The 140252-nt window shown below is 44.6% G+C and overlaps 15 protein-coding genes and 1 pseudogene across 15 annotated transcripts; 11 read left to right on the top strand and 5 right to left on the bottom strand.

Moving 5' to 3' along the window:
- Positions 1 to 41010: 41010 nt before the first annotated feature.
- On the bottom strand, positions 41011 to 43931 carry LOC131293341 (cilia- and flagella-associated protein 91-like). The gene is made up of 3 exons (XM_058321420.1): positions 42835 to 43931; positions 42608 to 42764; positions 41011 to 42258 (listed from the first exon to the last, which is right to left on the bottom strand). The coding sequence occupies exons 1-3, from the start codon at positions 43929 to 43931 to the stop codon at positions 41011 to 41013; spliced, it is 2502 nt and encodes an 833-aa protein (XP_058177403.1).
- Positions 43932 to 45820: 1889 nt separating this feature from the next.
- Positions 45821 to 47190, top strand: LOC131293340 (ninjurin-B-like). The gene is made up of 2 exons (XM_058321419.1): positions 45821 to 46252; positions 46966 to 47190. The coding sequence occupies exons 1-2, from the start codon at positions 45821 to 45823 to the stop codon at positions 47086 to 47088; spliced, it is 555 nt and encodes a 184-aa protein (XP_058177402.1). The 3' UTR covers positions 47089 to 47190.
- Positions 47191 to 47441: 251 nt separating this feature from the next.
- On the top strand, positions 47442 to 48084 carry LOC131293338 (uncharacterized). Its single transcript, XM_058321418.1, has 2 exons — positions 47442 to 47795; positions 47880 to 48084. The coding sequence occupies exons 1-2, from the start codon at positions 47442 to 47444 to the stop codon at positions 48042 to 48044; spliced, it is 519 nt and encodes a 172-aa protein (XP_058177401.1). The 3' UTR covers positions 48045 to 48084.
- Positions 48085 to 48452: 368 nt separating this feature from the next.
- LOC131293337 (uncharacterized) lies at positions 48453 to 49143 on the top strand. Its single transcript, XM_058321417.1, has 2 exons — positions 48453 to 48929; positions 49024 to 49143. Exons 1-2 carry the CDS (start codon positions 48453 to 48455, stop codon positions 49141 to 49143), a joined length of 597 nt encoding a protein of 198 aa, XP_058177400.1.
- A 722-nt stretch (positions 49144 to 49865) lies between these two features.
- LOC131284927 (uncharacterized) lies at positions 49866 to 50855 on the top strand. The gene is made up of 3 exons (XM_058313789.1): positions 49866 to 49905; positions 50002 to 50582; positions 50649 to 50855. The coding sequence occupies exons 1-3, from the start codon at positions 49866 to 49868 to the stop codon at positions 50853 to 50855; spliced, it is 828 nt and encodes a 275-aa protein (XP_058169772.1).
- A 1493-nt stretch (positions 50856 to 52348) lies between these two features.
- On the top strand, positions 52349 to 53469 carry LOC131293336 (uncharacterized; annotated as a pseudogene).
- A 95-nt stretch (positions 53470 to 53564) lies between these two features.
- On the top strand, positions 53565 to 54853 carry LOC131284916 (elongation factor Ts, mitochondrial). The gene is made up of 2 exons (XM_058313778.1): positions 53565 to 54369; positions 54441 to 54853. Exons 1-2 carry the CDS (start codon positions 53808 to 53810, stop codon positions 54821 to 54823), a joined length of 945 nt encoding a protein of 314 aa, XP_058169761.1. The 5' UTR covers positions 53565 to 53807; the 3' UTR covers positions 54824 to 54853.
- A 9028-nt stretch (positions 54854 to 63881) lies between these two features.
- LOC131284852 (villin-like protein quail) lies at positions 63882 to 72971 on the top strand. Its single transcript, XM_058313714.1, has 5 exons — positions 63882 to 63914; positions 70146 to 70355; positions 70436 to 70644; positions 70714 to 72556; positions 72630 to 72971. Exons 1-5 carry the CDS (start codon positions 63882 to 63884, stop codon positions 72963 to 72965), a joined length of 2631 nt encoding a protein of 876 aa, XP_058169697.1. The 3' UTR covers positions 72966 to 72971.
- An 840-nt stretch (positions 72972 to 73811) lies between these two features.
- On the bottom strand, positions 73812 to 76216 carry LOC131284863 (engulfment and cell motility protein 1). The gene has a single exon (XM_058313725.1). The coding sequence runs from the start codon at positions 76172 to 76174 to the stop codon at positions 74015 to 74017; it is 2160 nt and encodes a 719-aa protein (XP_058169708.1). The 5' UTR covers positions 76175 to 76216; the 3' UTR covers positions 73812 to 74014.
- A 977-nt stretch (positions 76217 to 77193) lies between these two features.
- On the top strand, positions 77194 to 79457 carry LOC131284874 (carnitine O-acetyltransferase). The gene has a single exon (XM_058313736.1). The coding sequence runs from the start codon at positions 77529 to 77531 to the stop codon at positions 79446 to 79448; it is 1920 nt and encodes a 639-aa protein (XP_058169719.1). The 5' UTR covers positions 77194 to 77528; the 3' UTR covers positions 79449 to 79457.
- A 985-nt stretch (positions 79458 to 80442) lies between these two features.
- LOC131284884 (ATP-dependent RNA helicase WM6) lies at positions 80443 to 84153 on the bottom strand. Its single transcript, XM_058313746.1, has 6 exons — positions 83930 to 84153; positions 83298 to 83702; positions 82975 to 83093; positions 81141 to 81272; positions 80649 to 81051; positions 80443 to 80578 (listed from the first exon to the last, which is right to left on the bottom strand). Exons 1-6 carry the CDS (start codon positions 84126 to 84128, stop codon positions 80565 to 80567), a joined length of 1272 nt encoding a protein of 423 aa, XP_058169729.1. The 5' UTR covers positions 84129 to 84153; the 3' UTR covers positions 80443 to 80564.
- A 4840-nt stretch (positions 84154 to 88993) lies between these two features.
- LOC131282859 (E3 ubiquitin-protein ligase Su(dx)) lies at positions 88994 to 93507 on the top strand. The gene is made up of 5 exons (XM_058312403.1): positions 88994 to 89177; positions 89302 to 89783; positions 90831 to 92797; positions 92884 to 93082; positions 93149 to 93507. Exons 1-5 carry the CDS (start codon positions 89141 to 89143, stop codon positions 93416 to 93418), a joined length of 2955 nt encoding a protein of 984 aa, XP_058168386.1. The 5' UTR covers positions 88994 to 89140; the 3' UTR covers positions 93419 to 93507.
- Positions 93508 to 97230: 3723 nt separating this feature from the next.
- LOC131295002 (uncharacterized) lies at positions 97231 to 99205 on the bottom strand. The gene is made up of 5 exons (XM_058323061.1): positions 99124 to 99205; positions 98656 to 98843; positions 98466 to 98583; positions 98066 to 98393; positions 97231 to 97994 (listed from the first exon to the last, which is right to left on the bottom strand). The coding sequence occupies exons 1-5, from the start codon at positions 99183 to 99185 to the stop codon at positions 97725 to 97727; spliced, it is 966 nt and encodes a 321-aa protein (XP_058179044.1). The 5' UTR covers positions 99186 to 99205; the 3' UTR covers positions 97231 to 97724.
- A 1084-nt stretch (positions 99206 to 100289) lies between these two features.
- LOC131281212 (NADH dehydrogenase [ubiquinone] iron-sulfur protein 6, mitochondrial) lies at positions 100290 to 100937 on the bottom strand. Its single transcript, XM_058310476.1, has 3 exons — positions 100748 to 100937; positions 100480 to 100659; positions 100290 to 100396 (listed from the first exon to the last, which is right to left on the bottom strand). The coding sequence occupies exons 1-3, from the start codon at positions 100874 to 100876 to the stop codon at positions 100328 to 100330; spliced, it is 378 nt and encodes a 125-aa protein (XP_058166459.1). The 5' UTR covers positions 100877 to 100937; the 3' UTR covers positions 100290 to 100327.
- A 1779-nt stretch (positions 100938 to 102716) lies between these two features.
- LOC131292875 (filaggrin-like) lies at positions 102717 to 104672 on the top strand. Its single transcript, XM_058320971.1, has 3 exons — positions 102717 to 102963; positions 103053 to 103694; positions 103772 to 104672. The coding sequence occupies exons 1-3, from the start codon at positions 102726 to 102728 to the stop codon at positions 104425 to 104427; spliced, it is 1536 nt and encodes a 511-aa protein (XP_058176954.1). The 5' UTR covers positions 102717 to 102725; the 3' UTR covers positions 104428 to 104672.
- Positions 104673 to 110033: 5361 nt separating this feature from the next.
- LOC131293335 (sodium-coupled monocarboxylate transporter 1) lies at positions 110034 to 112973 on the top strand. Its single transcript, XM_058321416.1, has 7 exons — positions 110034 to 110585; positions 110714 to 110765; positions 110835 to 110902; positions 110992 to 111146; positions 111702 to 111842; positions 111907 to 112909; positions 112956 to 112973. Exons 1-7 carry the CDS (start codon positions 110034 to 110036, stop codon positions 112971 to 112973), a joined length of 1989 nt encoding a protein of 662 aa, XP_058177399.1.
- The last annotated feature ends 27279 nt before the right edge of the window (positions 112974 to 140252 follow it).

Below are 140252 nucleotides of genomic sequence, written 5' to 3'. Positions count from 1 at the left end.
ATCTTTATTTTGTTTTGTACACAACTGCTCGAAAGCAATCGATTGATAGATTGATATTATATAACAAGCTGGTTATAGCGCAAACAGTTAGCAATTAGAGCTTAATGCTCTTGATTTTGTGTAAGATATGTTTTAAAGGAAACTAATGTTATACACTATGACCTACAAACCTTATGTCATGGTTTATACATAACGTGTAACAGTGATAAAAAAAATCAATTTGGTTTTGGTTAAGTCGTTAAACATATTATTTGTGATTGTTTGCGAGCAACTATTCGCCCTGCAAGAAATGTTGTTTTTTTCGGGTAATAGCTCCCAGGTTTTGCATATGCCCATGGAGCGATCAAAGAAATGGCGAGTATGCGAGCATTAAAATTGGAAAAAGTATAAAAACTCAAACACCCGGCCAGTGTTTCCAACGGAACGCAATTTTGTGCCCGCGCGTTGTTTCTGGTCAGATGAGGGCACAGCGGCCTCCGGGAAAATAATATTCGCAACTGAATAATCAACAGAACAGAACGCAACCAGCAAACACAAAAAAACCTCAAAAAAGAATTGGATATTTTTACTGAATTACTCGCCTCGAGCTTCATATGGAAAATGGACCAGCAAGCGATCGCAGTCTCCTGCCTGTCCCGCTCAACACCGAGGTCCGGGCGTGCCCAAAAGCCATACGGCTTGTATTTCTCTTTGAAGTTGAATTTAATTAAATCATAAAAATTATATCAGAAAATAAAAAAAGGCTACCGGCGAGGGTTTGCTTACTGCCAGCACCGCACTCCACTCCACTCCGCGGGCGTGCAAGCGTGTGGAGCGGTCTGCTTTTTGTTTGATAAATTGAAATTAAACCCCCTCCGGGCGTGGTGGAACGTACGCAGCCAGTTGCGAAACCGTGTCAGCCACCAGGCGTCTCCATTTGCACGGAACGGAATCGAATTCTCGGAAAATTCATCACACGCTGTTGACATCGCCGAGTGCACAGGTAAAATATACATTTTGTTGCCTAAAACAATCTCCTTCAATCCATTAGCGGGCACCGGGGCCAAACATCCGAACGAATAAAACGAACGTTCGTAGTCGACAATCCAGCCCTTCGATGGCCTTAGGGAGCTTTCCGAGTGTTTTCCAGTTCGGAATCCTTGATATCGTGCAGCGAACCCTAATGGTTATTGCCTGTTGGATCTGTTTGTATGGGGAATATACGTTTGTATGTATGTGTATATGTGTGTGTATGAGCTGTGAACCCGACGTAGTTTTCCAGCAACATTATTCTACATAATCCAGCACGTCTATCACGTTGAGTAAACCAATTTCTATGATAATTTCAAGGTAATGACGTGCTTTTTGATCTGACGATCCCATCTGGCTCATCTGTGCCGGTATTTTCCTACCCATCCTGAATGTGCCGGGAGCGATGTTGTGTTTCTGCGATATTTCTCTTCCACATCCAGTTCAGTATCCTTTCGTTCGTTCACATTCGATTTAGCATAAAACTCGTGCTTCGCAACAAACACACATTCGAACACTCACAGACCCTCGCTTTTGCCCACGGACAGATAGCACAGTTTCTATAAAAAAAGTTAATGTTTGTTGCTGTTATGAATATTTGTAAATATTTAAACAGTCATATCATGAAATTCCATCGGAACGTACTAGCGGACTATTTTTTCGAAATATTGAAATCAAAAGCCTTTCAGTGCAAATCTTTTGCAAACATGCCAAATAGAGCTTTTTAAGAGCTTAAGAAGGGAATCATTGCATATTGAATAAACATTCTTTCATGTAGAAATCACCGTTTATCTCAATATCCGTTTTTGATTTCTTTTCATCTAGCTGCAAAGCTTGCAATTTTCCGCTTAAAACAAAGAAACCAAATGTTATATTATAAATATCACATTTGTTGCGATTGGCGAACAGGTTTTCATTTTCATTGATTTAGTTAGCCAATAGGAAAGTTAGTTCAACAATTCAACTTCATCCATCTCAAAATCATCCTGTCCCAGCACAAAGATGCTTCGTTTTTTGAGGATCCCTTTCGATGATTCTTTTTTTTGTTTTTAAACATATTTTTCACCCACTGACAAACAATAGACAATCGACTGTTTGCACTCAGTTTGCTGGCAGCGCCCGGGCGGGAAAATATTCGCTCTGAAAATATCCGCTTTCCGCCTTTTCTCGGAAGGACCGAGTGCGTTCTGCAGTGATTGAGTCATGTTCCAGGTGAGCGGAGGGAAAGAAAGAAAAGTGAAAAGCATCTAAAAAGATAGAAACACACCGCTCATTACCTTTTCCCGGTGGAAAAACACCCTCAAAGCGTGAAACAACAGCCGAACACGACACGTACGTTGGTGGAAGGGCGGGAAACGTTTTGTGCGCAAACAAAGAAAGGGCTTGATGAACCAGATTTTCCCAGCGAGCGCAGTGTTTTCCGACTGATTTTTGTTCTTTTCCGGTTTGTAGTTTTTTTTTCTTTTTTGTCTGCAAAATATCCCCCCGTGGAGCTTTTGAAGCAGCTTTCGAGCACGAGTCTTACGCACGTAGATGAATGATGGAAGATGAGAACACGCCGTCGGCAGAGCTACACCTTTTCGGTAACCGTCCCTCACCTCGAGGTAATTTTCTTCACCGAAGGTTCTACTGCAGGACAAGACAGCGTTACGCACCGTTGGCTAAGGGAGGGTATATTTTATTTATCTACTTTCTTACCCGTGTTCCCTCAGCTAAATATAGTGAGGCTTCCGATGAGCTTCCGACGAAGGACGGCTTAAACGGCAAGGTAAAGCACAGACACGGGCACACATACAAAAGACCCGAAGATACATCCCATTCCTCACCCCTCCCACACACGTGACTATGCCAAGTAGCATTAGCAAGAATCTGGCGCTTTGTAAACTTGTCCACAAAAGCGAAAGGTTCGCGCAGCGGCGTGGAAAGCAGTTACACCTGGCTCATTAGGCTCGTGCGGGTCCTGTAATCTCTTTCCTGCAGGCACCACCAAGTGTTTGGGCCAACGTACCGTCGTGGACCAATCCATCGAGGCAGGTTCCGAGATGGGGTACCACGGTGACGCTTGGTTTGGGGCGTGTCGTACGCTGGATACAAGATTAATAGGCTCATTGCGTAACGCCTCGAGACGAGATCGCCGAGGACATCTTTGGCAGAAGGGACAAAGCGTAGGCTTTACGCTTGACGTGTATGAATAACGTCTAAATCCTGCCGGATGTTGGAGGAAAAGGAATTGAACTTAGAGATATATGACAAACAACTGGTGCTGTACAACAAATACACTCGATGGTTCCTAATCAAATTTGGAATAAACATAAAGTGAGAGAGACATATAGGGATACAACGGATACAACGGATCTCATTGTTGGCAACATTATTTCTTTTTGAAGAAAAGACAGACTTGATTCTACAAGGTAAAAAAGGTTATGAACATGAGAAAAAACTCCCTGGGACTGCAAGGGCAATTAACAGGAATTGCAAATCCAGAAAAATGGCTTCAAATAAAGTTGAACCTTCAGCGAATGACGGTTGGAAGATTAAACATACAAAAAGAAGAAAGGTAGCAACACCTCATAAAGGGCAAAACTTAAAAGTTCGTCTAAAGTCCTTTCCCTAAATGTTGTACAGCTAATACGTCCTTGTGACGGAATCAAAAAGAAGAAAAAACAAATATCTAACAACCAAAGCAAAGTTAGCTGAAAACGTAATCCTCTAACAATTACCCATCCTGCCCCATCCACCCATTGTTTGGCCTCCCTCTGGTCCGTTTTCCTATTACAATACTTGCAACAATTCAAAATGAAAATAAAATCTCCCTTTTAAGCCTAATGAATGCCCTGAATCTGGGAGATGTTTTGAAGTTTTTCTCTCTTTGCTCGAGATTCAGCCGGGAAGTGTGAAACTTTCCGATGGAAAGTGTTACAAGAAACACTCAAGCAGTCGTTTCGGTTGCGGAACGGGCAGGGTGGGACAGGGAAAGGAGGAAAACCAGATACAGAGATAAGCGTGGGAACGGAATGGAATTGTGCTGTCCCTCTCGCGTTGGAATGAGGGAATCTAAAAAAAATGGGGTCATTTAAGAATGAAGCTGCTCAAAGCGGCCCGTAGTGGAAAAAAGACAGGCGGCCGAACTTAGGAACGTGGATGCAAATGCTTTGGAGAAGCCATGATGTTGGCCGGGGCGGCAAAAAGTCTTCCGTTGCATAAAAGCGGCTTATAAAAGGGAGAGATGTGGAATCGTTAAGATGTACGAACGAACGAACGGACGTTTACAAGCGCAAAACGAGAGAGCGTCAGCCAGAACGAGTAAAAAGTATCATCCAGATTAAGGCTTAATTTTTGGAAAATTTATGATAATGGCCTCGCGAGATCCATTTGCCTCGCAAAAAAGGAGCAAGTCACCTGTCAATAACGCGTCCCCCGCTGCGCTTTCACGCTAATGATGATGATGGCGAGGCGGCGAAACGGGATGCAGCAGAAAGGGGGAAGATGACGTGCTGATGATGGCTGACGGATGTCGGATCGATCGGTTCGAAACCCGAGCAACAGCAGCAGCGTGGCGTACTGAAATTAGCGTGCCGTACGACGAACGGATGCGCAACGGAGCGTACACGTTTTAACGCCCAACTTGGATCGATTGGCAGGAATGGTGTAGAAAGGGAGGTGAAGAGGCAAAAAAAACGCGGCCCAAACGGCAACACTGAAACTAAAAGATTTATGGCTCAATATAACATTACACGCTTATTAATGGGCACCGAAGCGGGATCATAAATCGACGCTTCACTTTGGGAACGTTTTATAATATTTTTTGGTTATGCCATTCCGTCACAACACCGTCATCAGCGATGGACGTTTTGCATGGTTCATTTTGTTGGATACTTAAATTTAGTTAAACTTATTCCTTTTTCTGGTTTGCTCCTCGAAAACTGAAATGTTGACTTCAATCTAAAATATGTCACGTGTAGTTGAATAAGCTAATTGAAAGAATAAACAGTCGGCTTTACCTTTTATCGATTTATTGATCTAACGAACAAAGCAAAGCTTTACAAAAGACAGCAAAAACCTATAACTAATTGCAATATAAGATTTCAAAGTTTTGCTTTGCTCAATCTATTAAGTATTGAAAGTATTGTAGAATGTTTATTTAGTATTAGTTTGCTATTGGAATTTTGGGTGGGCAAAACTCGTTCGCATCCTTGCCGTGGAATTTTCTTACCTCATCACGCCATCTGGAAATTATTCAGGTGGTTTTTTCTTGTGCTAAAGAGTTCAATCTATTCGATCTGTATGAGGTTTTATCTGGTTATGGACCTAGTATCGTTTTACACTCCTGGTTTTTTTCTACTCAAATGAATGCAGTATGAATACTAATAGAAAGATAAAAACTTTAGCTTCCTTTTATCTGAAGTAACTATTTTGTTTTGTATTAACTATTTTTGTTTATTTTTTTATTTTTTTTATTTTCTTTAATGGATATTTGTGGCATATATTTTTTTAAAGGGTTGATGTTTTGCCACATAAAAATGTATTCGGTTGTGGGTCTCCTTCATAAACCACCAGAAATTGCGAGATATGGTATACAATACCCATTTGTTGATGAAAACGAACGAACAGTCAATTTTAGAAGTCTATTAGGGGGATTTGGAAGCTCTTTAGAGCTGTTGGATAATTTTTAATGAAAAATATCCTTAAAGTTCAAGGAAGTCTTTACAAAATTACATAACATTACAAAGTACACTTGCACTTAATTACTTTAAATGACACTCAGCTCTTCTGAATGTTTAACTTATTTAATTATTACTAATTTAATTATTAAATACTAATTTAATTATTTGCATTAGCCTTGTCGCTTAAGCTTAAAAAAATATCAAAGGTGACCCAAAACTAGACCAGATTCCCAACCGGAGACACTCTCTTATAAATGTTCTGCTACGGAGTCAACAGTTTAAATTATGTTCATTGACCGAAGTTAATTTGTCTTCCGAAAATGGTAACAGGAATCATAAAGAAAAACAGTAACAACAGCCCACGTAATGGCGTAAAGAAATTGACAAATTTGGTACTCTCCTTTTTGGTTCCGGTAATAGATTGACGTACCAGATTGTTAGTCGTACTAAACAACTTGCGAACACGTTGACAAATACAAATCAAACTAACTGTTATTAAGTAACAATCCACGTTTCATTCACTTGCTGCGCATTTAATTGTATCGTCTAACCGTAACTTTGTCGGTTGTAATCCAAATCGCATCCCGTTCAAGACAATACATTCAATCATCGCTCGTAATCACGGCCGCTTGTAAGGTCGCCGGGAACAGACCGACCGCACCGTTCTCCGACTGTTGGTCCACCTTCATCGTTTCCTTGCACCGTCTCATGCTTTAATGGTCGCAATCACTTCATTAGTAATCCCGATGCAGCTTTGCCGGCAGACCTTAAGACGCACACGGTAACCAATCACGGTTTAATGGTGGTCTCCTCTTTGAGTTTGCGCTCCCCTTGCCACTTCCGTTGCGCCCGAGGGCAACTGTTCGAAGTGTAGCGGAGCACGGGGTGGAATTCAAACATTACCCTGCGGTGAACGCATTAGATTACGGATGCAATCGTCAAATGGACGCCGAATGTTGCATCGCTGTGTTGTTGTGTGCGTGTGTGCCTGTGTGTTATCCTTCAGCAGGGATCGCCATCATACTCCGTTTCGGTTACCGGAGGTTGGTGGAGGGTCACCGGGTGGAGAGATCCTAACCACCATACACGCAATTATCGGACCGAACATAAATCGATTTATGACCTCCCAGACCCGACGCTGTCCGACGATGCATCTATCTGCCAACCCAAAATCCCTTCCCCGCTCCCTCGGGGGCAAAGGGTTTGCTCTAGCATACATACGGCCGCATTTAATGAGCAATCTTCTTCTCACACGCAAACCAAAACCCCCCTTCCGTCCGGTCGACCAAAACCGGGGTTTTCAAAAAGGGATGAGCATCGCTTTTCATCATCCCACACGGCGTGTGCGTGTGCGTGTATGCGTGCTCGTATGAAACAAGACAACAAGCATCACGTGCATGCGAGAAGGTCAGGCTCCGGCAATGAATTGATGAATTCATAATAGCGGGTTCGATGGCGGTATTTTCTTTGCCTTCTTGGCGAAGGAGAAGTTTTCCCAACCGTTCCCGTTTATTTGCTCACGTCATCATGCCATGCCGAGGTCGTAGGTATAGATAAGAACTTTTCGTGTGCGATGATCGGGCCGCGATGGAAAATAATCATAAGAATTCCACCGGGGACGAGCGCGTCTCCCGAGGAACCTCGACCGGAAGATCATCAAGCATTATTTATTGACGGATTCGCACGAAAGGTTGCCCCAGTCCGCGTGCTGTGCTACATTCGCCCGTCCAGAATGATTCCTTTTTCATCGGGAAAAACCCTTGCGCCTTGTGTAATGTGTGTGTTCGGAGTAATTCCCGGCGGGTGCTTTTCTTCTGCCCGGAAAAGTACCGGACAGGAAAACATCAGCGCTGCCGCAAGCGGTACTCATTTCCATTGATGAGCAATCTCTGTTATGGGGACGGGGAGTGGCGGTGGATGGACCAATGGACGACATGAAACAGAACAGACGTGGAGGTTCCGTTAGAGTTACAAGGAACGAAAAACAACAACACAGTCCTCTTGCTGTGTGAAGTTGATAAACATCGATCCCGAGTTGTCCCGAAGTACCCGGAATGGAAGGGCGAATGACATCCCGGAATTCATTTACGGGCCGGAGATGGGGCGGAGAAGGAGCAAGTGGTTCCGGTTGCGTCTGATCTGATGGATCGGTTCGATCAATTGAGCCCATCCCAGCGTCGGCTCGGAATGAAGCGGAAGCGGTTGGATTCGTTCGGTTCGATGCCGGCACTACAATGTCGGGATGTGTCGGGGGGGAAACTCGTTCTTTATCGTTATCTTGCTCCCTGCTGCATAACGATGACCCTTTCGCTTCGGTCGCACTATCAGTCAAATTGAATTTTGCATGGATTTTTCCTAACCGGAATACATTAAAATGAATTGTCGAACGGGTTCGATCTAATAAAAATAATTCCAGCACCAGCAATGATTCCTGCTAACGGCGTGGATGAGGCGGGAGGAAAAGGAGACCCCACCGACGTGTGCATGAGCGAGAAAGGAAAACGGCTATCAACGGCCCGGGGGACGGAGAAAGAGATCGAGTCGAATTCCAGGGTTTTCCGCCACAAATTTCAACACAAATTCCAGGGTATTGCGTTTTTTTCTGTTATAACGTTTTGTTGCGACTACGATGATGTTGAAGATGATGGTGTTCACCGGACGAGTTTCAATGATGATGACGCTCGGGTTACCACTGCCTTATGTAAACGCGAGAGCGACATGCGTCACCACTACACAGCACTAAAAGAGCTTGAAAAACCGTACCCAGTGCGAGGGAAACGAACGGGGGAGTGAAAATTCGCCCGAACAATGGGTTGAATTTTACGAATGGCCACACTGTATCCAATTGTGCATTCATCGACGGTCCCCCAGGGGGAGGGAGAGGGGGAATGGCTTCTCTCCCCGTCTCTCTCGCTCAGTTGGTGTGACCGATTTTTCATATGTGTGATGAATTTTCTTACCGAAGCAATTGGAAACCGAGTTTCAGTTGCCCGTACGTGTCGCTTGTTATTTTTCCAGGGGTCCTTATCCGCACGCAAAGGTCGTTTGCGAAGTGTGCGTGAGATCCCGAGCATAACCCCGCACTTGTATTCGTTGTCACGTGTCCCTCGCGTGGACTTTCTCGTGTTTGTGTGTGTGTGTGTCTCAGTACGTGCCGGGATGCTGTACGCCGGAAAAAGATTTCCATTTTCGAGCGCCTGAAACTACTCGAATACGGTGTGGTAAGGTTTGTTAACGGTGTGCGTGAGCATTTTCCTCCGAGAGAAAACACGGGCTCCACGCGATGCTGTGCGGGAAGGGAAATGGGAGCAAAACGCGACGAATGATACATACCCGAAGCAGCAGCAGCAGCAGAAAACCCTGGCAAAATCGATCCATTTTCCAGGCCAACTGTGCGAAGAGTAGACGCTTGCCCCGGATCGGTTCGTTCGTTGCTATGTGTTACGAAGCGTACGCTATTTACTAGCGAACGGAAAGAGACAGCGTCGAGAGGGCCCTTGTGCTGGGATATGCCACCGCCAAGCCGCCGGTCCGGATGCTGGCAAAAAACCCCCGCGTTGGCTAGAGGGTAGCTGGTTGCTTGCTTTACCATCACCGCTCGAACGGAAACTCGCAGTCGCCATGGGGTGTAGTGGTAGTGGTGTTGTCTTATGCGGTCCACCTTCGCGCACGGAAAAGACTGCTGTTACAGTTTCCCAAACTGTGTTCATTATTTTTTGGCCAAGGAACAACTCCTAACGCTTGTACAATACGCTACAGTTAGCGGATTGTAGAGAACCGAAAGCGAGTTAGTTTCTAACTCGGAAGTGAAATACTTCCTCCTTAAGGCCGCTCTGTGTAGCGTAAAACTTTCGTTTAGTTCATACTATAAATTGAAGCCTGAGTCATATGAAAAGCATAAGCAATGAGATTGATTAAGTTAAAGTTTTTATTTACGACTGAAAATTAAAATAAATTAAACTAGCACTGTCTGGTCCAATAATATTTTCCCAAAGTAATCATCATCTAAGTCCAAGCGCTTTACCAAAGGTTATCCAGTGTAAGCGAAAATCTAACTTCTAAAAATAAAACATTTTCTCTCACTCTGCCGGGCAGGGAAATGAGATGAACGAAAGCCGATATTACGGAAGCGGCGACAGCAATCCCGCCGGGAGCAAACAATCCCTTAATCTGGCTAATCTTAAGTCGTCGGTCTGCTGTTTTTCTTCTTTGGACAACTTTTTGCCCCACTGGTCTCTACCAGCCGCACCATCGGGCAGGAAGGTTGCTTTTAGGACCGTAAACGAGTCGGACTAAAAATGACCAAACACAACACCAAGACGGGTGAGCTTCTCCATTCCGTCTCACAACAAAGAGGGGTGGGGGGGGGGGGGGGGGGGGAATGCTTAAAAACTAATGGGACGATTCATTAAACCTGCCATTACGGGAGAAAAGTTTAATGTGTCACCTTGGTAGCGCGATGGCACGTGAAACTTTCATCTCACCCTCGCTGCTCACCAAAGGGGAAATCCTTCTCAAACATTTGTTGGCCGGAGAAAATTACTTCAAGAATTCCTGCCAAAGTATTTAACCGTTTACCAGAAATGTTTACAAAATGTGTGCAGGCATGTGGCAGCGGGCCTTCTGGTTTTGTTCAAAGGCCAACATGAACAACCAAAAACGCCTCCATGCCATTATAAGCACTACCGCATGCCGTAAAGCGCATAATGGACACTCGGGTGGTGGATTTTTAATTTTACACAAACTAACGGCTCGGTTCAGCAGCCGGAACGGGTTGCTTTCAAAAAATTAAATTAAAATGTACTACACGCTACCCGTAAACTGCTGGGGTCGTCCTTCGCACCGGAATGTGAGCTGCTTTTTATAGATATTCTAAATAATGGTAGTTCTCGTTATTTTTAGTTTTTCATATGCGACCAAACATACGCTTGCGCTACCTCGGTTTGTTGAGGATGCTGATGTACTGATGATGATGATGATGATGATGATGGTGATACTGATGCGAGAAAATTCTCCACCAGTGAAGTTGCGCAAGTTGTTACTTAGTATCACACATTCTAAAAGTGATACTCTGAATACCGGCTCCGACGATACGGGCGCTTTTTGCGTTATGAAAAAGGCGCTTTTAAGCTTCGGTTAGTTTTTGCCCCTCTCCACCACTTTTTCGTACTCGCTACATTGTTTTTAATATACTTTAACGCCCGGTTCAATGAATGCGGTAGATGTTGCATCTTGTGCCGTCACTCTGATACAGCTTCGCTGTAGTTATTAACTTTTCTATGGAGAAAAAACTACGGCTGGGTAAGAGAAGGGTGATCGTGTAGCTCGGCCCGAAGTCACTAATTGAGTTACGATGGCGCAGAGCTTCCGAAACAACTATCGTTTTTGGGGGCTGTACACAAAATTAACGTATGAATCCACACGGAATGCTAAGTAAATAAGAAATGAGATGAGTTACGTCAGAACGTAATCATGTTTGCGATGATGCCACGTATTACAGTGTAATATTGAAATGCAGCACACTTGAGCCTACAAGTCAAGTCATGTTGATAATAAAAGTAAGTTAAGCAGTTGCTTACATTCTGGAGTTTAGGAATGCAACGGAAAAAAGGATTAACGAAAAAGGAATTAGGAACTAAGTCAAATGAATTGTTAGATCAGCCAAATGAAATAATATAACATATAAATAAAAACAGTAGCAAACTGAAGCTCGAGGTGTAAGATTTCCTTACTATACAAAAACCATCCGAAAATTTCTACACACATTTTATCAAAAAAATTTAAAATTGACAAAACGTGATTATACAAGACAAAACGATTATATACAGTTTTAGCACGAAACAAAACAAACCCATAATCAGTGCAAGCTATTCATAATAATCCCAGCTATTCTCGGTTCTGAATGGAAACTGTTATTCGCGTTTCATTAATGTCAACGCCTTTTGGCGCGTTATCTCCCGTGTCCCAACACTCAGGCTTTCCTTTCACAATTTTTCCTTTTCATCGCGCTTTTCTTGCGCGCATTCGGGTGCAAAAATTCGCCTCCACCGAACCTCAACCGCCTTCCGCCTCACCAGATCTGTTTCGCTCGGGATGTCCGTCTATGCAATGCCACAAATCGCCTTATCGTTCGCGTAAATCTCTATTATATCCAGCAGCACAAAAGCCCTGGTCCTTCCCTTACCCTCTCCGCTGGACGTCGCGATACGATGGCTTTAACATGGCGAAGAATGCTTTCCATTTCCAGCACTAGATAGCGCGTTTGGGAATGGGTTTTCTTCTTTTTCAATATTAGATAAAAAGATTCGACGTTGTTTGAAGGAGGATTCAAAGGGACTTGATGTACAGCATCCATTTAGCACACTACCTTTGTTAAATAACATTTGCCATCGGAAAATGGATACACCTTGGCCTTTGGATAGGCAGAATCCAACTAGGGGTCAGGCAAAGAAAAATTTCCTTTCATTCTCAAAAAAGAGCAAAACAAAAACTATAAAATCTGTATACCGAGGACAAAGACCAATACCGAGTTGATAGCTTAAAAAAAGTGTACACATCATCAAAGTTGACACCGTCAGGGAGAATTGTTTAAAACCTAAACCCACAGTCATTCGCACATTAAATTGATGTTTGCTAGAAATTTTGTTTTTAATGGAATGATAACAAATGGATGCCGCATTGTTCAATAGTAGGTGAGGAAAAGATCACGAGCCAAATTTATACTAAAAATAGTTCGCGAATCAAATCGGTTCATTTTATTTGTCGGCACTGCGTCGATCTGGTCAAATGGCGGAAAAAACAAAACAATCACACACATACAATGCAAACGTGGAAATGAACGAGTTGTAGCGGTTTGTGGTATTCCAACCCCCAATTCCTTCCTACGAACTTACTCTTCAAATGATTCTAGCCCCATCCCGAGGTTGAGTTTACTTTTCCGTTTAAACAATTTTCCACAAACCACCAAAACCGACCGACGAATCAACCACCCTATCGGCCCTAAATAAACCCCCCTCCTCCACCCACACACACACACATACGGACACACCCAATCAAGGCGAAAAGGTGCGCGTTTGGAGGCCAGCTTGGCCAACAACAAAATGGCCGATTCAGTTTAGTTGCAGAAAAAAAAATGAGATAAAACAGAGAAAATAATTTCACCGATTATTGCCCAAAACGGCACATGTTGGACGATCCAATTATCCCCGCCTCCACTGACGCGAGCTCGATCCGCCATTTTCTATCCATTTTGACACAAACCCCTCGAGGTTGCGGTTCATGAAAAACCGATATGGATTTGCCGATATTTCGGTAAATTTTCTGCTAAAAAATATGGCAACGGGTGCCTTTTAATTCTACGTGGCTCATACGAGGCATTAGTTGAAAAGGGAGTGTTAATATTTCCAACTGTTAACCAAACGAGCGAAACAATGGGCACTATATGTTCCGTGATAGGAAAATTCGGGTGCTATCCGAAAAATTCCGACTCGGGTAAGTTCGCTGCAGAAAAATTATTAACTGTAAGCGTTTTGTGCCAAAATTGATTCGACGGTTGGTGTTTGCACGGAGTGTTTGGTTATGTTTGCCTATGGAAGCTAGCTGGTTGCAAAAAATTATAACAACAATATTTAAGCTAGCACGGGCGTCATGGTGTTTTGTTCGCAGTTCAACTACCCCGTTGTGTTCGGGCTGCATCTGGGAGCGTCTCTTGGACCCATGTCATCCGTCCAGCGCAGCTCCCAATACGGCCAGGGTGCCTGGGCACGATGCGTGCAAATAGACGCGTCCAAAATCAACAATACCCTTCACTGGGAAAACGGTTTCAGTGGCGGTGATTTTCATCTCCCAACCTGCACGCAATCTCCCGCTGTGGCGCTGGCAGCTGAAAAAAAAAACTTCTGGGTACACTAGTAGAGGAGTAGCAAAACAACGCCTTCGTTTGCTACATTTTTCCACCAAAAGCTTTAATGTCCGTGTTTTAGGGTCCATTCGAGATCTGTTTTACCTATTTTTGACGTTCGCTCCAATCAAACGTGTGTCTAAAGGTACGTGGGTTTATTTGCAGATAAACATTTAAGGTAAAATGAATCAGTACGCATCGGTGGGGCGAAAATCACGTCTATAATTTTGACTTAAATTTTGTTATTTAAAAATTTATTAAATCAAAAACCTTATGTACTGAAGTGTTCCGTACATCGAGCGTGTATTGTGTTACCATATATTTTGACGAATTTATAGAAATTATCCATCAAAATTAAGCTGTCGTAAACACTGATTTGCTAAAATTGTTTTAACCACTCGGCAATTGATGAATGGTGAGTTGAATAATTGAAGTATAAATCGTGCATATTGTCACACCTTACCCTATAATTTCAGGTAAAAGTACAATCCATACATTTTGGAAAGGAAAAGTGCCTTAGGCTGCGGCAAATCAACCGCAACCGAACATATTCCGTTGGTACAGGCATAACAGATGCACGCATGTTTGCGTTTCCGTTCGTCATCACGTCGGGTGTGAATGGATAGGTCTTTTTTGCTGGCACAGTATTCTTTTTCTTTCGCTTTTTTTCTTTTATGTTTGGAAGGATTAGAATATCATATTGAAGGTAGCATCGCACCTCATTGGTGATGTTTTAGTTGTTATGGCAAATGTTTTGACACAAACTACGTTTTCAAATTGCTCTGTTCGAGAAATCCAGCTCATTCGTCAAACCGTTTTTAGAATTTGAAACTTTTGGACAACAAAGTAGAAGCATTTACGAGGGAAGGATCATCAACATAAATTTACAAAACATTGACACGACAATTTGAGACACCGAGCGATTTATGAACTGCAATGGGATATGGGAGAATCAAAGGAGTAGAGCATAGAAAGACAAGTTCAGCAGCCATTGAAATCTACGAACAAGCACAGTTCTCCCAATCCAAGTAACCTACCATACCACCGACAGTATCTACTAGAACAATTTTCCCACAATCGGACGAGTTTTCTCACCACCGTTTTACTACACAGATGCGCTCCCCTCTCGCCAAGCCCATAATCGTCCTTCATCCTTTGTGGAGCCTTTTTGTTCGGTCCTTTACCTCCGCCGACTGCTAACGAACAGCGCTGTTACTGACATCAATAACTTCTGCCGCCGGGTTCTGCTGGTTTCGCTGTGTGAAGGCTTATTCATGGTGAAAACGTTCCCATACAACCGTCACGTTGTTTGACGGCCATCAGAACCAGCATCACCCGCGGTCCTGACACCACCCCGCCCGACATTCTTCGTATTTTCCACACTCCTCAAAGGCTTACTGTTCCGTCACGCGGAGGTGAAATGAAAGATACGGAGAAAGAAAAAAAGAGACTCCCATCCGGAATGACGACCCCTGAAGTTCTGAGACCGGGCGGTTCTACCCGTGGTGGTGGGCTAGATACGACGATCTTTCGATGAGCCAAGACCTGGCCGTCAAAAAGAAAACCAGCCATCGGATGAAACCTTCTGCAACCGAAGGCGCACGACGGAGTGCTCGGATAGGCAGCGAAGGAGTGGCAAAAACAGAAAGGCAAAAGAAAAACTTCCCTCCCGTCTCCATCTGGTGGTGCCAGTTTTAATTTTTCTTTGTCCCCCAACCCCACCAGCACCACTACCAGCGTGTGTCGAAGCGAGGACATTATGCTAAAGTACGCCGGCCGGCGCTGGTAGGCGTTACGATGTGCGCTCGGAAGGACTCCCGCGGGACCGGCCCGATGTCGTCCGTCGAGTTCTTCGCGCAACGGAACCGGCATCCGCTCGATGCGGGATGAAAGATTTTTTAAAACACAAAAAAGGAAATTCCCTCCTTCCAGAGCCGGTTTCCTCCGGTACTAAAGATGATGCAAAGTGGAACGTGGGTGGAAAAGTGAGCCTGAACAGGAAGGCGGTGGGGTAAGATGAAGCGGACGAACTGCGGTAGAAAAGACCGGCCGGTCACAGGACACACCGTGGCCGGCTTTCACTATCGATCCCGGACACCCGGAGTGTGTTTGTTTGTCTTTTTTTCCCGCTGCAGTCGAGGGAGTTTCTTCAGCGCCAGCGATTTTATCATACACCGAAGGTCACCTTTGCATCGATCGACAAAGACGCTATTTGCGGTTTTTATACCGAAGCGAAACATCCTTTAATAGAATATTGAAACGTGTTGTTGTTACTTGACAATAATAATTTCCTTACCTAATTTCGATATAGACGTTATGGTTTTTGCGTAAGTCTTTGTAAAAAACTAAATGATATTTATTAGGAAAACCCTTTTTTGTTATTATACAGGATTTTCACCGTTAACTGTCTTTCACAACTTTTTTTAAGGGAAACTATATTTTATAAACCTGATTTAGCGCACAAAACACAGCTTACTGATGTAGTTTTCTTCTATTTCGTGTTTACTCTTCTATGTTTTACTAAGTGAATTAAAATTTGCTTCATTACAAAAGAAATAGATTAGCACAGTCAACATACTGTTACTTTCCAAATCACTGAACAATTTTATCTAATTGAAAGCGATTTACTACGTCGACCGATGGGTAGACAATTATTTGTAAACTAGTTTACTCCTCCCCGTGCGGTCATGCCCGAGCCGGAAGTTTATTAACGAATGTGCCCCCGGTGCACGATCGGTTGTTATTAATGGATAGAGCATGATCAATTATTGAACAGCATTGTTCGCTTCAGTTTATTGCGCGTTGCTACTCGAAACTCGGGATCGGGTTCGGTTTTCCATTTCCCAGCCAGCTGCAGTGCGAATGCGTAACGCAATGGGAACAAATTCGAGGCCGGCAAAATGGAATAAATGCTCGTTTAGAAAGCTTTTCTGCTCCCACCACAGTTCCGCCGGTTATCGGTTCAAGTTGGGTTATTTTCCCGGGCTCGGATCTCCACCGCTCCCCCGCTTTCGGAAGACTTGCAGCGATGTAACGCAGCCAGTACCGGAAAGATCCGGAACCGGAGCCAGTAATCATCGATCGACACACTTCGCCACAGGCCCCGGGTGGTGGGCTTCTCTGTCGGTATGAGTGCGCCGGGGAGTTTTTCAAACTTACATCTGTGTAACAGCTTCCCCGATGGTTGCTCTTGCATGTGATTGTTACAACCAAGCGCTAGGCATCGTCGTGAATTTGAGCTGGCAGGGGTGGAATGGGTTGGGAGGAAAGGGGAGGGTTCGAAAAATCGATATATTTTTCCCTTTTTGTTGCCAAATGCTTCCCCGGGAGCTCGACTGCAAACCGGGATTCGCTCGTTGCTAGCTCGTTACAATTCACCAGTCTCTTTATTTACGATTACTGCCGAAAAGCTTTTCAGTATTCCCAAGTTCCCCGCTCTTCGATCCCGCCCCTCTCGATTCTCATCTCAACAAAGTCCTTTTCAGGGCTTGACCCTTGAGCTTCCGGGAGGTTTTTTTTTCACATTCCGACAAAAAGGATGTTATAAAACTGTCGATTCCTCTAACTACCAAGGTGAGTAGTCGTACGAATTCAAATCAAATCGGCATGAAATGGTAAACGAGCAGATAGGGCAAAAAGGGTCATCCTGTTTGAAAGAGGGCTCTTCCGGACAACTGCTAAGCGAAACACACGCAATCCAGGGGGAGAACGGGAAACTTGTCGTCTCGCTGGTAACGCCGGCGTGGGATGAATGGGAGAAAAATATAATAAAACCCATTCCACGCCAGCAACGGAAATATAAATGCATGCATAAAAAGGATTGAAATATAGGCCGGTTTCCGTTCCGGGGCTTTCCGCAGCCGTCAGCAGCATCAGCGCTGGTGAAGGACACAACACTCGATGGCACCAAGCGCCGGCGAAAGGCTAATCGAAAATATGCAAATTCTTTAATTAAAACTAAAAGTACCGTCTGAAACCGGTCGGAGTCGGCGTTCCGGCGATTCCGGAAAGCGCACGATATTGGGCGGCGGCGTTCGCGGCCTACCGATGGACCTGAAAGGAACACTGTGAAGCAAATGCAAAATGGGCCGGGTAATTTCGTTTGCGAATGACAATTGTATGAGCTCCGGTTAAAATATAACGATAATTAGCTTGCTTCCGCCCGCGCGGCAAAAGGATTCGCGTGGTTGGCGCAGTTTTTCGGAGGCAGCTTCCTTGAATCATCGAATGGAAAGCTCTTTTGTACTCGTACTAATGGATATTTTATCTGGTCAGTCTGTTGAAATAAGACAAACGTTAATTACTGGTTGTTGGGGAAAATTTAACAATATGCAAATGAAACAATGCTGTTGGTTTAAGACTTATTGATTGAATCTGAACATATTTTTCAATTTGATGTTTAATTTGATACTCAACGTTCATTAACACCCTTGTAAGTTCTCATGTGAGAGTTCTTAAATGAATGATTTCTTCGTATAATACGTAATTCAATTCATCAACAAAGATTCATACATGTTTCGGTAAAGGGAGGAATTACACATACATTGTGTTTTTATCATTGTGTTATGGATATTAACAGCATTGCTGCAATTAATTAAAATGAAGTTATCTACAGTGCTACGGAAATTCTTTGATCTGATGTTGATCTTTCAAGTCAATTTGCAGTTATGCACCCCTAATTTTATTCTATTGTAAACTATGTAACTTATTCAAAAGTATCATGTTAAATGTTTAGTACTAGGCAAACAAAAATTAAAGCAAAATATCAACATAATTTACAACCATCTAGAATCTCATTCTTCATTGAAACAGTAAACTTAAAATGAGATGTTATACACGCGGGAATGTGGTGCACATACAATTAAAAATGTTTAATTGAGGAATATCTTTCAATTATAACTTATCGTAATTAAATCTACACTCTTGTAACTTTTCAATCTGGAGGGTATGTTGTAAACCTCACATCAGTAGTTGTATAGCAACATTGAAGGATGATACGGAAGCAGATAGCTGATCGGAACAATCTGATAAAAGTGTTCTGATGAACTGATGCTTGATCATACGACTCATTTCTCTAACTCACCGATCATTCCAATCGAAACGACTCCAAAGTGCCACTTTAACGTTTATCATGAAATTCCGACCAACCCTAGACGTAGGTAAATACATCCCAGGCCAGGTCTTGTATTGTACCGTTCCCCCAACAGAAACTAGGTCTGTTGCATGATTCTGAAAGTGCCTGGACCGAATCCCAGACGTATCTTGTACTACATTCTGGTCGACGAGATTAGAACCGGCCGATCCATTAACCGAAACCTTCACCCGAGGGCCCGGAATCACCGTTTTCCGGCCATATTTCCTTCCCCAAGGAGTGAGTCCAACAGGAGAGATTCCGATGCCGAGGCACTACAAGTACAAGACCTCACATTCCTGCAGCTTCTTCGCCTCCGTGTACGGCACACATAAACACACACACACGCACACAGACGTTGCTTGTGCTTGGGAAAAAGACCAACTTCTCGCCGGCCTAAATACGGAACAGTTCCTCCAGGGGGGCCGGTTTCTCAATGTCGGGTTGGTTTTGGTTTGATTTTAATATTTGATGCGCTCCGGATACTTGAGTTTCCCTGGTCTAGGTTTAGTTCGTTCGAGCGGGGCCGAAAGGAAAAGCTGATGGTCGATAAAAGCTGCCGGCCTGGAGGAACCGGGGGCAAGAAACGGGGCAAGTCCTACAAGTCCGCCGTTCGTTGTACCGGTGGGCTTTGCGGTTCGTCGGGCAATGTAATGCCCCCGGACGAAGTGGTTTTCCATGCAAAACCTAATCCTCCCAGGAATGTTGGACGGATGTGGCTAACCGGTACTTGTGTGTGCGTGTGTGTGGAACGATTCGCTACGGTAGAAGCTCATCATCATCATCGTTCGCAGCCGAACATGAGAAACGTTGTCCAACGGTAACGGATTGTGGACATTAAACTCTCCATGGGCATGGGTTCCTATGTGTGTAGGCCTCCATGGAGCTAATGCCTTTGTTTTGCCAGACGAAATGTGGCAATTGGTAGAAATGCTAGATTAGTACAATCGTGACAAATCTCGGTAACGCAAGGACGACTCGTTCAGGACCCGGACAGGCGGGAGGAGTTGCACATTGTTGGCCGAGAATAATCGTCCTCTCGATCAATCGGGCATTTGATGCAGCCGACGGCAACCGGCATCAAAAAGCCATCAAACCGAAATCGATGAAACACAAGCGCCGATCAAAAGATGAGCGAATACAGCAGGAGTGTGATGGTTGTATTGCATAAAATCTTTATCTGCCGTTAAACGCAACGTTAAACGCCAACAAAACGCCAAACGACTCCACGGTTTGAAAAGCCACGATCCATCAGGGGAGGGAATGATAAAAATGCACAACATTTTTCCGAAAAGTTCTAGAAAACGGCGACATCGAACCGACCGGCTGCGTTTTATTCGGCTCGCCTAGCATTTCCATTGCCGTCCCACTTTGTGAAAGCCCATTGTGGGCAGGCATTCGGGCGGAACCGGGTAATACAATTCGAAATGGATTTCGCTTTCCTTTTGCGTTCCGTCGATCCCAATCCGGCCCTTCCCCAGCCTTCGGTCGACTTTCCCATCGAAGGGCACACACGCGCGCGTGCACGGAACGATCATAAAAAAATTACGTCTGTGTGGACGACGTTTCCCGACACTTTTCCACCACCCCGCCGCGTGGGTGGACGGTGAAGACGATGATGAAGTCGTACCCATAGCCCACTGCCTGCGCTCGTCCGTTGCTCGATGTCGAACGGATGCTGGCACGATGATGGGAAAATGTATTTCGCCCGCTCGAGCGTGAAAAGTAGTTCGCTCAAAAGGAACAAACCAGCGTGCAGTAGCGAGCGATTGTAAAACTACATTTTATTCAGCCCGCCAGGCTCATGGCAAGCATCCACAGCAGGGCGAGCAATAAGCTCTCTTCAAGGATCCACTTTCGTTCGCCATCGTCGAGGCCATCGTCCCTTCGGCGAAACTATTGCGTCGTGACCGCGCTGCGAATATCATCAACATGCGCCGAGGAACGTCTTGCATCATCGCACGGCCCTTGCCACCCACGAAAAACCCGAACCAAAGCCCACCCCTTTTCACCACATTCTTTCCTGGTGGTTCCTCCCATTGCCTTCCCCCCGCTCAGCAAGGCCACTTCAACCCACGGCTCGCCCACTCTCCGTACAGTCTCATCGCAAACGCTGTGTGACTCTAATCCTCTTTGTGCAATCATCCCTTTTACTTCCCTTCGAACTGATTCCCATCCCCTCCATCTCCGCTGGTTGCCCCCTCTGACCGTTCGCGTACCCTCCCCCTCGGGACGTTGCATCCTTCGCGTCACCAAGGCACGTTTCTATCTTTAGGCACCAACACGAACGCAGCGAGCGAACGGCCAAAATTATTCCGCACGAATACTCCCACAGTTTCCGCAGCGCTAGGTTGAATTCCGCCGGCACAATCACACAAAAGTGACTGCCGCGCACGCCTCCCCCTTCCGGGGCCTGTTTGTGGACCACGTTCCATCCACCCTTTGCCTCTCCGTGTACAATCACCCGAAGGATTGATAAGCGATTGTAGAACTTAAGTTGACGACTTTAACAATAAGAAAGTGTGTCATTTCCATGCATTTTGTTACTTTTTACACTATACTCAAGAAGTCTCAAGTTACCAATAGTCGTTTTCAAGATTCATAAAATTCATGACCACACCTGCAAGATTGTTCGATTTATTTCAACTCATAGGGTGGAACAATTGGTTTTCAGATCAAATATACTAATTGTACTTTTTTTAAATGTCCATTCGGGTAATCTGCTTTGGATAATTTTATGTTCCGTCACGCACACCACTACTGGTAACTATAACACGCTGATTCTTAGCTTACTGAAATGATATTTGCGGAACATGTTAAAAGATTGATTCCTGACTTAAAACTTCCAAAACTTTACTCTTGCAAACGGAGTGGTCCAAGGCTTATCCATTGAGTCAGGTCATATGTAAAAACATTTTATGTGGTAGAGGTTTAAAATAGGCCTGCCATATTAGTACATGCGTCCTTAAGATTCTAAAATGTGCAACAGTCACGAACAGATTTTCCAAAACATTGCACATCCTTACATTACCAAGTTAACCATTTAAAAGTTATGTTGTTGTTTGATTGTTTGCATAATTATAATTGGTTTAATCATCAACAGTTGCCAGAAATGTCAAAAGATTTTGTTTTCTTTACCTTCTCTTGTATTTCTTATTTTACTAAATGAAACAAGCAAACCCCAATATAATTTTACATATTCTAAAGTACACTAGTAAATGCACCATTAAACTGGTCTATTTAAAATGCTTGACTAATGAAACATTACTTAGGATATGGTGTTAAAGTATTTTAAGCAACTTCTATAGTCTGCGGTAAATGAAGTACCAACGATATTTAGCTACTTGAAGTGAATTTTCACCTACTCCATAAAACCATGTTTTTTTCTACGTTAAAAAAAGTTGTTAAGTAACTCCCTACAACCTTATCAATTCATTATACACATTGCAATGTATTGGTGTTATCCTTGAGTATGTGTAGCGCCATCTATCGTCGGCCCAGTATCACTTCGCCATACTTTCAACCTTTCAATAGTTGCAAGAGAAAGAGAAAGAAATATATGTTCAGCTGGAAAGAAGGATGCTGTACGTAAAGGAAGGATCCTTTGCGCCTTTCCTTCACCCTCACCCAGTCGTCCGAGGCACATGAAAAGCGCATAAATACATCAGACGTCAGATTATTTTTGCCAGCCCTCTCATTCTATCCCCCGCGCAATCGTATGCCAATTTTCCCACTCCCTCTCGCTCCCGTCGACGTCCATCCACAGCATCCATTTTGGCAAGACTAAATAACTGTTGCCATGGAAATGGGAGCTCGAGCTAGCAGTCGAGAGTATCGTAAGTCGACGCTTCGTTCGTTGGATCTTCGTTTGTTCGCAAACCAGGAGCACGTTCTTCATCTTTCCGCCAGCGCCAATACCACCCTACCGCCATTGTGGGGGGTTTGTGTCGTGCAAGGGCTGCTTAATAAAGGCCCGGTTGACTGGTTGGCAGGGCATCAGGCCAGAAACTGGAGCCGCAACCGATCCAAACTGCTTGGTCCAGGCGAATGACGAGGTCGTCCGTCGTCCCCTTCCCTCTTTACGTTCCATGCTTTTCGACATGCGTTTGGTATGCTGTTAAAATTAGCTTCCCCCGCGACTTAGCGCTCGGGGCTCGGCCCCGGGAATCCACCCGCCCCGGGAAGGGACAGAACCGGTACATGCTTTCGCCAGCCTTGCTTTGGAGCTTGTTTTTGCTCTTGTTCGACTGGCTTATGATTACCTGTCTGCCTTTAATGAGCTTTGCAGGCGGTTTATTTTATTTCGTTTCATTTTCCGTTTTTCTCCGACTTTTTTTTTCTTTTATCCCTTTGCCTGTAATCCTCTTATTCCTGGTGCGATGTTTTTATTTTATTTTTATTTTACTTTGCAACCCCTCAAGACGAATGCGATTCGAAGCCGCTCTAAGAATTTATTAGCTTACTTTTATTCTCACTTTTCGCTGCAACACTGCCTGTAGGATAAAGTTGTTGAAATTTATTACAAATTTTCCTTCCAATACGACATTGCTCGTCATTCCTGAAATGATTAACAAGTATAGAAAACACACGTCGGACGTTGGCGATGCGGATACAACATAACGCCAGCCTTTTTGCTCTAATATCTCTAGGAAAATATTACGAAAAATGTATCTGCTCATGTGTTTGTGAAAGTGTTTACTTCAACAGCCAGAGTTCATTTTGCACATAATAAAATATAACGCTTTAGATTTTACGATTACTTTTACATAACCGTTTATAAAATAAAATAAACAAGAATAACTTTCATTTGTTAACAGGTAATCTATACAAGATCATTGTTAGGATTTTAAAACATTAACCGACATCATGCAATTTGACATGCAATAAGCATAACAATGCTTGTATAGAACTACACTACTTCCTCTGCCTAACGGTTTTAAAATCCTGCGGGGATTTCATTTGAAATAAATGAATGAAATAGTGGAATTTGAAATCAATAATTTATTTAAGTTACGCCAGTAGACTCTAACATGGCTGATGAATATAATCAATTCTTAATCGAACTCCTCCCAAAACCACCTTACTTCAATGCTGGGCGAGCACTGTAATTTGCTGACTTTCTTCAAAGAAATAAACCTCTACCGGCTCGTTGCATATTTCATCGTCGTGTGATGATTGATTTCCTGTACCCCCGAAACCGGGATGCTTCTGCCTTTAATCAATCCTGTGGTCACTCGGATGGCCACTCCGTGCCTTCCGCCAGCAGCAGCTCGACGGTACGCTCATGCAGATCTGCTCCTGTTCGTCCCGTTCCGGTCCGAGACGTGGACACGAAGTGCGCCTGAAAGGGTGTATCCATATTTTAAAGCTATCAAATATTTATTACCCGTATCGTTTCGTGATCGCATTTTCCTATCATCGGGCGAACCGACGGCCATAAGTGATCCATGGGGTAATGTTTTGCATGTCCGCTGGGTTTTTTTTTAATTTTTTCCGTCCGTCCGACGCTCTCGGGAAGGTCCGGGATGATGAATTTCGTGGGGGCGTAATTTCATGGTTGCCCGAGCTGAATGCACGCCCGTTCAAAACCTTCCTTCCCGCGGCACCAGTTGCAGCTAATAACTCATTCAAAAACCCAATCAACCGTAGAGGCCGAACCCGTAGATCCCTTTTTCTAGGAAAAACGTCCCGCCTCATTCTACCCCGCCGCTCTTACCGTGGGGGTTTCGGAATCGATCCGCCAGGAATGAGATCAGCAGACCAGCCTTTGCTGCTGCTTTGCATGTTTGAAGGGCTGATTCTCTTATTTTTGCATCCGTTCGATTCCTGGGGAATGGGTGGTGGCGTGCATATGTGTTGGTGAGACCGGGCCCGGTTGGTTGGCCAACTGAAATTTTCGCCCAGCCCTTGACCGGTCGGCGAAAACACGCAAAAAAGGGAAAAAAGCGCATGCACAGCTTCTCGGTCGAATGGATACGAAAAACTAGCGTTGCATTTTCCAAACTTCAGCTCCACCCAACCCACCGACAACAATTCCGAGCGGTTCTGTCTGCCTTTTTATGCTTGTTTTTGTTGCCACTCCGCGGTTTTTGGTTTCGTACGGTGCATGATTCGACCACGCGAAACCATTCACCAGCCATGCCGCCCGGGGTTTTTCATCACCAGCGTCACACCACGCTACGCCACGTGCAATAATTTTCATTCAGATATTGATCTGTAACTCCCACTCCCACCCAACCGAAGGCGAAGAGTGGAAAAAGGAGTCCCGTCACTCCTCGTCAGCATCCCGTGCAGCATCCCGATGTCCTTAGCTTTTCCACAACCACCATCACTGAGCACACATCACACATCTACAGCGAAACAACGGGCGATGTCATCGCAGGAACACACGAACACATCCATCCGTTCGCACACTTTGACTGTTTGCATGTTTGCACACACTCCTACGCAGGTTTGTTTGTTCGCTCCTTCGCCTCGGATGTGAGCGAATCGAAAGGAATCTGGATTCGCGGGGACGGCGAGGCAAACCAGACCATTTTATTGCTGCCGGGCCTCCGGCCATGTTCCCCTCAACCGAAGCACCCATACTCCCCAAGCCTTCCCCTCCCCGCCAACGGTCCGATCGATCCCACCCCGGGTCCCCGGTGTGCCCTTCAAATGCTCCGTAAATGGTCGGCTTTGGTATTCCGCTTCCATTATGTTGTTTTTCCTTCCACAGCATCCTTCCACCCGCCCCTTTCAGATGGGAAAACTTTTCGGTGTCAGAAAAACCGTGTATGCCAGAGGAGTGAAGCATAGATAGATTTGGGGGGGGAAATCTCGCATTCCACCGGTCTCTCCTTCAAACTCACACAATCGCGATACGGCACACATTAACACACCAGCCCGGTTCAACCATTGGAAGTGCGGGACGCAAGTAGACATCACCCTTCCTTCCCATCCACCTTACTCCACTTCCCACTCCCCGACAATGAAAATCGCCCGCAAGAAGTTTTCGACTTTTCGACGAAAATTGTTACCAGTGCGAGAATGTCGGAATTTATGTGCCGTTTGTTTTCCATCTTTACTTCCGGCGCGTTTTATTTCAGTTTTGTTGTCGTTGTTTCGTTTTTTTTTTCTTTTAAGACCTTCCCGTAAGCTGAAGCTATTTTCTGTCGCTGGCCGGGAGGGGGTGAGTGACCGGAACTTATCCGGTTATGAAAATGGAAAACTTAGTACAAACTTTACTCCGATTGGGCTGCTTACTGCCGGAGGGAAGTTAGTCGGAGGTCTTTTATATTATTCTTTTCAATTGTTTTACTCCCCGCTGCTGTCGGAAGTTTGATTATGTGGCTTGCATTTATTGCACCTGCCATTAAAGTTGTGCTTAAGCGTTGCAACGCTCGGAGAATGGGTTTGCGTCGGACGATTTCTGTCGCTTGAGGGTCTCGCACTATAAGGCCCCTTCAGAGGAGCATAGCTGTACTGATTCCAGTTTCATTTTTCAACACTTATGGGTTGTTTCAACAGGCTGAAACTGGCATGCAAGGTTGGCTAAACTTCACTACGAGGATATTTCTGGCACGAACGCATTTCCCACTTAACTGATCCTAATGAGAGATTTTCCAATGTTTCGAGTATCATCGATCAAATAGCAACGTTAAATAAAATAAAAACCTTTACCTGAAGTACCCACTCACTGGAAGCTGGGCGTGAGTTGCACTAAGTACCAGTGCTGTTACCCTTTTCCCCCCTCCGCTTTCCCGTGCCATACACCAGCTGGTAGTTGCTGGAATGCCATCTAATTCCGTGTCGGCCATCGTCAGTCGATGGATTGGAATAATTTTCACTTAACCATTTCAATGCCGGTAAGTACGAACGGGAAGGGTATTGCTATTTCAGGTTGCCTCGTGTCGCAGAAGGTGCAAAAGAGAAACAGCGAGTTGCAGAGTCGGTAATAAAGAGTACTCTGATACATTCTGGTATTTCCTGAATCCGGACACCGACGCTGCGCTGCAGCCTCAAACCACCGGTAGTGCATTTTCCATCGGCCGGAAAAACTTCCCCACCGTCGAGCCTTGATGACTCTTCAGCCGATAATCGCCAGCTTCGGGCAGCGCGTGGGCTCTGATGATTATTTATGTGGCTGCCACCGTCCACCGTTCCATGCTGGAGTGTATATTTTATTGATTTATAATCATGGTCCCCCCCTCCCTTGGCCCGGGGCGAGGCTAGGGGAAAGCTTGCCCCACGTCCTAGCAGCACTCTGTGCGTATAAATGAGTAATGTGAGCTCATATATAAATACATGCGGCACATGTTGCACGGCTGCAAAGGCACACCCTGAAAAGCAGAGCGTGCGAGAACGAGAAGCTGAACCTGCTTCCGGATCCGGCCTTTGCTACATCGGCACACCGAAACCTTGTCCATGTGGCGTGAGCTTGAAACTGAAACCACGGAAAACCACATCTGAAACGGTCCGTCCGAGTGTCCTGCCCTCGTTACCATCCGTCGGCACGGCATCTCGCTACACTGGTCCTGTCCCGGCTTTCCGGTGAGTTTGCCGTGCTGTGAATGGTTAGCAGAAGCACTCCCCAACGTGTTGGCAAGTTTCCCAAGGTCCGTTTGTCGAACCTGAAATCCATTCAAAATGTGTTCACCAAGAACATTCTTCCACCAGCTTCCCATTCGCACCGGAAATGGAAGCTCGAATGGTGGCGGGAGATATAAAGTTTTTCCTCTCCATCTTGCTCAACCCGCACCGCACCCCTTCCAACGTTTTGATTCCGCCCGAAAGGAGAGCCCCGACTTTGATCGTTCGCTGTTTTTGAGCGTTGTTATCGGAAAAGTCGAAAGGTTAGCCCTGCACGTTATCCATTTTCGTTTTCGTGCACGAAATCACGAAAAGTCTTCCTGTTTGCCAAACCATCGAAAAGTGAAAGAAAACATCACCGAGGGAAGCGGGTTTCATTGAAAGCGCCATATTGAAGCGGGTGTCGTGGTGGGAAGGGAAAGACGATGGCAACGCAAGAGAGCGCGGTTCGATCAAAGGGCGAACAACAAAGGCCAGCTAAATTCGGTCGGTTGGGTTGCTTTAGGAAAGATTTAAATATTTCTCTTTGATAGCGGTACACCTGAATCCCCTTTTTCGGCATTCGTAACCGATTGCGAGCAACTTTTGGCTGTCTGATTGGGAAGGTTTCCTTCTAAGACAGTTTGAGAAATATTCATCAATGTTTTCTCAATGCAACATAAATATTTTAATTCTAGATATGAATAGAAAACTCGATGGTATAATTCCCAATTTTCCTTTTCTCTTGTGGATGTGGTGGACTCTTTCGCAACACCGCCGTGATCACGTGTGTAGAGCACCTCGTCAAATGTCTAATTATTCTTGATCCACTGCACAAAAGTGCATCACGTGACGGTGCAACCAGTAACATGCTTGGTTTGATAAATTATTTAATGAACAACCGCATCATCATGGTCCAATGAATGTACGCGGGCTGGCAGCAAAACCGCGAACGAATGAAAAATAACCTACTTGACCAACTCGACCAACAAACTACGGGAAACTGACCCATCAGGATAAAAACACCATTACCCAACAACCCTTTGTCCCTTTTTTCACCTCTCGGGACCGGTTTGTTCAACGATCCGTCAGAAATCACGTGGTGAAAGCCAGCATCAAACGGGCACCGTTCCAAAATGCAGAAATATTTCACCATAAATCGGTTAGCAAAATTGTTGAAAATAATAAAAAAAAACCACACTGGTGTAACTTGGTATAATGGATAAAAAAGCGAACGGCAAAGGGAAGGGAAGCAATGAAAAAATAACTTTAATTTTCCACCTTGCCCCGAGGGCTTTTGGACTACGCTGAAACCCGGTAGGGGCGTGTGGGCGATCGTAAATATTTTCGTTAGTATCATCATAACTTTGTCCATCGTGTGTAATGAGATAGGCGAGGGTAGATAAAACTGGCCAACACCGCTGGTACAGCAAGTGTGCACGTTGAATCAAAACAGCAGCATCATCATCATCATCATCATGGCCATCGTCATCATCGACATGTTTGCCATCGTCAAATGGGCGCAACTTGTGACGAGCGGAATGAGGGATAAAAACCTCGACCATTTTGTGCCCACCAGCAATCACCTTCGCTCACGTCCCTCCCCTTGCGTTGGTGGGAGTTTTCGGTAGCAATCTGTACTATTTTGCCGATGGAGACGCCTAGTCACCCGAAGCGAACCGAAAAAAAGTTTGCAAATGGAGGCGCCTGGTAGTTCATAACATGCTGACGGCTAGCGGTACCGTCATACACGAAAGTCCACGCAAGTTAGGGGCATTTCAGCAGACCAAACCTCCCGACCGCTTCATGCACCCAACGAATGGAAGTTCGATGGAAAGTTATTCTTGCAGCATCAGCTTGATGAAACTAAATTTATGAATGTTTTTCTTTACCGTTTGCATCGCCGAGAGCAGGTGCCAGTGTTCTATCATTTTTCTTTGGGCCCCAAAAGCAACATACCTACAGTGCCAAACCAGGTCGGGCTGCACCGGCCGGGTCCCAAACCGGCGTTTCGTTCGTCTTTCGCACAGCGACGACCGTTGAACGGGGACGGCTTTGGCGCATTGTCTAAAAACTCGCCGATGAAACTTTCCGAGAATGCTCCATGTGTTTTATGAGTTCGACAAATAATGTCGATGGAAATACCTGAAAGCATTCGGCTCGTATCATACCACCGAGCTGGTAGTTGTTCGTGGGGCCTACGCTTATGAGTAGGCTGCACCTCTGTTCGCCTCGGAACGTCCAACTGATTTAATGGATAGGGAGAGGGGGCATGAAAAGCCAGGTGGAGGTCGTTTTGTGAGAGTATGCCGTGCACGGGAAGGCTGGCAGGAATTTGGGTCACACATTTCCCGCAAGGAAACCGGTGCGCGCAGGTCAATTGCTGAAATTGCGAGCGACGTGACAGTATTCGTGGACTTTGCAGCGCATATCTCACCCCCGGGATGATGGGTATTTCACGGTTTTTTATTGAAACGCATCGCGGTGATATGAATGTGAAGTTATAGATCTATAGAAACTGATCAATGAATTTATTTAAGGATCTTTTAAAATCTCATCTACTCTAGATTTTGCATTTTTTTTATGTGTCATCATTTAATGAACCACAATTTACACAAACTAATAGTGTGTGGGGATGCCCATGGCGCAGCGGTAGCGCGAGGAAACACCACACCACAGGTGTGGGATCGAATCTCGAGTCTGGCATCATCCGGTATTACGAACGGCTGACCACCGATCTATAATATACCGTCTTTCGGTCACACAAACTCTCTTCGGAGAGAGGCCTTGTTCCACTAGGGGATGTCGTGCTAAATAATTAAATTAACCAAGAAATTTAATTTTTATAGAACCTTGTTTCCCTACAAAATCAACTAAATATATTTTTTTAAATTGGAAATGTTTAAGAAACAATGAAAGTTTGCAAAACTGGACGAACGTGATACAATAAGCATATATGTAAACGTCTATTTCCCAACAGTTCCCCCGAAAACCTGTGGTTTATTAAAAATTTATATTAATATAAATTTAGATTACTTTTTTGTTGGTAAATAATATGGTACTGGGAAGATGTTCAAATATAGATTAGCATGTTTAGATTTCAATTTTTTGTTATTTTCGCTTAGGCAAAGGATATTACCCAAACCCTTCCCCTATTTATTATAAATGTTCTATTTCGCATTTAGCACCACGCAACGTGATTGCATGGCACAGCATCAACCTTCACTTAGATCACTCACATCAGTTCCACTTTTGGCAATTCCAAATCATCACCATGCACGAGCAGACACACTCGGTTGAAGATTCGGTTTTTGTGCAACCGAGTCACTTAGGTACCTCTACCCGTTGGTTTTGTTTATTTATATTTATATTGATCTTTCATGGTGCTTTCCATCCTTTTGTCGAACGGAACAGAGACCGAAAGTTCGCGGAAGTTATTTTCCAAAATCTCTGTGACGAAGCGCCCGGAAAGCGATGCTGGATATAGCCGGGCAACAGCACAAGAACGAAACGAGCTGCGCTGGAAAACTGACGCGGACCACGTTTGGTCGTGTTTATATTGCCGTGCGTGGTGGTTGCGATATGCAAAATGCCACTTTTAAGAACCGCTCCAAGGCGAGCGAACATGGCGAAGGAACAGAACGGAAGGATCCGGACGCGGGCTGATGAGGGAAAAAGTTAAAAGATAAAGTACATCCGGATGGATTTGCATTTCATTTTTCGGAGTTCAACGGGAAAAGCTTGCACACTTGGATTATTCATGATTTATTTGGCGGGTACCGGGAAAAACAGTTACCAGGCAGTGTTGCCAGTGTGGGATTTTATGCTCCACGTTCCGGGATGCCAGTGCATGCAGATCGCTCAAACGGGTACGAAAACTGAAACTTTTTTCATCCTATAATATATACACAGGTTTAACCGATCGCAGCACCTTGTTGACGCTGGCAAATGCAAAAAGAATGATTTGGTGTTACCTCCCAACTAAAGCACTCTCTAGCATGCTTCTGCTAACCACAGCAGCAAACCACCATCACGCAAGTTCGCATAGTTTATTCAGTGCTTCAAGTGAAAATCTTTCGATCTCTTGAAAGTGAAAAAAACGCAAGCAACCAAAAAACAAAAGCATTAACCTCGCACATTGACGTGGGTGCAGAAACTGGCGGGTGTTGCATGCTCCTGTCAGTTTCGCACTTTTATTGTTTCGTGGGAAGCGCGAACGTGACTTGGTTTGGCAAAGTTTCCACCGCGTAGCAAAACCAACGTTCAACTACCGTAAACAAATTCAGCATTATCATTGGCGGCTCGTGCTTACGGAAACTTTTTCCTGCTGTATATGTACCTCGAATAAGAAATTCGTACAAAAACAATGCAATTTGTGCATACTTTTCGTCGAACACGGAAAGAAATTGTATGTAGCGAAAAAATTTGAACAATTCTATATTCCAAGTGAATCGTTAGAAAAAAAGTTTTCACATTGGTTTCAGCTGTATTGAATCAACATTTAATTTCAATTATAATACAAAACATATATTATAGAATTGAAGGGTTTGGCCATTCGAGAGGCCCCACTTAGCAGAAGAAATTAATACATTTCCACCACACAACTCACCCCCAAACTATCATGGGACGTTCGGAAATAAATTTCTCAATTCAGCGCCAGCATAAAATATACTGTTTAACATCTGTTTTCTCCCCATCCACGTGAAGAGGAAAATTGCTCGGAAGGATGAGAGAAAAGCAAGACTCCGGGTGGTACGGAACGCTTCAGGTCTGTTGCGAGTGAACCGTAGATTAAAACGCTGGCAGCCGGTTAAGAGCCGTGGAATCAAAAATGAAATACAGATGGAAAAGCACTATAGTGCTGCCGGGTGAATTGGAAAATGGTGCAAAGATATTGAAACAACCACCCACAGCTGCGCTGGGAGAATCGGGACCTTGCCCTGGCAAGACAAAAGCAAACGAAAAGGCTCATATATAATGGGAAAAAATGAAAGGCTTCTTCGAGCTCCGGGAAGTATGACACAGGGCTCCCTTCCCAAACCCTCAAGTGAGATGGATTGGGAAAGTGGTTTTATTTTCTGGCAGCCGTATTTTCCATCGTTCTCTCACGGTAAGGCCAATGGAACCGAAGCGCCAAGTGGTGAAGATGAAGCAGAAGAGTAAAGTTAAATTGCTTTTCTTTGCCCGGCTTTCGTCCCGGTGCTCCACGGCCCGGACGGAACGCCATTTGCCACGTTCCCGGAGGTGCCAGCGTTTTTTTGCCAACAAGGCCATACAGCCTCAGCGGTTGGGAAGCGTGCAGATGAACTTTGTGCCGACTGATACTGCGGGAAGAAAAGCGACAAAAACCCAAGAGCCGAATCCCAAAAACGAAGGCCAAAGCATGGAGAAATAAACGACCTAAAAATTGTTGAAACGAAACAGCAAACGAACAACGATGCAACACCACATTTCTCGCAATTCTCGACGGTTCCGTTTTCTTTCGAATCGAACTCCTACCAAAGCCTTTTTTGTCCCGCTGCCGGATTTTTCCACCCGCTAGAGGTGAGGGGAGGTAGCAAAGGTCACACCCACAACTCGTTTCAGCGTTTGTTTGGTGGGAGTCAGCCATTTTTTGCCTCGGATTTTCCAAGCTTTCCTAAAAAATTCTCCCTCGTAGGAGCTCCCGTAGCTTGAGGCCACTTTAAAGTACCACGCATTTCTACCATCCCTCTACAAGATAAGCGTTGGTTCATCGTTGGTCGTAAGTTTCTGTCGACCAGCAGATAGTTCCTCGTGGGAAAGCACACCACTCCACTTCTCTTCTTGGTGGAAGTGCATCGAATTAACCCTACGCGCCCTTTAAAAGAAAACGGAAACGAAAAAACTAGGGATTGAATTTATATCTCGGTTCACTCCACCATTCGCTTTGGCCACATTTTTCTTCCATTTTGCATTCGTTTTGCTCCTACGAGAAAGGTCGTTGGATTTGGGAAACGGGGGAAGCCAAGGTGGAAGAAGTTAAGAGCACGGGTTTAACAGATGCATAGCAGAGTGTCCTCTTTTTGGTGCAAATAGATTTGGTGGATGAAAGGAAAGATAAATTCCGCAGAAAAACGAGAAGAACACCTTCCAATCTATCTTTGGTGAAAAGAATAGGATTTTCTTTTTTTTAGACGTCATACGCCATAGTGTTGTACCTTTTTTCACTGAATTCTTTCATCGATTTTCTCACATGGGGGAAAAAATTGTTATGGGTTTTCGCAAAACAGATAGGATCCATTCCTAAAAGGTGTCCGATTGTTAAGCCAAACTTATCGCCACGCCAAACTAAGCGAAAGCTTGATGCCACTCGACTCGAAGCCCAGCTTTTCGGCTTCACTCGGAAGCTCTCACTGAGTGCACATTTATTTCCTTCCGTAAGCTCCCATTAGATCCATCCTATCCTGCAATTCATCAAGCGCCGGTCGGGGTGAAACAATAGAAAACAGAATGCAATCCATTAAAGAAGCGAGCTCGAGTTTTCGGGGCGCATCCCAAGACTACCTGCGAAGCAAGTTGAGCGAGAAAAATGGTGGTGCTCGCATACAGAGGAAAATTTATTTCTATTAGTGTCTGCCTCGAAACCGGAGCTGCACGCTCGTTTGGGTGCGTGCCGGTGCATTGTGCATGCGCCGTGTTGTAATCATCTTCAGTTCACTTAACTTTAAAGCCAGAGTTTACCGCCCGGGTGAAGGTAGCACACATTACTGAACTGCAATGGCAAGGTAAATGGGTGTGTCCAAGATAAAGACTGACATTTTAATAGCGTTAGCTATTCCATTATTTTCAGTTTGAACTGTATAACTCATTACGTTTGCTGAACTCGTAAATTATGTTATTCATGGTCTGTAAATAAATGTGGTTAATTACATTTTAAAGCAGTGTCATACAATAATACCTGCCAAACCCAAGCATTACTGATGCTTTCATCAAAAAGTTAAAAATAAATTTAAAAGAATATTATATTGAAAACTGTTTTATTATTTACAAAAATTAACCCTAGTATCGCTCAACAACTAACTTCACAACAAATGTCAAAATAAATTTTCACACTACGTCCCGGCTTACTGAATTCTGAATACATTTAGCACAATCGTTGGTAACCAATTTCAACCTAAAAGGTAAATGTTTACTGCTGAATAACAATAAAGTAGAGAGTAAAAGTTCAAACTGCATGAAAGATAGCGGAAGTGAGGGCTGGAAAAGTTGAAATTAAATTGAAATGTCCATTAGTAAAATGAGATAATAATTGCACCTGGACCAAAACCGAAACTGCCCAACTGTTGGTGAAGAAAATATTAAAGCTGTCACCAGAAGCGATTGGTCCAAAAATGTTGCATGACCGTTCTTTGTCGAAGCATCATACAACCTGGACGGAAAACAACGCAGGCTCATGCAATTATAATTTGCTGTTGAACCGGCACGCAAAAAGAATCCCGACCCAAATAAAAAAAAGAAAACAAATAAATCCCCCCAAGCGTGTTGCAAAACCCCGGTCCGCAAATATGCAGAACTGCATTCATTCACGCATCGCTTCCTTGCACGCGCGCACACATGAATAATGGGGTCCATCATTTATCATTCAAACAAGTCCACCCGAGCGGGCACGAATAGCTGGTGGGACGGGGAGGGATGTGCGTGTCCACCGAAAAATACGATGCGTGTGCGTGAGCATTTTACAAATTCCGAAACCATGTACTCGTCCCCTCCCTCTGCGTGGAAACCTCCGTCGAGGAGTGGTAAAAGAAATAAATTTTCCATCTCCGATGACATGTCCAGTAATTCTGCGTACATTTGCATCCTTGCTTTGACCACTCTCCTGACCACCACCCATTTTCATCGCACAAAGTTTGCCGGCCTGTTCAGGGCTACACCACCTCCAACCCTCTCCCCGTTGCTCCCCCTCCACCATTCGGGCCCTTCCGGGACGTGAATGCGCAATAAAATATGCTCAACAAACAATCCCGCACAAAATCCCGCCTTATTGCCCGGGATGCGATGATTTAAATTGGCAAGCAAAGGAAGTCCTTCGGACGGACCGCCAACATGGGCCCGATGGTCCGTGTTTTCCCGGAAGAAACTTGAAGTGGAAAAGTTGAAGCGAAAACGCTTAGTCCTAAATCTAATTTCGTCCTTTGGGAACGAACCTTCGTCGGGAGGGTTGCCCACACCCGGAACACATCAAGACGATGTCGGAGGACAAACGCAAACATTCGCCCGCCCGTCGCGAATATTTCCCGCCGCTTCGAGTGAACGCAAACACTGGTCAATCTCGCTCTTCCCGTAAACAATTTGTGGGATTTTTGCCTTCGTTGTGGTACGTATTTATGCGATTCCGTTGTGCACGCGCACGAACAAAACGCAAAATCGGCGCGAATGCAAAATTGAAACGAAAAACCAAAATCGTAAAAAAAAATACACTTCCCGAAACGTAGATTTCGGTAGTGTCTGTATTTTTTAAGCGTAAAGCGAACATTCTTCGGGGAACGCGCAGCAACGGACGAACGCCAGCCAAGCAACTGGTGGAGGAACATAAACGAAAACCGACGGACACACGTTCGAGCAGTTCAGCTTTTTAGAACTGTTTTCCCATCACCGGACGGAAAGGGACACACGTTGGAAAAGCAGAAGCATTGTAAACCACCTCGGCACAGATCGTGCAAACTCATCACTTTTCCGAGCAATTCCGAGCGAAAAAATGGGTTTTTCTGCATACTAAGCGGACAAAGAAAATTCAGATTGCCAGCTCGAGTATGATCGTTGGCATAATAGACAGACGACTACTCCCTACTCCCATCGGTTTGCATCACGCAAAAAGCAAAGTGTGTCCATGTTTTGCCACCATTTTATTCCTTCTATCGATGAAAGCATTCCTCTTGTTCGCGCGAACGGGATTCCTCACCTGAACGAAACCATGAAATCGCCACCCTGTCATGCAAGCATTCAGCGCGAGCTTTAAGTGAAGCATGAGCAGCAACGCAGGGACACCCACTCGGACGGTGACCACCTGGGTGGAAAAACAAAGTCGAACATTCGAGATGGCATACCCGACGAGCAGTACCCTTTCCGATGCAATCGTCCTGATGGCCTCCATTGCATTGCTAGAAGAAACCGCAGCACAACTTTGGATGGATGATCATTTGACAGTTTTCTGATGGAGGTTTATTTGCACCATAAGACATCGGTCTATGTGCTTCTGATGAAATCATTTCATAGACTTGCAACGTTTCGTGAAGTTAACATTTTCAAACAATGTTCGATTGTGCTATGCTCATTCTTTCGCTTATAAGACATAACCCAAGAATCTCTTAGCATTAAAGAGCAATAGAAAAAAGGGGAAAAGAAAATAAAATACAGATATTGAAGAACTAAACAAAATCTACTTATTACTTGTATACTGCATTGTTTATAAAAAAATAATAGAATATTTTGGCAAAGTATTTTACATTTACTAAACACTAGTCTATGAATCTGACTACTTAAGTGAATTGTTTTAAACTCCCCGATTTTGCATTTGATTTAAAACTGTTATAGAAATAACTAGAGTTTTCAAACATTTTCTTTGAGAACTAGGTTTAATACCTATGACATAAAAACGTACGCAAGAGAAACTTTTCAATGAACCCTCAATGAATCTGCTGCAAAAAAAAGAGTAGTGGGTTAATAGCTGGTCTATTTTATGTATAAAATCTATACTCTGTTTTGCAGTTCAACTATTTTAAATATTGCGGATCTATGCTAAGTTCAAACTTGGTATGTTCGTAGACTTCCACATACAATCCTGATAGATGCAGGAGCATGAAAAACGATAAGGTTAAGTTTAGAGAACTCACAACCTTTTGCAATCGTCATGTGTGTATAATTTCAAGAAATTTTATTATCTTCTTGTGCATACAATTTTATAAACATAAAGAATCCAGCAGCCTTTCAACATGGTATGTTTCGGGAGCCCATAAGAACCGTAAGGATTGTTTTTAATGCATTTCGGATGCTCGTCTTCAAGCCACAGTGGCGATCTGACGGAGCAGCAGAACGACAGACGACAGCAATTTATGCTCCAGTGCTCGAACACCGCAGATGGACACAACAGCTGAACGAAACCCTTTCTGCTAGGCAAGTCCCTCTGAGGGCTTGCCGGAGTCAACTGGACAGTTGTTACCCTATCGTTCGGTAGCTCTCGGATACTTCCGGTCCGTCGCCATTTTGCATCCGGTTTTGGGAAGGAAGACACCAGCTTCTGGCACCAGTCCTCAGCCGGGCCAATCCCGGTGAGGATTATTCGATTTCTCGTGTAGGACGATGCACCGCGACATTGGTTCCCTTTGTGTCCCCTCCCCCTCCATCCATCCCCGTTCCTTCTTTCGGTTCCTTCGTCGAACGGGAGATGCTGTCATTCAACACACCAAAGAGCGATTTATGATACACCGGCCCAGTTGGAGAAGAGACAAAGGCGCATTCGAAGGAACTGCCGAACGGAAAGGGAAGAAAACAGACAACTGGAAAACTTGCAGAACGCTTTTGCAGCGCCATCGGACATTGCCTTGGAATGGGGCTTGTGCTTGTGCAATCTGCTGCAATTGTACAGCCCGGCGCAATCCTCGGCAGGCCATGGATGTTGCTGTTGGATTTTTCTGCCTCGAAACCCACAATTCTCTTCATTCGCTTAGCCCGGACTTTCTACCATCCATCATCGTCCGGTTGCATATCCCCTGGAGGGTCTGGACTGGTGGGGGGTAAAAATGGGCGGGCGGAAAAAAGGGAAAACTATTTCTGAATCTGATTGTATGTAAATTTTCCTTCGCTGAAACCGACCGAAACTTCTTCGCATCGCACTTCCCCACCAGCGCCTGGTACCTTACGGGACGCAGCCAGGGACTCCCGGGGACTTCCTTTGGCGTCGAGGAGCAAGAGCTTGAGAGAAGTTGAATGATTTTATGTCTGATTGCAGAATGCTCAAGTTTGATATTTCCATTCCGATGAGCCTGTGACTGATTGTGCAAGCTGTCACACGATGATTTTGACAGCAAAGTCAGGGCGTAGAAAAGAAGGGGGTTGCACTAGCGGCGAAAGATATGCATGTACTGTACGAACGATGGCAGACTGGTAGTAAGATCGCGGCAACTCGAACCGGGAGTGCACAGAGACCCGCATCTGCATCGACAGAAGTTTCCTCGAGATGGGGACGAGAAGGTTCGCCCGATTCTTTTATTATACTTTCATTGCAATCAAATGAAGTTTGACGAAGTTTTGATAACTTGCGAAGGAAGCAAAGAGAAAAGGGCAAAGGGCAGTGAATTATTTAATGAAACGATTTGATTTTTCCCTCCCAACTAGCTATATTCCGTGCTGGGAAATGGGCAACGAATGTGTGGGTTAAAAAAAGGATTTGAAGAAAAACGACTCTATCCGTAATGAATCTCAAGAACTTGAACATAAAGTTAAGCGATGTGCCCTCGACTCAGTCGCGTTCTGCCGTTCTTCATTCTTCGCTGTTGCTCACCGTCAACTGCAAACAACTTCATCAGCTGCAACTGCAATTTCCACGACAAACATCCCATCTAATCACCGGCAGATATGATTAAATCCTCGCTTGATTGCACGACTAGAAAACTTGCCCTTTCGGGTGCTGGCACAGTTGGCGTGAAGGCATCACGAGTGTCGCGTTTTTCCCAACCACCAGAAACCCTCTCCCGGCCGGAAGCACCAGCTTTGGTCGATTTTAAAACCAGAAAATCCACCACACACGATCGGAAAACGGATCCCACCCGGAGAGTGGAATGCAACAGTGTGCGCTCGGTGAGCCGGTCCCCGGGCAAACAATTAGATTTCAGCACATGGGCAAACTTTGGGCTACCGGTTGCCAGCATGGCGGCAAATCTGCTGCCTGTTGGCATTACGATCATTTCCGTGCTATGCCATGCCTCACCTTGCGCCTCCGTGATATTTGGTAGTCTTCTGTATCCGCACGTAAAGCCATCGCTTTCCAACCGACATCGTGCCGGTTTTGGGCTTAATTCGATAATCAAACTTCCATTCATTTACGACGGATGGCTGTAAATCTGCGGCGAAATCGTTTCTATCCCTCGGGCTGCCGCCAGTGATTCAGCTTTCAAATTCACCGGTGTTCCATCTTGCCCCTCGCCCCCTACGAACGGGTTCGGGCTGTGCAACACGTCGCTCAAGTAATCCCCGTAAGCCCAGCCGTCTGGAATCTCGGAGAGAAAGAGAGAGAGAGAGAGTGGGATGGCAATGGGCACCGATAATCCTTACGGCGGAGACCCGCTAGCTAACCGCCCAAATCACTGCAGGCGTGCAAGCAACATTGGCCATTGGATGTGCATAATTTGGTAGCAAATGAGATGTAACGGGGCCGGAGCGGGCGGTTGGCCGATGGCGCTGGTTTATGGTAATGGCTGCATAATTGGGCATGGGCGCAGTCAAATGAAAATGAAACATTTCTAATGTGGCATCGTTATGCATTAGAATAGACAGGGACATTAAAAACCATAAAAAATTATATCGAAAAATTATCGAAACCGATGAGCGTACCCCAAACTCATTCTCTGCTCAGCTTTTTTCATTTTCAATGATGGGATGCAAGAATCATTTATGTTTTAAACAAATCAAATCGACATTTGAGGGTATTATGATCCAGTTCCGCGTTATTGCTCGAAAGTTTCCGCATATTTGCTCGAATAGCAACCTGGGTATTTATACAAGTATTTCAAGGTATATAAATATATAGTTTTTTAACAAGTTTCGAGCACTTTGATTTTTAATCAATTTTCAAAACGATCGAGTTATTGGTGTGTTTTATACTATGGCTAAATGGCTAAATAAATCAAAGTGACTTGTCTAAACACAACGTTGATATGAAAAGTGCATCCTGAATTATCATGTTCTTGGTAAATACCAAGATCCATAGAACCCACATATGCTTCGGACACATACGGTCTATAGAGATCCATCGACCAGGAGGTGCTTGAAACTGCTCGACGATAACGACGCGCGTCGTTTCGTATCCGCGCATCGTCTCGACACGCAGGTGGCGTCGTTTTGGATCGTCGAGACGCCCAGCCATTTTTTCGCTTTTTTCAAAGTGTTGTTTACCTTTTGTATGGGCCAGCGTCGAGAAGTTTATCGTTTCCGCGCTCCCAATCATAATACCCTCAATTGTTTGAAAATAGCTCGTTAATTATGCTTTTCGCAAAAAGAAACATCTTTTCCAGGCAAAAAAAATGAAAATGAGCTTTCTATGCAGTATGAATTGAAAATGCTGTCAGTTTAGCGTTCTACGCGTCTATGCTACTTTACAGAGTTTACAGATAAAGGTAAAAAATTTAACAAACATGATTCCAATTTCAACATAAATTACCCCTTTACAACTTAATTCTTTTTATTTACGTTATTTCTCAAACCTTTGTGAATACTCTTCGCCACAACAACTTTAATTCAAAATTGCTGCTGCCATTATGAAATCGACCTGTGAAACACTGTAAAATAGCCGTGGCACAATCGAAGCTCAACTGACAGCATGTACGTACGTTTAAATTGACGGTTGCTTATGAAATTTAATTAAAGCATACAGAGAGTCATTTTTTAGTAGCTTTATTGTTAAAAACATGGATTCGATACGATGGAAATGTTAGTGAGATTTATGTGTCATAGTTTTGATTTTTTTAAAATAGTTCTGAATTACCTACATGACATGAAAATCGCATTTTTGCTGATTTTTCTCATTGCACAGCAGCATTGTCCTCTTCGGAGACATCCAGCACCTGACTTAGAATGTCCTCGATCAGATCGTTCGCCATACGACCGATTTCCTCTTCCTCTTCCTGTTCATCAGCTTCCACCTCCGCACCTTCAAAGTGTAACCCGTAGAAGTCACTACCGCCCATTTCTTCTTCGTCTTCGGGAAGCTCTTCCACTTCATTCTCCGAGTAGGCCGACTCTGCCGTCGCAGCCGGTGGAAGCTGCACCGCTCGGTCGATGATACCATCGAGCAATCCGTCCACAACTCGCCTGTCTTCCGGTTGCTTTTGATCGGTCGTGGCCGCTTTTTGCACATTTGAGCCATCGGTAGACACTCGTGTTTCTTCGTCTTCTTGCCGATTGTAGAGTATCTCGTGAACGTTCGCCAGGTGCGGCTGTTGTTTGAATTTGATTCTTTCCCGAACGGTCCGACGGAATAGATCCGGCAAAATCATTTCATCCGCCAACGAACCAGCAATCGAGACGAGCTCCTCTCGCCCACCAACCGTGCCGAGACCCGGTCCACATGCGCTCAGCAGCGACGTCCCATCACTGCGTCGGTCCGCTTCCTCGTCAAACTTGCGCACCAACTGATGTATCTTTTCACGCATCTCATCCACATTTTCCGCCTGCTCGAGCAGCGCATTTTCCAGATAGATCGCCATCTCATCCTGCATTACTTGCGATTTCCGGTCAACCGGCGGTGCAAAGGCGGAAGAGCTCTCGAACATGGACGACGATTCCCGGCAATAGCGTTCCTGTTCGGCAAGCAGATAGAACGCCTGGGTGTTCCGCTCATGTTGCAGCCGCGTCAGTTCCCGCTCGAGCGTATTCATCAGCGAACTCATCTGCGCGTGCGAGCTACCCTCGATGAACGCGTCCAACAGCTGCTCGTTCTTGAGGATGTGCAGATAACGTTCGCGCACACTTCCGCCGGCCACCGTGGACAACCCTTCGGCCGGGAAGAACTCTTCCACCACCGGAAGCCGATGGGAAGCGATAAGATCCTCCATCAGATCATGCTCGCTGGCGTAGTCGCGATGGATCATCAGCTGGGTGGCGCGACCCCGGATTAACTTTTGCAGCAGAACTGCCTGCTGATAGAGGGAATCGTTTTCCCTTTCCGGTGACATTGCGACGGGCGACACGACGAGACTTTCCGTCGGCGAAGACACCACTATCAAACATTGGGGGGCTGCACGTTCGCTGTCTTTTCGATTGCGGAATTGCTAAAAGTAAAAGTGGAAGTTTGTTCAAGAAATTGAGTGATAGGTTTAAAAAATATATAAATAAAAAACTTGTTTGATTTAATGCTTGTGCAAATTGCACAAAATCCCCAATCGTAAGATTAAATGACCAATACCATAAAAAAACGCATTTTACAAATGAAAAAACATACAGAAAAAAAAGAAACAACGCTGACATTTTTTAAATTTCCCAGTAAAACTGATGCATGCATTGAATTTGACCATCGCAAAGCTAAAATTAGACCTTAGATCAAGTGCTACTTTTACTAAATACTTTTTAAATTTTTAAATTTTTTTACGTAAATTTAAAAACTGTTTACCAAACTATTACCTTCAGTGATTCATACAGCTTGCGCAAGAAATTATCGGACCAGAAACCCTTCTGGAACTCACGACAAACTTCCTTTGGCTTCCATAGCTCTGGACGCTGATCTCGGGGGTTTACAAACTTGTGTGCGACGGCCGTTTTTTTCTCCAATTTCGCCAGTCTGAATGTATGTAATGTGGATAATTTTGATTATTTGGAAAAATTAAGTTAACGATGAATCACAAACTTACCCCACTTCGATGAGATTGGGATCGTAGTCATATGACTGCTTGGTGTACTTCTTTCTTCCTCCGGAGAATGCCTCCAACGCCAACGAGCTACCGGTGCCACCCATTCCCCGCCATTCCTTTGCACCATGGCGTACACTCTGCTCGTGACGCTTCCGTTCGAGTTTGCGCAAATTTCGCTCGAACGTTGCCTCCAGCTTCTGCATGGCCTGGTTCCGGGCCTCGTTGATGCGTCGCTTTGTATTCTCCATCTTACCCTCGGTCGCCTGGTGAGTGTCCCGTTCGCGTTTCTCCATTATCTTGGCCACCAGCTGCAGCCGCAGCATCTGATACCGATCGATCTGGCGCTCCCGGGCGACCCATTCCTCCCACTCGAAGATCTGCAGCACGAGTTTCTGCTGGCGCCACTCGTCCACCGAATCGCAAGCCCCTAGCGCGTACTCCCAGGTGCGTTTGCGGCGCGCTCGCTCCACAATCTCCACCTCGTTCACGCCGGGAAAGCGCGTATGCTGCAGCATCTCCGCCACGTACACGATCTCGGCCGCCGGCATTACGTTCTCCTTCAACACGGCCGTCGGCATCCATGGTTGCGTCTGAGCGGACGACTCCCGAAAGACGGTTTGCGAAGCAACCTCACGGAACCGTGGCTGTCCGGTGTCGCCGGTCGACTCATCGTAGTCACATCCGCAGTACTCCGTCTCCCGTTCATCCCCTCCGTGGTGTTCCGGAGCGTACCGCACGTTACATCCCGTTTCGCCGGCGTTTGGGTGGCAGAAAAACTTGGCCCGCTCGGAACCGAGTACCCGGGAAGAGTCTGGCGTTTGCGCCGGGTAACCGGTACCGTACGTCCTCAGCGAAGTCACCTGCACCTCCGGATGGTACGGCAGCGGATTCCGGTGCATCACGTAGTGATTCCGTGTCAGTCGGGGCAGTTCACTAAACATCGACTGGTACACGGGAAATATGCCGATCGGGGCCGATTTCGCCAACGCCGCGTGATTCGCCCGACACACGTCCTTCTGGTCCGAGGCCACGTACAGCGGATCGTAGATATGGTCAAAGGCCCGCGACGGTCCCACATTATGGCTTCGGTACGTCATTTTTCACCACTTCCTGGAGCAAGTTTAATTAAAAATTCCTTCACTACGCACCACTGATAGCTTCCAGTGAGGTTTTCCTTCGGCGAGAAATTCCGATAGACACAGGTGACCGACCCGGGCGCACGGTGACGACGACTGGTGTTGTTCTAATTTTTCCGGTCGCGACGCGTTCACTCCCCGGCGCGATTTGATCGATAAATAAACAAACGCGTAACATGATGCGTTGCCAAGGTAACGAAGACTTCATGGAACAAATTGCTAGATGGAGGCGTGCTCAGCAACACGTTGCTTCGATGCAACAGGTGTTGGACCCAGTTACACGGTGTATTTTGCCAAAGCAAAAATACTTCAACAGGATACAGGATCACAGGATCGTAGAAAACACGCAGCAAGGTTGTCTCAACGACATGCTGAACGAGGGGAATTCCTTCCTGTCTCAACTAGTCAATTGAACACTTTTTTCTAGCTATGAGTCATATACTAGACGAAGACATTTTCCTTCTTCAGAATCGGTAAGTAATGAGTAACATCGATTGAATTTATTTTACCTCATGTAATTTAGCTTATTAATTTCCTGAATGTTTTAAGAGTAAAAAATAGCATTTGGACATCCCCCCAAAAACCCCACTGCTCGAACATTTATTTTTCAAAGCATCATAAATCAAAACATAACATAAAATATGCGGGTCAAAAAATCCCCTGCATCTCCTCCATTCACTTTCAACTTAGTTCATTAACATCAACATTTACATCACGTCATTGTATCGTGCAACAGTGACGTCAGATGTGGGGGCCCTTTAGCATAACGCTTCTATTCCGGCTACGATAAAAACTCCGCGCAATCATTCATCCCAGACGACCGAAAAATACCCCACCCTCAGCCACATTGTTGTGATCGTCTGGCGAGAAGAGTTTCCCGCGTCTTACTGCACGCCGAAGTTCTGTACGATGCGTTACGAGTTTGAATCATACCATGCAATACGGTTTCTCCACGTCTTAACTGAACCAGTTCGCGTGTGTGAATGTTTTCTTCGCATGTTCATCACTTGCCGGTTGTTCATCTTTCCACGTTCCTGCAAGCCGGTGGAATAGGAATTATTCTCCCGATGACGATCAGTCGTTGCTTGATACTGTGCGCGTTAGGAGTATATAGTCTTATATGTTAGAAGAGATCATTTGCTTGGACGAACAAGCATCATCTCATCATCATCATCATCATCATCACCATCATCATCATCATCATCATCATCATCGTCATCATCGGGACCGCAAACTGATACCATCTACACTTCATCTACACACTGCAGCAACCGCTGAGGAGCAGTACTATTTTTATTTTTCATTAGAAGAAAGCAATGTTCTACGATCGAGAGTATGCGATTAAAAAATATGCTACTCCACCGTAAACACAATGCATCACTGCGTTGCTGATAGCGATAGTGCTGATAATAGAATCGACGAATGGGCAAGAAAACCGTTTGCTAGAAGCAGACAGAAAACATGTAACTTCGTCACTACACGATCCGGTCGTACGATCGCTCCAGTTGTAAATTCCACGCTAGTTGGAACAGTCGGTGGACAGTTTTACTTTCGATCAGTCGCAGAGTCGAGTGCTTCCGAGTCGCATGTGCAAGTAGTGTGTGCTGAAAAGTGAAAAGTGCATTGAGACATTGATAATCGGAGCAAAAAATTCACTGTGCTATTTAAAGGTCGGCCAACCCAAGCACGATCTCTTGGAACACGACAGGGAGTGAGAAGTGCGTAGAATGTTTTAATGTAATTACCACGACCGTGGAAGTGACCGAACCGGTGAATCATCGCTTTGAGTAGTCACTACAACCACAACCGTTACTATTACAGACCGATTTTAAGTAACTTAAGGCTTAAAAATGACACAAAACAATCGCCCAAACTCTTCGTCACCGACAACGGAACAGCCTCCGACGGGCAACAACGTGGACGACACGTTCATCGAGATGCAACCGATCGAGGCTGCGCTCGACGGAGCGCCGGGGTCTGACTTCCTGGAGCGCATAGAGGAAGAACCGCTCAAGATGAGCAACGTAGAGGATCTGTCGAGCAGCATGTCGGAGGTGGATGGGAAAAAACGGTCGCGATCGAACCAGACGCACACCTACGACATTCACAAGGGCATCGCAGAAAGTGCAATGGATATATCGCTCCTAACGGCCAACGCAAACCAACTCCGGCTGCTTGTGACGTACAACGAGAGCTCCAGCACGTACGTGGCGTGCATAGCGCTGGTCATAAGCTCGCTCATACTCCAAGTGTTGGTAGCTAGCGCCGTTATTATAGTAAAGGTAACTTACCGAAATTAATTATGAAATTAACAAATTTGTTTCCTAACATATTGAAAGTCTTCTTCTTCTTGGCGTAACGACCTCTTGGTCATGCCTGGCCGTTAAGGGCTTACAAGACTTGTTTCCCTGTTGTACGTGGATAGTCAGTCCTCTCGTACAGGGCCTCCCCTCCGGTTTCGGTTGGGATTCGAACCCCGCTCATGGGCCGATTTTCTAACCGGCGCTACCGCTCGACTGTCGCAGAACCCCGCGGACTAAACTGAAAGTCTATCACACTTGAATCCTCTGAAAAGTAGAGTTGGTACAAGCTGATCGTTTGACTGAACCAAAGCTTTAATATGTATTTTTTTTAATTATCAATCTAAAAGTGGAACAAAAGAGGCAAGAATCAATTCGTCAGCAAAGCCTAAAACTTAAAAGCCCCAATTGAAGTGTGAATGTGATTGATTTCAAACGAATAGTCGGCAAACCATGATTGCTCACTGAGTTACACGTTTTATAGCTTACCAACGGCAATAAACATTTTAGTTAATTAAATATACATCACACTAGAGTTTAAATTTTTTGTGATGTACTTTAAACATTGAAGAAATATTGACAATAGATCTACAGCTCGCTGATTAGTTTTATTTTGCAAATGCACCTAGAGAATATGTTGCATTCATGAATCTAACGCAAATATAATTAACAAAAGCTTAATTTGTGTTTTTTAGAGTCATCCCAGGTCAAAGCCAAGTCAGCGCATACATCAGTTAAAAGTTGCGTCATCTATACTGGTCTCCATCATCACGGTGATCAACATATTAGTGGCATCGCTCGTCATAACGAATAAGTAGTTGATAGTAGTCTAAGCCACGCTTAGGCTAACATATTGATGGATTTTATCCATAAACACCAAGTAGCTCTAACCATTGTAAGAAGAAGCAACACCACTACCAGTTACTTAACGTGGTAAAACATTAGTCTTAAGGTCACTTCCGATCGATAATTGCAACCGCTCACGAATGGGATACGGAACAGAAGTTAAAAAACAGCAACAACACCCCTACCTTATCCTCGAACCAGTTGTACCACGACGGCTTGCGGATGGTTGTAGCTGCGGTTGGTTCATTCCACTGATAGGTTCCCATCCGCTAGGCAGCAAAACTTGCGGTCACCGCAACATACGACAACAACGACAATTCCCACAATGACGAGTCCCACAGTGTACAGGGTAAAGCAGAGCGATAGTGCAGTTCCCGTAAGTCATCTCGGTGGCATCGTTCCGACTGGCAATGAAATACCACCAAGTGGCTTGGAAGACTCTACCACCTACGATAGTGCCGAATCAGAGTACTATCTGGCACTGAGCAGCAATGGGTTCGATTGCTTCCGCAGCATAGTGGAGATAGCGCTCAGTGTGTCCTTTCTGGCCGCCAACAGCAACCTCTTGCGGCTGCTGGTAAGCTTCAAGGAGACGGAAACATTTATCGCCAGCGAGGCACTGGTGACGGTGTCCATCGTTCTGCAGATCCTGGTAGCCATCTGTATCATCACAATAACGGTAATGGCGTTGGATGACGTTAGCTAGAGAGCAAAATGGGACGGAAATTGATTAAAACAAAACTTCTTTTCTTCCCTCGTTCAGCAGGTGAACGATCCTAGCCGGTACGTGAAGATGAAGGCATGCGCAGTGACCGGAGCGATTCTCATCTCCCTGGTAAACTTGCTGATCCCGTTCATCATCAATGTGGAGCACTCTAGAATCGATTTTCGGGAATTATATCGTACCTACGGGGAACAGGACAATTAAAGAGAATCTAGAATGATAGGTTTTAAAAACGATGTCTCTCAATAAATTAAAGCTTTATTGTGATTTCGCACAATTACTTACGCCAAATGATGTGTTCTTTCGTGTACGTTTGCTCCAATTTATTTCTGATATTGCAAGGCATAAACTACCTCGCGGAATTAGTGTTTGCTTTCGCACGCATGGGTGACCGAGGCTCGGAACATCTCGCTGCTTGAAGCATCCAACCTTCACATCGGTTCAATGTAGCGCTAGCCAACGGGTCTAGCCAGGCGTCCATGCCCTTGACTTGCACACTATAATAGCCCTTTGCTCGAATGGAATAATTTTCAGACATTCCGCAACCATCGTATCAGTAACACGCGTTCGGCGCACCAATTCAATCCAGTGCGATAATAACCACCATTCGGAATGACTCGTCCGGAGCGATCAAGTCGAAGTGCCTCCCGGGAACGGGTATCTCGATTCGACCAACCGCATCATCACGTCGAGCACTTGGGAACCCGTGGGGTGCGCATATTCACCGGCAACGAGAAGCAACCGAAGGTGTTCTGCAATCCGGTTATCTTCAACCAGGACGCCACGCGCAATCAACCGTACCAGGAGAACGATTGGGATAACAACGAGCGTACGCCAAACCGTGCGGCGGATCGTGTCGCCAATCCGGACGAATATCGCACCGGAAATGGTGGCTACGATGTGCGCCGGTCCCTGCTGGAGAACGCACTTACGATCGCGTTCCTGGCGGCCAACTCGAACCAGCTGCGGATGCTGACGAGCAGTAACAGCGATCGCCAGGATACGATCACCTATCGCGCCTGTCTGGCCCTGATCATACTGTCACTGATACTGCAAATTCTAAACGGTGTCGCCATGCTGCTAATGTCGGTTAGTATGTGGATCGCATTCAATGAACGATTGCAATTTTAGATCCATGTTGCGACGACGCCTCACCTCCCTCCGTTTGTATTTTCCTTTGCAGACGCACACCAGCCAGCGTTGGCCCCTGCTACGGACCTTGGCCTGCATCGCTGCCACCACGATCGCCCTGCTTAATCTTGGCGTGGTGACCATGCTGAATGTACTTCTCGAGTCATCCTGAGGGCACTGAAATTCTTACGAAATTTAAAAGAAAATCAACTAGTTTCCCCTTGTCAACACGTTCACTTGATAATTGTCAATGCCCTGCCTTGTCTTTGGTTTGCTGTTTGTAACGTGGCACAAAATATGTTTATAACTTCACATTTAATGATAATTCCCATACTGAAAATAAAATCTATAATTTGAAACTTTAAAGGTTGTGTGTTTAATTTTCGTAAAAATACCTAGTACAATAAGTTTCGGCACATTCAGGCTGTTGAATTTTAAAATTTTCAAGTATAAAAGTTGCGAAAATGTGTATCCATGCTTTAGAAGCAATGGAAGATCGATATCACAAATTCTTCAAAAGGAAATTCACAGCGAGTATTTTTCCACACTTGCAAATTTTGTATACAATAATTTCGGCGATTGATTTAATTATACACATCACAATTGAGGCTCAATGTTACACAAATCAATAAAACGATTCATAAATCTTAAAGAAACATCCAACTCGTTGCTTATCACTAGACCATTTAACCTTCGCTACACCTGAATGAGCATCTTCCGCATTCTAGCATATCCCTACCATAAATGTAACGTCGATACACCATCTATAAGATCGGTCAGAAGGTGATGTTAAGGTGCTGGGAACTTGCACAAAACAGTACAAACTGAAGCAGCACGCAGAACGGACCAATTGTACTTTGATTTGCGGATTACAGTGTACGTTATCTAGCATATATGGAAGTTAAACTCAGCTCCTTCTTTTGGTTAACCAACGGTACCTCAAACTTGGCCAACACAAGTGACCAGCATTGAAAAGAGTATGTCGTTTAAATCTGTCCCCCAAATGTACCGGTCAAATTTTCATCCGCAGGGTACAGTCTCGGTACGATCCCATTTCTGATCGGTGCAATGAGCTATCGTGAAATAGAGCAACCCGTCGATCTTCCGGTTGTGTATCGTCACAATGCCACATCATCCTCTGGAACGAGCGATGGAAACTATCGGAACAACCTGTCGCGCACTAATCCGTCGTTGGGGAAAAGCAAGAGCGACCTCGACCTGACTAGCAGCAAGTTCGAATACAACCCATCCGGAGACCCCGAGACCTACACGACCATGTCGTCCACTTTGGCCACCCGTCCGGAGCGAAGCTCCTCGACTGTAGTCCCACCAACCCCTCCCCCTTTGCCACCAAAACCACCCATAGCCGTTACAGGGATCTATCAGACCGGCAGTGGGCGCCGGGTTTCCACCATAACGCCCTCGTACGACATTTCGAAGAGTATCGCCGAAAGTGCAATGGACATTTCACTGCTAACGGCCAACGCAAACCAACTGAGACTACTCATTACCTACAACCAGGGCTCGAAAACGTACGTCGCCTGTATTACGTTCGTTATCATGTCACTGGTGCTGCAGATGATGGTCGCGATCACGATGATCATCGTTTCGGTGAGTAGCAAAGTTAACTTATATTTGCTAACCCGACTTTAATGTATGCTCATTCCTTCAATTTAGCTCACAAAGCCACAACGAGACGATCCAAAGAGGCATAAAGTTAAGATCGTTACATCGATCGGTGTAGCTATCATAACGATGATCAATATCCTTGTAGCATCGCTGGTTGTTGCGGAACAACCTCCCAATGCTATAGTAGCTTCTTCCGGTGGTGTTATTGGTCTGCTAACCAATATTAATGTGTCTGATGCGATTGGTGGAACATAAAACGAAGCAAACAATGAAATAAAGGTTGTTTAATCAAAACCATCCTGAAAAATTATTCTTAAATAAAGGCAGATATTAAACTTTATTTTATTTCTACACTCTTCTTACCAAACATTTTCAAACTTACATTTGAAATATTGGTGATAATTGGCCCACACTTTTCTCTGCTATATTTTTTCTTTTTTTAACTTTTTCACGTTTCCAATTCGTTAGTTAACGAATTAAGTTAATTTTTTGTTTGATATTGCGTTCAACAAGGTTGTTTCAACATAGATGTGCTTCATGCAAATCAACGTCCGTGCAGAAGATGAGGTACATTTATATTCAGTGTGAAAATTTTTAGCGTTTCAATCGAGTCGCTATACTATTTTGGGAAAGAGTTTGGCAGCAATCACGGTTTAAATTTCATTTTTCTACTACCATCAATCGTTCTAATGTAGATGATTCGAAAAAAATCAAAGTCAGAAACAAAATCATGTTTGACAATCAGTTGTGACAACAAGCTGTCAAACGTGTTTGTCAAGTATGGCGTTAAAATTGACTAGTCCTTGCTTCTGCATAAGTTAGCTGCTGCGATAGAACTTCGAGATTCTAAACACGCTAAAAGTTGCACTTCAAATCGTTCAACAAATTTACAGAAAGGTAAGCAAAATCACGAGCTATAGTTAAGTTAAAGCAGCTGATTGACCTTGAAGTGCAAAACTATCAACTCACAAGAAACATCTAGTGAAGCGCCGAACGAACGAATGTTTTGCATGATGTAACATGCGTATACACACCAACCTTCCGGCAAACGATAGCAGAAAAGGCAGATTTTCGTACAATACCCGTGGCAGTTGTCGGTTTGCGCGATGTGGTGCAAGAAACGCAGCAGCGTAAATAAGCATACGTGCGAAATCACTAATCCCCGGTCCGGTCTGTTTCAGATTGCCTGGACAGATGTGCTTGATTGATTGAGCACGGAACTGAATGTAAACAGGCGCCACAAGGATATTCTGGCGTCAAAAGCATGTACGAACCAGTGGTGTTGATACTATCGCTAGACGAGACCGTCAAGCCGGGAACGATCGTGGAAAAGATTCGTAAGCAGCCGAACGATCAGAATCAAGTTAAACGAGACAGCGTACCGATATCGATCGATTACCCGTATCAGATTCAAGCGAAATGCTGCGATGTGATCAACCTGGTCCCACACGATTCCGCTGAGCTGGACTCGATTCGCGATAGAATTCTGGGATGGCCAGATGGAATAGTGATTTATTTCGACGCTAAAAATCGTTCGATTCTAGAGGTGCTTCCAAACTATCGGCAGTTTGTTGAAATTGACCAGAAATCCACTTTTAATATCCTACTTTGTAACACTCTGATGAAATCCAGCGAAGATGGTGTAACCTTTGACGAAGTGAAAAAGCTCTGTCCCACATTCAACGTGATCGAGCTCGAACCAGACGATGCTTACAATGCATCAAAATCATGGCGGACGCCTATCGAGAAAGAAGAAATGCAGGAACTTATACAGGCGATGCAAAATCACGTCTGGACCAAGCCAACCGTAAACCAGTCTAAGCCCGGTGATAAATCACCAACATCAACAACACAACCACCACCACCACGAATTGCCGCGAATCCAACCAACGATGACAATGGTCAGTTCGCGGAGGAAGATATACGAATGATGGAAACCAAGCTAATGATGCCGGAACACGCGTCGCCAGGATATTCTGACGACAAAAGCATTAGTGAACCAGTAGTGTTGATCATCTCGCTAGATGACACCATCAAGCCGGAATCGATCGTGGAAAAGATTCGCAAACAACCGAACGATCAGAATCAGGTCAGACTAGTCAAGTTAAGCGAAACGGTTGGCTATCCATATCACATTCACACGAAATACTACACCGCCGATGTGGTCCTGGTCGCACACGGGTCATCTGCGCTGGGCTCGATTCCCAACGCGTTACTAAAGCGGATAGAAGGAATTCTTATCTATTTCAACGCAAAAGATCGCTCATTTCTCGAAGTGCTACCCGATTATCGGCGATTTGTGAATAAAGAAGACATCGAATTTGGTGTCCTACTTTGCAACACCCTGGCAGAATCCAGTGCGGACGGTGTTACCTATGGCGAAGTGAAAAAAATTTGCCCCGTCTTGGATGTGATCGAGCTTGAACCAAGCGCAGAGGATGTTGCTAATGCCGCCACGGCGGGAGAAGCAATTGGCGTGGAAGAATTGATACAGGAAATTCACGCGCACGTCTGGTCCAATCCAATTATGCATCGGGGAACCACGCAGGTTGGACCGAGTAAAGAGCCTTCCGCGTCAACGGCACCACCACCACCCATTGCCGTGAATGCAACCAATGATGACGATGGTCCGGTCACGGAGGAAGAAGAAAAAATGATTGAAGCCGAACTGAACGGGTTCGAGCGACTGCTGACGGAAGTGATGGATTTTCAACCCAACACCAGCTCGTGGAGCAGGAACGAGCGGCTCATGTACGCGCAGGAGCTTGCGGAAATGTTCGATGACATGGTCGAAGAGGACGATTGAATCGGACAAATTTCTTTCGGTTATTTTAATGCTTTCTTGAAGCTCTCATTCCGCGAAGGTTAGATCCTAGGACATTAAAAGAAAGAGGAAAAAATGCATCTTAACTTTTCTTCAATTCAGTTTCAAATTGTTTTGGAATCTTCCGTTTCTTGGTTTCTAAGCGCTTTCCAAGTTGGTACTCCCTAACGTCTGTGTTACTGTTGAGAAGATATATTTACGAACTGAATCTGTAACGAAATGAAACGAAACAGAATAATTTATAAAGAGATGTAACCAACATATTAGTATTGATTGATACTTATTCCCGAAGAAACCGTTGGTCTTCGCCTTTCACTAAACCCTATCCCGATGTGCACGATATCGTTTCTCTTCTTTCAGCCCCTCCCTGTGCCGCAGCGAAGATGTTGTTGAGAAACTTTACACGCCTCTTCCACACCACCGGAATCGGGTTTTACGCAGCCGCCGAAAAGAGTGCCCTCGCGACACTACGCAAAAAGACCGGCTACACCTTTGCCAACTGCAAGAAAGCACTCGAATTGCACAACAATGATCTCCCGAAGGCCGAACAGTGGCTGCGCGAACAGGCTCAAACGTTGGGCTGGTCGAAGGCAACGAAGCTCGAGGGTCGCAACACTACACAGGGTCTGATCGGGGTGTTGGTTCAGCGGAATGCGGGCGCTATGGTGGAGGTTAACTGCGAGACAGATTTTGTCGCGCGGAATGCCAGCTTTCAGCGGTTCGTACAGGTCGCATCGGCGGCCTGCGTGCGGCACCTGGAGAAGGTGGAAGCGGACGCAAACCTGACCAAGGTGGGACTGAACAGTGAAGCCCTGAAGCAGATTGTGCTGGAGGATGGAAAATCGTTGGGCGATCATTTGGCGCTGATGATCGGAACGGTGGGCGAAAATGCGTCGCTCAATCGGGCAATCTGCTACAAAGTACCGGACAGCATTCAGCTTACAGGTGAGTTGATTTATATAAGCTTCCCGATACGACTTCCTTCAAATCAACACTGTTTTCTTACATTATTCCAGGGTACGTTCACCCAGCGCCGAGCGAAGAAGTCTCACTGGACGTTCCGATGATTGGAAAGTACGGTAGCTTGGTGGCATTTAAGGCAGATCATTCCACAGCACGCGAGGAGGAAGGCGGGGAGAGTATTGCACAGGTCGCCCGAAAAGTGTGCCAGCATATCGTTGGCATGAAACCGGAGCGCATTGGGGTGGCAGGTAAAGATGAACCGACCGCCGATAAGGACGACGAAACGTGTCTGATTCACCAGGAGTATCTGGTGGATCCGAGCTTTACCGTCGGGGAAGTGTTGGAAGCGAACCGATTACAGATTGTTGACTTCCAACGGTTCGAGTGTGGTGAAAAAAACAAATCGGAGGAGGAAACCGCACGTGCGGCCAACTAGAGGCGTGTAAATAGTACGGCGAAATGAGGACAGGGCACCTAGTCGCGAATAAAATCGAATGCGATTTATGTTAATTCTGGTCTGTTTCTAAACCATTTCACTTCACATCTGTTTCTCATTAGCACTGACCGTTACTGTCTGATATGAAATCAATCTAAGCAAGCTTGGAAATTTTAATTGCTCGAAAATACATCGAACCGAAAAAGAACCATGCATCTATATATTTGAACAACCACTGTGAAGAAAATTTGCGCTACTCTTACTTGTGTTTTGTTGTCTTTCGCTATTATTTTCGTTCTTGTTCTATTCAAAGAACCTTGCCTGTTGCGCATTTGGTCGTGATTTGCATCCTCAGTTAAAATGAATGTCCAAATGGATGCACGCTGGTGCTAAAAGCCTTTGGGGTAATGACCGTCCTTGCAGTTGCAGGCTACTGCTTTGCTGAACCGTTGCTAACCACATGTTATTTTTTCTATCTAAATGGTTAACAAAATCAACAAATGGTTTAGCATGTTCGCAATTGTCTAGTTTTTATGCGTCTATGATGAATGGTAGAAACTTTTTGTGATCCTCAAATTGGATGGGCGAAAAAAATCTCTACCCTCATCAAATGGTCGAACATGAGGGAGTCACGCTTTTTTTCTCACATCGAGCGCGATTAGAAGGCATAAAAAATACACCACCAATCCAACACGGCAATTCTGCGGATCCACTTGTGGTCAGCAAGCATAACCCTAACACGTTCGCAACAACTGAATTTCACAAGTGCAAGGGTGACCACATCATCGCAGCGCACCGGCTATCTGAGGAAAATCTGTCCCTAGTGAAATCCCACCCAATCCGCACCGTGGGGCTTTGAATGAAGCATTAAAAATTACCACTGATGCGATGCAAAACGGGGCTACGGGGACTCGCAGATATGCACCGGCGTACGCAAATAAAACCGGAGCCATGGTCCGTTGGGCACACTGACGACGGCTGACACCCCCGGGCGGGACGGCCTTCCGATGGATGGGTATCGGAAAAATGCCCGCGATTGCTACGCAAGCGGCAGGAATGTGGCAGAAATGTGTGAACCAGTGAAAGAGCCCACCACCTGGCACCGATCGGGCGGCAACGGAATTGTTGTGCATATTGACGAGCATTAGAGCACCTCGGGGGAAAGAGAATGATAGCAAAAACTATGTCTAAAATGTACCGATACACTGTTTTCAGGGCCAATTCGTCGGCATCAAGCTGTTTTTTGTTGGTAGTAGGCAGTCAATTGCACGCGCACGGTTTTTGTTTGGCATCGTTAGGAAACACTTTGGGCTTGTTAAGTTTAACTTTGCCATTATCGGTCGCAACATTGACGCGACAACAACGCGACCTTTTCTCGTCGCGTCAATGTTGCTACCGATAATGGCAAAGTTAAACTTAACAAGCCCAAAGTGTTTCCTAACGATGCCAAACAAAAACCGTGCACGTGCAATTGACTGCCTACTACCAACAAAGAGCAGCTTGATGCCGACGAATTGGCCCTGAAAACAGTGTAAGGGCGTTTAGCCGAGCGTTTAGCCCGAGGAAGTGAAAAAGAACCATCGAGGCGCGTAAATGCTTCGGGTGAAACATAATGGCCATGCACATTGACCACATACTGTGCGAGGGGGCGCAGTGGAGTGGTGTGCTTCTCTGCCTCACAAACACCACCATCGAACAATGGCCCGCGCCGAGGATCGGTATCGTTGCAGGCTCCAATCCTGCTAATCATTTTATCGTGCCTTCAGTAACGAGCAAAGAATCGTCTATACCGTGCGGGTTTTGTCCATTCCCAACGATCGTTGGATGGCAACCATTCGGTTCCAGTTTGGCCAGTTTTAGTTTCATATCTTCTTCGATTCTTCTAGCAAATTTATTTGCATATCGTCAAACCGATGGAGTCAATTGTCACGCGTTGATCGCTAATCGATGATCGATCCGATTCGGCTCGATGGACGGTGAGAATCGTGATGTTCAGTGAATACAAGTTACGTTCAGTATATTTTCCAAGTGAAAAAGTTGAAAAAACCTCATATAAGTGGTGAAAGCGCACTAAGGCCCAGGAATGAGAAAAGTATCCTGAAACACTGTTATAAGTAAAACTGAAATGAAAGTGATAATACGGAAAATCGACATCGTTCTAAAAAAAATAAGCAACGTTCTTTGCAACCATGTTACTTTCCAAAGGTCATAAAGTTGTTTGTGTAAATGTTGTTTGTAAAGTTATTTGTGTAAATGCATTTCATTTCTAATCTGCGGGCTTATTATTTGCCCCAAAATTATTCCAAAATTTCTCTTGAACCGTAAATATATGTACTGATTACAGTAAATCATTACCAGTAATGATCATTTGCAAATAATATGTAGAAAAATAAAATAACTTAGCTTTTGCTTGTACAAAAGTCATTAATTTATTAACAAGCACTTAGTAGCTTCCGAAAAAGCAAAAAAGGTAAACCGTGTCCGTTCCAAAATGTCAAGTAACCGGAAAAATCACGCTTAGTGCAATCCAGCAAAACTAATCACAGTCGATCGGTCGGATGTGCGTTTTTACGAACCTTCCATGGCCCAGCATCCATTGTATGCGGGTAGCCCGTCGTCTACTAACCAGGGTTTACTAACCAACTGGGGCCTTCTATGCTACTCTTGCTACCATGACCGTTGTATCGGCCCGCTCACGCCACCCGGGTCTGCCCAAGAGAGTGCCAAGCCCTGTTGGGTTCGGGTTCGGAAAATAAAGAACCATCTCCTGGCTGCCTGTGACTTCTGGCTCTACGAGTTGTCAACAAACAATGGGAGCCCTAGAGGCCGTAAAAGGGAAAAAGGGGGAACAAATACGAAAAAAAAAGTCAGGGAGCCCGACCCCGGGGGAGACCAATTTGTGTCTGGTGGAGCCCGCCAGCAAACTGTTGAACCGTACGTTTGGATCGACTAGAACTCCTCCGTGCGTTGGACAAACGGTTAGTGCGCTTTGTGACAGACAGTCGATCGGCAGCCAGTTTTCCGACGTGGACGACCGGTCGGCGATCGTGCGTGGATCGTACGTGACAGTTATTTGGTGAGTTTAGTTGAAAGTGAAATACGTTCCCCGACGGTCGACTGTTGGCTGCGACGTTTGCTGGGAGCGCAAAATAAAAACGACCAAACGAACCGAAACTGATCGCTTGTTTTACGATAGTGGCTACTACTATTCACCTTGCAGCGAGCTTATATCCTTTAAAAAAAGATTTTTTGGGTAAACAGTTGAGCGTTTGTGCCACTGTTATAAAGTTAAGTTGTCACCGATAAACATAAGTGTGTGTGAAAATTGTGTTATATGATAACATTACGGACAATTGTTTTTATTAAAACAAATATGAAGGCCTTTGCATAGTGTTATGAGTTTCAAAAGCGTCATCAGTGTACACAAAACTGAAAATGATGAAAACTCAATCACCAGTAAGTATTATATTTTTCTATTTTTAGTTTTTACCACTACCATAATTTGACACAAGTTAATGCGGACTTACAACAAAACAATTCAAATTTCATAATAATCAGCTGGCCTGCATCGTGGAGATACACACCCCTGTCATTAACATTTCAACATACCTCCCCCCGACTAAAGCCACAGCTGAAATTCCGATCCAGCACGTAATATTTTCACAAACTTGTCCGTCGGTACCTCAACCATAAATTTCCATTATTTGCCGGCTATTCATCAGCCCAGCGCCTATCTACTTGAGTGCCCGGTTTCCGGTGACATCGTTCTACTTCCTCCCATGAGGTTGAACGAACAAAAAAAAAACGTTCCATTCCATTGTGCTGCCGTTGTGGGGGCCAGCGCCATGTGGTTTGGGAATGGCTCTCGATCGTTGGGAAACTGAAAATTCTTTACCTACCCGCAGCATGCAACTACAGCATAGCGCCGGGAGTAAGCATCCCCATCGTCGTCATTTGCATTCCCGTCGCCGTTTTTGGATCGAGAAGGAATGAAAGTAGAAGAGAAGAACGACAACCTCTACACACGTAGGAAAGGTTTAATATAACTTTTTAGACTGTTTGCGCTTTAAAAACAAAACAGAAATATTTTAATTATCGTATGTTGTTTGTCTAGCTTCTAACTCTAATACACTTGTTTCGCTCTAAACAACTTTTTTCCTATAAATTGTTCTAATATAAAAAAATGTGCGTTTTTTACGCTAAGGAACTTAACGTCCATGATTGATGATTTATATGTTTATTTTTTATAATTTTCATTAAACACAACTACTAGTTTTTATTATATTTACACAAAGTGCAAGGCAATCTCATTCATCATTGAAGATTCGATCCCTCATCATCTTCGCAATTCTAATGTATCGTTTCGACCTACGCGTTCACGTTGAATGTCAAATGTGATGAAACAATGCCCAACCTAATGGGGAAAAATAGGGAAAAACACGATTTCTCAGTTGTGTTTTCATCATCATCATGCCGTGTGCCATCGCCCGCAAAACTTCTTCATCGACGATCGATGATCTTTTTTGTGCCGAAGAAGGAAAAAAACCACTCACAAGACATGATCATCGATTACCTAGGCTGTGTTTAACGATTTGCCAAATGACGGTCGGTGGAGGGGAGAAAACCTTCCACCGTTGGAATTCTCTCGGCGACGGAAAACTCTCCCTCAATGGAAACAACAACCCGTGAGTTTGATTACAGATCGTGGTTCGGCTGCATTGCATCGTAGCCAGCATGACGCCCCCCTCCCCCCCTTTCTGGTGCCTGTTGAGTTTATCGTACCACAGGCAAAGGCAACAACACACGGCTGCAAAAATACGCAACGCCAACAAAAACTGCAGCCCAAGCCCCCAGGAAATACCGGCGTGAGAATGGAAAACCGCAGGTCGCAAACGTGGTGCCAGGCTGGCTCGCTGGGCTTGGGCCGTGTTGCACAAACAAACCCCGGCGCAGAAAGGTCAAAGCCGCTCCAATGCCGCACGCTTTCCGTCGTGGCAGAGCAGAAAAAAGATCGCTCGCTGCCGCGGAGGAAAATATTTCCTTTGCAAAATCAACCGCCTCGTCGCGTCGAACGTGTAAAAGGTGATGAGCCGTGAAACTCGCACCCGGTCATAAGACACTTCGAAAATCCATCTTCCAACGCCAAACGAGGTGTCGACAGGTGCCTTCAAAACGCATCACAAACGATGTTTATACGTTTGCTTCTTTTGGTAGTTTTCATTCGATTTGGAAAATACAGGTACCGTACTGTGGAACGAAAGACTTCAACGATGGGAACGGCGACAAACCTTTTGAGATTTTAATTTCGAGCCAGTGTGCCCTAGGATTCTTGGGTTTAAATACACCCTCTACACAGGGTGGACAACAAACGGCGGGGCGGCGGTGTGACGATAACAAATTATCCAAAAACCAAAAAAAAAAATAAACCGGTGGATAATTTAAACACGGCCTTTGACGGCAGCCCGATTCACCGCCCACGGTTGGCCGAAGAGTATAGTTTTCTTCACGCTCGCGCTTTCCCAGAAACGGACTCCCGATTCGTCACACAATAATCGGAGATTGTTTTCAAGGCCTAGAAGGTTGGCTTTTCCAGGCCATTGCCACGGCTCGCTTGCCATTTAATGATACGGTTCGAAGGTTTGTTTTTGGGAAGTTTACTGCTGAGAAATTTCGTAAGTTTTCTCTGCGGTACAACCTGAAACGCATGATAATGGTAAGCGCCGTGACTAATGCTAGTAATTGATGCCAGCTGGAGATGTTCAGAACCAAACACCGGAGAATGTTTAATTTCTTTCCCACTTATCTGCATTTACTAAACTCGTCAAGACGTTGGATTACTTTTTTGGTTGATGCAAAATAAAAGAAAGGTGAGGGCTTCTTTAAGCTTTCAAGAAATTCATCACAAAATGTGTCGATTGACGTGAATGATAGGATGCACAAGAAAAAGAGGATGTTGGGGTGTGGAACTTTCCACAATCTTTATATCAAAGGATTAAAATTCAAATAAGAAGTAATTGCGAAACATACAAGTGGTTTCTCATGTAAATCAATTTTAGATTTCTATAACAAAGACTGATGTAATGTAAACGTGTAGGTAACGAATTATAGATTGAGTCGCTGCTTAGATAATTTTATAATACACTCTAGTGTGCGCTTGGTCGGTGAATTCCTATGCTCTTTTCCCTTTTCGCGATTTCCTGCTCGCTTGCCTTTTCTTTGCAATCATCTGTGCAATTATCTTTTGTTCGCCGTTTTCTGTTTTTACTTACCTATCGCAAGACTTTTCTTCCATCGAACCGTGGCTAGCAAATGGCCAATGTAAACATAAAATCGCTTCGCCCAGTCGTGTAAGCATAACAAAATTTGCTCTTCTTTTGTCACATTCGACACACAGCGACAACAGGCAGGCTTGCAAGCCGTGCCCCGATTTAACTGCGATTCCCGTTACGATGATTTCCCTACGGCGACTTTTGAAATGGGACGAATTATTGTACGCCGGAGCTGGTACCTTTACCATTTTGAACGCTTTTTCTTGCGCGCCGTGTACAGGCCAAAGGTGAACGAAAGACACGCACTCGTGCCGCTCAGCCAACCGCGCACGCCTGGCACGATCGGAAAATTGCCGGGAAATTAATGTTCTTCACCAAACGATGTCAACACGCGCGCGTGCGCGCTGCAATGAGCTGAAAAAAGAAGTGCATTCTAGAGGTTTGTTGTTTTGTTTTACTTCCTTTCGAGTTGCTCGTGTCGTTCAATTTACCAGTTCAATGGCCACGAAGAATGATCGACTTGAGGTGCCATTGTTTTCCTGCGATTTCACAATGATCCCCCGTGTGGGGCGCTTCGAAATTGTGTTCTTAAACGTCTATCTTCTGGGCGAATTCGCTTTCCTCCTTTTCTTCTGATTTTATATCGTACGTACAGTTTGTTTATTGTATTTTTTATAGGTGCACATCTTAACATCTCAAGACGTTTGGATTTTACGTGTTCTTTCTTTCATTTAGTGTCTTAAGACACCATGCACCCGGCTTCATTCTTTTTTCGTCCGATTTACGTGCTCGCGATCGTGACTTTTAAATACCGCGCCTCAGCACTGTCTTTCCCTAAGAGTCAGCGAACCAGAGCAATCAAATCGAATTATTCACGGTTCATTACTCAATCAATTTTCACAGAGGTTCGAACGGAATCGAAAAGGATTGATTCAAAAGGGCAAAAGACAATAGAACGACACCTCTAGCAAATGGAAAAAAAGGTGGAGGAAAAGTCGCAAAGAAATCGCTCCTGCTTGAACGAAGCAAACAGAACCGGAACTTAATCGGCTTGTTTTCTGTTCAACATAATTTCTCCTCGGCCCGTCAATCGTGCCGATCGTCAAAGATTCAGTGAAAAAGTTCGTTGCTATGATCTTATTTGTTTTGCTCCATTGCTTTGGTCCGAAAACCAGAGCCCTTCTTTGCGTATCGACAATTCGTGAAGCTGGCATTGTGTGCGGTAATCGGATTGAAATGTTGCCGACCAAAGAGAACTTCCTTTCGCGGGAGTTTTGAAATATGTAGATATTCTGCTAAAAGCCGGTATATTAGAGAAGCAGTTTGGTTCGTTCATTCAATAGTTTTGTAATCTTTGAACAGTTTTTATATGTAAACTTAGACAACAATAACAAATGTGCCAATAAACTATATGTTTGGGACTCTCTAATGGTTCGTTTGGTGTATGTTAATTATCACAATATGATACCAATTATTCGACATCCCCATGATTTCCCTTTCCGATCAATAAATCAATTCAATCATTCGCCACCTCCAGGGGTAAAGAGAAATTCGCAATTGCAGTTTGCATTAATGCGAATAGTAGAGGAAAAATAAAAAAATGCTTAAGGAAAATCTACTGCAATTACCAACCCTTTCGAGGAAGGAAAGAGAAACACTGAGGGCACCCTATCTCCAGCGGGCTAAACATATCCCGCTTCCCCACGGACGGGGAGTAGACACTGCCGAAGGCGGCCAAAAATATTCATTCAAGCGTACGGTGAAGCATCGAAAACCCCTTCATTATCATCACGGGCCGCACATTACTGAATTACCACCCAGTCCCCTTGGGATATCGGTCTCTACCGCCCTCCGATGGTTGTTTCGATCATCGACATCATTATGACATGCTTTTCCGAAACCACGCAGGATCTTCGGTGTATCGATCGCCGTTTCCGAACGGATGCTCGGTTCATAGAGGAGGAAAACCGAGCCACCCGGTTGACCGCGAGCCCGGAAATCTGCGGTCACAATAGTGCAGTTGCATGCACAAGAAGACACAATCCCCACAAGGCGCCAGAAGTCGAACGAACAAAACGAACCCTTCTGGTCTGATGGGCCGTTCCGCGCCCTCCTCCCACATTGGAGAGAAAAGCGCCTCCAAAAGAGCGATGGAGAGGGAAAGCACACGGAACCTTGCCCCGGAACGGAGCCAACAGTTGAGCGATGGTTTTGCGCTCATTCCGGTGTCGTCGCTTGATGCGAAACGTTCGTCGCTTGGCACGGCGCGCAAGTCGTTCGTAAATTTCACTTCGCGTTGCTTCCATTATTAGTCATTTCCGTTGCATTTTGCGTTGCAATTACACCTAATCGGTTTGTGTCGTGTTTAGAGAGCCGTTTTTCTTTGTCCTCGTCCACCTTTCCAAGCAGTTTGGAGCAAAAGTAGTGCATCATGAAAACTGTTCTCCCACGGAAAGGCGGTCGTCTTTTACCTTCGAACTAAGTGAAATCAATACAATAGGGGAAGAAATACCTCCCGTGAGCGGTGTGACTGTGACCGGAAAGATTAGAAGTAATTGTTCTTGGGTGTCTCCTAGTGTTTGCTCTCGGGAGACTTTCCATTTTCTTCGGAAAATCAGAGAAGGACCCACTTGTGAACGTCTTTGCGGTGGAAACTCGTCAACTTGTTTCGTGATAATTTTAGAGTTTAAAAAAAGCAACCATTGCGTTGTGTTGCTCGGTGTCAAGGGCAGTTTAGGATAAGTGTGTTGTGATTGTTTGTTTTAAGGAGAAGGAAAGCTTCCGGCAAAATGCAGATATTGGACATCAATCAGAAGGACTACGTATGTATATTTAGTGGGTTAGTTTAAAAATTAATGTAAAGTTTCATTTCGACTCAGATTATTGTGTTCTACATTACTTTTCAGTTTCCAATGGTTCCAAACCAATACCTACTACGATTGATACCATGTTACGTAAAATGATGGAAGGAAAGTGGAATGTGACGTAAAAGTACCAAAAAGACTATGAAAAACATAACAAAAGCCATTAAATTTAATTAAAATGAAATCACGTTTGAAAATCGTTTCCCATGAAAATCGCTACAACACAGATGTTGGTTAATGAAAAGTGGCCAAACAAATACCTTGCACGTTTTCCGTATACACATTAATGTTTTTTAACATTCGAACTGTTTCTAGTTCGTACGTAAAATGCCGACATCAACACTATGCTCACCGTCTAATGGTGGACGCTTTTGAGCAAGTGCATCATCCGTGGCACGTCGGTGTGGTTTTTGTTTTGCCTCCGGTTCACCACCTGCAAGCATCCACTCCCCACCTCCTCCGGAGTTACTAAAGCAAGGGAAAACGTTAATGCTCCTGGCCACGCTTTCATGTGGTTCTGGACTTTTATGATTATTTTTGCCTCCCTTCTCCGTCCATTTTATGGTGGGCCGTTACTGTTTGCGCCGTATTCCGAGCCGCTGCCGCCACCGCCGCCATTAGATATCGTGTAATGAGCCGTTTGCCCTTACCTTTTCACTTCCTTCGGTCATTTCGTTGGACGGAAGCGAGTGGTACCGCTTGGTGGAGGGCCTTCTTCCTTCTTTCTAATTTTACCACCCCCAACCTTTCTCCCGCCAGATCGGAACCATACATCCCCGCCAAGCACCACTTAGTATTTGGAAGGAAATCATAAAAGTTGATTTTAAAGATCTCCTAATGCCAACGAACTGAGGTTTTTACTCCTTCAGTGTGCGGTTCGATCGTACCCGAACAAGCTTTATCACCCAAAAACTGTTGCTAACGTTTATGATAATCTATTGTGTTTGGGAGAATTTTATGCGGCATTCATTTTCGGTTTAAATTCAAACAATTCCACTAAGAAAATGAATTGTTTCCATTGTTTTTGTTTAATTGATAGGTCATCAGTTTGCTTAGATTTTTAATTGTTTGGAGAAAAATAAAGTGTAAATGGACGTGTGAAAGAAACATTTTATGAGGACGTTGTAGACACTTGAATTCTTATGATATGTAATTTCATTGCACCGGAAGCTTGTTAGTGCAAAACTATGTCAAGATCACATAAACATTCTGAGGGTGAAAGTCATCACGAAAAACAGAAACTTGCTGATCGATTGGTTTTACAAGATAATATGTGTGTCCCTGTTTTATCACTCTCTGAAACTCGCGAGACGACAAACAAAGTTATGCAAAATTATGGCGGCATTGGGATCAAAAAGAAACCCCCGTTATTTACCCCCTTCCCAATCAAGTTGTTGTACTTCGGCTAACTGGACTAAAATATGCAAACCTTTCAATTACCTTTCCGCGCCAAGACGTGCTGGACGGTTTGCATATTTATTTTCTACTTATTTTTATTCGCACAACCAAACCAACGGTTCCTTTCATCAACGGGCGGCATCATCGCCATTGGGCTTTTCCTTTATCCCGCGGGCGCGGACGTCTTTGGCTGTGGATAATTTAATCTGGCAAAAAAATGGCACAGAAAATGAAACATCAAGCAGATTGACGATCGAGATCGGGAAGCTGCGTCTTTTTGCTGCTGGCTGAATGTTATGCTAAGACTAGCACGTGCACGTCCCCTTTTTCCCTCCACCCCAGGAAAGTAAAGGAAACGGAAGATGTTGTTTCACTTTTTAACGATCTTTCTCCCTCGCTTTCCTCTGGTTGCTGGCAAATTTATCCGGCCTTCGACTACGAATGCTCGAGATGATCTCGTAAATCTCTACCTTATTTGAATGTTCGCTAGGGAAACAGTTTCTTTCTCTCTGTCTTGTCCACCGCCTTGGGATGGGTGATTTGGTTGTGATTTACTGTGCGTAGCATAGCTTTTCTCCAGTTTTCATCCGGTACATTTCCACCCGAAGGAAAAAAAAAGCCGTATCCCAAAGGGAAAATGCTTGGAAAGTATCCCACCCTGCGGGGTTCGACTAAATGGTTTCCAGCACCAAATAAATCAAATTAAATCTCAAAAACTAACCGAAGCTGCACCGGCACGGCGAAATTCCGGCCGCCCGATCCGATTCCCAATCGCGCGCTCGGTTTTAATTAATGGCATCTTTTCCTCCTTTCCCCAGGGGATAGGGGAGTCTCTCTTGCGTCGTCGATTACGACTTCCGAAAAATTAAACATTGATTTCGGAACTGCAGCCAAACCCAAACGAGAAGGAAAACCAAAGTTGTTTGCACAGGCAGCGATTAGCGAGCAAAGCTGCTGCCGGAAACGTAATGGAACGTTTGTTGGTGGGACGTGTTTGGCCACTGCGGTCCCATTGCCGTTTTTTTCTCCCTTCATTTTCCATCGAATTGCCTAATCACCTACAAATCAGCCACCTAACCGGCCGGCTGATCCATGATGATGATCTTCGTGCCAAGCCATCAAATCGGACCGGCGCTGACGTGATACGCCCGTTACACCCGTTTCCCTTTCGGCGCGAATCAGTTTTTCCTCCGGTAGTAGTTTCGCGCTGAATTTTCACGGATTCGCAACGATCGTGCGGTGGAACAAAACTGCAAAACCCGTTTCACGATCGATCATAATTTAAGCACTACATTAACGCAGGTTTCCAGGCTCGTTAGTGGATTCGCGTGCACTCGGGGGCACGCGTGATTTCCGCCACCTCGGGACTGCCGCTGAAGGGAACGATGTTCCGTCGCACGGAACAAGCTCGTAAAATTGGCTTCAGTAAAGCTCGCCTCGCGATGACAAGACGCATCGTTTCGCAGGTGCAACTCGGAACGTCCCGAGTGTGGCCTTGGCTTCGGATAAGAAAATCAGATAAGACGGACACCTGTTCGAATCGTTCGCACCTCGTCGATTTGATTATCGCGTGTTCGTTGAAGAAATTACCAACGACTAACGCTAGCTGTGCATCAGTGTTTTGCGTTTCCAATTAGAAAAACTAGTTTCACAGACTGTAAACTATTTCAAATCCGTTTTTTTTATGTCACTTCTTTTTTCTACTCCACCTATTTATGTTAATTTTCATAATTGATTAAACGATCCAGTTCAATTGAAAATATATTTTCCGTGTCGAAGAAATGTTGAGTGTTTAATAAATGTGACCTTGTGTTTATGCCGTTCGAAACCTGTTTTAATTAATTCCTCAAATTGAGGTGATCTCAGCACTTTCCGCTTGGGTTATTGAACTTTCTACAAATAAACGATCACTGGTACCGACCCTGTCGGGCATAAAATTGCACTAAAACGGTATGTTTATGCACCTGACGGGCTCAATAAAAGTTGCAAGCTGCATTAGTCACAGTCGTAACCGAGTTTGGATTTCATGTGATGAGAAATCAGCCATTTTCTCTCCGTCTCGTATCCGGAAGAGGATGCTTGGAAAAACCTCTCGCCCTAAGTCTCCAGCAGGCTCGAGCGAACCGTGCATTGTCTTGGCGAACTAACGCTGCGGTGCATCAATATTCAAATATGGCCATGCGTGGTGTTTGATCATGGCCGCTCGAGGGAATCAGATCTCGCACGAGCAACAACGAACCCGGTCGATGGTTGCCGAACCATTTATGATACCGTTTTACATTGTGCTACATGCAATGTCTAGGGGAATATGCATACACATGTACCAGGTCCTGTTTTCGATTGACGACTCTATAACGGTTAGCCCGGGGTCGGGAAAATAGCGACTGCAAACAAAAGCACAAACCGCACCGTGGGACGTACATCATCATCGTCGAAGCAATAAATGTATACCCGGTTTGCGGTGTGCTACCGTGATTCCCGATGCGCACAAACGTGCAGATTCCAGAGGCCAAAGTGACAATCTTCCCCACCGTTTTCGCACTCGGCAAAGATTTCCCACCCAGAGACGAAACGAACAAACCGAAAGACAACGGTAACGGCATCGAGATGCACCGGAAAGCGTGTGTTGTCTTGTCTGTTTGCATACGCATGGAATGGCCCGCTTTTTTCAAATTCCATCCCGCCTTTCTACACGGTGTTCCGTTGGGAAAGGAAAATTGCTGATGTGCACAGGTGTAAATGATGCATAATTACCAACTGTGTGAAGGTCATTAAATCGCAAACGGGGTACGTTCAGTACACTTAGCTTTTGCGCGTGGCCAAACACCGAACGGAGGGGTTATCTACTAAAAGCTTAATGGGTGGGTTTGTTTTAATGAAACTCGGAGTAAAGTAAAGCCATGTTTTGTTAGTTATTAATCACCCTACAATTTACGCGCGTTTAATTGATTGGCAATTTCTAACCAACCGCTCCGCTTGCGGTTTGAGCAAGTTTTAACCGAAACGTAATCAAATTATAAAAGACTCCCTAGTGAAGCGAAAGGAAAGTGCACGATTTACATAAAATTAGTGCGCTCAGCTCTTTCAACTCTCGCCGGCCCAAGCGATCTATTAACAAAACAGCCCCATAAAATGGTGGGTATTAATTATAGGCAATAGGCTTTAAGGAGATCTCCAAATCATGGTTGGGAAGTTTAAACGATGCAGTTCGTTGTCGTGTAGACAAGACGATGTGCCTAAATTCAGGGTTCGTTTGAGTGAATTATAGTAAAGGAGAGTTAATTGATTGGATTGGGCTAATTTACGCTACATAATAAGCGCTCTTTGGATGGAGTGAAGTTGATTTAGGTGCACTAATGATGAGATATTAGGAAGTTGGGGATTCATTGGGCAGCGATTTCCCAATTGAGAATGCGTTCACTGCAAAGATGCACTTTCTAATGATTACTTAATTGATCAATTTTAATGGTTATTCTCATTCAATTTATAATATTTTTATGTTAAGAGTAATCTCTAGAGTAATAAATTTTTATTGTTTAGTTCCATACAAAAACTATAAAATAGCCATTGTTTCAGTTTGTAATCAAACCAAAATGCATCCAACGGAGTTCCTTATGTTCCCACTTATTCAAAACCAATGGTTCACTAAATTCCCTATCGACCTACTTTACATACGGAACGCAATGACGAACCCCTCAGACACTCCCAGGATTCCATCTACTAATACCAAATTCAAAAGCAACCGATCAAACTAGAACAATAGGATGGTTAGGTTGGGAACGCACGATATTAAATAAACAATCCCCGATCCCACACACGTCACATTAAAGTTGGGACCAGTTTTACCACAACCTTCGATTGGGAGGCTATAGAAAAATTGGGTCCGGTCGCCTTTTCTAGAATCCCAAAGCGTCAGCGGATACCACGCCTTGGACGCAGCACACGCAACTCCATTATGTACGTGCGCATCGAATGCAATCCGACACGTGTGGCCAGGTGTTGGATGCCAGCAGATGAACTGCTCTAGTTATGGTATTTGGTAGCTTGCCTCTGTAGTTGATCCGGTAGTTATGTAGCAATTTCCGACGCTATGGGAACAATTCCACCGAAGGCCAATTCAACCCTTTAACCGAAGTTGGTAGAAGAAAATGTGTTATAGTTCCAAAAATTAAACAGAATAACATATATTTCATATGACAAGCTCTCCATTCGTAAGTCTTTCTTCCCTGGATTCCCGCTCTGACGATTTGATTGATGGATTGATTGTCTATGTGGCTTTTGGAGGGTAATGGCATAAGGCAACAAATCATCTACGGTGCCACGGAATGTTAGAACCTAGTGGTGGCCAGATATTTGGTGGACTTCTGCCTGTTGCCCGTTGCAAGGTCTCTTTCCATCGATTTTCCTCTCCACCGAAGCGTAACACCATCGCTGATGATGATGATGATGTTGCTGATGAGACACAACCTTGCCATACACGACGCAGTATGTGAACAATCGCAGGAAAAGAACTACATTTAACGAAGTAGGCAGACATGCGGTGTTGGTAACGGTGGTAACGGGAGCGTTTATCTTACACAACGGCCGGCACGAATGGGAATTACCGCCATTCGTGCCATTTCGAACGGCCGGAACAGAAAGGTGTGACGTGTAATTTGTCTCTTTTTCCTAGCGATTATATCACGGCATTTGTTTCCTTGCTTTATGCGCGTTGCGATTGCCTAAACTCTTATTTTCCACTTTTCGCATCGTCGTGCTAACGCCAAGTATTTGTATTTTTTCCACTTCCAGGATCAGAAACGTCCCGTGTATGAGGACATCAAGATCGACACGGCGTTCCGTAAGATCAGTCCCCGATCGATCGGATTTCACATCTGGCGTATTCAGAACGATCACGTGGAAACGCTACCGAAGGACCAGTACGGTACGTTCTACGATGAGTGCACGTACGTCATCTATGCGGCCTCGCTGGCAGGGACCAACTGTGACAAGAGCACGATCGTAAGTAACGCATGTACTAAACATGCAGCCGTGGAATATGCCGTGACAAGAAGACTTTCTTTCATTTCGTTCTTTCCCAGAGTCGGGAAATAAAAACGCCCGGTGCCGTTATCGAGCGGAACATCCATTTCTGGCTCGGGTCAAACATAACGCCGGAACGTTCCAAGTCCGCCGCGTACAAGATCATCGAGCTGGACCTACATCTGGACCACAAGACGACACAGTTTCGCGAATCGCAGGGCCATGAGGGCATCCGCTTTCTCTCTTACTTCAAGGAGGAAGGAATTCTGTAAGTAGAGACACTGACCAGCGTGCAGGATTCTGGATTGTTTGTAATGTTATTCCACCCTCTCCGTAGTGTACATACCGGGTGTGATGCCTCGTCGACTCCGGTGGAACCACGGCTTTACCAAATCACCGGTACTGCCCCGCAACGGTGCGTCCAGCAGAAAACCATCAGCTGGCAATGCTTCAACAGTGGTCAGGTGATGATCCTGCAGACGGGCACCATTCTGTACGTCTGGATCGGTCGCTCGACTGGCTCGACCGAGCGCATCTTCGGTCTGAAGGTCGGCAAACGACTGAAAGAGCTGCACGCTATCGCCGAGCTGGCCATCGTCGATGATGGCTACGAGCAGTCGATGACGGCCGCCCGGAAGGAGGTCTGGAATGGGTACCTGAACCTTTCGAAACGATTCGTCAAACCGATGCCACTAACACCGACCGTCAGCGATCAGCTGCTAAAGCTCTACCAGTGCGACACGGTCGATGGGGTGTTTCGGGTGGAGCTGGTCAAGACGGGCCCGCTGGAGCAGGCGGACCTGTACGGGCGCGATAGTATCTACATCGTCGACTACTTCCCGAGCGCCATTTGGATCTGGATTGGGCGCAGTTCGCATAAGCAAAACCGTGCCGAAGCGATGCGCCACGTGCGTGGGTACGTGATCAAGAAGGGCTACCCGGCCAGTACGCCGGTGGCTCGCGTTATCGATGGGCTCGAGCCGGCCGAGTTCGTGAGCCTCTTCCCCGCGTGGACCAGCCCCGACATCAACGGGAACACGGTGAAAGGAATATCGGAGAAGTTTGATGCACTTACGCTGATCCAGCGACCCCGCCTTGCAGCTCGCATTCAACTGATGGACGATGGATCGGGCGATGCGACGGTATACCAGATCGGTGTGGATGAGGTGAAGGAGATTCCCACGAAGTACGCGAAGACGTTCTACTCTGGGAACTGCTACGCCGTGCACTATCAGGTCGCTTGCAGCACGGAACACGCGAACGGGTCGCTTCCGAACTCGATCCGCAACATTGTCTATCTGTGGTGTGGGCTAAACGCACCGCATGAACATCGTACCCTCGGGGAAGCGTTCCTCGCTGAGTTGTGTGACCATCTGAAGAAGAATGTGGTTCAGATTCGCATCAGCGAGGGTATGGAGCCGCCTCATTTCCTGCAGATATTCAAGGGTGCACTGATCGTGCTGAACGCGCAGGATCCTAGCCTCGAGCAGGCGGGTGTGGTGGTCAACATACGTAACTACCCGACCAGCTTCGTCCTAAAAGTCGTCGGAAACACCACGTACAGCTGCAAGGCGGTGCAGGTGTCGAGCAAGACACTCTACTATCCCGAGGATTGCTACATCCTGAAAGCGCCGGACAACGAGGTGTGGATCTGGTGCGGCCAATACTCGACGGGGGACTCGCGGGAAATGGCCAAATCGATCGCGGGCCACCTGGGCGAGTACAGTCTCGTGATGGAGGGCAACGAGACGGATGAGTTCTTTAGCTCGGTCGGAGAAAAGTTCCTGAAGCAGCTGAAGAAAACGACCACGGCGGGTAACGTGATCGCTCCGGTGCCGATGAACGTGGCACAAACGTGGGACCATGCGGCGATAGCGCTCTACCGGTGCCAGCTCCCGGAAGAAGGCAAGCCGACGTTACGTCAGATATTTGGCTTCTCCCAGCAGGACCTCCGACCGGACGGTGTGTTTCTGCTGGACGCCGGGAACATCGTGTACGTATGGATCGGAGATCATACGCTGCCGGAAGAGCACGGTCAGTGTTGGGAGTTGGCCAAGCAACTTATCGCGAGCCACCCGGTACAGCGCGACACTTCGATGCCGATAGCGACTGTACGTCAGGGTGAGGAACCGATCACGTTCGTTGGATTCTTTGACACGTGGGACAAAAAGTACTACGAGGTAGGTTGGTGAACTTGTATTTGAGAGAAAAATTCCCCCACAATCTTCTTATGACCTTCCTCTTTTGTTCCAGACATGTGTTCTCTATGAAAACCTTCGGGCGGAAATCGACTACCCCAACGGGGTCGGTGCTGGTGGACGACTCCCCGGGGCGCCCATTCCCATTCCACGCTCCTCGGTGCGGAGTGACGATGGCAGCAGCGATGACTTTGACCGGTACCAAAAGTACCCGCTCGATATGCTGCGCGGTGACCCGGCCAATCTGCCGGCCAGTATTAATCCGACGCGGAAGGAGGTACACCTGACGCACGACGATTTTGTCACCGTGTTTAACATGACCTACCACGAGTTCGAGGAGCTGCCCAAGTGGAAGCAGGTGGAGTTGAAAAAGCTCCGGAAATTGTTTTGATTCGAGGGAGGGGAATACCTAACTAGAAAAGTACTAACGATACGGTCCTACCCCGGACCACGTTTTTAACCCATTTTGTTATGTTTCTATTTTACTGAAGAACTTTTATGCAGAAACTAATAAATATCAACGCTACTTTGGAACTAAAAACGGATGGCAGTAAAACGGCCATTAAGATATTGATATGAACATCCGAATAATTCTTACAAGTAAACTAGCGTAAAACATGTATATTTCGGAGTAACCGAAACCGAGTTTTTTTACCGAATAAAATACTCTTCCGCTATTATCATACGATATAAAAAAATGGTTTGCGCATATAGGTTTTATTTTTATATATCCGTACAGTTTTTCCATCTTCTTACTTATGCTCATATTTATGCTAAAGAAAGCACGTATCCTCAATATTACGATACAATTCCACAAAAAAACTACGCTACTTAATTGGCTTGCAATTTTGCAAATGTTGGCCAGCTCGCCTCGAGAATGTAAGGAAGAGGAAAAACATTAGGAATTGGGATACTACATACTGAGGCTGTAGATAATACGGCAGCACAATTTATCGGAAAGCGGTTAACGAGATACTGGGCACATTGAACACTGTAAAAATAAAATGCTGAAGTATTACATTGCAAACACACAGTGCGTGGAATATTTGGTTTCCTATCAACTTATGCATACCAACTTAAATTGCTTTTTTCGCTTTTGTGCATGCAACGCTTCGGTACGTTTTTTTTCGGTTTGTTGTCTACATCAACTTATGTTCCAAAACAATTGCTCCCTTTATCATATTGTTTATGAATTTTAAAAAAATCTATTAAATTCCCTAAGTATTGCTCGTGAGAATGACGATTTAAAGATACAAAAATAAACATTACTTCCCTCATTAACTTTTGGAGACTCGAAATGTAAAAGGATAAACTTTTTTTGACTAAGGCTTAAAATGCCCGATTCTTTTACGCTTCCTCTCGATGATAACTTTGGTTTAAATGTCGTAAATAAAATGTCGTGAGTTATTGTTCATCGTTTTGGCCATTCCCTCGTGCCGTTTAGCTGTCGAAACAAAAGTCGTAATTTTCCGGTTCCGGTGGTATCGCCGGGGGGTCCTTCGAAATGTCCACTCCCTCGGTGTCGAGCAGTCGCAGCTTAATCTCCATCGAAAGTAGCGTCTCGAAGTCCTCCTCCTGCTGCTTGCTCGCCATCGGCTGACCGAGCAGTGCGTTGATCCCGTCCGTCCAGTAGTTAAACGTTGCCTCATCCGGTGCGATAAAGTCGAGCGTCGTTTGCTCGCTGCTCTCGGGCACCAGAGAAAACCCGAGCGGCGTGGAGGCCTTCTTCGAGCGCATTTCCTTCATGTGCGGACACTCCTTGCCGACCAGCATCTGGCGGATGTCGATCACGGCCAACTTGTTCGACAGTTCCTCCAACGTCGGGACCGTCTTTTCGTCACAGTCCCCATAGTGGATCACTTTGTGGTTCGGCGATAGGCGCACGTACCAATACTTATCCCGCTCGCGCTTCCCACCCGAGTACTTGCAGAAGCGCGTACCGACGATCAAATACCCAAGCCGTTGCTCCTTGATGAGCGCTCGGATTTCCGGCGTTATCTTCTCCTTCAGGCTCACGATGGCCGACGCTGTCGATTCGCATTCTTCGCGCGACGTCCGTTCCTGTTGTCGTAGCGACGTGATCGTGTTGTACGTGAAGGTATGAATTTTCGACTTAAAATCCTCCAGGCTTGCCGGCCTACCAACGATACTGCGTACGATCTGTTCCCGCACGACCGAGAAGACCTTCACAAAGTCCTCGGTGGTAGCACGCATATCCTTCCACGTTTTGTTCAGCACCACGATGCAGATGCAGAAGAACTCCTCGAATGGATGATCGTGGGTGAAGAACATGGGGTAAAACTCCTGCCCCTGCTCCGACGGTGACTCGCCGATGCGGAAGATGTCACACAGAACCTTCACCAGCTCGATGCTGGTGCGCCCGAACGGGCACTCGTGTTCGTCCGCCCGGCAGCTGTTCTCGTGCACCACCTTTGTGTAGTTTTGGGTATAATTTCGCGCGAAGTAGATCATACAGTCGAGCGCTAGAGTTCCCGGCGGAGTTTCGAAAAAATCTTGTGCCGGATTGATGTCACACTTGAAGCCCAACTTCTTGTAGTGGCTCGAGTAGGACGAACCATGTTGACGGCGAGCCGTCACGTCCGGATCGATACCGTCCGCTTCGAAAGCAATCCGTCGCAATTCCTTGATCTTGTCCTGCGCATCCTGATCCTGCACGTCCATCGGGGTCTTCATACGTTGCTCGAGCAAGCCCAGCGTGAGCGTTTGCAGCACATACAGCTGGTGCGCCATTTCAGCGCCCATCGTGGGCGTGATGACACTGTTGATGACACTACGGTATTGCTTCGAACCGAGCGTCGTTGCTAGAACACGACGCTTCACATCGTCTGCTTTGATGAACAGCGCATTCAGCAGTGCAATTGCGTTCTGCTGCACCTGCGTCCGGGCAGCGTCGCGCAAGAGCTTCAGAAGCGTTTCCAAGGTGATTTCCTTCTCAACCAGTGCGTACTTGTTGCTGCTTTGCACAATGTTTTCCAATATAGATAGTGCAGATTGGATGATTTCCGGCTTCGACGACCCGGTGATGAACGCCACGTTGTGCATGATGAACGAATGCTCCAAAATATCCCACGAAATTGTTCCGTGCTCCATCAGCTGTACGAAAGAGCACAGGGCGTACTCCAGGAGGCGATCCTCACTCTTCGACTCCTCAATCAGATCGATGATCAAACTCAAACCCTGCTCCTTGATGAACTCGAGCGCAAAGGTATTGTCCGCACTTAGCACTTGCAGCTCCTTCAGTACCGCCACCTTCTCGTCGTGTGTGCCGCGTTTCAGCTTGTCCAAAATATCGTTGGTCGTTTTCGAGGGCGAAAAGCGTAACTTCAGCACCGTCCCGTTCTTCACCTCGTGCCGGTTCTTCTCCGTGACGTAGGTAATGCCATCGAACTGCAGGGCGTAGTTCTCCGCGTCCAGGATGCCCCAGGTACTGCACAGGTTCTGAATGATTGCGCTCAGTGGTTGCCGCTGGTCGAACTCGATCAGCTGCGGATACATCTGCGTATCGTTCACGAACTCGACCGCAATCTTCACGATATGGCTATCCTTTATCGCTGGCATTTTGCTGTGTTTCGGCAACATCTATGCTGCTGCACTGTGCTGAGTTATCTTCAAGCTACACCCCGTTTCCGGGCTCTCCTTCAATGGATTCTAAGAATTTTACGCGTTCCCACAACGACTCGGCTTATCTCTGACTCATCACCGAGGCGTTGTCCTCAGAAGTGCACAAAAAACGACCACAAAACCGCACAGAACGAACGTAAAAGTTGTTTGCGAAGGAAGAATGCTACCGTACTAAAGTGAAAATAGATTCTGACGATTAATCGCCTGTGCTGTCACTTTTCAAACTAAAGCGCCTTGTCCACTGTGCGACAACTGAACCGAATCACTTTGGCAACTAAAACCATAATAAATAAATACGGTGCTTTGAGATTAACACAGGTTCTAAAAAGTTTAACGTTCATCCAAAACCAAAATGGCTATGAAATAATAATTTCAAAAATTTTCCTGCTTCAGTGGATAGACTGCTTAAGAATAATCAAAACAGTCGAAAACAATAGGAAGGGGAGGTCAATGCACCAGCACAATCGGTTTGACATCCGACACGAACAGAAATTTGATTACTTTCGAACGACGCGAACAAGCGTTAGGTTTTGTATTTACAAAATAAAATTCGATTTTTTTACTTTTCCTTCTGATTAAATTATTTTGTATTATTTAGAAGTAATATGAACTGATGTAGATTCTGATTTTTAATATTTGTGTGAAAAACTGGTTTTAGAAAAACTCTGCTTCGTAGCAAATTCAATGTAACACATTTAATCCACATTGTTTTGAGCTCCCTTCTCCTTACATCACTTTTATAAAAATAGTTTAGAGCCTTTTCTTCTACCGAATCAATAAATAATAAGATTGTGTCGGTTTTTGGGAGAAAGGTTTCACGATTTCAACCAAAACAAGCTTCTTATTGAGGTTGCCCTCTTATCAGCTGTTGCATTCTAGGTGCTCCAATTACGCCTGTTGTGCCATTGCTCGTTCGAGATATCTCGACTCCCGCATCTACACTACTCCTGAGCGGCTCCTGGAAGTTTACTTTCACTTTCGTGTGTTCCTTCGACTTTTAACTGAATCGGCGGACTGGTTTTAGAGGCTCGCTCTGTCTGGTTTGGAACACGGAAACAGACGGATCGATTGTGTTGCGTGCATTATTATTCGCCCGCTGCTTACGTGGTGCAGACGGGGCAGTGTTTTTTCCGTGCCTCCGGTGAAGAGTGTTCGATAGAATTTGCCTCGTAATTATTTGCCTACGCTGTTGAACCTTGCACGGGTTTTTATCGGTTGATTTTGTACAATCTTCACTGCCATCCCGTGTCATTGGTTTGTCCCGAAAAGTTCAAGTCCAAAGTTCAACTACCTGCTCGCATCTCGCATCCAAATGAACATGACTCGAATAATTCAACAACGAACCACAGCATCACCACTCGGGAGAGTGTTAGCGTCGTCCGCCGGTGTGTCCGTAAGTAAAATGTTAACCGCACAACTGGCAACTGCGGCTTCGGGCCCACCAGCCCTGCAACGCCAGCCCGTACCGAAGCTGTCCGACACGATGCAGAAGCTGGTCCGATCCATTGAACCGCATGTGGACGCGGACACCCTCGCCGGAACGAAACGAGCCACCGAGCAGTTTGCCCAACCCGGAGCGATCGGTCAGAAGCTGCAGGAGTTACTCGAACAGCGGGCTGCGAAGAAGGATAACTGGCTAGCCGATTGGTGGCTTCGTAGTGCGTACATGGAGTATCGCGATCCGGTTATCGTCTACTCTAGCCCGGGACTCGTATTTCCCCGGGCTGCCTACCGTTCGCTGGACGAACAGTTGGCGTACGCGGCAAAGATCGTTTCCGCTGCCCTGGCGTACAAAATGCTCATCGATGGGGGCAAAATCAAACCGGAAGCGATGGGCAAGATACCGCTCGATATGTCGCAGTATGAGAAGATTTTCGGCACATGTCGTATCCCGGGCCGGGAGCGGGATTCGGTACAGTTTAATCCACGCTCGAAGCACATCGTCGTGGCGTGCAATAATCGATACTATCAGCTAAACGTGTTTGGCCCGTCCGGTGGCCTTGCGAGTGAAGCCCAAATCCTTGCCGAACTGAAGAAGATTGCCGGTAAAGAAAATGCCAGGCAGCGCCTGGAACCGATCGGAATTCTCACCGCAAACCATCGAGACAGTTGGGCCAAAGCGTACGAAGTGCTTGTGGCTGATCCGACCAACCGTAGCTCGGTGGAGACGATCCAAAAGGCACTGTTTGTCCTCTCGATCGATCGCGAGATCCCGCAGAAGGCGGGCAATGATGATATCGTCACGGCCAGCGATCTTCTGATCCACGGAGGCGGATCCGCGGTTAACGGAGGTAACCGATGGTACGATAAAACGATTCAGCTGGTCGTAGCCCCGAACGGTATCAATGGCCTTACGTACGAACACTCTCCGGCCGAGGGGCAACCGATCGCGGTAATGACGGACTTTCTGATCGAGTACGTTAACGGAGGTAAACATCTGAATGCCGTCGATCAACCGGAGTTGAAGGCAGCTTCGGTGGAGCTTCCGTTCAACGTGACCCCGGAAGTACGCAGCGCCGTTGATGAAGCATCCGGTTTCGTGGATAAACTTGCCGCCGACATCCAGATGGACTACCTACATTTCACCGACTACGGAAAGGGATTCATCAAGACGCAACGCATGAGCCCGGACAGCTACATCCAGATGGCGATCCAGTACGCGTTCTATCGGCTGCACCGTGTCCCCGGAGCGCACTATGAATCGGCCCAAACGCGCATGTATCTACACGGGCGTACGGAAACTATCCGCTCGTGCTCCGTTGAATCGATCGCATTCGCCCGGGCGATGCTGGAGGCGGGTCGGGATGGACGTGCGAAGGTGGAAGCGATGAAGGCAGCCATCAACGCCCACAAGGCGTACGTTTCAATGGCCATCCAGGGTCAGGGAGTCGATCGTCATCTACTGGGACTTAAATTGATCGCGAAAGAGAACGGAATTCAGCTGCCGGAACTGTACTCGGATAAGGGATTGCAGCGTAGTGCACACATGCGGTTGTCCACCAGCCAGGTGGCCTCACGGTACGATGCGTTCATGTGCTACGGACCGCTGACGCAGGACGGGTATGGATGCTGCTACAACCCGAAGGAGGACGATATGTGGTTCGGACTTTCGGCATTCCGGTCGAACCCGGAGACGGATGTCGCGAGGTTCCGCGTGAGCCTACGGGAGGCTCTGAAGGAAATGTACGAGGTGCTCGTACACTTTGGCGAAAAACCGAAGGGCAAGCTTTAAACAAAACTACGCAGACAGATGGTATACCTTGTTCGGACACTTATATCAAAATGCGATTTACAGTCGTTTTCAGTTGAGTTTTTGTTTGATTTCATTGTAACGAAAAAAAAAGATTTTTAAAGAAAATATGACATAAAAATGGCAAAAGTTAGGAAAAAATACAGGGAAGAAAATTGTAACCCGGAACAGGACTGATTTTAGATAAAAATAAAAAATTATTTGGTGGTGGGTTTTTGACAGAAAACATTATGTAGTTTCTACCGATTTATCGAAAGAACTGGTACTCAGTGAAGGGAGTTGGTGTCATGTAATATTTAAACTTATAATTTACAGTCGGGACACATCATAAGAATGTAGTTTCGTAACAATAACAAAAAAACCTTACATTTGTAACTAACTCTTTTTGTTAATAAGACCCCTTATTACCCCTTGTTTCTTTGCAATAATCGAGTACGTGTTTGATGAAAAACGCAATAGCAAACGTTATTGGCGGGCTCTTAATACATTATAAGTTTTATTTACTTGTGTTTGTTTATTCAAAATTACATAGTTATTTCTTACTAAAATATTTGTTATCTTCCTTACTCAATTGCTATTGAACATCAATAGAATTTTGGTGGCTGTGTCTCCTTTTTCACCTAACTTACGATTGAGCACGCAACAGGTGCGTGCGATCGGAGAGAAGTTCTTCTACCTTTTCCGCATTTACGGACGAGCAAATCATATTCAAACTCTCTTGTGAAGCTACACGTACGTGATAAAGGTTTAATTGCGCTGTTTTTATAATCGCAATTATAAGCAACTCCCAATACACTACAACTTATTGAATACACTGTTTTTAAAAGAAAAGAGCAAAAGACGCAGCAGATTATTCATGTTGCTTGTGGCCACCGTACTAAATGCAACAGTAGTAGAAACAATATTCCATTGAATTAGGCTTTGAACATACACAGGAAGAAGGGAGAGGTTGATACATTTCCAAGACTTTATGGAATGGAGAAGTACTCTCAAAAGAAAATCTAAACTTCTATTTGAAAAACACTTACTGCATCGCACCGATTAATTGCTTACAAAAAATGATGTGGACTTTCACACAGTATGAAGATATTACCCTTCTTATCGTCCTTCGACTGGAAAGAGTAAAGGAAAAATCTCAAATTATTATCTTTCGCAAAGATGCGTTATTTTCTCATTACTTACTGTAAGAGGAGAGATCGATTTCGTCAGGTAGCTCGTTGATGTTCACATCGAACCGGTCCTGCACGTCATTCAGAATCTTGGCATCCGCCTCGTCCGAGATGAAAGTGATGGCCAGACCCTTGGTACCGAAACGACCGGCACGAGCCACACGGTGCAGATAGGTATCAGAATCTTCGGGCATATCGTAGTTGAACACGATGTTCACACGCTCAATGTCCATGCCTCGTCCGAACAGGTTGGTGGCGACGAGGATACGTTTCTGGAAATCCTTGAACTGCTGGTACCGCGAGAGGCGCTCCTCCTGGACCATGCCACGGTGGATACCGATGGCCGGGAAATTTTGCTCGGTTAGAAGCTGCGCAAGGGCCATACAGCGTTGGACAGACTTCACGAAAATGACAACCTTATCGAACGGAAAAGAAAGAGCGTAACATTTCGATGAAACACACTGCAATAGTATTAGCGGTGGGCTCTTCAGAAGAGACAATTTACCTGGTTGAACTCGAGCACATCAAGCAACTCGAACAGCTTCTTGTTCTTTTCGTTTTCCTTCAGTTTCACGTAATGCTGCTGAAGACCGTGTAGCGTAAGTTTGGTTTCGTCGTCAACGTACACTTCCATTGGCTATAGTTTTGTGATTGAGAAATGGAAAGAAAAGAAAAATGATGGATGCAATTTTGGGTTAGGATAATTCGCACATCTGCCACTATTTCTTATTACAGCACAAATGTCGCCTCTAGTGAAAGAACATTAGTTCTTTGTTCCGTGTAGAAAGTTCTGTGTCAGCGAAAAACGATTTTGTGATTTAAGACACATGCTTGTTTTAAAATTCAAAATTAAAATACCAGATCAAAGAAGTAGCAGATTGGAATTTGGTATGGAACTGTGTCTAAATCACAAAAGGGCGTTTACTTGTTTGCTAGCTGCACGGATTTCGGTAAAGTTTTAACGTATATCGTGGGGAAAGTTTAGCCAAAGCGAGCTGAAACATGTTCAAGTTTGCGTGAGATTTCCCGTCTACCAGATCAAGATGCCATAGGTTTCACCAGGTTTCACAAATGAAGAGAGACGTTCCCAGCGAATAAAACCGGCCTGAGAACGTTCCACTATTTCCGTTGGAAAAGAAGATGACACACTTCACTCCAAAGCCATGGTATTTTTCCTACGACTGAAACGATATGAATTGCTTATGGTATTAGGTAATTACTACAGGTATTGCTACATACGGCTCCTCCTCAGGGTTCTCGGTTGGATGGAAGAAGCATCGGAACTGCTCTCCGCCAAAATCATCTATGTCTGGCTGGCGTGGCGCCCACAACGGCGGCATCATCCTCATATCGCTCAGTGCCATCGGAACGGAACAACGGTGATTATTTCGATTTGCTTTTCCCGCTTGCTTAAGGTTCACGCCGGCGTGAAGAAGCTGCCCAGTGTTGGTAACGATTTCTGTCAGCTTTTGCATTTTTTCTATTACGTTTCAGACAGCTTATCTATGGCTCATTTTAGCGATCAAGCCATATGTAAATAGACGAGCTCGAGCATAAGCACACCCCCTCTTCTTCTTGATGTGTCAATGACGAGGGATGGCACTGTTTCAGATTTATCTGTCTCCCTCAACCGAAGATATTCCAGGAACTGGCGAAGGCAGGAATAACCCGTGCGCACAAGTTGCTTTGATGTCGGTTTTATAAGTTATTTTGTTCATGTTTGCTCGGGTAGTTTGGATTTAGCAAAGGAAAATTGGAACTTGATATTATGCGGGTTGTTTGAGTTTTACAGGGTTTCGATTTTAAACACCATTGCAGCAGGCGACGTCGATTTCCTCCATTCAAACGGGGGATGAAACAAATCCGTTTTCAACCAGGAACTCCAGCATTATCCGCGGTCCAACGTAAAGGAGTCATTCTCGTTCGCTTACCAGGTTCTCCTTCTTGTCAACGTTGTTTTAACGCGGTCGCGTGGTTTGGTTTCCCACGCGAGGATGAAACCGCCTATCAGCGGTCAAGGGCACGAAGTTCAGAGAGAACTCTGAATTCTCCTTTTAGTTCAAATAGCGTTTTGTTCGGGTTGGCTTTTAAGTTGCCGCGGTTGGCCAAAGAGAGTGCAGAGATTTATCGGTTGGTTTGTGGTTTATCGGATTCAGTGCGGCTGTCCACCGGATCCATGCGTCTGGCGGAGCGGTCGTCAGCGGCGGTAATGGCGCCGACCGTAACTGACAACATTTCGGCAAACTTTTCCCATCGACACAGTAACTTTCCGTTCGCTTATTAACATGACTAGTAGTGGTAGTAGAGGAAGTAGAAGTAGAACTAGTGGAGGTATTTACATCTTGCATAAACTTTTTGCACACGGGGCGAATTTCTTTGCTCAGTGTGGCGGAGAACATCATCACTTGCTTTCCGTGGGGTGTGTTACGGAAAATCTCCTGGACATCGCGACGCATATCTGTAATGAGAATGAAAACAAAGTGCTATAGATATTTGTGCTCTGCAGTTAAAATGGTTTGTTTGTCCTTTAAACTTCAGTTTGTGATATTATATCGCTCACTAGCCATGACTCGGATGTCCCTATCTACTTAAATGGATCTGTTTCATCATAATTGATAGGTTTACTACGTTCTGCACTGTTCAATTGATATTTTCAACTTACCCAACTGCTCGAGCATTTTGTCGCACTCGTCCAGAATGAAATGCTTCAAGTTCTTCAGGTTTAGCTTCTTGTTGCGGATCAACGCCAGCACACGTCCGGGTGTTCCAACGATGATGTGGGGAGTAGTTGATTTTAGCACCTCCTCATCCTTCTGGATCGGCAGCCCACCGAAGAACACGGCCACCTTGATCGTTGGCATGTACTTGCAGAACCGCTCGTACTCCTTGCTGATCTGGAAGGCGAGCTCGCGCGTGTGACACATCACCAACACGTACGGGACGTTCTCGGTCGGCTCTAGCTGCTGCAGGGTCGCCAGCACAAACACTGCCGTCTTTCCCATACCGGACTTGGCCTGGCACAGAATGTCCATGCCAAGCACGGCCTGCGGAATACATTCGTGTTGTACTGAAATAAAGAAGAGGCAGGGCAAATAATTATTTACATGATCGTACTGGATGGTTTTCAACCACACGGCGAATGCTATGTTTGGCTTTGTCAGTTCTCATGAGCACATATCAATCATACATTTGTATCAGATGTCCCTATCTACTAAATAATGACGTGCATTTCATCACAAAGAATAATTAAATAAAAACCTGAAAAAAGTCACTATTTACTATCGGGTAACTTACCTTCTGAAGGATGCTCAAAACCACAGTCAACAATGGCGCGCAAAATTTCGGGCTTCAGCAGGAAATCACGGAAACCGGAGCTGTGAATCGATACGTAGGTACCCTTCACATCCTTCTTCGGCTGTTCCGTAGTTTCTGCCACAACCTGCTCGGTCTGGTCCTCCTCCTCGTAATCTAAAAGGTCTTCGTTATCAGCCATTTTAATGGGTTTAGTAGAACGACAATCGCTTTGGAGCAGCTGCAAAAACGAAAAGAAAAAGAAGAAACGCGTAAGTGACTTCCGGAAGCACAGATATTGTAAAATTAGGGACTATATGTGAATTAACAACCATTTATACTTAGCAATCTACAGTTAATCAAGCAATAAAATAAAATTGTAGATTAATTAACGTTTCTATCTACACGTTAACTCAATTTATAAATTTTCATTATCGCTGTTCCACAACGAAGCTAGCCGGCGTTGGCTTCCGCCATTTTGAAAAGCATGCGGTGCGGAGCGCCACTATGCATTTTTCATTTAACGTTTTCGAGGATTACAACACCTTGATTCATAGCCAAAACACAACAAACCGTTAGCAATCGCTTATGTGCACAAATGTAATTGAAAATTATACTGAAAAGGAATACATTTTTAACAAATTTCCTACCTAAAGAGAGAACAATTACGCGTCGTTCTACACTGATTCACCGCCTGGACAGAAATGGCACATTGCAAATGGCGGCTCGCTAGTGTTGGCAGAATCGGGATTCGGAAGATTCAAAGACTCGAACCCTTGACGGATTCTGAGGGATTGGATTCCATTTGAAGGATTCAAATAAGAATTAATTCATTTGGGATTTAAGTCAGATTAGGTTCGTTTGGATAGCTTGTTTTCTTAAAAACATACAATTTATTGCAAAATGATAGAAATAGTTTTCTTATACGACGTGCATCTTTAGTTTAACGGATTGAGATTCGGATTTAGAGATTCGAACATCAGACTGGATTGGAATCGAATGATTTGAATCCCATTTGTGATTTTTTTCTCACCACTACCTCGAGAGTGATTTATCTTTCTTGAATTTCGAACGTATTGAAAAATTGGGTTAATACTAAAAATTTCTTCAAGTTACAGGGTAGGTGGTCAACAGGTGAACTAACAAATATTCAAAAATAAATGATTATTTTTTAATTTATTGCTACTCTAGCCTATGTTCATAATGAAAACATTTCGTTTACGTTGATGCCATTGAAAAATTATGAATACGACTGTGGTAATTCTAAAAATCAGTTTCAAAAATAGGAACAAGTATCCTTCGTTCGTTTTGTTTCATTAAGTTAATGTTTTCAAAAACTTTTATAATATGCACACGAAACCTTTTAGTAAGCTCAGAACTAAATTCCAATTGGATAATAAAAGTTTTCCAATCGAAAGTCGCAAACGGAAGGACTTAAAATTAAATTTAATGCCGTCAAGTTGGTAGCTCTGCAACAAATCAAGGATACTGGAACTAAGCAGCTTGCTTCAAGTAACCTTGATGACGACGTGAAATGTTTCATTTGCCCTGTCCCAGCAAATACCGTTTATTTATTTATTTATTTCATTATTTTAAAACCCCTTCTGAATAATTGTTTCCTGTTCTCTGCCTTCTCTTGACTGCCGTTATTCCCAATCGAACCGAAGTTTGTAATATTGCATTTTCCAACGGATAATATCTTAGATTTAGTAACCGTGGCTCGTTGTCAGCTTCGTTCCTAGTGGTGGGTAAATCGAATCCCCAAATCCGATTCCCAAGCCAAGAAACAGTCGCGACATCGAGATGATCAATGTCGATCTGGGAATTGTTTATCCTAGTCTGAATCCCCATCAAATCACAACATAACACTGTTTTTGTACACAACACTGTCTTAAGCTGGATTTAAACGTTACATATTAATCTGTGCAGATCTTTGACGTCTACAGATTTCCTTTGTTCTCTCGTACCCATCGTCTGTCAAACATCCCTCCAGATATCCCGAATATCTCGAGGGATGTTGGAAAGAGCTAAGGAAAAGCTGTAGACGTCAAACATCTGCACAGATTAATATGTAACGTTTAAATCCAGCTTTAAGAAGATTATCAATTTTGAGTGATAGCTTTATTCAGAATCCGGTAAAAATGTTCTGGTCCTGGTTTGAACCATTGTCACTCCGTTGGCTTAATGGGTTTGGTTGGGTAGAACAACTCGGATAATCGAAATTTTACTGTATTTCTTTGTATGTCCATTAAACCATTCTACCCAGCGTTCGATATGAGTCGATTCAAATAGTTTAGGATCAAGTCAGAATCGAATCTAATCAAGTCCCAAACAAATCAAATCTGATTCGAATCCTAACGAATCAAATCTTTAGAATCCGTCAAATGGGATTCGAATCTTTGGAATCCGTCTAGGGATCGAGTCTTCGAATCTTCCGAATCCCGATTCTGCCAACACTAGATTAGACACAGATTGCAAGTCGTAGAATCAACTTCATTCGCGTATTGCAAACATTTCCGAGAAATAAAGCCTGCATCATGCCTATCATCTGGCTGCCGTGTGGTAGATGAATCGAAACAACGTGGTGTAAAGGTGCGTAATTGCAGTGTTTTTGTATTTGCAAGGGAATTTTCTAAAAAGCATCGAAAAAGGGATAGAAGTATCAGGTCGTAAGTGTGTGCAAAAACCACCAGCGATGAGTGATAGAAATGTTCCGTTCGTGAGTACAGCTAATCTCTAGTTCGCTGCTGGTTGGAAAAAAAAACTCAAAGTGTACTGATTTTCCTATCATTTTGTCAATCACGGAGCGAGGTTTCGGTGCGCCATCACGCGATCATATGTGCGAGGTACGGAACGAAGTAAACAGTGTCCCGTGATTGGCTGGCGATGGAATGATTTCCACCAGGAATGTTTTAATGTCGTCAGCAAGTGTATGTGTTTTTTTTTGTGTCGATGCTAAACAGAATCTCACATCCTGTGCCGGGTAATGCCATCAATTGCGAAAAATAAAATAATGGTCCCGATAACGAGGAAACTTACGCTGATAATGGCCTGGCGATGAGTCAATCCATCGTAAAGATTTGTTTGATAATCGCGCGTGTGGTGGGGACCATATTTCGTGGCGTGTCGGTTGGTACGATGACGGGGAATTCGTTAGAGAAAGTCCACCCGTCTCGTCAAATGGCGAGTCCCCAGACAAATGCTCTTATATAAGCTGCCGTGTCCGAAAGCAGTATTCATCGTCAGCGCACTATCCTTTACCCACCCCCCCATATGGTCCCAGTGTGCAGATGATTTATCGTAGAAAATTACACGTTTCCCAGACCGCTCTATGTGCCACTACTTGTTTGCCTCCCTGCGGGATGTTCTTAGTTACTTAACGGCCCCGGGAACAACGGTTTCTTGATTGGTGTACATGCTCAACAGGAATGGGTTTGCCATTGAACGACCGATGAAGCTCCCAGATCCGCTGTCTGGAACGGTGCCTCACAAGGAATATGAAATGATTGGCAGGAAACAATCATATTTCGCCAACACTCGGGCGCCCGAGAAAGTGACCACCAACACGAAACGCGAAAATGAAATCGAAACCCGGCAAACAATTATCATTGCGCGGGCCACCATTTATTTGGTTACAATGACCCGCCAACCACACTCAACAACAATGGTGTGTTATTATAATTCCGAGAAAGCGAAGAAGCCTTCGCTGTGCACGGAGACACATCACGGTAGAAAAGTTTTGATCGTACCAACAGCGCAACAACAGAGAAAGCACCCCAAATTGTATCCAAATTCACATAATGGTGCAGTGTTTGGGCGTACTGGAACGGCGTCCACCACACCGCATATTGGCATTCGTCAGCTGGCAGGGAAAAGAAACAACCGTTGGACAAACAAGGCCAGGGCGAATGAAACGGGCATCCTTCGTCATCTTGGCTGCTCTATCGAAACAATCAGCCTTTCTTAGCGTACCGCCTTAGAAAAAAATATTTATCATCATGTCAAGAAAACAAAGTAAATGACAGATAAAACATGTTATCAAACACAGGGAAGTACTTTGCTTAATAAAAAAATGTATCTTGCAAGAAAAGTAAGCCTATACACTCTGATAACGGTATGCTAAGGTTCGCTTTCGATAACGAGTCGTCCACTAGAAGCTTCTTCCATCTCGAGACGCTTGATGGTGTCCACACAGTTGTCTTTGTTTTTATGTATGTGCTGACAGATAACGATAATAATTTCGTCTAGGAGCGAAATGGGTCTTCAGGAACCCACCCTTACAGTTACCGCTGCACTCCATCTACTCATTAGTTTCAGGCATATAATGGGTTTACGGACAACAGGCGTTGACTTATAGTATAGTCCTTGTCGCGTTTATTATATAACGGCTTAACCTGTAGCAAGCTTTATTAATCTTAACTCCTTATCAGGTTGTGCTCATATGTGAGACAAGATACTGTTGAAACGCAACCAAACAGAGCAAACTAACTACAATTTGCTGTTTTTTTAAAATTCCTGAATCAAGGGAATATCTTTTTTTTATTTTGTATTCTCCATTAGACTTAAATGCAAAAGGAACTGTATAATGCTGCCATTATTTAGTGAGTGAAGCGTCAAGTTAAAGAACTCCTTCAACACTGGTTGTGCCCTAATGAAAAGCTTTGCCGTTAATGTCCACTGTGTCGGAATATTCGTCCCAAATAGATTGAAATTGCTTCACCCGGTAAACACGAACATGCATACCCAGTACCGTAGGGATTTGAACAACGTTTCCCGTGAAAAACGTAAACGGACGTTAGGCCAAAGACGGCTATGTACGGCTCAGCTGAAAGGGAAATTAAATTTTCTTGTGTAGCAACGTGCCAAGCACATAGCAGGCGTGTATGTGGCGGAAAAAAAAACATGTCGGAAGTGCCCTAGTGTTGACCACGAAGGTGAAAAACGGAAATCGTAGCGTGCGTGTTTACCCCCGAGACCGTCTTATCTTTCACCCGCATTTTTATGTTGCGACCTGCAGGAAAAGTGCTTCACTTAATTTATTCTATTATTTAATTTCAGCGCAAGGAGTCGTCGGAGGTTTACAAAACTCACCGGTGAATTTAAATCGGTGTAGAAACATTAAAGCGTAGGGTGCGGGATATAAAGGAGCCCCCGAAGGGTATTTCGTATCCCACCGCGCACGACATCGGCTTGTCCGTGTCAATCTGATAACAGATGGAAGACGGTACCATCCATCAGCTGATTGTGCTAAGTAAGTCCTTGACACGGAATCCAACTCCGGCCTGTAGCGATGGCCAGTTGCGATATGAACTTGACGAATTTTCTTGTCAATATCCTTTGCGTCATGTTAAAATGTTTTCTTTCGTTTCCCAAAGTCGAGCATGCCACCTTCCGTAGCAATGGGTTCCTCAAGCCGAACCCGTACGTGGAGTTCTCGATCGATGGCAAGAGCTCACGCAAGACGGACTTCATCAAGAACACCAACACACCGAAATGGAACGAACGGTTCGCCATCTTCGTGTCACCCGGCTCGCTGCTGCAGTTCCGCGTCCTCGACCATTCCAGCTTCCGCAAAGACTCGCTGCTCGGCCAGCAGACGGTCGAGCTGGCGGGCATCCTGCGGCACTATAACGGTGTGCTGGAGCTGCTCGAGCTCAGCATGGACCTACTGGTGGACCCGTCCGGCTCCTCTAAGACCAACGAACCCCGCCAGCCGGTGAAAGCCGGCGAGCTCGTGGTCGTACTCGACGGGCTGAAGATCGATATGCGAAACGTCCTCGGTGGTAGCGGTGGAAGCGGTGGAGCCATGCGAGGCAGCGGTGTCGGCAGTGAATCCAACATGGTCAATGGCAATGGGGTAAGTGACCTTGGGCAGCGGGCGCGCGGTGATGAGGAAGGAGAAAATTCCACCGAGGGATTATGAGTGTTTTAAATGCGCGAAACATGGACAGCACGTACCCGTGCGGAGTGGGGTGGTCTTATTTGCTTCCCTCGTAATTGGGAAGCATGGTAAACGTGACTTGTACAGGACATCGTCATTTTTGGCTTCTTTTAACGACGTGTTGCGGATTCACTAGTGCTATTTTATGTTTAGAGCCGTATGATCATTTGACGTGTAGGTCGAATAGGTTGAGTATATCATGATTTTAAAATTTATTAGGCAACCATTTGTTCACTTTAACATGAAATAGAATACATTGTTTTGGAATCTTGCCCAAATGCTTTTTAGTAGTTTATTCTGACCGCGAAGTTTTTTCGACCTCGTTTTTAGTATATTTATCGACTACCCTTTGGCATTTTTGGTGCTTTGATGCTAGCTCTGCATGTTTTAAGAGTAGTTTCGGGCATGTTCAATTTTGTTCTCGGTACTGGTAAAACAAAAAAATTCGATTTTTTTTCAATGAAGTTTGGACAGGCCCTTCTTATTGAAGATATATTTAGCCGGTTTATGAGATATTAAAAATGTTCAAACTATGTTCAAAACAATAAATTATCGTCTGAAGTATGTTTGCTGCTGTTTCGGCGAAACATATTTTTTAAAGCATGAAAACCATAATCCTTCGGAATGTAGCGAATTGGAAAGAGGTTGACCGTTTTTAGTGTCTCCCAATGTCATCGAGTATCGATTTTTCAAAAGTGGCTTCTTCATAAAGTCATGTCGTGGCATTAGTTTCCATAAATATCGATTTTCTTACCCGCTAGAGTTCCTGCACTCGTTCCACCCTTTCTCACCCCTTGAGCCCAGCAACACAAGAGCTGTGCTAGTAATGAGAAAATAATGCATAATTTATCCTCACATACCATATCGCTTCGTTTTTTTCTTTTTTACTCCCTTTGTTATGCCTGTGCTTCCTGTCTCATCATCGTCCCCTTATCAACTCTCGGGAATCTTTGCTCGACTCAGCAGCTGTCGACCAGCATGGATTTGGCACAGAACGGAAGTCACTTTCATACGCTTCGGAGCAGCATACTGAACGGTGGAATACGGGCGCGAATGCGTTTACGTGGCACCGGTGCCTCCCAGTCCCTGCCACCCGGTGCCGGACCGAGCATGAATCAGCTCGCACTGGTTCCCACGTCATCGTCATCGGCGTCATCATCGCAGCACTCGCCCGCGTCACACGCTAGCCAAAGCAATAATACTTCTGGCGCTACGGTGGCCGAGAACGATCAGTTCAGTATACACCAGTCGGCGAGTACGGCGTATGGTGGAGCAATGGGCAATGGTGCAGCGTCCGGAACATCTCCGAATTCCGGGGCAGTTTCTTCCTCGTCCACCGGAGCGATCCGTCGCAGTGGCATCAATTGGGATCAGCAAAACGTGTCGCCGGTACCGTCCGTGACGGGTTCGCACGCCCGTTTAGGCCCGGTGTACTCCAACTCGTCGCAGGAGGGAATCATCAATGGTGTCCCGGCGGGTGCTATGGTGCCACCGGTGGGAGTTCCAGGTGGTAGCCCCGGTGGCATGAACGGTGTCGGTGGTCCCATTCCGATGCCCATGGGTGGAAGTCTAACCGATCAGCAGTTGATTCTACAACATCAGCAACAGCAGCAGCAACGGGATCAGAACCCGATCGACGACGAACCGCTGCCGGCCGGGTGGGAAATGCGGGTGGACAAGTACGGCCGCCGTTACTACGTGGATCACAATACGCGCTCGACGTACTGGGAAAAGCCGCAGCCCTTACCGGCCGGCTGGGAGCAGCGAAGGGATCCGCGTGGACGCGTGTATTACGTCGATCATAATACGCGCACCACCACCTGGCAGCGACCGAACAGCGAGCGGCTGATGCACTTCCAGCACTGGCAGGGTCAACGGCAGCACATCATTTCGCAGGGCAACCAGCGATTTCTGTACCCGCAGCACGCGCAACAATCGAACTCGATCTCGGTGGCAAACGAGGAGGACGACGGGCTGGGCCCGCTTCCGGATGGATGGGAGAAGCGCGTCCAGCCGGACAACCGGGTGTACTTCGTGAACCACAAAAACCGCACCACCCAGTGGGAGGATCCGCGGACGCAGGGTCAAGAGGTGAGCATGCTGGCCGAGGGCCCACTACCACCCGGCTGGGAGATTCGCTACACGGCCAACATGGAGCGGTTCTTCGTCGATCACAACAATCGCAAGACGACCTTCGAGGACCCCCGCCCGGGTGCACCGAAGGGCGCGAAGGGTGTGTACGGGGTGCCGAAAGCATACGAGCGATCGTTCCGCTGGAAGCTCAGCCAGTTCCGGTACCTGTGCCAGAGCAACGCGCTTGCGTCACACATCAAAATCACGCTCACGCGGCAAACGCTGTTCGAGGATTCGTACCATCAGATCATGCGCCTGCCGGCCTACGAACTGCGGCGCCGGCTGTACATAATTTTCCGTGGCGAGGAAGGTCTCGACTATGGTGGCGTTTCCCGCGAATGGTTCTTCCTGCTATCGCACGAGGTGCTCAACCCGATGTACTGTCTGTTCGAGTACGCGAACAAGAACAACTACAGCCTACAGATCAACCCGGCGAGCTACGTCAACCCGGACCACCTGCAGTACTTCAAGTTCATTGGCCGATTCATCGCGATGGCCCTGTACCATGGGCGGTTCATCTACTCCGGGTTCACGATGCCGTTCTACAAGCGCATGCTGAACAAGAAGCTAACGACCAAAGACATCGAATCGATCGATCCGGAGTTCTACAACTCGCTCATTTGGGTGCGCGACAACAATATCGACGAGTGTGGGCTGGAGCTGTGGTTCAGCGTGGACTTTGAGGTGCTTGGGCAGATCATCCACCACGAGCTGAAGGAGGAGGGCGATAAAGAACGTGTGACGGAGGAGAACAAGGAAGAATACATTTCGCTTATGACCGAGTGGCGCATGACGAGGTACGGGGAGGGAGTGGTTGAATATGATGGAGAACTTGGAAGGGGGAAACCATCTGATCGATTGTTTGTTTTCATGTCCGTTCTAGGGGTATCGAAGAGCAGACGAAAACGTTCCTGGAGGGTTTTAACGAGGTAGTGCCACTGGAGTGGTTAAAGTACTTTGACGAGCGCGAACTGGAACTGATGCTCTGCGGAATGCAGGAGATTGACGTGGACGACTGGCAGCGTAATTCGATCTATCGTCACTACAACCGAAGCAGCAAGCAGGTCGTCTGGTTCTGGCAGGTAAGTGGAAGGTGAAACCGTACCAACCAAATACCGGATAGTAATTAAATTACATCCTTCCTCTAGTTTGTGCGTGAAACGGATAATGAAAAGCGTGCCCGCTTGCTGCAGTTCGTGACCGGTACGTGCCGCGTCCCGGTCGGTGGGTTCGCCGAGCTGATGGGCTCGAACGGTCCGCAGCGGTTCTGCATCGAAAAGGTCGGAAAGGACACCTGGCTGCCGCGATCGCACACGTGCTTCAATCGGTTGGATCTGCCACCGTACAAGAGCTACGATCAGCTGGTAGAAAAACTGAACTACGCGATCGAAGAAACTGAAGGTTTCGGGCAGGAGTAAGGGAGCTAAAGGATCCCTTTTTACTTGCACGATCGGTGCACATAAAGCAAAAAAAAAAGTAAACAAATGTGATCATTTTAGGGCCGCATGGGGATTGGAGGAAGCGGTTGCGGTGTGGGAGATGGGATTCCGGAAAAAATAACTTTTGATAATGTAAAATGTATGTGTATACGTTAGTTGCAAAGGTGCATGTTTATGTTGTACAGGTTGAGACGAGGTAGAGGTAGTCGAACTTTGATAGCGTCCTGAAAAAATCAGGCCAGTAACGCAAGGTTCGTCCAAAACGTGCGTGAGCCTATAGATACTATTTTCTTTACTGAATGCGGAATTGGGCTAGAGAACGTGATAGCGGGTGCACATTATAAACAATAGTTTGTTGTTAAAAGGGCCCAGGTCCGGGGGTCGACCATGCACATCACTTTTGTACATACCAGATATATGGGAAGAGGGAGAAAAGGTCGTTTTATCTTCGGCATCGTCTTTCAGTTACGATAAATGTGTGGCGTTTCGTACAGTGCATTGGTAGCAAAATATATGGATATTAGATTATTGTTTTTTTTTTAAACTCTATTACACTATTTCATTGTTCTGTTGTTTTTCAAGGTGCAAAATAATAAACCGTGGGCGTGTGACCTAGTGAGGGGATAAACTGAATCGAACTGAAAATTACTTCAATGCAAACGGCTGGCCTAATCTGGAAACTATAAACTGCATCTGCAAGATTTACTTCGTTCCTCCTTTGTTACCTTCTGTGGGCTAACGATTAATTATTTATTTTTAAGCAAGTGATTTTTTTTCTTTTCATAATAAGATGCAGTGAACGGAAAGAGCTGCGTAGGAAAAATCGACATAAACAATAAATGTAATGCAATACACAGACACACAAATAAAAAGTTGTGAATAACAAGGAAGGTAAACGGTTTGCGCCGTTTGCAGTGAAGCATCGTTAAACAATAGGAAGAAAATTACTAGTGGGGCCATTTGGATGCTGGTACACGTGCAAATAGAGAATTATAATAGAACGTAACGATTTTGCTGCACAATCTACACCAAACGAAAGATTGCAGCATACTGACAAGTTGGTCTGGTGAAATACATACATACATACATATAAAACAGAACATTTCACTGGAGGAGCTACCGATCGTGAACCCAAAGCCTGCTTTGTATCAAAAAGTTTTGTAAAATAGCGATGCACCATGTATGAATAGTGGAAATGTTTTAATCAATTGAGGGCGGAGAGAAACAACAGATACTGTAAAACTACGTGTTGGCACACAAACACTATATCACGATGAACGATGAATTTAAACTAGACAATTTCTGAACATAGGAAAACTCTATACGAGGAAAGAAAGTGAAAAGAAAGCTACCCAGTGGTTTGGTCTGCAACGTCCCATGGATAGTAGAAGAACAGAAACCCCTTTTGCGAATCAGCAAACAACATGCATGCTGGCCCCAACTAACAGCAATTCAATTCGCGTGTTGCCGAAGCTTTACGCGCGGGTGGCCGGTGTACAAGAAGTCTGCTTTCACGATCCTTGCAATAGTCACACTAATTCCTTCCCTACAAACACACCATATAAAGATATAGCTAAATCATTAATAGAACCGTGTCAAAACGAAACGTTTACACCTCATGTTGTAGTAGCTGCTGTACAATAGACGGTGCTTTATTACGAATATAGACTATGTGTGTATATTGTTTTTGCTTAACCGAGGGTACTGTTCGGTTGTTTGTGAGGTTTATTTTTCTCCAAAGTAAAACTGTATCGGAAGCATCTTTGTAAAATCCCCAATCATTGATAAATAATAATGTACTCTTCATTATTTAACAAAAGAAGAATTAGTATAAGTTGCGGAAATTTTGCACTCCTCGCAAAAATGGACATCCGATATGTCCCTAATTTAATGGTTATTCATCAACGGTTCAAATGATCAATATCCTTACGAGAGATAACAATGTTTAGGTATACTTGTTTTCGTTTTTTTTACTATTGTAACACTTATCATACCGATCATTGCTTTATCTTTGTGTAGCTGTAAATTATGTTGATTTTGTTTGGTGCCGATGACGAATGCGCGAAAAATAAAGCCGTAACAAACTTTAAGAAAATGGACTCGGGTACTGCAACGACAAGAAAGAATACGATAAAGTATTTTATTCAATCCAATAAGTTATTTTCTCAACATCTGCTGCAAAGTTTTAAAGCACGATAGTATCTGCAGTTTAAGTTGGTTTATTAGTTTCTCAAATAACGCTAGTTGCCGATGAAGAAAGGGTAGTACACACTATAACTATTACAGGTATTATTCTGGGTAAATGTCTTTACTGTTCTGCCACTCGCAGCAGCTTGAAATGGGATTGCTTGGCTGTCCTCTAAATGTTGGTTATGTTTAAGCATAAACGCATTAGAGCGGGAATAGAGTAGGAGATGGGGATGAAGTTGTGTAAAGGTGTTAGGAAAGAAGGTGATCCAGCTTCTCTGGTTGAGGATAAAATCTTGCCGAGCTTTGTATACGTAATATGTTAGGGTAAATGGTTTCGAAAAACGGCAAGGAAAAGGGTACACATTGTAAAATTGTCGTTTGAAAGCGGCACCGTACCACCCTCCCCGCACTGATTCAATGCGTAGAAGAAAATAGACCGGAAGTTTTGCTGTAGGTTTGCCATTTGGTTTGTATCCTTTTGGTATGGGTAGAGTTCCCTTCAGTTGTACATCGGGCAGTTTCACCGGATGCCACGTTAAGTTCAAAGATTCGCAAACCGAATAATTAAAAAAAGGGATACTTAAAACACTTATTGCACACATGCACACACGCACACATACACACACGCTCATCCAACTTTTTTATCGCCTGTTTGCACACAATTTCTCCTCTTAGACCCTCTTTCCTGCCCGTTCGGTTAATGTTTGCACTTTACTCTTCTCGACAAATGATCAGTACTTGGAAATTCATCCTACAATCGTGTATCAATTTGTTAAAAATGTCCTTTCCTATAAAAAAATAAAATAAAATACACATACTATCTAAAATATATATACCCACACAAACGCGCAATGGACGCGGACTGACGAAACCTTCATATGCCGGCTAACATCTTCTCGCTAGGAGCACCATGTCAAGCGATTACGAAAACCTATTGCATCTCCACGCTATTGTGCCCATTCCCTGTCTACTCGTCCTATCCGACACACTTTGTAAAACATATATCCTTTACCGATGGAATCCTAACACCAGTGGTTTTCTCTCGGTGCCGGAATGCATTCAGTCACCATCAGCTGCAGAACTTAGCGTATACCTTAACAAACTTAGCATAATCATTGCCGGTAATGATACTAGAAATAGCAATAATCATAATGACAATCGTTGCGGCAATAATAATCACAATCGTAGTAGACGTTTTACAGTGGCTATTTTCGTCACTGTCCTCCTCTTCCTCTGTGTGTCTCTGTAGCCTCCTCTGTGGCGTTGCGTGTCGGTTGCTGTTGCTACGTATGCAAGTAAAATAATATCACAAACTCATCCCGATTGTTGCTCCCAATCGAAGAATGAAGTCACAGTGCGGCACCCTTGGCGGATGCTTTGGCAAGTGCCTTCATAAGTCGTTGCTGGCGCACGCTATAGCGTGGGAAGCTTGTTCCCAACAACCGGTTGAAAGGATTGGAAACATAATACTACACCGGCGGATTACGGAGAAAAAATTGCTGGTCTCGCGAGCACCACGTGACATTTTGCCATTCCACTGACAACGCCAGAGAAAGAGGAGACAGATAGAGGATGTGAAGAGTAACAGTTGTTTGAGGAAATAAATTAAATAACTTATACCAACTGAAGTAACGTTGATGTAAGAAAGCAGCTCCAGATGAAACCGATACCGGCAGGGCGAGAGAGGGAAGTTTGGTACGGTTCCAGCGACCGATGGAAAAAGCGGGATCGGGAGGATCAAAGAGAGATCGGTGCAACATCGGTGGCTACTGCAGTACTGGATACTGTAGTGATAAGTGTGGGTGGCTTTTAAAGTAATGCCACTAACGCTACTATAGCTGAGTTGGCTACATCTACTATTCCTATTACTATGGCAACGGCTAATATGGTTGCACTTTCTACTACACACAGAATTGGGATAAATGTGTTGTCTGCTGCTGGAAACGAGCCTGCTAGATTGGCTCAGACTTTCGCTGACGTTCCGAGCACAACAACGACATCGACGATACCGACGACGATCGTGGTTGCGAAGGAACCTTCGATCAGCGCCTGCTAACGCATCATCATCGTTACGGTCGGTTTGCAATGCGTGAAGTCACCAGAGGTTCTTCGGGAGCACGTAGCCATTGTTGTTGAGCATGAACTTGCTGTCCAGTGCCAGCAGAGCACCGGTAGATCCCTCCGCATGTATACCTTTTTTCATACCCAGGTAAGGACGAGCCGGTGGAAGACCGCCCTCTCCTTCGACCGCCCTACCATCATCGTACGTGGTGACCGTTTCCTTGCGGCCGTCCTTAGTGGCGAGAGTGACAGTTGTTTTGCTGTTTCCCTCCGAGTCGCGCACGGTGCGACGTGTTTCGTATGACTGAAAACACGGTAACCACAAATATTACGTGTAGGAACAATATTGTACAAATTGAAATGAAAAAACCTTACCCCATCCGGGCGCCGAATCGTTTGCGAAATAATACTCTGACCAAACATTCGCGGCCCTTGGAATGCACCCTCGAAGATCCCTCCCTCGTGGAAACGTTGCTGCAATCCACCGCGTTTTGGTTTGGAAACTGGGCCAGCCGACGGCTGACGATGTTCCTTGATACCGTGAATCAAATTCATGACCTTTTCGTCGTCGGTAAGCTTACGACGCCCAGTGTCGGAAGAATCGATCTCCGATGCCCCGATGTCGTTGCGCTTTTTCGGAATCAGCTCTTTCAGTTCCGGCGATATGCGCTGCAGCAGCGTATGCAGCTGATCGGGATAAATTCTGTAAGACAACAAAAAATCATTATGTTATTTTAACATCTTTGTTTCAAACATGCCAAGTTTGTCCACATACTCTCCATCCAGATCAGTATCCTGCGGTTTTATCTGCTTTCCAATATCACGAACTGCTTCCTCGAAGCCGGGTTTCAAAAAGTCTTGCTTCAAGTCATGGTCGAACATTTTCGCATTTTCTGGAGAAAGCATAAACATAAACGAACGGTGATTTGATTTGAGATCAACATTTTCGATCCTCAGGTGCCTACCGTCGTATTCCTCAAGGGATTTCCACATCTCCTGCAGCTGATGCTCGAAGTGTTTTTGCATCTCGAGCGGATTGGTGAAAATTTGCACACCGTAGATTTTCTGATTATCGAACAGCTCGTCGTCGCTGTCGTCCTCTTCAACCCAGATCGGCTTGCGAAACTCGTCCTTGAGTGTCGTTTTTTTCTTCCTAAGAAAATGAAGGAGAAAAACAATCGAACAAAAGGCATTTCTGAGAGCTGACGAGAGTGTAAATATTGCGAAATGAACGATGCAAAATTTAAAAAAAATCTTTCATAATCCCGGACCGGCGCATACGAGTGCCCGGCTTGAATTGAAGAGGGGAGATTAGCCGGGCAAGGGGAGAAAAAAGGGGTGGTATGTGTGCATGAAGAGGCCTGGCTCAATCAACAAACCAAACCGATGCACCGCTTCTTCCTGCTGCTCTTCCTCTTCGTCACACAACTTACCGATTGTCGTCGTCGTCGTCCTTTCTGCCGTCTAGGCCCATGAATTTTTTTAAAAGGTCCATCTTTACGACGCAAATTTTGACGATTTTTAAAGAACCCGGGACGAAACGAAAAACACTCTCACACCTACAAGAGCCTTTTTGCTTTGAGTAGGAATTGACAAGGGGTAATGCCGTTTCAGGTAATTAGGCACACACAATTTTCTTCTTTAAATCAATTTAATTTTGTTTGCAGCGCAGGATTTGTTTTGTTTGGCACACCGATTTAATGAGTGCTTGATGCAGCGATAGCAGATTGGACAGTGCGGTGTACCAGCGGAGGACTCCGGGGGCGGTGCAAGGATCCGGTTGTTTTTGCGAAAAGTCACGTAGGTCACCTTTTAGCCTACCAAGTGCCGTCACCTGATGATTTTTGGATCGTGTACCGGAGCAGGCGGTCGAATTGTGGAATGTTTTTCAAGTTTTTACCAGCGTCAAAAGGATTATGCTTGGTGTATGAAACGGCCTCTGTATGATTGGACAAGGAGACTAGAGAATCGAAACGGAAGACGATCGAAGAAAATGAAGCATTTAAGTAGGAAATGTCCACCTAATGCTATAACACTCGCAAAGACTCCTTGAAGATATCGGACAGAAAGAGGATGGATTACAAAAGAAACAAATTTTATCGCGATCCCTGCCGCAGGATGCCGTTTGATATAAAGATTCTAGAAAAGTTCGACCAATTCCGACCGAAGGCGAAAATCTTTTTCAGCTGTCAAACCACTACTGAACACTAGATCAAAGGTTCGCGACGTACAAGCAGCAAACAGCAACTGAGGCATGCGCAGACAGCAACAAGCGCATCAATCGATGCACCGTCCATGACAGATAAAAGAAACAGAAAGCATTGAAAGAGATGGACGATTAACATAGAAAAACAGGTGGATAGGGATGCAAACAATTTTCCTGAAGGGACAGATACGTTTGTTGGAACCGTAGGATTTTAATTGTATTTCGCTAATTACAAAATAATTACGACATTTAAATGTTATTCCGATGGACACTCATTATTCGTCGGAAGCGAAGATTGTAACAACAGATAGTCACATGCTATGCATGACATAGTGGCTCTCGATTTGGTTATTTTTGCGGAAAATGTGCCATTTTTCCTTCGTTTATTTGACTAACGGTGAATTTCACAAACAGTTTTCAACGACCCATTCCTAGTGATGATGATCAATCTTTTCAAATCGTAGTCCGCAATATCCACAAGCATGGGCGCCCGGTTTATCCTGTAAACAATAATGATCATTAGGCCAATAGATACAGGAACTACACTTCCTGCTAGTTGCGAAAATAGTTACAATTTACATACCAAGTTAATGTACACCTTCGGATGACCGAGGGCTGGATCGGTGCCACCGTCACAGCATACTACACGCTCCTTTGACTTGATGATCGGGGCTTCGTCGATCATTTTTATGGCCCAATTGGGATTCACTACTTTGGTGGCGTTCACGAAACGTGCATTTCGGTAGTCGTTCGCTTCGTAGTACTGGAAAAGAGGGATCATTTATCGCTGTACTTAAGGCAAACCAGCGGCCGTACACTTGCGTAATCGTGTCAACCAGCACCGTACTCACCTGGCCAGTGTGTGTGATTTCATCCTTAATGGTGGCCCACTGGGAACCGAACACCTGTGTGCTGATGGACCGAGATCCAATCACGTTGGCCAGCCGGCGTGCGGGCGACAAAACCATCCGAGAGGCCATTCCGGCTAGGGAATTGTTTCTATTTTGTTTTTGTCCGACTGTGCGACCGATGGAGGATTCTGTTCTGGGACGTTTGACACAAGTGACAGGTGAACCTGTTTGTTTCCCTTTGACAACCAGATGAGCAGATGATCGGTAGCAAGTCGATTGGATTAAAAAATGTTATTATATTTTAAATAGGGAAAAATCGGAATAATTTTTAGTAGCTGAAATTTGTGGACAAACTACTTTTTTTTAGTAACTAACAAACTCGACGAAAACTGAACGAAACATTCTTCTATCCGCCATTGCTGTCACTTTTGACGGCGACGAAAATATTTTGACATAACCCGAGGCCACTTCGGAAAGTGCCGAATTTGGTCGGTCTAGTGGTGAAATTAGAGGAAAACACAAACAACTGCCCATTTTTGCTTTAAAAAGTATTCATAATAATGTTTTAACAAGTTTACCGCCAGCAATGGTGTTCTAAATCGTATTGGAAAATGCGTGCACACGTATCCTGACGGAATAAAGTTGTACAGTAACCGTGAATCCAAAAAGCAGCTGCAGGTACCCGGTTCCCGGAAAAGGGGGGCATAGGTGAAAAAGTGTAATTTTGTTCTTATTTTGTTTACTTTTCTTTGCTGCATTCTTCGTCTTGATTGCCATCAATGGCACGCATTACCTCCACCCATTCCCCACAAGCAGGTAGTGGCGCTTAGCCGGCTAACAAGTGCTGGAATTTACGGTGCTTACGACTGACACGAACTGGGTGTTCGGACGTGTGCGTGCCTGCCAGAAGACCCATTGGAGGGGGAATAAAATCAGTGCAAAATTCGCGTAGACATCTTTCAGCATATTGTGAATAGGTTTGGCTCGGAAAAGGTGCACAGATCCGTATATTTCATTTCCTCTTGCATGTTCCGATGGACAAAGTTTGGCATTGTCCTACGTTGCATTTCCGTTTAGTGGGAAATGAAGTGTTTTCCTTCGTAACAATCTAGTATCGAGTGTGTACAGAGTGATAGCAAAAAAAGAGTAACGTACGAGATATCAGGCGGATTATTCTTGTTCAGAAGTGCATTCCATGCGAACAACCAGGTGAATTATTTAATTGGTTGATTGACTTTACTCAACGTTTTATCCAACGTACTGTTAGATGGTCTTATGTCACCGATAGGCAAGAAAATCGGATAACGGTGTTTACATTGGGGTTCTATTATCTTCTACCGTTTCACTGCGCGTGAAAGTTTGCATTGGAACCTGCAGTCAATGATTCACGATGGCCGTGCCTGCACCGTTAACTCGGCGACGCATTTAGAAATCGTAAAGTGGTGGCCCGTCTGGCCTGCTTGGGACGGGCGTTGTTTTGTTCGTTACGTGCACCACGCCAAACGCGCACGGTCATGAGAAAGTGTCCAATACGTTGCCACGATCGAAGTAGGCCAGCTGGATGGTTTCTCTCGGAAAACCGTACCAAATCCGATCTTAGTTGCCACGATGCTACGCTAATATGCCCAGAATAAGAAAAGCGGTCTATTGTTCCAAAATAAAACAAAAATAGCCTCCTAGACAGATAGCTAACACCTGTTCGGAAGTTCTTCTTCGGTATTTGGCCAAGATTTCCGTTTTTGAATCACAACTTAATTAGGTGCTTCAAGACCATCGTTCGATCGGGATAAAAGAAGAAACATCGCGGAAAATGGGAGACGGAAGACAAATTATCCATTCCCTCGCATGCTTCATCGAATGTCTTAAGTTTTTTCTGTCCACGCTTTTTTTTATGGAAGACTTTACCGGCAAAAACGTTACACATCCGTTTCTTCTTGGTTTCACAGTCATTTTTGTCAGTAAACCGAACCACGCAAGCATGACGTCCGTGCAGAGCCAGGAAGATCTAGAGGCCCGCATTGCCCGGATCAAGAAACGGAATGAGGAAATAGAGCAAAAGTACCGTGAAGCGGAGGAAGATCGTCTTCGGGCAATGAAGGAAAATGCAATGGTTGAGATAAAACCGCCCAAGGACGACGACTGGCCACGGGAGCACAAGTACGACAAAATAGACTTCAACTACGACCTCGATCCGGAGACGTTGGCGCAGTTGGAAGGTAAACATGATAAATGTTTTCTGCCGGCGGGCAAGAGATAGGGAAAGTTATTCTAGCTCGGTGTAAATCGTTCTGGCTTTGTTTTACAGAAAAGAAAAAGGAAAAGGATGCCTTTATCCAGAAGATAGCTAAAGATTACAAGGTGTTTGCGGAAGGCGAAGGACCTCCACCGGATCCCGCGTACAGCTTTCTGGCTGACGTTGAACGTGACGGTGAGAAGGCTGCCGCTGCTGCAGCGGCAAACAATGGCAATAATGGTATCAACGGCAATAATTCGACGCAACTGGCGAGCCCCAACGGAAGAAGCCCTACCGCCAGCAAGGGTGGTGATAATTTCGATCGCCGAAACCCGAACAATAGAAGTGGCCATCGGCAAGGACCACGGGATCCTGGGGGGCCGCAACAGGGCGGAAGGCCTCGTGTAGGCTCGGGAAAATCGTCCCATCATCATGGGCACCACAGTCACCATCACCATGGGGGACCGAATATTCAACGATCGTTTTCGACAAACGAGCACGATGGTTGGCGGTCTGCTTCGGGGGAGCAACAGCGAAGAAACGGTAAGATTGGTACCGCCGGCATGCACGAAGGTGCGGGCCTGTGGAGGCGGGAGCAGTACGATGGCTCCGAGGGTAAAAGCAAGGACGATAGCAGCTTGCAATCGTCGGCGAAGCTGGAACCGAATCTTACAGTCTCGGTTTCACGAGACGGAGAATTTAAAAGCGTGAAAGGTACTGGCATCCTTTCTCCTCCTGTAGCCATTCCACGCCTGAAGCATTAAATATCTTTGTTCTTTACTTTTTCGTAGTGACCACTCCTCCGATTATCGGTAGTGGAAGAGTTGGGCCTCGCCAGGCAGCGAAGCCACAGTTTCAATTTCACACCGGTCCAGGTGAGCACAATCATCATAACCAACATAACCACCATTCGGGTGGCGGCCATCAACATTCGCATGGCCATGGTCATCATCCCTTGCCGCTTACGGTCGGCGGACGTAAGGAGATGCAACAAGGAAGCCGGGATTCCACTGGAACGCATTCGGTCGATCATTTCAATCGTAACGTAACGGGACGAAAATCGGACCGTGGTGGAGAGAGTGCCAAAAAGCACACCGGCGGCGGTAAGGGGCCTTTCTCCGGCTCGTCGTTGCAAAATGGAAAAGGTGGCAGTACAGCTGGCGGTGGTGCGGGAAGCAGTGTGCAGGATCGGCTGAACCGCAATCGTTTAGTGGCCAGCAGTGACAGAAACGAAAACATCACCAAAACGAGAGGTGATTCTTCTGCACAGCCTGTTGTATCCGGAGCAGCAAAGGCAACGCTTAAAACTATTTCAAAAATCATCGAAAAGAATGCAGAAATTGACGTGCAGCTGGCACGTGAGATGGCCCGAGAGAATGAGAAGCTGTCTTCAAAAGTTAAAGAACTGCGTTTGCAACAACAGCAGCAGCAGCAGCAGCAACAGTAGTGGTGGCATATGGCACTCAAGATGTATGGCATTGATTGAGATAAAACATCTTTTAGAAGGGTTTTTTGTAATGATCGTTCAGCTTACAAAGGTCCTATCTGAATTAGATTAGAAGGCACCGCCTCAAAACAGGATATACAGGAAGCAATATGAGCAATTTATATCCGTCATTCGACAATGGACATACGAGATTTACGTCCGATCAATTGCGATTAGGGGCATCAACTCACTTGGTGTAGAATCGCGCACGCAAAGCTAGGCTTTACTTATGTTTTATTTAACGCAAGTTTTATTGTTTTTTTAGCTTTCTTCTTGGCGCAACGACCGTTTTCGGTCATGCCTGCAGCATGAAGTGCTTACTTCACTTTTTCCCTTTGTGTACGTGGATAGTCTCTCGTACAGGGCAGGGTTCGCTCTCGGTTGGGATTTCAGTTTAGTATAACTGAATTGATGGTTTTGTTCCTGTTGACATTTACGTTAACAAGTTCGACTCTTTGTCCGTCCGTAGTTCTCAACCAAATTTCAATCCAATCTGATCTTTTTTTTCCTTTACACCAAAACCGCTAGCCACGGAGGTGTGTATGAAATAAAGGTAAAAACTGAAAACTGAACTAAAGTGCAACTTTCCATTCAACGAAATAAGAGCGTTTTGCAAATGCCCGTTGAAGCACAATCAAAGTTCTGGGTGCAATATAAGGTTTTTTGTTCTTTGAAGAAAAGATTTCGTGTTGTGTAAAAAAATATGTATTTGTTAAATGATAAAATCTTTTACGCCAGGTCATTCCGACGTCATGTGGCAGTGTTGAAAAAGCTTGCACTACAGTTCTGACATCATTAATTACACAGAACTTTTTTTCTTGGACATAACTACCATTTTCGACCAAACCTAGCTGGCTTAGTAGACTTGTCCTTTTGCTTACCGTGGATAGTCGCCTAAAGTGCATACAACTATGCCAAGTTACACAGTCACAAACATATGGCTGTACAAGTGAGTTTAGATACGGACACAATGCAATAAAAAAGCAAAATTAATTGCCCAATAGTTTTGCACGAAATTGATGCAGCTTTCGATGAAAAATCTTTACTTTTTCGTCAGGTAAACATTTATTGTGATTTCATGATTTTTTTTAAAACTATTATCATGTGTTTTGGACATGTAGATGCGCTGGATTATTTGATTACATTTTACTAAGGGAAAGATCCAGTTCAGACCGTATGAGTGATGAACCATGTGGAAGCCCATTTCATCATCCGGTTACATCCTATTACGCATAATACTAAGCATTTAATTTGCAGTTCTGCTTAGCGTGTTTCTTCGAATGCGCGCACATTTATTTATTGTTAACCCTTTACTTAGAATTGTTTTAACGAGTTTGAGGCAAATTATATTCTTATTGTTCTCTCTTTGATTTTATCTCACTTTTAATATCCAATTTTACTTGAAATCCATTTAAAAACTGGTTAACCGTGATTGTATAATAAATATTTGCAAATATATGTAAACGCATGCTTCGATAGATTGATTTGTGAAAGATCAAAAATGGTTTGATGACATGCCTTCGCCTTTTTTTACAGTTTCCACATTTTTCATATAAATTCTAGCCATTACCTCGCAAAGCTTTATTAGTTAGTGACACGTGCCGTACTATTTTGTTTATTCCCAGTCGAAACGCAGCATAATGTTTTGAGGAGGAGTTTGCACGTGACGTTCGAAACCCCCCCTCCTTTCATCCACCATATGATGTTGACGTATCGATAGTACCAACATCAACATCACCACCACTATTACAAGCAGCGACCACTTCGATTAGCGCCGTGTTTAGTGGCCCGCATTAGTACTCCCTTTTGCAACTGGGATAGTTGAGTGTCCACACCGAAAGGTAAACAAAATAATTTGTGTTCAGCACTTTGTGGGGTCGGAATCGCGTCGATCTTGCTGTTGGGGTCATCTCGAGATACTTGTGTCCTTTTTTTCGTGACTGTTTTGAAAGTGACGTGAACTGTACGGGCGTGCGACGAATAGCTTCGGCGAGAAGGTATGTGAAGTGAGTTGTTTACATTTTCCTTTCGTTCGCAAATCAAACGGGATTCGGCCCCGGTCCATTCTATTCGTGTCGTGAAACAGAATAAGTAGGAATGTAGGTGGTTTGCTGAGTATTTTAGGCTGGTGAATTTCAAGATGAATTTCTTATTTTACATTGCATAACAACGCGTTTGACAAGTGATGACGTCGTGAAAAGCGCCAGGCCCACTGTACAACAGTGCCGCTGGAAAGCAGGAGGTTTCCGACCAATTGTTGGCGTCAGCTGATTTTTGGTTGGTATTCACTTTCGCTGGCGTCGCATTTAATCAAGCCAATGGTTGTCGGAGAACAAACTGGAGCATGGCGAACGAAGGCGCGGGCTACGATGGCCCGCAGAAGTAATTGCGCTCCATACAACGTGTTGTGCAAACAACCCGTGCCTCCATGTGGCACCACGTATACACGGGCAGTACCGCGACCACACCGCGAGGTTCCGGCACCATTACCAACCGCCCGGCGGGCACGAGAAAAAGCAGCTGTTTGTGTAAAGCCGCGAAACGCATCTTGCGCGCGCGACACACTCCCCGTCATCCGCGGAACCGCGAACGGTTTAGTGGCGATTGTAACGCCGAACCAGTAGCTTGTGCCGGCACGAGCAGTGACAGAAACGGTTCCGAACGAAAGGAAAACGAGGCTCGACACAACCCCGCGAAAGGTTAATCTTTTTTGTTCCAACGCTCAAGGTAGTGTAGCCAGTGTGTTGTTGTGTTTAAAGTAATCCTCAAGCGTAAAGGGGAAGGTTTGGTCTTATCTGACCGGGAGTTCGAAAACGAACGGTTAGCCGGTGTCCTTGAGCAATGTGTAGCAACTTTACTTTTAAGGAGAGGCGAAACAGGATCGCTTGAAAACCGGCTACGCAGTCCACACAAATATTCTGTATCGATCAGCACTCGTGAAGTGGACAAAGAATTTGTAAAGACTATTTCAATGGCTTTATGAACTCCTTCTTCAACCTCGTGACATTAATTTGATTAGTCTCACCTGTAGAATGTGCGTATTTCCCTACACGAGCCAGGGAAATAAAATGCACCAACTCATCGGCGTTATCCAGTGAAAAGGCTTCTACGCCTTATTGCTCGTGCACCTGTAGTTGATACTGGCGTACGTCATAACCTTCCGTGGCTTGCTTCGATAGGGATATGGTATCGTAAATTACCAGTCCGAAAACGATGAGTCTCGCCCTCTTTGATCGTCGTTATCGTCCAGACGAACCGCGTGCGTTATTGAATGCTGTACTGTATCTTTCGATATTTATCATTTTATCTTCTAATCCAACAACGTCTCTTTTTGCCTCCTTTTCCCCAACAGGGAGAGCGCGTTGGGGGTTTACAGGAATGTTACTTCACCTGTGCGTCATCGATGGACATTGACCTGTGTAGCACGTAGTTTGTGTGCTCCCGGACATTTTTATGAAACCATTTTTCGCTCATCTGAACTTTTTTCTCAGGCGGACGTATTGACTTGGTATCGTTTCGTATTGCACCGTCCTAGTGACATCAACACTGTTGCTGTGATGGGTTGACATTCCCATCCCGCTAGCCCTATACAAAGTGGTTACTGTTAGATGCATACAGCCTCTCTTGAATGCGCTTGTGCAACGAACGGATCGAATGTACGATCGCGATCATTCGCATTCCTTACAGTGTGATATTGTTAGGTGAAGGCATCCTCTCGACGGCGATTTAGCTTTTCGGCATTGTTCTAATGCACCTTATAAATACATCATGAGTTAGTTGCGTAATGACGAATGTGCAGTTGCACAGACACAGCAATGACAGCGTAGAATAGTATCTTAATTGTTCTACATGTTAATTGTTATAGACAAAAAAGAAATAATGTCCAAACACTAGTCAACTATAAGGGCTTAAGTTGGTGGAAAATGTTTTGAAGCAAAAATGCAACAGCGATGTTATGCCTCAGTAACCTTCACTTCATTAATGCGAACGACCCTCGGACTGAGCTGCATAAGTTACCCTAGTAAACGGGCAAATCGACCGGTTGAACGAAGACCATCATTACCCCCAAAAGAAATTCAAAACAGAGGGCTGAATTGATCTATAAAACTTAATGCTGAAACTTGATGTTCACTGACAATCGGTTTTAGTAATATATTTTACATCGGAAACGATCGTGTTTCATACTCGAATCCTTTTTCATATTCGTCGTGCATAGACTGAGAAAAATATCTCGTAGAAAAAATTGACAACATGTTTCGTAACTGCAACCTTAAAAGCCATTATTTACACATTATTAGTAGCCAACAAAATATCAAACCATATTTGGTAGCGAGTTCGATTGTCGGTTCATAGCATCGTGGACTTTTTTGTAGAGTAAATAGAAATCTAATGTCACTACAGGGCACGTTCAATATCAACATACGCGCACAATGATCGCCGATCGCGCCTTCGTTTGGAGTTGGTGGGCAAACAACAAAACGATGCGCGGTCAAAGTCCAGCTCGACTCGATGGCAGGTTTTGTTGCGCGTGTACGCCAAACCCCCGGACCGGGCTACAAACACTCGCACATTAGTGACCGAGTTCAGAGTGACCATCGGTCACCGACGCGGGGGCATTCGGTCCGTGTTTATTAGCACTTTTAAATGCTACGGTTTTGGTCCGTTTGGGAGTAGATTAGATTTCGGTTGGGTTCATAACTACACTTGTAATTAATGGGTGCTTGCTTTGCTGGCACTACAATTGGAAAATGATTGGCACGATTCAGGAAACTTCAATTCCTCAATAAATCCCTCTTCACTGTCATCAATCAAGATGCTTCTGGAAAGGCTTACAGTGCATAAATTATCACCAGGTTTAACGCGTGTAAATAACCGTGTTCAAGCCTCCACCACCGCTCTCACAGCCTTGATATGGACACGTTGTTGTATGCCAGTAATTGCGGCTACTTTTGCTAATTGCCGTCTGCTTTTCACCGACGGGTAATTAGCGCAGTATTTACACGCCGCCGTATGACTTACTTTCAATTGTAATGAAGCCTCCTTCCCGGTGGAAGATATGACCGTCGGTTTGTGGTGATGGCGGTGGTGCTGATAGAATATCTCATTCTGAAATACCGGTTCTCCAGGAAGATTTCTTCCACAATTCGTCCAGTCATCGCGGTAACCGCCTTGATGATGCCTTTATCTATCTCAATGGGGTGTTTTTTTATTACACCTTTACGGCCCCCTAGCTTTTATCGCTCTGCGACAGGGTTCAAAGTCCGACATTCGAAGGAGCTGGGGTGTAAACAGTATATTCTCCACAATTCGTTTATATTCGCGGTCGGACCGAAGCGGAAAGCGGGCAAATAGTCGTTTTCAATTGTCACTTGACTCGCGATCGTTTCGCGATAAGACGCCTCGTGTCGTTGTTTTCGGGCGCCATTTAAAGCCCGCCTTCGTGATAGTGTTTTTGGGGTCCGTGGTTGGGGGTGGAGGGCCATATCTCTATCTACCATATTAGTCATCACTGTCTTTGGCTGCTGCTACTTATCTTGTCCCTCGATTTCCTGCTTTTACCCTTCCAGATGGCCACCGGTAGAAGTACCCTGGCCGAAAGCCTGCGGGAGCTGTACCAGTTCAGCGTGGTCGACTACTGTATGTTCGGCTTAATGCTACTCCTTTCGGCGGCCTGTGGCATTTACTTTGGCTTCTTCAAAAGGTCCACCGGTTCCGGCGACACCGGTACGCCGGAGAGCAGCAGTAGCGATGATGAGTCGCCGGGCCCTCGGCGATCTTCTGGGGCCCCCGCCGGAAAGAAGGCGACCACGTTCGGGTCGTCGACAATGGACGAGTATCTGCTTGGCTCGCGGAAGCTAAAGGCGTTCCCGGTGGCGATGAGTCTCGTCGCGGGCTACATTTCCGGCGTCACCATCCTCGGTACACCGTCGGAGATCTATAACTTTGGCACACAGTACTGGCTGATCGTGGTGCCGATCCTGCTGATGGGCTACGCCGTATGCACCGTCTATCTGCCGGTGTTTTGCTCGCTCAAGTTGAACTCTTCGTACGAGTATCTGGAATTGCGGTTCAATACGCATGTCCGCTCGATCGCCTCCGTCATGTTCGTTATCGATGAGGTACGGCATTTGCTTGCCAGATATATAGAATCTTACGAAGTTTCGTGGCTTCCTCAACGTAAAGTCAGAAACGTGCATACATTTACGCAAATCAATAACCAGTTTATTTTTCTACTCAATCGCAACAGTTACTTTTCCTCCCGATGATCATCTACGTGCCAGCGTTGGCCTTCAACCAAGGTTAGTCACTGTGCAGTTGTAAGGCGGAAACTCCAACTACAATAAAACATATTTTTCCCATACCTGCAGTAACTGGATTCAACCTTTACGTGATCGGTGCGATCGTGTGCGTCGTTTGCATATTCTACACCCTGCTGGTAAGCGTATTGATCTCGGGGGTTCTCGTACACATCTGGGGGTCCATCATGCAGATTATTACAATTTCCATTAATTAATCTACTTGCAGGGTGGCATTAAGGCGGTCGTGTTTACCGATGCGTGGCAGGTGGTGGTAATGTTCATCTCGGTCGTTGTCGTCGTGATCATCGGTACGATCGCGATCGGAGGACCGGATGTCATCTGGGATCGTTCGGTAGAGGGTGGACGTATTGACTTTTTCAAGTAAGGATTTCATTAACGCATTTATTACTTTGAACTTTTGGTTCGAAGGACCTTATCTGTAGTTTTTATAATTCAGGATCATAAACAATGGCTTATGAAATGCACTTCTTCCAGTAGAAGTGTGCCTAATCAAGTGGAAGCTTGTAAAGATTAAGTGTTATAAGGTTCATATAAGGCAAGGTACTTTTGGCTGTATGATAAGGGAAGACGCAACTAGTTTATCGCAAGACTTTGACCAATATTCTTGACCTATTGCTTTGTATGAGATTATCTGAGGGAATAGACATAGTAAAAACGGAAGCCACACATGTTCAAATAATATGTTAGATATTTACTATTGATCTATTTACAATTCAAACGAGAACTCATTTGGTAATTTTTATGAGTCAAGGCCTCAGGGGGATTATTTTATGGAGGGCTGCGAAGCGATAGGAGTTGTTGGTAGTGATTTGAAGTTTATGACATAGGGAATGATTGATCGATTACCTTTTCAATTCTCACTTGTAAGGCACCCTAGCAAAACCTCTACAGCATTTTTCTGTATTTTTATTCCAGTATGAATCCCTCAATGTATGAACGACAAACCTTCTGGGCTGTGCTGATTGGAGGGTTTTTCTATTGGACCTCGTTCAATTCCGTCAACCAGACGATGGTGCAGCGCTACATGTCGCTACCGAATCTGAAGAAAGCGAGGCTGTAAGTTTGCCTCCCACGTTGTATCTTATCGTATTGCTAACTTCTGTTTTTCTCACCCATACAGCTCTATCGCGATGTTCACCGTTGGAATGGGTGTGTTTGTTTCGGTTTGCTGCTACGCCGGGCTGCTGCTGTACGGTAAATACTACGAGTGTGATCCGGCCACGATCGGGCTGGTTACGACGGACGATCAACTGTTTCCGCACTACGTGATGGAGGCGGTCGGGAAGCTGAAGGGAATACCGGGACTGTTCATTGCCGGTGTGTTCGGGGCCGCGCTGAGCTCACTGTCAGTCGTGTTGAACTCCACCTCAGCTGTTCTGCTTGAGGATATCCTGAAAGGTCTGTTTCGGGTGAATCCAACCCCGTTCGTGGCGAATATTTTTGTCCGTGGAAGTGTTATTGTACTGGGGTTGGCCGCGATGGGCTGTCTGTTTATCATCGAGAGGTTGGGCGGTATTCTGAGCGTAGCCTCTTCGCTGTCCGCCATTGCTGCCGGTACGACATGCGGAATCTTCACACTGGGAATGTTGATCCCTTGGAGTAACACAAAGGGAGCCCTGTTTGGAGGCGTTTCGGGAGCGCTTCTGTCCGGATGGGTTTCGCTAGGAAGTCAGTTTGCCGGAGCGTCCGGTGAGCTTGTGCCACACAAGTTGCCCGTCTCGGTCGACGGTTGCATCGAAGATCTGCTTACGAACGTCACTATGGTGCGTCCTGCCTACCCGGATGAGTCCGGTGTGTTTCCTCTCTACCGGCTGTCGTACCACTGGATCACCCCGATCGGTGTGCTGACGGTGCTGATCGTTGGTACGATCGTTTCGTTCATAACGGGCCCGCGTGATCTCCGGTACATCGATCCTGAGTTGATTTCGCCTGTCATCCATCGGTTTCTACCACAAGAATCGTTTGGTCACTACGGTACCGCCAGCAAGACCACAGGCGTAGTGGTTTTTGCCGAAGAAATGAAACCACAGACCAGCATGCCTGCAGTCACTGGTGACAGCTTGCCTTACGGTACGACAACGGATCAAAACTTACAAGTAAGTAGAAGCATTCACAAACCAAATGTAAATGAAATGTTCCATATAACTATTTCGATGGTATCTTTTCCAGGCGACGAAATCTCGATGATAAACCAAGTACTCTTCTTCGGGCCAGAACTTGCCAGAGTTCGTGCAATCAACACAATCGATAGCCTCCAACGGAGTGCACTCCTTCCTGGGGGATTCCATCCGGAAACCGTACTGAAATGATACTACTTCCCGGATGTGTCCTCCGCAAGAATGAATCTGACCAATCTTCGATGACTGTTGCACCGAAGGTGAGACGGGCAGAATGTAGAGCAAAACAAACCAAGAATGGATGGCAGCAATGGTGCCAATGGAGTGTGTCCATTTTAAGGTGTGTTTCCTTTTTTTTACCAAGACTGTGTACAAATAAGATCAGTTGTTTACCTATGCCAGGAAGCGGAGTGGTTTGAGTGCGTTTTTTGTATCACTAGCAGTGTAAGACACTTTATTATACACGATTTAGATATTGTTTTCGGTACCAATCTACCTACAGGCACGAGTTTTGGATTTTTAATGTGACAAATTTGTATACTTAATCTATACATCGATCAGATCCCCAGCTTCCTACCCCATACAACGTTACACAATCTGTGATAGACTATGGTGCAAAACGCAACGGAGTATCGTACGATCGGTTTTTGTTGTTCGAATCAAGACTAGTTAGGTTTTCCGTTGCGGATTGGTTAAAGTTTGATGTTACGCGTTGCGAAAGACGATCAAGTGTTAACGAAGGGGTTGGCACTGTTCTTACCGGAATTTAGCCATTTAAAGAGCGTAGGAATATTATTGAATAGGTTTAAACTGTTTGTGTATCAGATATCAATAAAGATGAAATCGATTTACGATAAAAAAAATGTACATGAAATCATTTCAAAAGCACCGCTGAGTGGCTATGGGTGGAAAAATCCTTAGCATAAATGCGATATTTTTTTGAACGCATGTGTTGATGTTAGTATACCTTTAGTTATCTCGTATTCAATTGGAAATAGTGGAAAATAAAACAGTAATTATGAGAAAATTACTCACAGCATAAGCCAACACGAAGCTCCACCAACCCTCGAAGAAGTCGTACGATCGACTATCTTCCGGGTGAAGCCAATCTATTGCACTCTGACGGTATTGTGTTTCGAAAATATCTAAAAACTCTAAAACTACATAATAAGCGGTAAACGGATAACTTTTTTTGACGAAAAATTTCTCCTAAAGGGTTTTTAAGCAGATTTTAGTACCTTTTCCAGCCCACACTCAACGCACTTTTCTGGTGGCAGGTTGGAAACGATATGGTTGATGAAAAACTATCTTGGAACCGGTCGGAAAATAGTTTAAGCATAATAAAATAAAACTTTTCTACTTCCGTTGCTACCTCCCGGGAGTTTTGGAAGCACACAATAAAGTACCGAAAAGCGTACGAGCTCGCACACAAAAAGAGACCCTTGTACGCTATCGTGTCGCATGGCTTCCGGTGCTGTAGGTGTTGGCGCTTACATCCTGAACGAAGCAAGTTCGCTCGATTGCTTTTTCTACGAGAAACGATAATTCATCTATTATGCTACGTTACGGAAATGTGCTTTGCTAGGGAGAAATGGTGTGGCGTTAATTTTACGGTAGTAGCGTTGTGTAGCTTTTGGACATCATGCTATTTATATGATTACAAAATGGTTTGAATACCTTAGCTAAATTACTCTCCAATTAAAATTTAAACAGTATACGAAGTTAAAGCAAACGTTTCTAATAATAGAAAACAATGTATTTTTTAACTCGTTCTGTTCATCGCCGCTCGTTGCAATAACCGTACTGAGCATAAATAATACTTGTTAATGAAAAGAATGGGTACAAACGAAATATTTATGTTGGAAAGTGTATGTTCCCCGGCATGCTTTGACCTTCCGAGGAATGTTTTAGTTCCTTAAAAAAAAGGTAAAATCAACTTCCGTCGTCCAAAATTTACACATCCCGGCTAGCGTACCGACGAACGAAACCTTTCGCTACGAAACCCCTCCCGAGCTCCGCCAAAGCAAAGGTGGGGCATATCTTTTCGAAAATTTTAAAATAAAGGAGAAATAAAATGAGTACAATTTATTTCAACATAATGATATGCAAATATGTGCTCGAAATCTCATTCATTTCACCTGCTCCCGGTCCGTGCCGTGGTCAGCGGTGGATAAGTGGATTCGCGCGAAAGATTTTCCAACCGGAAAATTGCACCCTCATGTGTGCTCTAGAGGTTTGGGCTTCTGTGCTTCCGGGTGCACAAAAGAATGCTACCACACCGGGACCCGGGCCGTGGATGTGAGTGATGTTTTATTTTTTGGACATAAAATAAAAGACGCTTCCGAATGGCAAACGTTTTGGCAAGGGGTTAGGTAGACAAAAAAATGAATAAATGAAATAACACACACACACCGAGGGCGGGCGCGGGAAAAAGGGTTAAATATTTAATTAAACGCTACACATGTGCGTCGAGCACGGTCCGAAGGGAGTTTTCGCCGATTTATCTTTGACCTTCTCTGTTTGACCGAAAAGGCGGAAGCTTGTAAGTTTGTCCGTGTCTTCCGGAGATCGGGCAGTATGGTTATTTTTTTTGCCATGCCATTGGTTATCCCAAATATTAACTTACCCTCAGTTAGTATTTTGCTACCGCTTTACCAAAAAGGTTCAAAGGATTCCACTTCCTCTCGTACGGCCAGTTTTGGGGGGTTTAAGTAAACGGACCCTTCCGAGAGCGACGGTGTGGGAATAAAATAAATTTTAAACACGAAATTATTTACACTCGCCATTAACCATTCCGCGTCCGTTTCATGTGCGTAATGAGGATGAAATGAGTACGAATCCGTCCCTTGAAGGTAGCGTTAGGTTGAGATTTTTGATAGCATAAAAAACGTACTATTCTTTAAGCGACTCATTCTAACAAATGCATAAACAATTAATGGTGGTATATTTACCTATCAGACTTTTATTTTCCATCTGTTGGTCGTTGGCCAAATGGTTGTTTTTTCGCAAATCTTACATTACATTTCACTCAGTAAGTGCTTCCAATTTGAATAAATTGAACAGTTAAAGTAAATCGTGCTTTTAATTTCAGCTTCGTTAAAACAAAGCAAATCATCTTACACTTCCGCTTTCTCCAATCGTCTTTTAATTGGCTTTACCTTTTCATCAAATCTGAATTAATTCCATGTTTATAATACAACGAGCGAGTTTGGTATTGATAGAACTAACTGACAATCATCTTAACTTTCCATTTCGGTCGGAAAAACCCTGGGTAACAGCCCTTAGAACTCATTCCGTACTAAATTCCGTGCTTTACAGAGTCTTTTATTTATTGTAAATGATTTCGAAAGCTACCCTTCACGTGAAGGGCGTACTTTTGCTAAAAGCTAAAGCAGGAGCAGCATTAAAACGATGAAAAGCCACAATCACGGCATGACGAACTATCGAAAAGATTTTATTCTCTGCACAATTTGCACACGAATGTAGCTTTGAATGCGGCTGACAAGTGGGACTTTGTATCTTCGAAGATTCGCGCAAAGCCGTTCTATTCAGAGCGACGCTCCTATAGTTTCTGGCTGGGCGCATATGCTTTTGAACAAATTATGCCGCTCCAGGTCTGGCGGAAACGCTTGTAATCGGACTATGGTGCGCTGATAAAAAGTGCCCGAAAACGAAAAACGATGGTGGCTTACTGGCATACGTGAGGAATTTCCGAGCCACGTTAAACATGAATGGCGTGGTTCCTAATTACGGCTTGTATTCACGTGAAGTCGTAAGGCTTCAATCTCCAAGCTTACGCCAGATAAAGGATATACTTATGTCGTGCGTTTGGATTGATACGTTCTGAAGAATGCAAAATGTTTTCCAGATGAAAAACAAACTCTCTGGATTTATTTAATTATTTTACCATTTAAAACAGAGCCCATCCTGTAGTTTAAGTTAAGTTTATGTTTAAGTTCTGATAAGTTTAATTAAACACATTCATGAATTAATGCGAAATGGAACCTATTCCAGAATATTATCAATCCACATTAGTAACACTGCAATCGAACGTACCGTTCTGCTTTTAACGGTGGTGGTTTTTCCTCTTTGCGATGTTGCGTGTGCGAAGATAAATAATTTAAAACTAGAAAAATCCAAATCACGAACATCAAAACCACCTTGCCTTTCTTCCGGAATTTCACCAGCCAAGTTGTCCTTCCGGTCGGCACACACCGTCAACACGTTGCTCTTCCTCCGCAGTCTCGCGTTGTTTATTCAGGAGCAGCATTTGATCCTCATTAAGACTATCTGTCTCGTACGGAAATAATCCTTTTCACAAAACCACCCACCAAACAACCCCATCGGCTTGGCATAGTGTAGGCATAGCATACATGTCCGGGTTTTTGTGGCTAAGTTTTGGATCCTTTGGAAAAACTAAGCGGAAAAGCGCGATCTGTTTCCCTCCCTCCTACCGACACGTGCTTGGAAGCAGTAAGCATCATCCTTTATTCTTGCCATGTGGGATGGCAAACCGCCTCCTGTTTCCTCCGTAAAGCTACCACTTCCGTTCGGCCCACGCACGAAAAAACACATCATTAATGTTGATTTAGTTTTCGGAAAAATCACTCTATCAAATTTTCACCTGATGCTGCGAAACTAGATCCCTAGCTGGCGTACCGAGGTAATGTATCCTGCGGTGAGTTGGTTTTCGCCATCGAAAGGTTTCCCCGTGCTTGATTTTCTTACCCTCGAAAACCTCTGTCGAATGATGAAGCGTCGGAGTGGATGCTCTGAAGTGATTTTTTTTTTCTAAATTTGTTTCTCCACCTCTCGTTAGAGGATTCCCGTAAAACGTTAAATAAACGTGCAGCTTGGTAGTGAGTTGACTTTGCAAGTGGTAGTGGCTGGAGGAAACTATCGCATGATCCGTTTCGGCTTTCTATTTTTCAATGCTCCTCCCCTTAAGCTTTCGCACTAAGCACCTGCGTCTGGGAAAATCCACTTAGTATAACCCGTGCATCCAGAAACGTACACCGTCATACAGTCTTTCGACGGAAAAACCCGTGAACTATTGCTCCGAAACCTGAATTTCCACACATCAACACACGCTTCACTTTCGCTCAAACAACTTCCACCGGTGGAATAATCACAAGTGCTCGGATGCAAATGCAGAACATTTCCACTTGACTTCGTTTGCTATCGTCTTGTGTTGGTGAACGCAAACCGACGATTTGGGACGGATTTTCTTTCATGTGAAATTTGGGTTTTAATTTTCCACCTAATGTTTGCTTCAACTCTTCAAGGGTATTTTTATTTTTCTCTCTTTTTCTTTTGCATGTTGGGTAAATATGGAAATCAATTGACGTTGCAACAGGGGTCGCTTTTCAAAGGATCGCTTTGTGATTTTTTTTACCAACTTTGTTCAAGTTTACTTTTCCGTGTAAAGTAATATTCTCATTCCTAAATTTAAGACGTTATTTGACAAGTGTCAGCAATAGCTTTTTTATCGCTCGACAACCGTTAGGGAGATTGAAAAAGCTTTCCCGGGGAAACTTTGATCAGGAGGTTGACCTGAAAATGTCCTTTGCGAAAAATTGAAGCCGACACCCCTGAGATGCCATTCATCAAAGGATTCGGTGCAAAATTAGCGCCGTCTGCAGTGCGTCAAATTATCCGCAGGTGGGAGGGTGGCAAATGGTGGTCAGTGCCATTCACCCGTCTCTTCACTCTACCTCAACTAACTAGGGGCTTTCATGTGGGATGTGAGCAAATAGTGTCGCTGGCCATTCGCTTCCCGTTCTATCGTAAAACACACGTTGTCCTACTGAATCCTGGATTTTGTGCATAGTTCACTTCCGCTTTTTTTTATAATGTATGTTGAGTGGCCCTGGGTTTCCAGTAACTAAGAAATAGCAAATAATATAAAATAAAAATGAAAATTTTGAAAGATTGTTTCCCGTAGGACAATAAAACCTTTCCCGTAAGGTTTTAAAATATTTTATAAATTTTAAAACATTATTTACAAAAAATGATTTCTGTCAATAAAAAAACTTTTTTTTATCAAACAACACAACTCCTCAAACCGATTTTTTCCCATTTTTTGCGATTTTTTTAACAAACAGCAAACGAAATTTTCACCTTACCGTAGCTCAGAAAAGGAATTTAAAAAATACCCTGATCCCCCTGCGTATGAAAACAATCACCGGCGTTTGGTTTGCTTCGGTTCAAATGTGGTTAATGTGAAAATGTGTAGCTTGTGGTGGCTTCTGTGAAACCGATCACATAAATAACGCGCGAAAAAGCCAAGCGGATTTTTGCGCTACGTTATTTTAACCGGGTACAAGAGCCCGCGCACAAAATGTGTATGAGAAAAGCGTCCGATTATTTTTCCCTCGAGCTTCTTCGGCGCTGGTCTGGTGGTGCGATTGTTTTTCCATCTTTCCAACGGGTGCGCGAAAAATGTTCACTAAATAATTCCCATTATGTTATTTACTGGTCCGCGGCGCCATACTGCGGGAGGGTGTTTATTTTTTCAATGAAAAAAAAACGATCCCATTTCTAGAGGGATGTCTTTCCGTAGCGTGTGCCACCTTCGAATAACTTCGAATTTTGCAACAGTCCAAAGAGAATGGAGGTTTCGACCGTTAAAACACATTCCAGGGATGTTTATTTTTTCGGAATAATTTAAACCAACTGCAAATATTTGGGGTTGCCCTTTTTTTGGAATTTTGAGCGAAAAACATTTCTCCATTTCAAATTTAACAAAACGATGCCATGTGGTCGAGTGTGATATTTGCATATGCTCGTGTGGATTGTTGGCTTTTGGAGGTTGAATGTGTGGGAAGAAAATGTGTTTATTCAAGAAAGCATGCAAGTGTACTTGAAAATTATGCAATAGTTATTTTGTGTTGTTTTGAATCGTTTTTTGTTTAACTTCATTGAATTTAAAACAAAACGTTAAAAACAACATCAAAAAAGATCATTCACTCTTACTACTTTTTAACGCTACGTGGAATACGGCTCTGAAAATTCTTAGCCAAATACAAAAGATCACACAACAACATTTTCTTTTGATCATTCTTAACGTGACAGGTAGGGTATTTGAGGATGTCGTTACACATAAAGAATATCGAGTTATTTTTAACAAACACAGCGCACAAAGTTCTTTTTTAATGCCCCATGATTATTTTCTTTTTGCGAACGAAATAAATTTCTAATGTTTTTTTCCATTTTCCCAGCGGTGCTCGATGGTTTGATTGGTGCAATAATAAATCCAAATTGATACCTTCTGATTCCATCCGCAGCGCTGTACGGTTTGATGAGGTTGAAAGCAAATACGATACGACTGAAAAGGCATTGAAAAGACACTCCGGAGTGTGCCGGATGTCCGGTAGCAATAGGACATTTTATTTGCCCTTCATTTCCAAACGTCTGACGGACAAAAGCGCCCGGTACGTTATCGCATTAAGTTTCGCCGATTGATGTTTGCTCCGCGCGTGGACACCGTTTGCCCTCGGGAGCATTTGGTCGGTTTTGTTTTCTAAAATATCTGCCCCATATTGAATATCAATCGAAACCGGCGTCCGCCATCGAGCAAAGCCATCGTAATCATCTTATCGTTCGTCATCGTCAGGAGCTGCCGGTTGCGCTGGAAACCGTTGGCGTTATGTTTGCTGCGATAATATGAATTTAATGTGGTTTGAAAATAAAAAGCCCGCCACGTGGACAAGTACGGACCAAATTTTCCCTTGTACGAACGGTGGAAAATCAGTGAGGGGAAAAGGGAAGTGCACCTGGCGAATGACATTTAATTGACCGGTAATGAGTGATGTCCAAAGTGATGCCACTCGTCAACTCCACCCTTCGACATGCTGGCTTCCTTCATCATGCTCATAAACTCCACGGCAAACAAGCGATAAATCGCTGGAAAAACAACATCCTGCCCGCACACGCGGACCGCTGTATAAACTGGTCGACCGACCGGACGAACAGTGCGAGTAAATTTTGGGCCCATAAGCCACAGATAATCTTCTGTTTTAATCCGACCGGAAAACCCCCCCATCCAACGTTCCTCGTATTCAAATGAGGACTAAATGCGCATAAGTACTTCTGGCGCGGAAGCAACCTACAGGGTCGACGGGCACTTTCACATGAAGGGTAAATGTGCGGTGACCGCCGGTGATGCTGCTGTGTCGGGAAAACTCTCACTGGCCCTCTGGTGTCGGTGTATGTGTGTGTGTGTGTGTACTTTCATGCGTGACCGCGAGTTCCGAGTATGCGGAATATATTTTAGCGACTTAACGCCAAAAGTATCCTGCCAATAAAGTCCTATCGTTGTTGTCCGCGGGTGTGAGAGATGTGATCGACATAACGTACGAGCGAGAGGTCCGGCAAAAGGATTTGCTGGTAAAATATTTAAGCTCGCGACAGAAAGCCGCGAAAATGGTCACACCGCCAACACCGTTCGGTAACTAAACAATGCGCGTCGTTCCGGAATAATAAGCCGGCGTCCGGTGGCCGGACAGATTTTACGTTTTTAATTATCATCCCTCCAATGGGTACGCATTCGTTGTGTTGTTTGGTTTTCAAATAATGGTGAAAAAATAGAGACATCTCTATTCCGTCTGTTTCACTCGGAATTGGCCGGTAGCTGTTTGTGGTTTTATGGCGATTGAATTTCCGACCACCCGCTCGATGGTAAGACGGAAATTGTGCCAAAAATCAACGCGCCCGTCGGAAGTGACACTTTACCCAAGTGGAGCGACATGGTGCGAGTTTTAGCCGGTGGTTTGCGATACGACAAGCAGTGTTGCTCAATTTTGGGCTTGTCTGCCAATTTGATGGGCTCATAAGAAATGCATGAGAATCAAACAATAGTTTTTTTGCTTATGGTGGTCGCCATCTTTATGAAGGGGGTAATTTTCACAAATACAAGTACATTTAGCATAGACTACTTATTTCATAGGTTAGTAATAGCCAACCTATTTCAGGTTTCTGGCAAAACCGTTTTTTTTGTAGGTTTTTTATACTACAAAAACATTAATGAATTTATCGTCGAACACTTTCTCCATTTAGAATTTTCAAATTTATAGTTTTGAAATTTCTTCAGAAAGCTTTTTACACATTTTTCAACACATTTGAGAAATTGTTTTGTTATTTTCCTAATATTATACTTGTATTCGGCCATATCGAATACATTTGACAAAAACCACATGAGCACCAAAAGCCCACCATTTATACAACAAACCAAGTAGTCGTCACACATTCCTTTTTTGGTTAACTTCATAAAAAGCAACTTTTTGGCAAAAGAATTGTACCAATTTGACCACATAAAAATAATGCCCCACACAATATTCGACCTCTAAAATAACTCTATTTTACTTGACCTCCTGGCTAAATATTTGAAAGCGGGAAAACATTATGTACTATTTTTCCTACATTTGTTCCTTGTCTGGTTTTTAAAGACAGTCTATTTTATCCTGTAAGAAAAACTAAATCTATCTATCTTTATCTTTTCAATACAAAATTTAGAACATCAAATACAATTTGAAATGACACGTGAACTGCATTCATCCGCCAGTCATGTAGGGATATAAAAAAAAACAACTAAATAAAACATTTCGGACATGATTTGAGGTACATTTCGCACGCAAATCAGGTGTTAGTCGCGAACCGTCGTAGAATTCGCCAACCAGCCCGTCCCGCAGTGAAACAAGCAACGCAGGCTGCCGATTGAATAAATCATATTAATGGATTTTCGGGTTATGGATGCATGTATGCATTCCGCGGATCCACGATCAAACACACAGATAACACACAACTGTATACACATATACCGCAGGTATGCAATAAATGTCCACCAAAAACTGCATAACCCTCCGCCTTCGTTGGTATGGGAACGTATTGCATTGGCATGGTAAAATTTGTGGCCCACGTTCAGCCAAAGGGTTGCTATAAAATAGTAAGTAAAATGTGATACGACGTGCATCGGAAAATCGGGCAACGTGGGAAGTGATTGGTTTCGTTCAAATCGCGTCCGACTCGCGGCAGGATAACGACTGGCAGGTTGAGCCTCGTTTGATTCGTTGCACGAACTAATTCGGGTTGGGAAGCGAGTGTGAGATGCCGTTTTCTATTACGTTCGCATGTCCTTGTGGTCGGTCCAGGCCGACCGGCCTCCCAATGTTAGCATTTGGGAGGGACAAAAAGGACGCCACAAATATTCCAAAGGCATCGCGAAGGCTCGCAAGACTGAAACAAATAGTGATAAAAAAATGCGTCTGGCTGGATAGTGATAAAGGTGTAGTTTGAATAAAATATCAATCTTCGTCCGTTGCATTCATCACAGAAGAAATACCGAACAGGGTTCAAAACCGGTGTTGGTTTTTTGTAAATTTATATTGTCAGTATTAAATTGTAAAAAAAAATTGATTCTTGTATTGATTTATTGTTGATTTCTTTTGTTCCGTTAATTTTTTGAAAACTTTACTTACAACAATGTATCATTGAATATCTCCTCCACGTGGATATCGGCGTAAGAGTCTGAAGCATCCCATTGAAGGTGTTCATTCTTTTACTGCTTCCTGCAGAAGCCACGATGCAACCCGATCAACCCCGGGTGCATTTTTATTTAAACTGCCCGCCAACTTTTTCCACATCATTTCACGTGCACTCTCGTCGCGAACCGCCATTTATGCATTCGGGTGCATCCGTGGCGCAATCGCATGCATCGTGTGGAATAGTTCCGGAGGAAAAGGGAATGAATCGTCTAACCTTTTTTTCCGGCAGGTCAGCAAGGGCAAATTTGCCACCGTTTCGAATCTGGCCAAATTGGACACCAGTTTTATTCGCGACACTGCACCGAGCGACTGTTCCTAATCGTCCTGACATTGAAAACAAGCAAAACAAAAAATCACTGATGCAACTGCAACCGCTCAACGTATGCAACCGTTCTCAGGAGCTATCCTTTTTGGTATGTCCTTTCGGTAGGGCAGAAAGGGTTTTTTTGAGAATAAGGGGTTTTTTTACTACCTATGTCCACATAAAGTGAGGAAACATATTCCATCGGACCGTTGCTTTTATTTTCCCCAAAACTGTCCCATCATTTCCTGACCAAACTGTTAGCCGAGCGCAGTGTCGTCTGTGATTTTCCTGCCCCGTCCGAACGGTAGTGCGTTTGCGAATGTGTTTGCCTTAGCAAACCGATGTTAGTTAAGGGACAAAAATTTGGCATTAAATATTTGAACAGCACTAGCGACCGGACAAGACTGTACGTTTGTGAACGTCGCTGCTCTCCGGTATTTTTGCAATGAACCCAAATTAAAGCAAGTGAGACAAATTTTAAAATAGTTTAACAAATATGTTTCGTTCGTTGATATTTAAAAATATAGTTGAAAGCTTTGATCGTACGAATGTCTGTTGCTAACTTTATTTGTAATAATAGGACTGTTTGAAAAACAAGATAAGCTAATGATTTTCTCATTTAAACTCGCATCAATATCCGGAACTAAACTAGGATAATTAAAGGTACCCAAACGTACCTTTAGTGGTGCATAAACGTACGATTAGTGGTGAATGAAGCCAGAAATGGTTTCATGATACACCGATTCAATTTGCTCTTGAAATGGAAAAATAAACTAACATAAATCCGGTTTTTGTATAGAGGTCCCAACAAAATTAAAATGAATGCTTACTCCTATTTCTTAAATTAAAAATCCTTGATAATTCATTATAATTTTTTTAAATTATTCAATCGAAAAACAATGCCTCAGGAAGTGTCGATTTTCTAATATCTCATACCGTAGAAAAAATGGAATGAGAGAATTTGTAGCTGCACGAAAACATAATTTATGTGTAAATATTGTATCAAGCGCACGAAGGATGTGGATACTATAACAAACAAGCGAATGAGATTTTAATGAACGTTTTTGTTAAAGGATCAATGGATGGTATGGAGGCAAGTAAATTTTTGCAAACATCATAGTCTTAAAGCAGGAATTTAATGGAAGATGATAGTGTGGTGATTAAATACGTAAACGTATTCTACGGTGACAGCTTGTCGCGCGTTGAAGAAGACCCTGCTGTCTGCTAGTTTTTGTCTTAACAAAGGTGAGCCACCTAAATCCTAACAAAATGCAAAGAGGATGCTATCCTGGCACCCAAAACCTGGGCAGCGATAAAAACACAGAAAAACATCGCTTCCTGCTTCAGCAGGACACAGGAGTTTCCCAGCGACACTGCACGTCCCGTTTTGGTAAGGGAGTTAATTTCATTTACACTTTACCTTCGTCCCATCGTCACCAGCCCCAGAGTCCCACGCAGGTTGTGTTGTGCGAGGATAATCCTGGTAGGTCTTTTTTCCCCCCATCCGTGCGTCCCTTCGTTTTTCTTTTTTGCATCACGATCACGCTGTTCCGCGGCGGGAAAATATGCGGGCGGGTCAGTTCATAATGTGCAGATGGAAAGCCTAGCTCGCAGCTAGGACGTGGCCCGCCCGGTGATCCGTTTGCAGAAATATGAGCGGTTTGTGGTGGCAAATACGTCGGTGCAGTCTTCTTTGCATCCTTGCGGCGGTTGCAAACGTGGTCGGCATCGGACAACCGAACCCGGCCGGAAGTGCTGCCTACCACGCGGCGAAAAAAGTGCGGGGAAAAAAATATGCACACACATACCGAACCGCAAGGAGACAGCTCCCACCAAACCGAGCCCCGGTCAGCGAGTTCACATCGTTGTGCGGTCAGTTTTTGGCATTTAAGGACTGCCTCCGGTTGGGCACGGGAAACTTTTCATCATGCACCATGAGCTGCAGCTGCGGAAATGGCCGGTTGAATGTGTGATTGTTTTAAATGGTTGTAAACAGCGCCAACCGACCGACCGACCGACCAACGGAGGCCGGCTCACGGATGGCGGTCCACGAGGCGACCGCGACGTTAAGCGCATTAACTCGCTGCTGGCGTAGTTGGAGTTTACGTACCGAGAATTCGTTCACTTTTACAAAAGCGGGAAGCACCTGAATGCTGCTACTGGGGGAGAGAAAATAAATCTGTGCAAAAATAAGCAACTTTTTGTTCTAAAAACTCCAAAGCGAGGAAGCTGATTTTATTTATGGTGCTACTTTCCACCGATCCGTGGTCATCATTATGCGGCGTGTAATGAACGGGGTTTCGCTTAAGCACTAATTGTAACTGGAAGTGTAATTGGCGGTCACAATGCTTTTATGGCTGCACGCTTCATTGTTCTGTAAATTTGATGAAACTAATATCTGCACATTATCAAATAGTAATTTTTTAATCATTTACTGCACAATATTTAAAGCAAATTTTTCGATTCAAACAATTTATGCTCGGAAAAATAGTTTCATATGCTTCATCTTTTCTAAAATGTAATATTTTTCTAGTAACAGAAAGGGGCATTTTTTTTCAAAATAATACCCTTTCTGTCTGGTGGCAGTAACACGCTGGTGTTAAGAAGAAAATGTTCATACCGATCGTTTGGGTTAAATTGAATTAAATTTACCCTCGCTGTTGCGGACGGACTTGTTTCCATGTTTACTATCACTGGGTATTGAATTGGCTCCTTGGATGATGTATACATTACTAGGGTCGAATGCATCCAGTTTTCCGTTGCTAGGATGCAGTAACCATGTGTGCTTTTTTCCATTTTCTCATGCTCTAAATTGCACGGCAGTCACATCCTAATCATACGTCGATTGCCGTGAGGGGAGAAGATTCGTTTTGCAGTTTTATTTCGTTTTTCTTTGCTGAAACACACGTCAAAGGGAAGAACATTTATGTCCCTTTCGCCCAAGGAATGTATCATCACGATCGCATCAATGATGCATCGGAAAGGACCCATTGAAGCGTGGAAAATTTCACTTGTTGGCTACCGTTTTCCATCTGCACCCTAAGAAACTGCTGCCGGCTTGCAGTGGGAAATAAAAACAACTCGATAAGCGAATTTCTTCTGTACGGAAGACGTTTGACGAATGGTACCGGGGATGCAGCGAGGAGATGTACGATTACAAGGTTGCCGGAATGGACAGACTGCCCATCCGGAGACGTCTTGCGTTTGACTCGGTTCGGCATAAATTATGCACCGGCTACGAGATGTCAGAAAACATGTCATGGCACGTAACGTGACTTACGCCCGCAGGGTATCCTTGAGCGCCGGGAGATGTAACTGACGTGTTCGAAGTCGTTCAAAAACTCCAACAGCAAACAAGGAAAAAAACACACATGATAACATTTTATGATTTTCCTACGATGAACAAACTGGCGAGAACTCTTTCTCTGGTGGATAGGAAAAGAAAAAACAAAAAGACTCTAAAATGCACAAGGAAACTTCCTGTGGCGTACCCGTCAACGAAAGACTCCAACATTGTCACAAACCACGAAACCACACATTTCCCAGCCAGTTTCTTTCCGTTCGCTCATGCTCGTACATTTTACCGGAACTAGAGGCGATGCCTCATATCTCTGCGCGCTGCCAGTTCGCTTACGGAGATGAAGACGTATTAGTACAAAAAAAAAGCCAGAAATAAAATAAAATAAAGCGAAACCGTTTGGGATCATTTATTATTCACATGGACATTATCTCAGCTGCTGTGGCCGCGTTATATTGTAGTCTCCGTTTGGGGTAGCTTGCGGTAGACAAGGTCGGTTGGCTCCTGAACATATGTCCATTGCTGGGGAAACAGAAAATACGTCGCGTTCATTCGCTCGGAGGGAAAATAAAATGTTAAATGGTAAATTTAAAGTAAAAAAAAAAATATAAAAAACACACTCATACACACAAATACTCGATGTCGTGTTTTATGACGGGTTTGTGATGGGCGTTGGAGCGTGTGCGGCATGGCCCCGTTTCGGTATCCGTAATTCGTCTTCTCGCCAGGGAATTCTGACCTCGGTTGACGGGCGATTGGGTTTTGTTTTTTTTTTTCGTTTTTCGCTCATTTTCGCGTGCATCTCAAGAAAATCTCGAATCTTGCACGAGGGGGTTGAGAATACCGTTTTTTATTGTGTTTTACTGTCACAATTTACGTCCAGTGAATTTACATAATCTGATAGGTTACATGTAGGCACACGTCCAAGCAACGTTTCTCGTTTCCCTTAGGTGCAAAATAAAATGTTTCACTATTCGGCATGCTCATGTTGTTCTTTCCACGTGGCCATCATTCAAAATAATAAAGACATATTTGTTATACTACGTTTCATTTGAAAAGGTACGTTTAAAAAAATCATCTTCTTAACCTGGGGAATGATTATGAATGTTCATCGAAACATCCTCAAAAAATACTTAATTTACTGCATTCTTACTTAAGTTTGAAACTTTATCTTAAGGTTAAAAAATCACAAATATTGAGGCACATTGAACAAACATCTTTTCTTCAAAAGTCGAGGTAAAAATCTGGTCTTTAACGACATCCAACGTTCTGTACGTTCATACTGTCTTCTTTGTGAGCTTTTGAGGGGTTTAGATTGAGATTTGCTAAGGAGGCAAGAACTCGTTGTAAAAAATATCTGAATTGTTTCCAAATAACACAATTTTACAAATTATAAAAATTTTATTATTACCATTACCATTTTGAGCTTTGGCATAATTAAAATTCTTTTCTGTATAATAATACAAACTTTGTTTGAAAAACTGGAAGAAAAGTCAAACAAAAACCAACAAAAATTGTACTCTCATTCCATAAATAGTGAACCGAAAAAAGTAATCGATTATATCGTCATACACCTGGACCGTATTTTTCCTACCTACTGGAGATTACAATTGTGCAGCATTTCTACCGGCATTCCATCGTTAGGGATTTCAGTCGATTTTTTCGAGGATAATAAAAATGGAATAAATTGTTAAATAAACAGGTGCCAAACTTTCCTTCCCGGGAAAACAATGGATAACCAAGCGCGCTTTAGATGAACAGATTTTATGAGAGGGGTTTATCATAATACCTTCGGTGGACTTCAGCTTCATTTTCCGCAATATTCAATTGCCTACGCGATTGTATGCTTTATCTCCGTTTCGCGGTTTGCCCAACTCGGTGGATAAATGCTTAAGTCCGTGTTGCGGAACAGTATTGTACAGAGCGTCCGATACGATTGTGTCGGAGGCTTAGTGGCATCGGAAAATTCTTTTTTCTTTTCAACTCACACCTTCACAAGTTTGAGTATTGGTTCAATTTTCGGCCAGCAAACCCTCCCTTTAGATTTCAGCGATTGGTCGAAGTTTTTATGAAATATCGGCACCCGATAAGCAAGTTTTGCACCCGGAAAAATTTGCCCGCTTTTGATGTGGTTTGATGCCTTGGCTTTGGACGCTTTTCGGTGCGATTGAGTTATGCCATGCTTCGAGTGCAATGGGTGGGGTTTGCGGTGGGTGCGGTGAGATTTTTGGAACCAGTTTTCACTGCCCCAGTCGTTATATAAAATCCTGATCCTGAGATTTGTGCTGCAGTTTTCCAACCAGTAAACCCCGGCGTTGGCCGCGCGCTTTGGTGCGAGGCATAAGAAAATAAAGCTTGATTTAATAAACAGAAAAGTGGTTTTTCCGTCCAAATACCACAACGGCAGGCTGGAATAACTTCGGTCTGGGTAAGTCGGTTTAGCCGTTTTCCCTCGATGCTTGGATTTTTTCGTTTAGCGTGGTCGATTGAACTTTGGGACCGCGTGGAAAACACATAAAATAACGAACCGTGGGCCCAAATTCCATTCGCGTTTGCCCGTCGTCGGCCGGAAAACCCACGAGCGATGGTGCAAAATTCCTTAGCTCGCGATCAACTTTGTGCACGTTTGTACTCTTTCGTGGTGGATTTTTGCTTTCGTGTTCAAAGCTCGACAAAAAATGTTGATTCAAGGCCAGACTCGCGATATACGTTTTGACAAATTTAATGGGCTTTGGCTAGGATTTGAGAATAATTAACGTCTAACTAGCTAAAAGCTATAAAGTTGAAATTATTATTTTTTATCTCATAAAGTATGCAACAAATACAATATTCAGATTGTGTGTTAAGAAATGCATGGAAAGGGTTTATTTAATTGTTGTTCATTTTTCTGCAAATAAAGCCATTATTCACTTTCCATTAATTATGCGTTACGTTAGGAGAACATAAGATTTCTCCTTAATTACTTTATTTGATTTGTAGCTTCATCCGGTGTACTTTTCATGTTTCGCGGTTAATGTTCGCTTTCCGTTTATATACCACCTAATGATAACGATCGTATGATTCTCTCATTATTTTTCTCTTATTTTAAATTGAATAATTCCCCCTAGCCGTGGTACGTAAGTGAATTGTACGGTTGCAAGGTGATTTTAATTGTTTGTTTTTACGCGTACGTATTGCAGCTTACCTTCACCCTTGCTTGTAGTGGGGGTTCCTGAATGATTTTATTCGTTTCTTTCTTTTTTGTCACTCCTCGCTACTGGAGCATTTCTTTACGCTTGACGAAACTGCTTGCGATCACTTTCATCCGACAAAATGTGTTTTGGTTACACTTGAACCGTGCCGCTCGGATATCATTTCCGTGTGATCCGGTTTTTATTATGTTGAACCGCGATCGGCGTGGCTCTGGTTTTTTTTCTTTGAGTTTTTTTTCCAAAACTCGGCTTGGCATGATGGGCAGATTGTAATTTGTTCTTTTTTTCTCAATTTCGCCATGCAATCTCGATTGCGCTGGCTGGCCTCTTTCCCCTGGAAGAACGCTGTGCACGTTTACTTCGCTCTTTTATTATATGTTAATCAGTTTAGCCACAAGCTAATAAGTCCACGGTGCATACATTATGTGCGGAGAATGTGTTCCTCGGTTAGTGGCACATTTTTTCTTTGTGTTATAATAAACCCCGAGTTCCACCTCCATTCTCGTTCGGAATTCCCTTCCATTTTCCTTTTCGGTACGGTGTGACTCTATGGAATTACCTGACGGAGGGAATAGGTGATGTTTATGAGAGCAGAGCGCTCCATTACGATCCTGCATTTTCCAGCAAAGGGTCGCCGCGGTTTGTGCGGGGTGGCGAGAGTGCAGGATCATGCACCGGTCGACCCGCCAGAAGGGTTTGTGCTATCTTTTCGGTACATCTTTCATTTCTCGCCAGCTTCCCGGTCCCGGAACGCCATCGTGGTATGGAGGCCAGGTACGGTGTTCACTTTCCACCCGTGGGGCATTTTCGGTTTCGTTGTCCGCTCGATGGCAGCGAACAGTCTTCGGTCGGCACAAAGTGGAGTAATAATACTTGGCTACATACGCATTACAAGCATGTTGCAGCACGCGTGTTACCTAGCCCTTCGTTGGCCCTGCGGGGAGGCACGCCCGAGATATAAAGTATGTGCGGTCGAAAGGTTCGTTCATAGCAGCTGGAATCATACCAGTTCCCCACGGACGCGGCTCGTTGTGTTCCGTATTTACAAGAAATTGTACCAAAATTAACAATATTAATTTGATCGGGTATAAAATAAGCAAACTATTACTGCACTATAATTAATAACGAGCTTTTTTACACCTGGATTCCAAAAAGACTTGGATGGAATGTTTGCTTTTTAATCGGTTTTCCCTTAAGGGGTTCAGGTTCTCGATATCTTGATGTCTATTAAAAACTTCCTGTGGAAGAAGGGAACAAGATATATGTTTTCCGTCGACGTTTTGTACTCGTTGAGACAGTTCCCCAAGAAGGAATTGTGCGTCAGAGAAAATAGTTGAATTCAAAACGGTTAAATATAATTCTTATGAATACAATCTCTTACGATTACTAAAAAACTTCAGTTGGTAAAGTTTTGCTTGGAATCGGTCCCAAAAAGTGTACTTCCCATTTTTATTTGTCCAGTTGAACGGTTTTACGATATGTTATTCAACGTGCACGGGCAAGTAGTTTGCGGACAGAAAATAATCCGTCTCAAGTAGCTTCCCCGGTCCGATTGCACAGCGAAATCCGGGCTGCCCCATTGTTGGACTCGTGTTATTGTTTCGTTGCGCACGGATGCGAACCAAATCCTGCGCTCTGGAAGCCGAAAGTCCTCGCTGTCGATGGCCGTTGGTCGAGTTAATACCACGGTTGGAGAGCATTCGAAAAAAGCGGACCAGTCTTTTGCCCATGGAAACCGGGACCCGCACGCACCTCAACCTCCCCGGTCGGTCCACGCTGCGGTGCGGCATTTTTCATCCGGATTGAAAGATGAACGATGGAGTACATTTTCCATGGACGGGTACCATGTTTCGTTCACATATGTTGGATTCGGTTTTGTGAGTTCATAAAAAATGGTTGGGAAACGGGGGAAAACATGGATAAATCCTATGCTTTTTGAAATGGAAATGTTTTGTTTTCAACACTAAGCGTCTCAATTGTGCGAAGTGTTTACGATGGTAATCTTTCTCTCATCAGAGCTTATATTTTAAATTCGCATTCAGTTTAAAATAGATCATTGTTGTCATCCAAATTAGCAAACATTTTATATAAGCTACAAAACTTCAAGAGCAACATGAAATGTTGCATTTGATAATTGAAAGTTGATGTTCATTCAATTGTTCTTTGAAAGCTATCTTCGCTGTGCCATGAATTTAGCTCGTAAATTTTAGTTGATGGTCATGATTTCAGATAGGCCAAGGTAGATTTAACATAGTCCAAGTCCCTGTTGAAAGGTAAAATGTGTGAAAAAGGTAATAAGAAAAACCATTCAACCCGTCCGCGGGCTAAAATGTCGTAAAGATGCGCTTGGTGAGCACGCATCGCCGTCTAAATACACTGATGGATGCATAATTTTACGATAACGCTGTGTTGGCTTTTGTTACCGCAAAAGTGCAGCTAAACGATCGTCTAGATAAACGACGTGGAAATTGTATTTTTTCTCCATCTTATTGTTCGAAGTTGGTTTCATGGTAGCGTTTGTTTGATTCGTTTTCAACTCTGCACCTCCCATTGTGAGTTTCTGAGCTTTACTGCTTGCAGTCAAGTTGTTCGTGGGTATCATTTCGTTCTGTTTGGAATTAGATAAGATTCTCCAAGCTGTAAGCTGTAGAGATTATCTGTTTGCAAACAGAAGGAAATGCTAATTCTTGCGGCCATATTGCCCTGTTTGTTATGGACTAATTAGTCTGAGTAAAACCACACTATGTAAATTTGACTGTTTTTTTTTCTACTAGTCTTGAGTTGTTTGCAAACTGTAGCCTTTTGGCTTAGGTATTTTTTTAGTCAAATCGAATTTTTGTTAATGGTTTTTAATATTTTTGAGCTTTGGTGTCCCATGAAAAACTATTCCTCCAGTTTTAACTCTTTCATGGTTTTCCAAAATGTTGAAGAATCATGTCGAAAACAAGTTTCTCATCCCGGAATTTAAGTCTTTTAGCAATCTTAGTTACTCGTTCTCGTTTGTACTCTAAAGAAACGAAGATTAATCTTGGTAAGCATTGTGAGAAGAAAATGTTATTTCGACGAAGAACGAGAGTGTAAGTGAGAGGAATAGGAATCTAAGCTATAAGCTGTATTGGTACTGGTACTGGTTTTATAGGTACGTATAATAGCCTATCAAAAGCCCATATGTAGGAAAATATCTTGTGAAATTAACTAAATACACAAATTTTCTACCCACTAAAATGATATTATCTCGAGTCAAACCATTTAGAAATATGCTAAGCTGACGAATATGTGCTCAGGACTGGTGACTGAAAAGCGTCCAATTTTCTCCTCCCAAGGAATAATTAGCATACAATCAGCTGGGCTGCATATTTCGCAATACATCCTGACGAAGGCCCATACTCTCCTCCGAGCATCAAGCGTGCCGATGTGCTGCAGTCGCTGCTCTGCAACGCCCATCACTTGTTGCTTCACTAAAGTAGAAAGGAAAGAAAGAAAGAGAGATAGTGCGAAACGGGTGAGAGAAAGAGAAGGATAACCCAAAACGGGGAAAAAATATGCTACAGTGGCGAAGGTAAAAATGCGAGAATGCATCTCATCGCCGTTGGAAACCAGCATCAGCCTGAGAAAAATACATAAACGCAGCGGAACCACGTGCGATCGTGAACCCGTCCGCGCAAGACATTATGGTGGGGCAAAAGAAAGAGAGAAAAATCGTGAGCAAGTGGGATACAACAGCGAACGAAAAAAATCTTTCCAGACCCGTATGCTCCACCCACTGCATGGAAAAGGGGCAGGCTTGATTTCTTGGAGCGAAAATAAAACAAAACAAAGCTGGTGGACTAAATTGAAGCAATAGTTACAAAGATATTTTCTGCCTGAAAGGAGCCGAGTTTGAAATTTTGCTTTTCTTTTTCGATGGATAGGTTATTAGGATTAGTTTACCTATTCTATCTACAAGTGAAAAGTATGAATACTTGTTGCTCGATTTTCTTAAAGCTTTTCGCCCAAAATAACGATTCTCCACCATCCACACAGGCGCAAGGGCATCGTTCATAACTGGTGGGGATTTTATTAAAGATGATGACTATTTGACTCTCTCTTACACCATCCCGGGAAAGCGTGCCTTCCGAAAAGCTCTGCGCAAGTCCCCCATTCCACCGTGCGGCCTGGAAAAACAGCATGGGATTGTTGGGCTGCGTGCCCCAAGTGAGGGGAGGCTTATGTAAAGCGTCCTCCAGAGACGAACCTTGCGACGCTGTGATTATCGTTCGTGTTATGTTCGCAAGTTCGTTCCGGCCTCGGATTGTTTTGATTGTTTCCGCCGAAATGTGTGCCAGTACCGTCCCGGAGTTCGGACCGGAAGCTTGGGAGCTACGATAAGCATAGGTTTCACCCTGCGTCGCAAAATTGCGTGACATGTAAAACAGGGTAACTGATTCATTGATTTGATTAATCGCTTATGCGTGGCGCGGTGGATTTAGAACAAGCCATTTCACCTCCATCTATGTCATTTCAATACAAAAGTCATGGCTTATATAGTGTAAAGAAAGTTGTCACACTGTTGTCCGTTTGATTACGTTTGGATTGACGAGTGTTCTTTCAAATAAGATCTCTATGAAAGTTAACCTGAAATATTATTAAGTTTTAAAAAATAATTTCAAAATTTTCGCTTAAATGTTAATCGACCTGCAGAATTTGTTTCATCTGCTTAATACATTCTGCATATTTTTTAAACTTAGAAAATGTGCAAATATTTTCTTGAACTAATTGCCATACAATATTGTTTAATAATTTTTCCTACGACATAAATATCAACTTGTTCAATGCTAGTATTGTATTATTTCGAATAATGGAGTTTACTTGACATTTAAAAATAGTTTGAGCTGTTGTTTATTCTTTTTACACTCTCGTTCCAGATTGCCTATATGCCACTTTAGCAATTATTGAATACATTGAACCACTAAAACGTGTTCCCTGTTTGAAACGAGAATGCTTTATTGCATTTATTCATATACATTTTTATTCCCAGGTCAGATGGTTTATTAATTTCCTCCACTCTGCCATTGGCGTGTGGCTTAGGTATTCAAAGTGGGGCTGTTATTTTTTGCTAACAGTGGCGCTATTCCAGTGCTAATGAGGCCTGAAACCGGTCCTCGTGATGTCTTGCAAATGGGCCGTAGGGTGGCTGGTATACTGCCCCGTGCGAGTGCACGATTTATGAGTCCGGGTGATTAACCGCCGGTTCGGTGGCCCTTGTGCGCCTTCGCAAAATCGCCACGGTCAGCCGGAGCTGAAGAAGTCGGTCCGCAACGTAAACTACATTCGCGGCCGCACGCCTAATGAGAGGAAATGTGTCACCGCTGCGTGACGAGTTTCTTAAGCTAACTTTTAAGCCTTTGGAGCGAGCGATAGGGAGGAAAGGTGTGTGTTTTAGCATAAATTCGTTACACCTGTGTTGAAATGTTGAATACTACTGCGGACGATCGTGGTAAAAAATGGCCATCGCAACGTTACGTTAAGCTGAGTAACTTTAAAAAATGTTAAATTCGTGTTTAAAGTTCAATGAAAAATTCGTTTGCTTCAAAATGAACTTAAAAATATTTTTAGTGCTGAAATAAGTAGTTTAGAATAGCGAAATATGCTCAACATTGTAGTAAGCTTGTCGCAACCCTCTCTAATTTTCTTTTGGAAAATCAAATTGAAATCAACTATCTAACTAGAAAGCCCTTTAAGTAACTAGAGAACTTACAATGGTTTTGTCTTACTACACGTGCAAATATTCATTATGATGAAAAATAATAAAATGTATCATAACTATAGCAATTTGTTTCTGTGCACAAGCTAAATCTCTTTTTTTCGCTGGGGAATTTAGATAATTCAGGCATAGGAAGATTTAAAGTTTAATCAATTGGTATGAAAAATAAACTATCTTTATGAAATTATATTTGGTATTTTGAATAAACAAACTTTAAATAATAATTTACTGCACAATTAATTGTTGCGTGTTTAAAAAAGTTTAATTTTTGAAATTTTTCTATGTAATTGTCTATACAAAAAGGTCTAATCACTTGTTTTATTTGATTTTTTTCCTCCATCTTTGCTCGCTTCCGTTCGGATCTCATTGGGCTGCCGTTAATTTGTGATCTCCATCACTTCCAGTAACATTGTTAGTGAGCTCACCTTTCCTCACCCTCTGCACGACTGCCATAAATCACCCCAACGCCGACCCGTCGAGCCTCCACGAGCAGCTCCGGCACGACCACGATGACAACTCGCAACATTGCCACCCGTATCGTCACCATCGTAATGATCCAAATAGGGTAATCAACCGCAATTGTCCGCCACCGTTATGCGTGCGTTCGTCGCCGGTGCACATGCGGCCGTGGGTTTTCCATCGATGCCCGGGCGGTAACAGGCGGCCGTGCCAGGACGTACCGTTCCATCCACGACTAACACCCATACGCGGCATGGGAACCCGAGTTAGTATCGAATAGTTACGCTGATTATTAACAGTAACCTTTCCTTCCACTTTCTCACCCACCGCTGGGACGGGTTTGGCGCAGGCCTTCCACAAGCTTTCCCAGTGGAATGGCGCTGCATTCAGGTGCCCTTCCTTCGATCGATTTACCGTGCACCGGGATGACCGACCGGAAATCAATTCTAGTCTCCGCTGCATGACAAATGCAAACGGCAAACGAAGGCAATTATGAAACATTTTCCCGGCTCCCTCCAGGGAAGTGTGGGTGGAAAGGCGAAAAGGGGAGGGATCGACCTGCGACCGATAAACGAACCTCTCAGCAGGGCTCCGTGCAGGGAGTGTGTGCCAAATGGAGATATCTCTAATTGAATTTGATCAAATGCAGCGGGCAGATTTCCCGATTGGTTTTGTGCCTCGCCCGCCGCCTCACTCGTTAGCCTTGGCGGGTTACGTAATAAGCAGCTACGCGATTAATTAAGACATTGCCGCCTGAACAATCTCAACATGACCTTCCTGAACCCGTACGAAACGGTGTACATGTAAGGAGTGCAGGAATGTTCCAATGCCGTACTATTTTTGTTCCGCTCAAATATTCACTCTTGGTCGGCTTGGAAGCCAGATGCGTTCACGAAACATTCCAGCGGAAATGGTCTTGGCGATAGACAGAGTAAATATTGACGTGTAAGTAATGTCACCGAAGGAAAAAGGGCAAACGCGGGAAAAACCTTCCCTTCGACGGGGGTTATTCGCGGACGATTTCCACAGATGAAAAGATAAATATCAACTGCCGTCGTGCGCGTTGGTGGAGTGTCGAGTCGCGAAAGTGTTTATGCCAGCCCCATTCCAATCCGCGCCCTCTCAGCCAACACTTTCGTCATCAAAAACTGTCAAACTTTATCGGCAGTTGCGTCATATCGGTTGATGTTGACGCTAGTCATTACCGCTAGTTTCCAGTTGGTGTTTGTGGTTGCGTCGTCGTTCGATGTTCGGATTTCTTTTCCTTCTTTTCCTCCCGATAATTTCACTCGAGCCAAGGAGTTTTAGCTAATTTTCGGCACCGTGAGGCGGCTTTTCATCAAAGCACTCTGGCAGCGGTTGGTAGGGAAAGGCCTGCTGTAATCATTTGCGTACCGAGAGGAGACATACACGGAGTGTGCGAGTGTCACCCGCTCGTCTCGTAGTAGCGCGTAAGTTAGGTTTACTTTTTCCCGGTACTCCCAATCCATTCCAGCCTCAAACAAGATTAGGCCGGCTCCAAAGCTGCAGTGCGCACGGGGGGAATCGTTCTTTTCGTTTTTCTTCCAACGAAGGCAGACATTTCACGAGAGCACCGAGGACAAGTTTTAGAAGAGCAAAAATTTAATTAAAACGAATTCGTCAAGCGGCCTACTCTCATTACGGCACGATGCCGGTGACGGTTTGGATGTTGTATCTTCGTCCGTTTTGTTAGCGGGAAGAGGAGAGTGCCTCGTGTCCGCTACGTATCGCTTTCCCTTTCTTTTCTGCTCAGTACTGTGCACAATCAACACAATACCCAGCACACCACAACACAAACACCACCCGGCACCTCGAGGGGACACGGCGAGGACATCGACGCCGAAGCGACAGAAGGATTACACTTCACCCACTTACGAGCACCCACAAACCAGGCCAGGCGAAATGTGAACCAGAGTACGGAACCAGCTCATGCTTTGTGAAGAGCCTCCCGGTGGAACACATGGTCCTTGGGTTGGTCGGTCGGGGAGGGAAGGGAAATTGTTAGGAAACTTGTTCATTGGTGAAGTATTTTTTAATTTTCCATCAAGCCCTGTCCTGCTACACCGAGACGTTGCTTAATTAGGATCCGTTCTGGTGCGTCGGGTCTGAACGGTTTTAATTTTTGAACCAGTCACCAAATCAGTACGGCCGAAATGAAACAAGAGAACTCTAGAACCCTCTTGGCATTATCCTTCCAGCAAAAATACGCGTTTGGAATGGAATTTTTATTAATTTAATTTAAATTTTAGCAATTCTCTGAAATATATCTCTAAATGAATATTTTTTAATTTTTGTTGAATGAAGATCTCCACGGATAAAGGTATCAATTAGAAAGTTCTCTTCTATTTTGAGCGTTGTTACCGTAGGCTCAAATGTAGACCATTGTCCTGTATTATTTGGCTCAATTTCTCGTTTCCTCAAGTGTTGATCCTGCTTTGTTGGCACGTTTTCGGTCAAAAAGCATCCTTTCCACTCCAATGAAGATCCGATCGATTTCCTACTTGTTTACGGAGGTGTTATCTAAATTGGTTTACTTTCCCAGCCCTTCAATTTGTACTCTTTTTCCCCCGTGGATAATTGGGAGGGGAGTAGAAAAGCAATGAAAAAAATCCAACAAATTGTGTCTTTCTCAGGCGAAAGGAATGGGAAATTACTTCAAGAGCTTCGTGCTTCTGTCGAACCAACAAAACCGATCGGGCACGGAAAGGACGAAGAGCTAACAAAAGAACCCACTACTATCATTTTGGTGACATTGAGTAGCTTTTTTTCAAGAATGTTTGCCGCATATTATTAATTTCGAAATTACAACCCCATCCTGTTCGCGTCCTTGGTCACCCTTGTTACCTTGTTGCTGTCAAAAGGGAAAATTGAACGATGGAGCCGCCCGGTGGCCCACGCTAAAAGGAAAATTATGGAGACGAAAGTATGAAACGATGACAGCAGCGAGTTGATTTCCTTGACAAGGTTTTCGCTGACAAGGGCTAACATGCCCGCAATGGAGCCGGATTCGACGGCAATCATGTCTGCCTTATTTTTCCTCTGTTCTTTTCTTCTCTCGTGTCCTTTCGTCGGCCGTCCTCAGCGCCCGGTCGCGTCGTTCAATTGTCTTCGGATCTGGCACAATCGCCGAAGAATGGCTTGTTTTGTCTTTTCCCGTTCAGCTGATGCCCCTTTTGCGCCGTGCACGTTGACGACGATGGCGAAAACAACAAACGATACAATTAGCGGACGGTAGGAGGCATAAAGCCCGAAAGAAAAACGGGCGCTTAGGGAAAGCCGGGCGAAGGAAGTGGGAGTTGGGAACAATGCCGAGAAGATCCGGCAGCTTCCCGGCTCGATTGTCGGACAAATTATCGAACCTAAAACGCGGCGGCACAATTCACCCACTCTCATCTTCCCTTCTTCTGGCGCTTTGGGGGAAAAGTTCGACAGTAGATGGCCGTTTTGAATGTCCTTATCAGGCGTGTTGTTTCTGCCCTTTTTCACCAGCGGCACGTTTCAGAATGAGGTTACGGAAAAATCTGGCAAGCAGCGTTTGACATGACGCACCCGACTCTTAGTAGTTCTCGCCAACTTTTGGGTGTTGTTGTTTTTGTAAGCCAGGCTTCTCATCGTGCGCCTTCGTCCTTCACCGGTTGCCCACGTTAAAGTAAATGAAAAAAGTATTTCCCATTTGGTCGCTCAACCAGAACCGTTGCTTACATATTGCTCGCTACGGCCGTAAGATTGGCCTCCTTCGTCGTCTCCTACAGTGCGCTCCCATCCGAACCGCCGAACCCAACCCAAACCAAA

The sequence above is a fragment of the Anopheles ziemanni genome, chromosome 2 (genome assembly GCF_943734765.1).
Source record: "Anopheles ziemanni chromosome 2, idAnoZiCoDA_A2_x.2, whole genome shotgun sequence".
In the NCBI taxonomy this organism is placed as follows: domain Eukaryota; kingdom Metazoa; phylum Arthropoda; class Insecta; order Diptera; family Culicidae; genus Anopheles; species Anopheles ziemanni.
Note: the sequence above shows the minus strand (reverse complement) of the source record. Positions and strands in the feature narration are given on the sequence as shown.

Excerpts from the sequence above, each read along its gene's own strand:
- LOC131281212 (XM_058310476.1), bottom strand. The coding sequence starts at position 100,876 with ATGGCCTCTCGGATGGTTTTGTCGCCCGCACGCCGGCTGGCCAACGTG. Across the intron at positions 100,660-100,747 it reads AAATCACACACACTGGCCAG|TACTACGAAGCGAACGACTA; the intron begins GTGAGTACGGTG and ends CCTCTTTTCCAG. Across the intron at positions 100,397-100,479 it reads CGAAGGTGTACATTAACTTG|GATAAACCGGGCGCCCATGC; the intron begins GTATGTAAATTG and ends TATTGTTTACAG.
- LOC131284884 (XM_058313746.1), bottom strand. The coding sequence starts at position 84,128 with ATGGCTGATAACGAAGACCTTTTAGATTACGAGGAGGAGGACCAGACC. Across the intron at positions 83,703-83,929 it reads TTTTGAGCATCCTTCAGAAG|TACAACACGAATGTATTCCG; the intron begins GTAAGTTACCCG and ends TCTTTATTTCAG. Across the intron at positions 81,052-81,140 it reads ATGTGCTCGAGTTCAACCAG|GTTGTCATTTTCGTGAAGTC; the intron begins GTAAATTGTCTC and ends CCGTTCGATAAG.
- LOC131293338 (XM_058321418.1), top strand. The coding sequence starts at position 47,442 with ATGACGAGTCCCACAGTGTACAGGGTAAAGCAGAGCGATAGTGCAGTT. Across the intron at positions 47,796-47,879 it reads TCTGTATCATCACAATAACG|CAGGTGAACGATCCTAGCCG; the intron begins GTAATGGCGTTG and ends TCCCTCGTTCAG.
- LOC131282859 (XM_058312403.1), top strand. The coding sequence starts at position 89,141 with ATGGAAGACGGTACCATCCATCAGCTGATTGTGCTAA. Across the intron at positions 92,798-92,883 it reads ACCGAGTGGCGCATGACGAG|GGGTATCGAAGAGCAGACGA; the intron begins GTACGGGGAGGG and ends TGTCCGTTCTAG. Across the intron at positions 93,083-93,148 it reads AGGTCGTCTGGTTCTGGCAG|TTTGTGCGTGAAACGGATAA; the intron begins GTAAGTGGAAGG and ends TCCTTCCTCTAG.
- LOC131292875 (XM_058320971.1), top strand. The coding sequence starts at position 102,726 with ATGACGTCCGTGCAGAGCCAGGAAGATCTAGAGGCCCGCATTGCCCGG. Across the intron at positions 102,964-103,052 it reads GACGTTGGCGCAGTTGGAAG|AAAAGAAAAAGGAAAAGGAT; the intron begins GTAAACATGATA and ends TTTGTTTTACAG. Across the intron at positions 103,695-103,771 it reads AGAATTTAAAAGCGTGAAAG|TGACCACTCCTCCGATTATC; the intron begins GTACTGGCATCC and ends ACTTTTTCGTAG.
- LOC131284852 (XM_058313714.1), top strand. The coding sequence starts at position 63,882 with ATGCAGATATTGGACATCAATCAGAAGGACTAC. Across the intron at positions 63,915-70,145 it reads ACATCAATCAGAAGGACTAC|GATCAGAAACGTCCCGTGTA; the intron begins GTATGTATATTT and ends TTCCACTTCCAG. Across the intron at positions 72,557-72,629 it reads GGGACAAAAAGTACTACGAG|ACATGTGTTCTCTATGAAAA; the intron begins GTAGGTTGGTGA and ends CTTTTGTTCCAG.
- LOC131295002 (XM_058323061.1), bottom strand. The coding sequence starts at position 99,185 with ATGGACCTTTTAAAAAAATTCATGGGCCTAGACGGCAGAAAGGACGAC. Across the intron at positions 98,394-98,465 it reads GATACTGATCTGGATGGAGA|AATTTATCCCGATCAGCTGC; the intron begins GTATGTGGACAA and ends GTTGTCTTACAG. Across the intron at positions 97,995-98,065 it reads CGATTCGGCGCCCGGATGGG|TCATACGAAACACGTCGCAC; the intron begins GTAAGGTTTTTT and ends CCGTGTTTTCAG.
- LOC131284916 (XM_058313778.1), top strand. The coding sequence starts at position 53,808 with ATGTTGTTGAGAAACTTTACACGCCTCTTCCACACCACCGGAATCGGG. Across the intron at positions 54,370-54,440 it reads GGACAGCATTCAGCTTACAG|GGTACGTTCACCCAGCGCCG; the intron begins GTGAGTTGATTT and ends ACATTATTCCAG.
- LOC131293341 (XM_058321420.1), bottom strand. The coding sequence starts at position 43,931 with ATGACGTACCGAAGCCATAATGTGGGACCGTCGCGGGCCTTTGACCAT. Across the intron at positions 42,765-42,834 it reads CCCAATCTCATCGAAGTGGG|ACTGGCGAAATTGGAGAAAA; the intron begins GTAAGTTTGTGA and ends ACATACATTCAG. Across the intron at positions 42,259-42,607 it reads AGCTGTATGAATCACTGAAG|CAATTCCGCAATCGAAAAGA; the intron begins GTAATAGTTTGG and ends TTTTACTTTTAG.
- LOC131284927 (XM_058313789.1), top strand. The coding sequence starts at position 49,866 with ATGGAAGTTAAACTCAGCTCCTTCTTTTGGTTAACCAACG. Across the intron at positions 49,906-50,001 it reads CTTCTTTTGGTTAACCAACG|GGTACAGTCTCGGTACGATC; the intron begins GTACCTCAAACT and ends TTTCATCCGCAG. Across the intron at positions 50,583-50,648 it reads TCACGATGATCATCGTTTCG|CTCACAAAGCCACAACGAGA; the intron begins GTGAGTAGCAAA and ends CCTTCAATTTAG.
- LOC131284874 (XM_058313736.1), top strand. The coding sequence starts at position 77,529 with ATGAACATGACTCGAATAATTCAACAACGAACCACAGCATCACCACTC.
- LOC131284863 (XM_058313725.1), bottom strand. The coding sequence starts at position 76,174 with ATGTTGCCGAAACACAGCAAAATGCCAGCGATAAAGGATAGCCATATC.
- LOC131293340 (XM_058321419.1), top strand. The coding sequence starts at position 45,821 with ATGACACAAAACAATCGCCCAAACTCTTCGTCACCGACAACGGAACAG. Across the intron at positions 46,253-46,965 it reads GCGCCGTTATTATAGTAAAG|AGTCATCCCAGGTCAAAGCC; the intron begins GTAACTTACCGA and ends TGTGTTTTTTAG.
- LOC131293337 (XM_058321417.1), top strand. The coding sequence starts at position 48,453 with ATGACTCGTCCGGAGCGATCAAGTCGAAGTGCCTCCCGGGAACGGGTA. Across the intron at positions 48,930-49,023 it reads TCGCCATGCTGCTAATGTCG|ACGCACACCAGCCAGCGTTG; the intron begins GTTAGTATGTGG and ends TTTCCTTTGCAG.
- LOC131293335 (XM_058321416.1), top strand. The coding sequence starts at position 110,034 with ATGGCCACCGGTAGAAGTACCCTGGCCGAAAGCCTGCGGGAGCTGTAC. Across the intron at positions 110,903-110,991 it reads GCATATTCTACACCCTGCTG|GGTGGCATTAAGGCGGTCGT; the intron begins GTAAGCGTATTG and ends ATCTACTTGCAG. Across the intron at positions 111,843-111,906 it reads AATCTGAAGAAAGCGAGGCT|CTCTATCGCGATGTTCACCG; the intron begins GTAAGTTTGCCT and ends TCACCCATACAG.